This window comes from Diorhabda sublineata, chromosome X (assembly GCF_026230105.1).
Source record: "Diorhabda sublineata isolate icDioSubl1.1 chromosome X, icDioSubl1.1, whole genome shotgun sequence".
Classification (NCBI taxonomy): Eukaryota; Metazoa; Arthropoda; class Insecta; order Coleoptera; family Chrysomelidae; genus Diorhabda; species Diorhabda sublineata.
This window is the reverse complement of record NC_079485.1, coordinates 22,216,927-22,361,105: the sequence shown is the minus strand read 5'-3', so window position 1 is coordinate 22,361,105 and position 144,179 is coordinate 22,216,927. Positions and strand designations below refer to the sequence as shown.

Sequence of the window (144,179 nt, the reverse complement as noted above, 5' to 3'; positions counted from 1 at the left end):
AAGAAAATTTCACATCCCTATAATCGATCTTATCACTACTTGTTTAACTTAAATTTTCTATCTATAAGAAAATATAAATTAATTGTTTCCAGTCTTTGATGAGAGTAATTTAAGAAGAAAAGAGAAGAATAAAGAGATTTCAAATTCAAAAAGAAGACATCTGTAAAACTTTCCAGTCAACTCTGTGGGACATATTAGTTCGTTAACAGCATACGATTATTCACAGTATATTTTTTCGTTCTCTATGTTTTATGATCACAGAATTTAAATACAAGTTTTGCTCCGTATTAAAAAACAAACCAACTAGATTGTTACTGGTGATCAATCAGTCATAATCTTAAAATAAACTTTCAGTCGTCTCAACTTGATAACCCAGAAAAAAACTACGTACAAATAATTGACTTTTGCACTCATTTTTATAATATGGCTGTACCATAGCAGCTTTTTTAGATATCTAATTTGAAATGCAGAAATATATGGCAATAACATTGGCAATATGAAAAACAATACTAAGATTTAAAGAACAATTCCCTTACCTCTTGTCAAATTTGATTAAATGAAATTATTTATTTTATCGTATTGGAAGAATACACTTATAAAGGTACATATTGTACTATAGACCTGTATTTTTCTTTAGTATATCATTAATCTGTCCTTCCGTCCTTCCTTCTAACGAAATAACCTTAACAGTTGACGCCGTTGACAGAAGCAATCCTTCATTTCACTGTTATGGCTCACTGTTTTGTCTTTATATTCGTTTCTCACTACTAACACTTGTTTTCGAGCTATCCCAGTAATTAACTGACAATAAAGATTCAATATTCTTTTCCTCTTTTGTAGATTATTATTACATGTTCAAAAAAATATACTTCTACTCTGGTTGTAGCCGTGCCACTTTATTCAACATATTTCATTAGAGTGTACAGTACCTACACTTCTCATCAAGTATGACAAATAAGAGAAAACTGTATCTAAGTAATGAACCGCATTTCTTCTAAGTCAGTGTTTCTCAAAGTGTGCTCCGCGGAGCACCAGGGCTCCGATAATGATGATGAAGTTTAATTATCTGCAATGGACCATTGGTTACAAACAGGAACATGTAAAAAATAGTGTACAACGACTTTGGAGGCACCAATAGAACCAACACCTGGGCCCTTCAATGAAGGTATTGTTTATAATCAAATTTTGTAAAGTAATGTAAGCTCCCGTTTCTTCTCTCTCTCTCCAGAGTAATTTGAAGTCGATAAGCCAGGTGGGCATAAAAGTAAATATATAAAAGAACACCATTCAAATGAGCCATTCACAACGCACAAAACAAGACGATATGATAAATATTATATAGCTTATGGATTTATGGAAGTAGACGACAATTGCCCTCAATGTGTTCTATGTAATAAAATTTTACCCACTAGCTCCATGTATCCTGCCAAACTGCTTCACTATTTCCAAACTTTGCATCCAGAATACAAGGCCAAAAAGTTAACTTTTTTGAACAATTGATAAGGTAAAAAATATTCATACGCCACGCATCGCATACTGTTTTTGAAAACGCAACTGAGGCATCCTATTTTGTTTCATACAAAATTGCAATGGCTGGTGAAGCCCATACCATAGCAGAGAAGCTCATAAAGCCGTGTGCAATTGAAATGGTGAAATGTATGTAAGATCAAAAAGCTGCAAAAGAGTTGTCAAAGATTCCACTTTCAGATGATACAGTGGCTCGCCGTATAAGAGACTTGTCAGATTTTGTGAAAACGGAGTTATTTTCCCGTCTTAAAAGTCGTGATTTTGCTTTACAAATGGACGAGTCCACTAACTTAGCGGGGCTGGCAGTATTGCTTGTATTTGTACGGTATGAGTTCGAGCGTTCTATAGTGGAAGATCTTTTAATTTGTGAGGCGTTAGAAAGTAACACTACTGGGGCTGAAATTTTTAACTTGGTATTTTATTAAAAATGATATTTTATGGGACAACTGTATTAATGTTTGCCCTGATGGGGCAAAATCTATGGTTGGAAAAACTGCCGGTGCCGTTTCAAGGATTAAAAATATAGCTAAAAATTGCAGCAGTAGTCACTGTTTAATTCATCATCAGGCATTAGCCGTTAAAAATATGCCAGTTTCATGAAAAGCTGTCGTCGAAGAGTCTGTTCAAATAACAAACTTTATAAAGACTCGACCGTTAAACATGAGACTGTTTAAAAGATTGTGCGATGATATTTGAAGCCTTCATACTTCTCTACTACTTCACACAGAAGTTCGATGGCTATCTCGGGGTAAAATACTACTTCGATTGTTTGAGTTACGAGCTGAAGTTCATGCTTTTCTTTTGGAACATCCTTTTGATTTACAAAGCAGATTGATTGATAAACACTGGTTGTTTAGACTTACCTATTTAACAGAAATATTTTCTAAACTTAATGAAATTGATGAAATGATAAAATAAGATCTTTTAAAAGGAAATTACAATTTTGGCTAAGTAGCGTTAAAAGTGAGGAGTTTGACTGTTTTCCGGAATTTTGTGAAGAGACGAATACAGAAGAATTACCTCAAGCAATAGTTACTGATATTGCCAATCATCTCAGAAACATGGGAAACTCGGTAACACAGTACTTTCCTAATGAATTGGGTACCAATCTGGAAAAGTATTTATGGGTTAAAAATCCTTTTCTTATAAATGAAAAGCCTCCAACTTTATGCTTTCAAGAATACGAAAAACTTATAGAATTGACTTCCGATTCTTCACTCAAACTAAAGTTGGAGAATCAGTAGCAGAGTTTGGGTGCAGTCTTAAAGAGGAGTATCCAGATTTGACAAAAAAAAGCCTGTCCTTTTACCATTTGTAAGAACATACCTTTGCGAAAGCCAAATATTAACATATATATATATATATATATATATATATATATATATATATTTATATATATATATATTTTATTATATATTATTATTATTATTATTATAATATTATATAATTATTATATTATTCATCACATTAGTCTTGTTACTACATACACACTAAAAATAAAAATATGCATTTTTTACTTGGTTTTATTATTTTAATTTTACTCCTACTTATTTTTACATTTCTTCAACTAAATACCATACGGGGCTCCGTCATATTTGATCAGACTATATAGAGGCTCCGCCATAAAAAAAGTTTGAGAAACGCTGTTCTAAGTGATCGAATTTTAGTAATAAAATTCAGTTATCTTAATTAATTCAATTCAAAATTTAAATATTCCATTTGCTTATTAGTTATTATTATTGATAAAAATGTGATTCTAGAAAAATTTGGTGTTTATTGTGGAAGATAATTTTTTTGGATATACCTACACGAAAATGGCCATTTCGGATCTGTCAATGTTTAATAAAGCGAGTACGTAGCAAATCCGGCAACGTCTCTATATCAGTTTCTATTAAGAACGTCTAAGGACAAGACCTCGGCTTATACGAATCTGCAATTTGCATGTTAACTAGATATCATCTTGAAATATCGACATCAAGAGAACATGTGCAGGAACCTACTATATTAAGAACATCATTGTAAGTTAGTAAAATTTTCTACTCGATTATAAATTAGCACCTGAAATATTTTTTTAAAACCGAGAAGATATAAATATATACTATATATAAATCTAATATATATGAAGATGATTATTCTCAGGTAATGGCAAGAAAATACCAAAGGGTATTTACTCTATTCATTATATTTTACCAGCTTTAGAATAACTATGTATTCAACCTCGAGGAGTAGAATTATAGTCATGAATATAAAATAAAAATATTTTTATACAGAAAAATTGAAAATCATTCACGTTAATCGATTGAAATTCATGTAATTAAATTTTGTATACAAAATTTTCTATTTTTATTTTATATATATGGTCATCATTGAGATGAATGAATAAGCTTCAAATTTTGGCGAACGTACCATCCGTTCACCAAAATTTGAACAGCCTACTCAAATCGCATAAGTGGAACTTTTCTCCTTACCGACATCCAGAGCACTTTATTACAAATATGCTGAAACTAGTTTACTCCATGATTTCCTCACCCTCCAATATTTTCAGTTCAACAAACGTAACAATGATTCCCTTGTCTCAATGCGATAAAATTTGTTCTTTCCATTTATTTTCGATTAATGATAATATGTATTAGAATTATATTTGCCTCTCTCATACCTCATTTCACATATCTAATAGTTAGTCCAAATTTTGTTAATTCTCATACTGAATTTTCAGGAACTTTTAATAATTATTCCGTTATTTTAATTATAAAATTACTCTCTTTATTACTATTAACTATAAATTCTCATTCGTGTTATCTTACTAACAGATGAAATTACTAATGATAATGATAATGTCACAATTTTATCTCAACAGACAACAACATTACACCACTGTTTTCGTGCAAAATTATTTGAACAGTTTTTTTGTCATTGGATAGAGAAAGAAATTGAGTATCCATGAATGAAATCCTGTGAGTCCATTTAAGATACTATTAAAAGTATTACAACTTTGGCAGCACGTTCGGTTATACCGGATATTTATATTTTGTGTCATTATATCTTCTGAAAATCACCACTATTTTATTATTTATTATTTCCTCTTTGACTAGAAACTATGTCTTGATTGCATTGAATAATTCTCCAGCTGCTCTATTTCTTTCGTTTATCTCTTGTTCCAGTTTTCTATCTTGTGTTAGTGTCATGCCAAGGTATTTGAAGCTTAAGATCTGCTCTATATTCGAAACTTTTAATTTTATCTATGTGTCTTTTTGTTCTTCCTATTCCTCTATCTAACACTATAGTAAATAATAATATGTATACTTTATATTAGGAGGGTTAGTTTATTCACCCTCGTGAAATTTCTATTAATATACTTATTATATTATATTTTGCAGTGGGCCCATTTAAATTCAATTGCATTAAATTCGCAATGGTAGGGTAGTAGTCTTAAGACTTCATGACCACTTTATTCATTCATAAATGACATATATTTTTTTTTCAGTTAATTTTGCAATTTGTAATAGTTCAGGTATTGAGAGGATTTCATTGAACTCAACATTGTTGGCTTCTAGCCAAGTGATAATTTTGACGAAGTAGAAGGTTGCTTTTATGCAAGTATACTATGATAAGGTGTATTGTCCATTACTATTGACGACAGTTCTTTTAAATAAGGAATTAACTGTGTCTCAATCTACTTTGTAGGTAAATATTTCACAATTCATTTTACCGTGGTAATCTGACAACGATGATTTAGAGGAAAACATTAAACTGGTATTTTCAACAAATTTCATTTAATAACCAGCGTGAAGAATAATAAAAAGTTTAGCGTTGATACTTCCAGGTTTACGTACGCTTTTAATATTATTGTCCTGCCAAGAAGTTAATTTGTTTCCTTTGGCAAATATCCATGTTTCATCTACAAATATAACTTGTCTTGAAAATACATTATCACGTTTTTCTCTATATTTTCGAAGGACACATGCTCTTCGGGTAACAATATTTGTTCGTTCTATTCTATTGTCTATAATCTTCTGTTTTCTTCTTTTTTATATTTGAATCTCAAATGATTTAATGATAGAGAGCTACTTCCAATAGAAAGAATCTCTCCATTTTTCACTTCGTCATTTATGGTTTTGACAGTAACATGTTACACTAAAAAATAAAAAGTTTAAAACTACCTAATTTGTATAGCTAAATATTTTCTATTTTCAACACCTAGCCCTCTAAAGTAACTGAAGTTACCAATTTTTTCTATAAGTGTAGATATCAATTTTTACCCCATGGAAGCAAAATCATGAAATGACAAGACTCGGTAACTCTACTATCAAACTAACATTAAATTAACAGAATTTGAAATACCGCACTAGCAATTGGTGAAAAATCACAAATTCTACGTGCACTATGATGTGTAATCCTAATTTTCCTTAATTTTATTTATATAACTATAAGCTGATATTGTTTCACTTTTTGATTTACTTATTTTGTTCATACATATTATAATATTAGGTTTTCCGTACTGTGGTGTTGTTCGTTGTACTTTCAATTTTAATCGAGGTTTCCCACTGACTGGTGTTAGGAAAGCTGGATTATTTTCCTTCCTTTTTTAACGGAACATAGTGTTATTACATATATTTTCCGGGCAGTTGTTACTTTCTGAAATATAATATAAATGAAATATCCTTAAATAGATGTTAACTTTAGTATAATACCTCCTGAACAGGATAACAATTTTGAAAATTCTATGAAGATTCACAAATTGTGCAAAAATATAAACACTATTCACTACTAATAAGTAGTAACATAAGCATTGTAATCTTAGATACTATAAAATGTCAAAAATTTACAAGTTGACGATGTATTATTTTCTAACTCATATAAAATTAAATAAATGGTCAAATTTGTTCTTAAAAGAAATGATTTTAACAATGAATACATTTTTAATCCAACATTTCCTAGAAACAACACTTTATGGAGCGATGAAAAATTTTTTTTGGTCATCCTCAGTAACAAAGATAAATGTACATTTGGGTTGGTATTTTTGGGAAAATTATTATTCATTGAGAAATCACAAAATATACTTCATGAAATAGATGACCCCTTTATAACGATTAGTTTAAAAAATCAAATTGATGCGGCTGGTAATAGGATTCTCCAACATCAGCTTAATCACTTGCAAATGGAATTCCACCAAAGTTACTTTCTTACAGTTAAACAGTGACTAGTAGACAGCTTGGTCAAAGAGGAGTAACGAAATAGCCATCACGATCGCCTCTACATGTCTTCCTATAAAATCTAGAACTTATTGTTCATTAAATATAGCCCTGATACTTGGAAGAGAAGAAGAGACACTGATAGGAAATGAAAAACAACTTTTCAAAAATTTGTTAAAATTGTTACATTATTTTATACGTTAAATATCTAAATATTTGTTACATGATATAGAATATTCTCCCAGGCTTACCTAATTGCTTACTATATTCATACGGTTGGTGACATTCATGAATACACTTTTTACACCAACTCTACACCAATCCTTACTATTACAAGTTGTCGTCTTCAGAGATTGAAGGTAACCTGATTTATCTGGTTTCGATAACCAAGTTATCGTCTTCAGAGATTGAAGGTAAACTGATTTATCTGGTTTCGATAACCAAGTTATCGTCTTCAGAGATTGAAGGTAACCTGCTTTACCTGGTTTCGATAACCAAGTTATCGTCTTCAGAGACTGAAGGTAAACCTAGTAAACCAGTAACCAGTTTAACTTCAGTCTCTGAAGACGATAACTTGTTTATCGAAACGCGCGTCAGACAGTGTGATTGTGAGTGTTGGTGTAATGGTGATGTAAATAGTGTATTCAGCAGATTTATGAGGTAGTTATTCACGTTACGTCTATCATATCGTTTCTTTTTACGATGACCACTGTCAATTTAAAGAAACTATTATATATGTCTAGTTGATCTTATGAAGAAGAAAATCCTATGTTGTTATATTTGATTCCTATTGATAAAAGAAAGGATGTAGAAAATATATGCTCGATAAATCTTTGCTTGAGTCACGTGATGGAAGATCTCCACCATTTCTACTATAATTCAGTATACTACTCCTCAACATTTTAATAATGAAAAACCTGGGGTACAATAATGATTGTCTAGACAAGTATAGATTATTCACTCTGACAATTTGACTTAAGGCTTGGTTAAGATTGGCTAGTGTCCGACATTGACACTAGGTCTGAGTTTGTTTGATCATAGATCAAAATTTTCAAATGCAGGATATGACTGATATACAAACAAATGTTATCTTAGTAGAATAGCAAAAGGTAAGAAGCAAACAAAAATGTAATAGAATAAATAACGGTAGATACAAACTTGGAACGATATTCATCAAAATATTACTAAATAATAGTTTCGAACCTTTGAATCTCATATATCCTGTTAAACTGAATCAATTCACAATTGCTTTTTATTTTCAGGTAAGAAATAATATGCAGTACTTCTCTCCTGGTTAATTGTAAGTAGATACTGTATTTTAAGAAAATCATGGAACAGTATGCCACATAATTTAATGAATATCTCAAGGATCTCGATTGATGTGGATATTCATCCAATAATTTAATGTTTGTTAATTTTTAGATCAGAGTAATTTGGCAATTTGATAATTTTTCGATATTTCACTGGCATTCGCACCATTCACAACTAAGTAATTTGTCAATAGTAATAGAAAAAATAAGAGTCACAACACATATTTATTTAATTTCTATAACAATAATTTGTTTTCTAATTTATTGGTAATATATCTGAAGAATTTTATATATTCTGCTTAGGACGTTTTTAACGAAATTTACTTAAATTTTCACATATGATATACAGATAACGTTAAGAGTTGACACACAAGGTATTTCAAAATTAAATTCTACAGTACGTAGAAAAATTTGAAATTAACAAATGGCCTGAGAACATCTGCAAACGATTTTTTTAATCCTTCGTCTTATTTTGTTATTTATTAATTTTTGCTTTCTCATTGCTTTTTTTTTCGAAATATCTTTTACCACGCTGCTTTTATGATTTTGTTGTTAAATAACAGACACAGTAATATAGAGGAAGATTTAGTTGCACAAACCGAAGCAACAGTCATATTTTTAACAGTTTACTTCTGATTCTGTATACCGTATTTTTTTAATCTATCGTTTTCCATGGCAAGTTTTTATGATCGGACCCTTTTCGGTGTAACATTTATAGAATAAGTGAATATTGAAAATAATTTTTTTTCTATGCAAAGTTTAAAAGAAATCGACAGACAATTTCAGATAGGTTCTTGGATCAAAACGAGACAAAAAATTCCTGAACCAATCTGGGTTTCAGTTTCCTATTTGAAAGGATTTCTATTTGATTTATCATTTGTTCACATTAAAGAAAAAACACAAATGACATCAATAAGCTCACAAAAGTTAAATATCGAAAATATGCAAACCACGTTAAATATTGAAATAGAAAAATTCATTCAATGCAATTGCAAACTCTACATCCAAGAAAAAGGCACAAACTGGAGAATCAGTTATGATCAATACTTGTTGGAACATTGGGTATCACAATCGCAGTTCATTGTTTTTCTTATTGCCCAAATTGGATATACTCACGATTCAAACTATTTCTGACTTGTTACAACAAATCTTCAATATAGAACTATCTGATTCATTTGAAGTAGGTTAAACATTACCAATAAAACTTAATCATTATTCTTAGGATTAAATTCACAAAATATGACGATACATTTATAAATATGCAGAAAACGGCACTAACGAGCAAAATGCATAGATATTAGTTATTTAAAAAAACTGACAAACTATTGATAGTAACATGTTGAACGTAGTTGGATAGGAAACAGTAGTTCGATCCAGACAAAAATTATTTTTCTGTTGGTTAACATATGAAATTCCATATTCTGCTTTCGTGAATGAGCAGGGTAAAACTGGAATATTTCAAGTGTATTTCAAGTATAAATGGAACATACTATGTACCGAAAATAGAGAATTCTCAAGATATCAAATATACATGATGCATTTCATGAGGGCAAGGTTATTCCAAAAACATTGTCAAATTAGCATAATAACTCTTTTTAAATGAAAATAAAGTTTCGGTCACTCTCCTTGATCACTTGAGTTTGGATCATCCTGTATAACTTGGAACCCGTAAAAAATCAAATATCAAATTTTAAAATAATAAAATCACGCATATGACACGAGTAGTTCAAAATATATTTTACCCTGATTTTATCCAAAAACTACAAAAAAAAATTAGATTATCATCACTTCGGGAAAGCTGTTTCTCCAAATCAAGGAATAAAAGACCGATACTTGAGATTCACGGTTCATTATTGGTATGTTTGAAGGGATTGCGAATTAAGGGCCATAGCCCCAAAGAGAGTAGTGAATTGCAAATAATTCAATAACGGATGAAGGGTGGAGAGAAATTCTGCAAAGCTAGTGTCTTAATACACATCATAATACTTCCTTGCAATTTCCTATAAGACCCTGAGTTTTGTGATTACATGAAAGGGTGACGGAAAAGGGTAAGTCCTGCGAGACTATATACCGGGGAAGCAATTTCAATTTAATACAAAAAAAATAATACAATTCTATTTCTAACGTAACTATATTCTTAATAAATCTATATATTGGAATAATATGTGGGTATTTTTCTAGTTTGATAGATTAACAAAAAAAACTGACGAGACCCTGAGGAAGATCTGAGATGATCTCTCCATTACTTTTATATTATTATTATATTTAATATAATATTAACGAATATATATTTTTTGCAATCTGTAAAATCTTTCATGTTATTAAGGACGATATTGAGGACCTATGAAACAAAATAAACTTTTATAGAGCATTGTTCAATTTTATTGCTAAAATTTTCAAAAAATGTCTCATAATTATCTCATCAGTAACTCTCACCTGGGATGTTTCTAACGTCGTGCCTGTTGAGGAACAAGGAACTAGGTATACTTACTGTCTTTTCGGAGATCATCGAAAGTTTGTTAATAAAACCTTTCCAATTATAAATACAAGTATATTGATAATGAATCCATTGATAATAATTTTTATGATGTTAAAACTGAATGAGTTTTCTTTCCTATAAGTTCAATTTTGAAAGCTCTATACATTTTTTTATCCGCTATATATCTGTTAGTGCCTATGCAATAACAGATATAAAGCCTAAGTTTATTATACATTTTTATATAAGTTTATTATACATTTGTAAGAGCAGATAAAATCACAGATTTGTTGAATATATACCTTGTATCTATCTTGGTGTGACTGTATCTTATTTCGCTTTAAAAGCATGCATAACGTTGAACAAGTTTAATTACAAAATATCAATGAATATTAATTCGGAATTATACCGAATTGGTCACCAGATAAGCAATAGATTCTTTGAAGTAAAATTAAGGGTTGCTGAAAAATACGGAATGAATTGAATTTTTTTTTCAATACAAACTAACAAAATGTTATTAACTAATTCGCTACGTTTTATAATACTACAATGTCAAAGAACTCACCGATTATCGATCAATAAATACAAACTATTATTTGTAGGCCATTATACCACTGGATAATCCTCTTCTTACTCATTTAATTTAAAATCCGAATCTTAAATTGAAACGCAATTTTTTTGTCCTATATCAGAAGTAAATTATAAGAAAGGTTGCCAACAATTAGTTATTTGATATTAAGACAATGTGCTAACATTGGTGTTAGTTAATAAATTCAGTTATTCATTAAATTCTTTCAAAGTTATAGTTCCAGCCTCATGGAGATTAGTAACTTCATGTATATTAGAGATATAATTTTTGTCAAACAGGGTCACTTACTGATCATAAAAATAACTATGAAAATAGACTTAAGACTGAAGCCGCAGATGTAGCAATATTAGGTCATATTAATATAGATACAAGTCAAGAAAAGTTTCGCTTTTTCGGGCATTGCAGTTGGTAGGGATTTTAAAACATCATGTAAATGGTACTGTAAACCAATTTTCTAAGGGATAAAAAGGAGAGGCTTTGTTGAATGAACCCAAACTCCACGCCACTGGATTTCTTTTTGTGGGGTTGAACAAAATTTATGAAATAAATTAGAGACTCGTATTCACCAGTACCTGAGCAGCTCGATATGATATTACGAGGGTTGTTGGGAAAAGTATCCGACCTTAACTTGAAGATGCCGGTATTTAGCAATGTAAATTGGAATATATAAATAAATATATATATATATATATATATATATATATATATATATATATATATGTATATATATATTGAGACTTTTTCTCTGAAATTTTATCCATATTGGTCCCATAGCTTCTGTTTAACAATCATATAAGCGAGTCGTATGAATTTGACGGACTACGAGCGTTTGGCACGCCAAAAAACTGAGAAAACTAGTAGAAGAAAAAGGAAGTGCTTTTTAATCGGGACAATATACGATATGGTTAGAGAAATTTACATACATACTCAAAAAGAAACTATGTTGAATAATGAAAATAATTATGGAAAAACATGTCATGCTTTTTTCTGAGCTAGGAAATTTTTTCTCGTATGTTTTGATTGAATCTGTATTATCTCCATAGTATAATTATGAAAATAGTATATTCTTTATTCTAATAACAAATATCATACATCAAATTAGAAAGATAAAATTTGGGTGACGTCTACCAAAGAATTAGCGACGTCAATTAGATTAAAATTAATATTAATTACCTATAAACAAAAAACCAGATGTTTAGATTTTGATTTGATGCCGGTGTATACAGTAGCTGTGCTCAAGATATAGTACATTCCATCCCGTCTACAAAGGCTCCATCACATCGGTTGAATTTCTAATGACTTTAGGTTGATGGTAGACCTTAGATGGCAACACTCTTAGCGCAGTAGACTATCATAATTCTACTAGATACTATTATTATACTTGATCATTATTCGTATTATTCGTTCAGAAGTAGCAAAGATTAGTTACACGTGTTTATTGTACCAAAAGCTTTTTCAGTGTACAAATATTGTTTGAAGTAGTTAACTTTCTAGAATGAGTGCACTTGCTCATATATTAGTTGTCAATTAATTATCTGAGAAGGTAATGGTGACATTAATAAATGTTATTTTCGATTATTGTAAAAGATCTGCTTAAAAAATACTGTGAACTAATAAGCAAATAAAAACTGATCTTGATCTCTACTTGATAATTTTAGTGAATCCATAACAATATACTTTTGTTTAAAACCATTAATTAAACACAAGGAATATTTCATTCTTGGAAACCGGATGCTACCACTATGTCTGTTGACATCTAAATTATTTATTATACCAACATACCCCCAAGCACCTGTTTCATTCGTATTGCCGGTGAATATTACTGAAATATGATAATAGTCCAGGTAGAATTCGTACTATATCGCGTGGTTCAGAATTTTTTCCATACCCAAGCAGAAATATTAGTTAACGTATATTTATACATTATTCTTTTCTATCTCTATTCTATGCTTACGTAACAGACTTTGCATAATAATAGTGTAAAACTGCAATTTTTTCTTATTCTTTCTATTTTCCCAGACAAATTTAATTGGTATTGCCTTCTAATTGTATTCTCTTTTCTCTGTCAGCTTCTTATTGTCTCTATTTTTCTGCTTAGTATTTCTACTCATCCTTGTTAAACACCAATATTAATCTAGTGCTATATATTTAATTGTCTATTTAACCTTTCTCAGTCCTATGGGCTTGAGCTTCTTAGAGTTTATTCCAATTTCATAGTTTATTTGGCGTCTTCCATGCTTTTACTACATTCACAATTCTTAAAAAAAATTATTCCATTGTCTTTGCTCCTCTTTAACATGAATTTATTATCTATTCGAAACTTTTTATAAAATTTCGTAATTTTAATCATAGCTGCTTTGAATCGCTAAATATATACTAATTTATACTTCAGTTTCGAGGTACTATTATTCATTAGAATAGATCTTGTTCTAGTATTACTGTTTATTTAATCGCTTATGCAGTTCTTCGCACTTTACGTAGTTCCAATTTGTTCTTATTTTTGGGAAATTGTTTAAATTTAAATTCGAAGTGAGAACGACTGGAAGTGAGAATCCCCGAAGCCAAACTTGACTCGCTCTATGAGAGTGAGATAACTTCACTTACGCTGGATGATAGATAGAAAAAGTAACTTGACATTCTCAAATACGTTGTCAGAGCAGAGTGTGAATAACAGATAGAAAAGAGAGTATCAATGTAATGCCTTGGCTTTTATAGCTCTCAACAAGAAGACCTATACTATCAGATACATTAGGAATCAACACTTTAGATATTAATTTCGAGATTACTTCTATTGTACACAATAAAAGGTGGCATCAGTTAGTAATAATAGGATTAGTCAGTACATACTGAAATACACTCAAATAAAAAAAACATGACGGTACTTGGTAGGCATAGGACAACTTTGACCTAATGGCTAATATTTTGGGTAAATGTAAGTTTGTATTATGTTTAAATAACAATAATTGACAACTTTCTGGGTATTCTAGGAAGAATTAGTTTTACTAGTATTGAAATTCTTTAACTCCTTATGATCCGATTCCATATCTACCTGATGCTAATGCTAATTTACGCAGTTTTTTCTTTATGCCCGTAGTTTTAGCAGAGCTTCGCAGTACAATGACATCAAGAATAAATACTCATTTGGAACTGATCGACGTTCATTAAACATGTTTTTGAGTCTGTCCGATTGCACATTAAATCACCTTACCACTTTAATTAACGTTTCATTCCAAAATGGCACTTTTCCCAATTGCCTTAATACGGCTTTAATTATACCTCTGCACAAAGGAGGAGATAAAAAAATAAGTGTCGAATTATCGTTCGATTGCACTCCTTCCCACGTTCTCTAAGATCATAGAAAGATTGATCAAAAAGAGGCTTTTATCATTTCTGTTAGAATATAAAATACTCACAACCCATCAATTTAATAATATTTAATTCTGGATATGCTGCATACTGCTTTAATTTTTGATATGGAGTTATTCACTTATTATTACATTTTACTATTACCTATAATTTAGTTAATCATTGTGCTTTCATTCTGTATATTCTAATTTAATTTTATTTGTTTTATCTTTATTTAGCTATTTTTATCTTTGTTTTTCAATTTTTACAAGCTTTTTTCTATAAATTGTAACAATTTTTTGACAATAAAGCATTTCTCTCTTTTCCTCTTTCTCTCTTTCTCTGATAATAAAAATTGGATTTTTTGACTGGACTATCATTATTATGCATCCCAGAGAACCTCAGGAAACTTTCGAAAGAGACAGAGTGAGCGTAAGATTGTAATCTATGTTTATGCGATGACAATAATGCACATCAACTAACTCACTGTCATGTCATCTCTGGAAAGAAATTTGTTTCATAACAGGTTGAAAGTTGAAACAAAAAATTAGACAAATAAAGGAAACGATAACTCACCAACGCTTTGTGTTTAAGAATATTTTGATAAAAATTCATTTTATAAACTAGTTTTTGGAATGGGAGTGTTAAACACCACAGTGTACTATTTCGAATATATTTCCTAGCTTTCAATTTCAATTTCCAAAGTGGACTAACTTCAATATATTTTCCTACCTTCCGAATACTTATGTATTCATTGTCTAGGACTGAAATTATGGTCAAATACAATAAAAGAAATATATATAAAAGTATAACAATAATAAAATTTTACTTACAATGATGAATTCAGATTTCCGGTGATTTTTGATATTATTGAAGCTTGTGAAAGTTTTTAAACTCATAGAATTCAAAATTCAATATTCAAATTGAATACTTATTTTACCCTTCAAATTATTCTTCATTAAAAAGTATGTAGATGATATAATTTTATCCCTTCCATATAATGAAATTGATAATAATTCATTATTTTACTTCAATAGTTTTGATCCCTATATACAAATTACTATATAAAAGGAGAATACTGAAAAATCGTCGCCTTTTCTTGATACTAAATTTATAAGAAATGAAAATAATAAAATTTTGATTTACTGGTATAGGAAACCAATAAGTTAGAAGATATATCAATTATCAGTCATATAACTCACGTAACACTAAAATTAACTTAATCAAATAGATGAAAAATAGAGTCCTAAAAATTTCTGATCCAATTTTTCATGAAAAAAACATTGAAATACTCTACACAATATGAATTATGAATCTGCCAAAGTTTTGACAACCGAAAAAAACTACAAAAACCGTTTATTTTTAGAAACAACATATTTTGCCCAAAATGATCAATGTATTAATAAGAAAACTGATTTAAATAACCTTAGTGTAATATGCATCTTTTAGATTTCGAAAAAACAAATTCTATGAAAATTCAACGCCATTAACAACCAACTAACCCTACCTAACCTATAAATTTCAACTTCAGTTATAAATTTTATTGTCATTTATATTTTAGCCAATAAATATTCAACTACATTCAAACGACTAAACCCAGAGGTGGGAAGCCTCTGGGTGGGAACCATTAGAGGCCACATTTAAATTAGGCAGCAATAAGAGAGGCCGCATAAGCTGATTGACCTAAGAAAGTGACTTTTGTGAAATTATTATAGTTTTTCTATAGATTTAACAATGTTTTGCATTATATAGAAAAAATAAAATATAATCCTACAACATTTTAAATACAATATACATATAAAATAATATAAAAATATTATAAAAAAAATACAATAAAAAGTTAGTGACTTATTTGGCTTTGTTTTTTGTTTGACAGTAATTGTATATTTGGATCAAGTTTCGTAACACACAGCTTTAATTGATCCTCTAAATGTGCATCAGTAATTTGCTTTCTTAAATTTGTTTTTATTTTTGACATGAGAGAAAATGTTGTCTCGCAACAGTAGGTACTTCCGAAGCAGGAAAGTAAAAGGCGAACATGTTCTCGAAGGCATGGGTATTCAACAGCATTTTTCCAGATATCTATGGGATCCTTTTTAGCGTTAAAAAGGGATTTGATGATACTATCTTTCCCGAAACCAATTAACTTCATTTGTAGTTCTGCAGGAGCCTCGGATATATCTATTGAGTGTGGTTCAAATGCCAGTTTCATAGCAGGAGTGTGCTCGTCAAAATCAGAAAATATATTAGTATACTCTTCTATTAAACAATCCAAGACACCTACATATTCATAGAATATTTTATTTTCACAGTTCTGCTCATTTAACATTTTAGCTAGTTCCGGGAAGTGTTGTGCAGATATTTACGATCGACAAAGCTATGTTTTGAAAAATGATAATTTTTTTCTAAACGCTTGGATCTTTTGCCACATTTCATAAATATACCTCGTTTCACCTTGCAGGCAAATATTTAAATTGTTTTGTTTTGTCATCATATCAGACAAAAATACAAGGTTTATGAGAAATACTTCATCTGATAGATCACAATGTTTTCCTTGTTCTTAATAAAAGTTTAAAATTTGTCGCCACAAACACAAAACTTTTATCAAAACCTGACCTGTTGATAGCCAGCGAACCTTGCAGTGGTATGGTAGGTCAAGACTATACGTTTCCTCATTTAAAGAGAGCATCTGCCGAAATTCACGATGACGCATTGCATTTACGCAAATATAGTCGACAATGGCAATGGTTCTATCCAGAGTGTCTTGCAAAATGATAGATTTTGCGCAAAGATTTTGCTGATGCAAAATGCAGTGAAATTTTTTCAAGTTTAAGTTTTTCTTTTTCAACAAAGCAACGAATCCTTCATTTTTCATCCTTCATCCTTCTTCGAAGTTTTCGAAAATATCGGCTCCGCGAGTTCTTCCAGTTAGTATATCCAACGCAAGTAGTTCTTCATAACATTGAAAATCTTTAGTTATAGTTCGAATAAAATATAAAACTTGTGCCGAATCTGTTTTAACAGTGCTTTCATCTAAAGCAATTGAAAAATAAACATCTTCATTTTGTATAATTGTATGAAGTTGCTCTGTTACATTTTGCGCTAATTCGTGCTGTCGATCTGTTACAGTTCTTCTTGAAAGAGGTGATTGTATTTGTCGACAGTTCTTGGATCTAACATAGTCACTATAATTATTTCAATGTCACTAAATGGTGTGCCCCTTTTTCCAAGTATATGTGCTATTTTATACGTAACAGCATCTGCAGCGGAATTTTGATTTACAAAGGCACTAAAAGATGCCTGCTGATGATGCTTCTCATTTTTCAACTTTTGAAGTGCAACTTTTCGTGATTCACCTTCTAAAGCGAAATATTTATGTTCTTTATGAGTCAAGTAGTGTTTATTTGCATTCGCTTTTTTTAAAGTATTTAAAACTGTATTGCACAACAAACACATCATTTTATCTTTCTCAGCAGTAAAGAACAAATCTAGCTCCCATTCTACATTAAATGTTTTGTTTTCATCACCTAATTTTCTTTTCTTACTGTTTGACATGATGGATAAAAAAACTAATATCGAATAATATCTTTAACAAATTCTATACATTTTAGGAATACAATAAAACCGTGTAACTGTTATAAGCAAGCACTGTTAACTACAGTTTGCTGAAGATCGCAACAGGGAAGCGTTGAGAGATACGAATCAGAGAAGCCAAAGCAAGGTGTGACACTCAAATGGGAGATCTGATACCGAGTTTTGTTTACTTCTTAGACAAGGTAGTTGGCGCTGCTAGCGCTAATTTAAATTTTTTTGCAAAGACAATCAGCTGACTAATGAATTGCTCTGGGTAATCGATGATGCAACCAATCAATATCGATGTAAACATATCGTCTGCTAGCATGTGGCTGCTCTGTATGACAAATTTTATAAATAGTATTTCGTAATTTTAAATTTATTTTCAAATAAATATTACATAGAACATTATTGGTTTCTTTATATATATGTAAATTACATAAACATTGTGGAATTTTCAGTGAAGTGAAAAATTATTTATTTGGATATAAAACCAACATTTCGGCAATACTCTGAGAAAAGCATAATTGATTTCTGGAATTCTGAAATCTCCGAATAAATAATTTTTCACTCACCTGAAAATTCTACAATTTCTTAATTCCCAATATTGCTTCTAAATAAAAAAAGAAAACAGAAAAAAATAAGAAAAAGATAAAACACACACACAGAAAAGCCGGATTTTTTTTTCGTTTAGTTCATTCTTATTGCAGCTTGGGGGCGCTGAAAACTGTTTAAAAAATTAACATTGAGTGTCCAAGTCTTAAACGGATGGTCTCTGGGCCAGAGCCTCGCTCATGCGTGCTAGGATCCGTTTCAGACTAGTATTTTGACACCATGTTACAATATGACTGTCTGGCGGGATTTTTCGCGCAGCTGGCGTTGATGTACAATAGTTGTAACGAACTCTACCATTTTGTACTAGGTGGCAAAGGGTTGCACAAAAACCCGCGTGGGCCGCAGGTTCCCCGCCTATGACTTAACCTATCAAAATTTAATGTTATCCATAAATTAACCAATCAATATAAAGCATCATTCACTAAAACTTATCCTTATTTAACCTATAAAAATTCAACGTCATTCAAAATCAAACCAATCAAAAATTAATAAAAATTTAATAATAATAAATAATAGTTTCCAGAATAAATATTTCAATTAATCAATATTTCTATTTGAATTTCAATTTGAATATTGAATTTTGAATTCCATGAGTTTAAAAATTTTTACAAGCTGTAATAATATCAAAATCACCGGAAATCTTAATTAATTATTGTAAGTAAAATTTTATTATTGTTATACATTTATACATATTTCTTATATTGTATTTGACCATAATTTCAGTCCCAGACCATGAATACATAAGTATTCGGAAGGTAGGAAAATATATTAAAGTTAGTCCACTCTGGTGTTTCCTTACCACGTTCCCAATAAAAAACTACTCACTTATACACATACATATATATATATATATATATATATATATATATATATTATTAAATTTTTATATATATATATATATATAATGATGTTGGACATTTATTACTTAGAATGACATTGCAAATGGCTTTGAGTTTCTGTTATAGGATTTAGTTTCCAGAAGTAGGCGATTTTGAAGTTAGGATTTGATAAATTGATAATTAGAGAGAGTCCAAGACAAATAAAAATATATAGGTATATAAATATTAAAAAAAATATTATATATATATATATATATATATATATATATATATATATATATATATTGTATCTAGGACCATAAGTGTGAAAAAATTAAAACTGTAACTTACGTGAAAATTTTTTAATTCGCAGTGCCATAACTTTTAACATACCATCTGGTCTAATTAACAGAAATTTTGGTTTGTGAATATTTTTGATTACATGAATAAAGAACTCGAAATAAAAATAAAATCAAAATAGAATGCCTATAAAAAATGCCCAAAGCCCAAGAATGTCCAAAAAATAATGCCTATCTACCATAACATTATATTTGCATATGGAACTGAAGGCACACAAAACCTGCTTATGATGCATATGAGTACAAAAATTCTTCGGTTTTTCTGCTTTGTAATTTTGTGGAGAATGTTTTCGTAATTTTTCAGGTTCTGAACATCAATACCACATTTTATCTAGGTTTATTTTTCAGATCATATAACTAACTATCTATTATCCAATCAACTACTCTAATAAGAAAATGACTAAATGACATCAGATGCAAAAAAATCTAAAATTCACAATGTACCCCCCAAAATATACGGTTTGCCAAAACTGCACAAACCTGACATACCCTTCGACCGATTGTTTCTAGTATTCAATATTTTATAACAAACAAATACTATATCAAAAAATTGAAAATATAAAAATTCCTAACGAATATGTATTTATTTGGTTAGATGTAGTTTCTTTATACATATACAAATATTCCTATTACAATTGTGAAACATGTATTCATAAAAATATGAGATAAAATTAAGGAATATACAGAAATACCTAAGAAATTATTTATAAAAGCGATGAAACTTACATTTACAAAATTTTGATTCCAAAAATATTCACAAATCAAAATTTCTGTTGATTAGACCAGATGGTATGACTAAAAGCTGTGTCACCACGAAATTAAAAAGTTCTCACGTAAGTTACAGTTTTAATTTTTTCACACTTATTATCCTAGATACAATATTACTTTGGTTCATACATGAACACAAAAAAAATTAATATGGAAATTTAATGTACTCAAAGCGTTACCGAGCATCTGGCAGGGTGCCATAAATTCTTTCTGCCTTTATGGTTTAAATAATTATTATTGCCAAATTTCTACAGTTTCCAACGTTTATTATTTTAAGAATGCGCAAACTTGTTTATTCAATGGTCACTTTGGTGCGACCAAAAATTGGTCATTGGTTTTCATTATACAACAAAAATTGAAAAATGAAAATATTTAAATTCTTTATCCTTGATAATCATCTCGAATTTTTGGTATTTAACGCATGTTTTATTTTATGTAAGAACTTTATTATGGAGTAAATTTGTCTGTAAATTGATTTATCAATGAAAGAGGGGTTCCCAATCACACGAAAGAGAGGAATATAAAATTGTGAAAAAAGATAAATAAGCATTTGATTGAGGTAAATATAAAATAGTAGTGGTTAGATTTGGCGTAGGGGAGATAATCTGCACGTATGTGAGTTGTGCATCAAGTCGTTTGTGGGTTATGGGTGGAATGGGGTATAAGTTTGAGTTTGTTCGAACGGGGGAAGTATCTAATGAACTCTATGATTACTACGTATTTACTTTCTAACGTACGCTTACTTAGGGCCGGTCCAATAGGCGTCCATGTGGATTTTTTATTTGGGAGAATTCGAATTTCGATTAATCAAAAATTTAACTGATGAGCATTTGTTGTTTTGTCATAATGTTGAACTTATTCATGGATCTTGAACTGATAATATTAATAGTAAAAGTTTAATTTTCAGGTATTTTCAGATGTTTGTATCGTAAATATAAGTGTAGAACAAATTGTACACAATTCCGGAGTAGTAGATTCGTGATTTGCAAGGAAGCTTAGGTAAACTAAGCTACGTACTTGATATTGCTGAAATAACGTCAAACATCAATATTTTTTTAGTTCAATTCTTCCTCTAAAGAAAAATAGAAAAATGTAGAAATTTGTATTTGAAAAATTGGGAAGGTTACTATGCACCTTTCAAATTGGTAAAAAGTGGATAGTTATAAGAAATATTCCATATTTATTCTTCATTCAATTCTAAAAGCAACGAAGAACACCAAAACTTCTCTTTACGTAGAAGGACACCTTTAAACATTGTTTCAGGACTAACTATTTCAACAAGACATTTTGAATATAAAGAATGCGTTTGTCGGCGATATTAACCACTTATGTTTTCAGCCTGTTCTATGTAACATCATTAATTAGAATCCAAAGTGAATTGTGCAGTGGCGAATCACACATCCAGGACATTGAGAGTTTTTCATACAGCACACTGGGTACTTAATAACTTCTATCCCCACTGACTTAACCCTTGTATCGATAGTACATCTCACAAACAATGTGGTTATCCTCGTATATATTCATCTAGAATTTATAGCCTTTGTAAGATCACGTTTTAGAAATAGGTTATTGTATGTATTCACAATATATAATTACAGATTACATTTGAAGAAGAACCATTTGTCAGTTTATTTGGGATATTTAAGAATGAAAGAAACCAAGCTCTTGATGATGTTGAGAAAGATAAACAAACCTATACATAGTACATGTTGCGAACAATGCAGGAAGAATATTCCTAAGGAAAAAATTACATCAAAACGGAAGTCTTCACAAAAGTATTCCGAGCATCAATGATATTTGATCCAGAAAAAAAACTTCGGTACTAAAATACTAAAATTTATGAGAAAAAACTGACAGCAAGAAGAGAAAGAAGTAAGACAATTAGAAGTGACTTAAAAATAAAAATGAAGACTACTACAAACAATTAAAAGAATCAACTGAAAGATTGACATTAAAACTGTATAAAAAAAAGACTGAACAAAAAGGTGAGTGATAAGTTCGTTAAAGACAAAACAAAATGGTGAGGTAGCCGAAGGAAAAGAATATTCTTAACTCGACTGTAGAGCGGCTGAGGATTTGGTTGGTGAGTTTTTCTTAACAAACGAAAACAGAAGTGCGGCCGATAGTTGATGAGTTGTTACTTACACAATGAGAAACAATTTTATATTCAATCAATGGAACTAAATAATCTAGTTATTTTGTATTTATCACATACCTACTCAAAAAATTTTTTAAGAACTTCCTTTCGAATATCTTCTCCGCCTATGAGATAGAGGATACGACCAATCTGCACATATTTGGAAATCGAATATCAGAATATAGGGTGAGAACGAAAATATTATTACAGTTCGTTTTGTATGGTTTTCTAGATCTCTGTTTGGAAGAAAAATAGCTGCTAATAATGTTTATCCTACCAGGAAGAATCAATAGGGGTTTAGGGTTATTTGCGTGTTCGATTGCACATCACTTTGGTTTATTAAGAGTTCTGTTCGTGATTCACCAAGTGATGATTTTTGATTTAAAGTCATCAGCTAAAGGAGCGCTTATTTCTATATTGCTGATCATTGTGTAGCTAGAGTCCGTTCATTATTTTCAAATTAAATATGTAAATATAACTGATTCATATATGAATAAGAAGTAAACTTTGAGATATGAAACAGATAAAATTACAGATTACCTATATTATTTCTTACTATCAGTAAGTTAATTCGTTTATTGTAGTCCCGGTTTTAACGTGGAAAGGTAATTTGTATTCAAGCGCACATACACAGTTTTATTATTCCTGTTAATATTATTACAAGAAGTACGTGAGGTAAGGTGTATTTATACTTACTCTACAAATTCATACATGAAACAATTGTTAATGGTATCATCTTGAATGCCGAATATCATTTGCGTATTTATATATGTTGCAAAAAATTTTTCATAACTGCAACTGCAGAAAATGCGTATTTCATCAATGGAAATGAAAATTAACTGTATTTACTATGAACTACACTAGTGAAAATTATATTAGTACATGCATAACTTTATTCACGTGTTGAATTGCTTTGAAAATTTGAGTTTTCTCGACATTTCGGCTTCCACTTTCAATTCGGTATCAAGAGAGGTGGTTGCGTAGGGTAGTTATTGGTTAAGTGATCTAAGTAATTCTCAATTCCAAGGTATAACCTGCAATAAATCACCCCCGTCGGCAGATTCTGAAGCCTACTTCTTGGAATTCATCTTCTTATTCGTACGATATGCTATAGGTTGCTAATATTTTTTCTTCTATTCCTAATCGTATTTCCCCATTACTCTTAACTTTATTCTTAGATGTTTGAAGTGTTGTTCCTGAATTGCTTGCCATACCTCATAAGTTTTGTTTATTTCTATCCCATATCCACTTCCTCTTTTGTCAGATTTTTCAACATACTTTCCATTATGTCTTTCTTTTCTTTAATTAGAACTAGGTACATCGTCCGCACATGCTATTTTTTGGCCTCTAGTGTTTCTTGAATGTCCACCATTTATATTTTTCAATACATGCTTTAGCTTTAGATTGAATGATGTTGCAATCACCTTGTCTCATTTTTTTATCGATTGTGAATTATTCAGTTTCTCCTTTGCTGGTCAGTATACTTCTTTTGACTAATTCATAGTCTTTGAAGCTAGACTTCTCAGTTTCAGTCTTCTTCCTGGGTTTTTAGTGCTTTCACTATATTTTTTCTATTGATTGGATTAAACGCGTATTGGAAATCTAAACACAGTATATTAATATCAATCTGCTTATCATGTGATTTTTCTACTCTCTGGTTAATGGTAGGTAATACAAAATGTGGATTTAGGTACCTTGTTCATTGTAACGATTTGTCCTATTTTCTCCCTCTCTCCCTATATTTCCTATCAATTTATATAGTATTATTTGCAGCTCATTTCCATATTTGTATCATCTCTTTAAGGTGTTTTTCCATACTTCTCCGTATTTGGTTAGTGTCTCTGTTTGTTCCTGCTTATTTTATTCCCATTCATCTACACATTTTATATTTTTCGTTGACAGTTAAAAATGTTCCTCTCTTCAAACCGGTTCTTCTTCTCTGCCATTTCTCAGAAGACGTCACTTGAATCTTGCTTATACAATGTAAACATATATTGAATATGTTATTGAATTATCCACTACTTCATCTGTAGATTAAGTTGAAACCATTTGTAACCTGGCTAGCTGTATTAAAGAATTCTTTCATTTTATTGAATTTTTAAATGAATTTGAGTTGCAAATTGCAAAATGCCTACTTTCAAATTTCCCGTAATACATTTATAGTCAGAAGATAGTAGGCTAGTGGTTTTGTCTGTAGGTAATTTATCAAAAATCCCCAAGTCCACGGTTTCAAGTTAAAATTCATAATGACTTTTTAATTAAACCTGCTGATAAGAACAAGTGAAAAATGTACACAATGTAAAGTGATACAAATAAACGAGGAGTAAAGTAAAGAGAAAAAGAGAGGGGAAGAGACGGATAACGTCACGACGCAAAGGGTCGTATGATAAACACCCACAGAGAAGTAATTTTCTGATACTTGAGACCATCATTTATAAACCTCAAAGGAAATTGTTTTGTGTCATGAGCTCAAATATTTTGTAGGATCGTTTCTAAATTGCATAATCAGCATTCCAATCAACAAACAGGAATATTGCGTATAACATTAGGGCATTTCAAATTTTGAATAAAATATACTCAAAATGCATAAGACTTTACGAATAATAATTGGATTACTCGCTAACAATATACGAATTATTTAATTGCAGATTAGAAAGCCGTATATAAAATAGTTATGTTATTTTTTATTTCGATCACTAGTTTTCAAAGAAAGATGTATATAATCTATCTATTATGGGATCAATGTTGGTATAAGGCTACGAATGAGCAAAAATTTTACGAAATCTATTATCTTTATCTAGGGGAACTACCTCAATTGAGGGAATAGTGAGGAAATAGATAATAAACTAACTTCATTTAGTTAAAAAAGAGAATATGGAATATTAGTTATATGAAATTAACTAATTTCACAGTTGTTGTAATCTGTTTTGATCAGAATCGATATACATATCAAAAAAGTTACAAATACTGATAAATTTCGGGTCTCTCTCAGCTATCGGAAATATTTGGTAATATTAAAAAAATATCTGATATATTTTCAGGGTTCTCTTTCCCTGGAACTCCATGCTTCAATTCGTCTTTGGAGGTTTGCATACAATTTTTACACATTTTCAAAGGTAGATCCCATATTACAAACCGGGTTCATTTTTTGTGTATAGAGTTTACACAATGCTGTTCTTTATTAGATTTAAAGTTAAAGTTACTTAGAGTTCGCCTAACAAGTAATCATACCCTCCTATCAGCCTCATTTTGTTGTTCCTGATCAGTGAAAACAATTTTCAGCTGTTTTCATAATGCCTGGTTCTTTAACAATAACCAGTTGTTTCGAACGGCATTTCTAAGCGATCTAATATGTGAAACCCCACTCTACCATTCACTCTGGGCATCCAACAAATTAGAAAAAACCGTTAAAATGCCTGTATAGAATATATCACATTGCATCATAAGCAGTTAATCCCGTTGGCACAAATATTCCTTCCATCATAACCCCCTGACATCCGTACCAGGGCAACGTTACGTGCTGGTGTACCAATTTGATTTATCGTTGGCTGCCCATACTATTTTAAAAGTTACGAGAAAGATTATAACTCATTTTTCTATTAACTATCATAGGCTATGACAGCTCATTAGATACCTGCAATCCAGTCACTATTCATGATGACTACAGTAATCAATCAGAATGTCTGTCATCATCATCATAGAATGATTAGTTTCAACTCCTCAAAACTTCCAATAGAAAAACTAAGAAGAGTGTCTTAGTTGCTAATCAACTGAGGCACTGGTTGAACAAATAGAGCGACTGATTCTGGACAGTATTATAATAATACGAAATGTGGTCTTTATAATGGCTATAGTTTTACAGTGTAAAGTTGAATTTTGTTTTAACGCCATAAATCGCCATGTCTTCTTTTACTGTAGGTATGTTCGATATACGTTAATTCAAGTATTACAAAGAAGCTATTTGGATTCCATTTCTATATTGACCCCGTGAAAGTTAATTCAGTCACCCCGAATGAGAAATTTTTCACAGCGATTACGTTGACTTGAATTTGTCTGACAACTTATGGACTCTTCTTTCTGAAGTTAATATTTTCCTTCGGAGATCTAAGACACAAACCAGGACATCCCAATAGTCCATAGGGAGAACACGATCTCTGTCTATTCGATTTTTTTGTGGACTTATTCTGGTAAAATTTGGATGATTATTGATTGATAGATGAAGCGGCAGTTGGTTAAAAATTTCATTGATTGTGGAGGTATCTTTAAATCATATAGTTTTACTACAGAAGTGTGTTCTCTTAGGTTTATGTGTGATATAACATTTTAGTAATGTTCACTTAAATATATGTCTATATACTATGCAACACAATTGGAATAACTTGAGTAAAAATTGCAATCTTAATAACGAAATTCTATTAGAATTAATAGTACCTACTTATGTACTATGGGCTCAATACTCGTAGATTATATAATCGATTATATTTTGAACTTTGTTATATCCATTCTACCATTTAAACTATTCTTCATAAATAAAATGTGAATTATTCCATCCCTTCCATATTATGATATTCATTCAATGAATTTGTCTAAGTTTTTACAATTAAGAGCAACTTCAAAAACACCTATTTTTAGAAACAACATTTATTGCTAACAATGATTACTGCATTAAAAAAAATCATTTTAATAACCTTCGTGTAATCTATGCATGTTCTTTAGATTTTGAGGAAACACATTCTATAAAAGAAAATCAACGCCATCAATAACCAACTAATCATACCTAACCTATAAGATTCGACTTCACTCATAACGGCCTAACCTATTCTAATCTATAAAAATTTAATTGCATTCATAATTTAATCGACAAATAATCAAATACCCGCTTGCAACGTGAATTTCACAATTACGTTTTATTTAGGTTTATATTCATACAACTATTTATCACCGAATCAACAACTTTAATTGGAAAATTAGGAAATGAATTGTTAGATATAAAAATTAAAATAGGTAAACTAATTCCTAAAAAGTTTTATCGTTAGGTTAGAAATTTTGTACAAAATATTTCTGATGATGAAGAATTACCTACAACAAATATCTTATGTAATATTGATTTCAGCAAGAAATCACCTAAATAACGAAACTCAAAATAAAATAAAATCTGATGCTTATAATATTATCACTAATTTTAAGATAGATAATTCCGTTACTGCTGTACCAAAAAATCAAATTGACAACATAAAAAAAAAATCAATTTTTATCATAAAAAAATTCAAATTACAATCAAAATCGACTACCGTGATATTAAATTGTATAAAATTAACATTAAAACAGAATGGTATATAAAGACAACATGGTCCTCAAGATATTTGAACTTCATTTCATATCATCCTGTCACAGAAAAAATCATTGATTATAACTTTAGCTGATGAAGTTATCTAACTATCAAATCCTGAATATAGATGCTTAACAAATCCAAAAAGCGAAAGCTGCATTGAAAGAAAATAATTATTTGGAAAAAATGATAAATAACATGTTCATCAAACATATGAATAGATACTACAATCAAATAAGAAACAAAAAAGAAACTGAACATATGCACAAGGACCCAACAACTATCGATTTCATTCAATAAATATGATATTAGTATAAGTCATAAAGGATATAACACATTATCCAAATATTTCACCAAACTAAAATCTAAAACACCCAAAAGCAAAAGAAGTAATAATATATATCAAGTACCTTGTAATGATTTTAACGCTATCTGTTTGAGGCATACATCTCAATTATTAGAAAATAGATTAAAAAGCAAATTTCTTCTCATTTTTTTTTTATATTCATGATGTAGGTGACCTATTGACTAATATAATTACGCAAATTATCAGTGTCAAGTCGATGTATGTATAAAGATCGAACTATTAAATTTTACACGTTATTTTAAACTGATTTTTATATAAATAAGACATTAGAGATGACAATCCAGTGTTATCCGGACTATTTGGTTGGCGATTATTGGAGATTATAGCTTCCAAATTTTGTTTCCATTTTCAGAATTTGGGCCTTATTGTCCTTGTATGAATAATTACTTATAGTCAGGAGGAAAAACATGATTGAAATACTGGTTTCATTTACATATAGGTACTCGCTAAACCTTTTAAGTATGATGAACTGTGTCGTCAATTGTTATCCTCTAAGTATATGTGGGAATAACTTAGAAGTCCTGATGACCTGTTGTAAGCTTTTATATTTACAGAATTTACAGAATCAACTCCTTCGTCAACACAACTGGCGATAGTCAACTGGAGAATACCATAATATATTCTGGAGGTTAATTCATTTAAAAAATTTGTGGCGAACTGTCAATTGCGAGAAATCTGATCGGTGAGCCACCGATGTGATAAGTGATATGATAAGTAACTATAACCAAAATCTCAGATTTGTCAAAAACGCTTAGATGCCAGGAATTTTTGTAAAATTTTGTTATCTCTGATTTTGTGGAGAGGCCCAGTTAACACAAATTTGATTATCCTCCACAGAAATGGATAATATTTATTAAGCAATTTTAGAATTGTAACTAAAATATAAAACGTTTGTTCAAAAAACTTGAATAGAAATATTGAGCCTCCACACAATATACATTGAATCTGTGAAAATTTAGACACTAAGAAGTTAGAAACAAGTGACACAGTTTTATTTGGAGGACCTCAAAAAGAATATTGTTACAGTCGATTGACTATTGAAATTACTTGTTGTTTTTATATTGAAATCTTAAAAACAGATAAAACAACTTTAATTGAAACATAAGTTTAGCTACTATTATAAACAAAGCATTCATAAAATGATGAAATATCTAATATGATAAAATAGTTTTAATACCTAGAAATGGTGACCATAGCCTTATATTTCAGCACCGAGGTAACATGCCAAGAAAAAATGTAAATTTGTTTAGGAATATTGTTTTTAATAATCATTTATAAAGGATTGCACTTGGTATACATGTTTTTCTAATAAAGGATATAGTACTAAATGAGAAGTATTGCCAAGTTGATATTCCACAATTGTTTTCCTGGTTATCTTTGACAAAGATAACTCAAAATTTCATTAATCATCCTTACATAAAATACCTCCCGACAAAGGTAAAGAGAAAGAGCGAGCGACTGTTGAGAAGTGTTTTATTTTTTAAGATGAAACGGCTTGATTTCTACCATGATGGACGAGTCTCAAGTATGACAAGATTATTTTACGGAAACGGCAACGGCGACCTAACAACAAAATGGCATGAATAATGCTTCGGTACCAGACACTTAATCTTACTAAGACGGATGGTTTGTTATATGTCATTCGTTTATTTTCTACGTTATTAATATACTTGGTATAGTCGCTGTTTTCATTAAAATATCTGGAAATTCATAATTTGCTTTTGTTTCTTCGCACAGTTGAGGAAAAATTATTTTGCTTCACGCTATCCAGGCCGTATGATCTTGAATAATATGATATATTAAAAAATTTTTCAAAATAATAATTGAAAATTCAATTTGCACGCGATTTAAATTGTTTTTGGTAACAGAACATGTAAGAAGCATAGGTTGAATTATGTAAAATAGGTACACTATGCACCTTTGAAGTTCACCAAATTAAGATATTTGATCATTTTCTTGAAGAAATTGAAAATTAAGTTACATTTAAGACAATATCATTAAATAGGGCAAGTATTTTCAGTTACAATCCAAAAACAAGGGGTGTATATTTGGAGACAAAATAGTCAAATTGCTTGGAATAGCAAGAGGCAGTAACTCAAATGTCTACCCTTTCTCACTTTCATTCAAATGCATATCAGTGTAAGGGTAATAGCCTGAAGTAGTGAGCAAAGAGATGGCTTATTTACATAGTACAAAGATTTTATATTGTGACAGGTATGGATTCACTAACAAAATTTATGATAATAGATAAAACATACGAAATAAATGTATATTGTTTGTTACTATAATTAGGAACATTCAAAATATCTTGAATAAATGAATTGTTCAATGTTGTTCAATGAGTCACTGTATAAATGATAATATCATTTATTATTGACTAAAGTTTATTATTATCAAAACTAATAAATTTTTCGAGAAGCTCTTTTGACGTTTCTAAACAAAAAAAAACGCAAATTACTATTTCAATCGGAGTAGGTTTTTATTGTAACAAATTAATAATCAAATATAAAAAAATTATTAAGTTTCTGAACGAATTTTAAAAATAGAGTACTGAGGAATAAAGGAATAAGGTCTTATCACATACCATAGAGAAGAAGAAACTATGTTACTAAAAAGACATTCAAATCAGTGTCTTGTTATTGAAAGCCGGCTCTGGCTGAATAATTCTCTTTAGTAATAGAATGCCAACTAATTTCAACAAATTGAAGCCAACACAAAATTTGCTTAAGAGTATTAAATTTGATGAAATTTGAATAAATTACGTGATTGTGTACGCTATAGGATACTGATATATTTAACGAATCAATTATTCTTAGCCACAACATGTTTAATTCGGAGTATTATGAGTTTAGTTGGAATTTAAATTTTTTGAATGGGCAATAATAAGCGGGGAATCAGTAAATAGTACTAATGTAGTAGTAGTTCTAATACAAATACCATTAAAAAGAGAATGGGGTCGAAACACATGACAATTAATCGCATGAAATAAAATGGTCGAAGATATTTCAGATAAAATAGTTTGACGATCGAACAAATGAAACGACGTGAAGAATTTTTTTAAGAAGTTTTTAAAACTTTATTTCCTATTTTTTGAGTACAAACTACTTGTGATATTTCGCTCTCTTTCAGATATTATTGACTTTTTAGTTGCTCTATGTGGGATATGTTTACTTAATGGATCCGAATAATTTCTGATATTGTTGCCTGAATTTTCAATATTATTATTGCACGCTTTGCACCTTGCTCATTCCTCAGAGCTCTAAAAGCCGTTTTTATTCCAAATTTAATTATTATTGTAAAAACAACGTTGTTCCTTCTGCATTCAGTAGTTTCAATGCATCTTTAGAACATATGATTTGAAAATATTTTCACTCAATATTACTCTGAAACCGAAAGTTTAGTTCTTTTTTTTCTATGTTAATTTAGTATTTGCTTTTTTATACCAGCATTATCCTAAAGTATGGATTTGAGCTTTTGAGCAGTTATGCTTAATTTATCCTTAACAGTCTTTTCTTAATCTTAATCTAGTAGCTGCATAATTTCAATAGGTTCCTATACTTACATTTTTAATATAAACTGGTAACTTCACAATATTAGGAGATACCTTACTTCGAAAAAGTTATCATTAGTTTATCTGACATCGCCTTAAAAGCTATAATTGTATGAATACATTTCAAAATTTGATGTGTCAATGAATTCTTTCATATTTTTTATAGATATTCAGGCATATCCCTAGATTTTTTGCTATGTTTTCTATAATACAATCTTATTGTTCATTGCGATAACTATGTTTCTATTATACTGTTAGATTTTAGGAACAAAACGTTTTGTTCCTTAAATCTGTTTATTGATTCTAATTTGATTGGGTCATTTAGTTTCATGTTGTAGACTTTCATTGTCACGCATTCATTGTATCCACGTTCTGTCGAGTCAAAATGATATTATATCTAATTCCAATGTTTAATTTAATTAATATTACAATCAGATCAATGTGAACAATGAGTAATTTAATGCAAATTAACTTACTACTGTGAAACTTTGAATAAGAATTCAAAGTTAAACCAACTCAAAAGGTTTAGTTCTCTTGACTCTTATGGTCATGTTCAGATTGTCGAGGAGCTGGATTGCCTCGACACTGAAATAGTGTAAGAGCCGAAGCTTTTCTCAATAGTCTATTCAACGGTCTTTTATATGGGCTTAGTAATTTTTTGAAAATTGGCAGGATGAAATTTCATACAAACGGCTAGAACATTTTTATAAATTTCTTATCCTATCCAGCCTAGATTAGCATCCAATGTTATAACCAGATATTGTGCCGGAATATGGCACTTGTATATTGTTGATATTAACATTGGCTCCTTTTTTTTGTAAAATTGACACAAACTGATTTAGTATCATCCAAGTTTATTCGCTATAACTCAGTCTATTCATTACTTTCATTAACTGAAGTTTGCAGATTTATTGCCGATTCCTCGATATCTTCGCATTTATCTCTTTTGACGGAATACGCGTTTTCAAAATTGATTCTAAGACTTCAATAGTTCAGAAAATTATTTCATTATATCTCAGAAGTTTGCTGAATTCATATTTCGAAATTACTGGTAGTAGTGAAATGATTCATTAATGTTTGAGAATGGCAGAAATAATGGTTCACTAGGATTTCTGGAAGTTTCATTATAAATAGCAGGTTGTCACAAAACTTTACAGGTGTTTTACACATGATAAACCAATGTCTACTTAGGAATGGTAATATTTCAGTTAAGTCTTCCAGTTATTACGCTAATTACATATTGCTGCTTCTATTTCGTTATTAGCGACTTCAGTATAATTCTATTACCAATAATGATAAATTTTCCATTTCGGTGGAATGATTGAAAATTCAACAAGAGTATTTATTCAATTTTTACGTGAAAACCGGACCTGTTCTAGAATTTCCACAAATTTTTGCCTTTATATAAGTCGGTCAGGTAAGTAAAAGTAAACTGCCACGTCTAATTTAGTTGCGTCGTGCTCGATTTGCTTGACCCTCACTCCTTGATCTCCCTTCTTTTCTGATACTGCTTTCTGCAAGCGTAACACATCCCTCGGGATAATATTCAATATTACTGACTGCTGGACAGGAAACCTAATCAGGCTCCATTCAGCTTATATTATCTATATACAGTATCTGTCACGAGTTTTTCAAACATATAATTCATACCGTAAGAAAATGATCAGTCTAATAATCACATAGACGTTAATTTACAAATTACAATAGATAATTATTATTATTTTATAAAACTATAGAAATTTGAACAGTGAATTTATTTCAGTGGCTATTATTTTTAAAATTTGTCAGCTGTATGAATTTACGAAATTGTATCAAAAGCTGCCAAAAAAACAATTTGCAGTAATAATTTAATGTGTGCTTCTGAATGTTCCTGAGGATCGTTTAAATTGTGTGGTAGCTCAAGATTACTAAATAAAAAATCATTTATTTTTTGAACCTACTTGAAAACTACTAGTTTTCTATTGTGGTATATACATTTTCAGAATCTCAGAAATTTCTTATGTTGGTATATTGTATCAAAAATATCATCATCAAAAATATCGATACGTCTATGTGTTCATACTCTTGCGAAATTTCAAAATGGCATTAAAAAATTCTAGCAAAGCTCCGAAAGTGGTTAAAATAGGACAAAATTAAAAAGACAAAAAATATATTTCTGTGATGTGGTGATGCCACAAATTCAAGAAATAAAATTTTATTTTCACATATATAAAAATATAAAGTATTAATTTTAGAGAAGGTCCCCAAGCGCTATTGTGGAAAGTTGATGGACTACTATTTCGGAGGGACAAATTAAAGAGTTATAAATACTCTCTTCTACATATATTGCTTCCTAATTATTTAATTTTATAACTAGACTTGTGACAACGTCATCGGTTTCCGTATAGTCACTTTAACACTCCACCTAAAGTTTGTGTCGAAAACTGTTAAAAATATCGAATACAGAAACTAGACAATCGATTATTTTTCGAAAAAATTCAAATGCAGCTACTAATGCACCCGAAAATGTTTTTTATTCTCCTTGTTTTGTGGAAAGAAATGGATACAAAGCATTATAGATATTAACAAAACTGTTTAGGTACAATATACAGAAATATTTGTTATAATAAGTTTTACTCTGTTCTAAATACATACACATTTTTATTGTTAATTTTAAGTTTATAGTATAAATATGATATTTTTGTACGTTATATATTTTTATTTCTCACAACCTGGCGGCAAAGAAATCAGAGTTATTTGAAAAAATGGGCAACCATTAGCCGAAATATTTTAGGCAAATAATAATATTATCGTTTTTCAAAACAATCGTTTCATATCCATACTATACTATACTTTATTGTAAAGCTTGTAAATTCACATATATTTTATTCGAGCATATGGTGAAAAGATATTACAGAATAATAATGAGTATATGATTATAATAGTGGGAATTATATATTTGGACACCGCAAAACTGAAATTCATTATTTGTTATTTCGGAACATTCCTATTTATATTGAAATAAATGCTGAAAGCATATTTACAAAATATAACATTCATTTATTATATATTATATTTTAATCTTTTTGTGTCGCTTAAACTTTTCTGGATATAATTCCTCCATCCCTAAGAGTGAAAAATAAAGCATTTATTTTTCTGTTCTTGATCTCTTTCTCCAAGTTCCATATCTCAGTTTTTCTTATTTTCTATTGTCTTCTTTCGTTCAAATATTTTTTTGAATTTTTAGTTAGCCTAAGTATTGAAACCATTATACAAATAATTATTATTATTGAAAATAAACCAATTGTTGTATGGCTTAGTGGAATATTAATTCGTATTATATTTTTAGCAATTTTAAAAATTTCATAGTTTTTCAAAATCAATTTCATTCAAATTTGGAAAATTATACTTTTTGACTATTTAAGTATTTGAAATTTAATTTTGGTAAAATTATTGATTTTACTTTTCTAATTTATATATTAGTTAAATATACTGTTTACACCAGATAAACAGTTTATCTTCAGTCTCTGAAGACGATAATTTGGTTATCGAAACGCGCGTCAGATAGTGTAATTGTGAGTGTTGGTGTGGTGGTAGTGTAAACAGTATATTCAGTATGAATATCGCCAACGGCTCCAGAAATTCCAACTTAGTTGTATATTAGTTGATATATTCCATTTTCCGTCTGATTATTGATGGATTTCTTATTTTTAAATATTAATCTGAATCAAATTTAGATAACTTTAGTTACTGAATTAGGAATCACTAAAATTTTGTTATTAGTCACTAGTTCAGTAATATTATCTTGAAGATATACTTCACTGTCATAATAGTTTGTAGGAGAATAGCTGTTTAAAATTTCTATAGTACACTTGTCTTTTGATTCAACTTCTTTACAGTAATATTTTTCTTCTAGAATTGGGCGTTATTCTTTTATTATTATAATTTATTCCGGAGTTTAGGTCAAAAATTTGTTTTGGTTTTGAACGACAGGGTATAAAATTCAGCGGTTTGGGCTTTCAATCTAGGTATGTTGTAGCGAACATTATTTTGGATTTAGAAAAGGTTACTTAGGAGCCCAGGAAGAGATAATTTGTTAAAATATTATTGAATTTTGAAATTTGTTCTTCTTTGTAAATTGTATGCAAATATTTTATCATTTCTAAAATTTCTTGACTTGAAATTACTGAGCTATGAATAGAATTTAATTTTGAAAGTTTTCAATGTTATCAATTAATGTAATTAAATTTTGACAATCCATATTTGATTTATAATAAAATATAAATAAATAAGGTCATTGATTTATTATAATGATCAATTAATTTTTCATCCAAGGATATTTGCATATTTACTTCTGAGTACGAGACAATTGATATATAATATCTCTTATTTTGGTTTTTAGTGTTTTAGATTTTAATTTAGTGTAATATTTAGATAATGTATATATGTATAGTCTAAGACTTATATTAATATCATGTTTATTGAAAAAATTCGATAGTTGTTGGGAAAGTCTTTGTACATATGGTATAAATGATAGAAAAACCTAAATAATTTAAGTAAAATTTATAGTTCTATTTTGTAAATTCTTATAAAACTATAACTAATTAAATTTATTACTGATACAAATTTGAGATGTAAGGACTAAGGAAAAATATTTTGATGTTCATGATATAGGTAATCTATTGATTGAATAAATACACAAATTGTCAGTGTCAATATCATATTTTGAGAAAGACTTAAATAAGTCGAAACGCGAATTTTTATAAAAAAATTATTAAAAAAACTAACGATGACGGTCTCATATAAATTGGTTGACTTTTTATTATTATTTATTTTATTATTTCTGGGATATTGGTTATTATATTGATTACCTTGACTATTCACTAGTGGATTTAAATTTGGCTTAAAATTATTGTGATTTCGATAAGGTTCTGGCTCATAGAATTGGCTAAATTACTTTTCGAAATTTTAATACTGGTCCACGTGGGCCATTGCATCTTCTAGAGAATAAGGTTTCTTTCATCATTTATAAAGGTGTTCAGTCCAGTTTTATCACAATGCTTTATCTGATATCTGTTATCAATTTTATTTAAGCTAAAATTATTACTTATTCTTTGTATCGAAAAGCTATAAGATTTTCATCCATGAACGGTCTAGTTCTAGTTAGTTTTTGTAAAATCGCGTCTATCAGCGAAACATATCTTAAGTGCTTCTTTAATGTTGAGCTATGTATTCAGTTCCATCCTATGTGCCACCATGCCCTCTGCTGTGTAAATTAATTTCTCTTGAATACACTTCAAAACATAAGTATTTATTTCTTGATCATTGTATATCACACATTTTCACATTTAATAATGAATTTATTCGAACCATCTCTCATCATAAGGTTTAATATTTTTTTATTGCAACGATGCGTCAAAATTCATGACTGCACGAGTCCTACTGGTGACTGCGCCAATTATATATTTCGACACTGATAAACTTTTATTAAAAAAATACAATTGAAAAATTCAAACTACTTCAGGAATTGACTTAATTCATTATTTATTATTGCACGACATTTCTCTTTATGAGAATAAATAAGATGATTACAAAACAGATTGTTTTTTTTTCACTTTACGTTTTAATAAATTTGCTAATAGTTTTGTGTCGCTAAATATAATTTTTGGTAATCAAAAATTATTTTTAAAAATTTATTTGATACCAAAATTACAATTATTGAATGGTTACAATTAATCTCTCAAGCGAATTAACTATAAACATTGCCAAGTTTACAATAATTCATATTTATAATAAAATAAATGCTGATGAAGTGTTTACGATATTTAATACAATTGCGTTATATAAAAATGTCCTTCTAGAATTTTCTTCATGTAACTCCTCCATCCCTAAGAATGAAAAATGACGGAGGTATTTTTCATGTCTTGCTGTCTTTCTTCTTCTAATTCGATGTTTTCTTTCTTCCTTTCTTCAAACTACTGTTTTCTTACAAATTTACTTTTATATTTACGAATTAACCATAATGTTATTAAAATTACACAAATTATTATTATTATAGTAAATAGTCCAATCGATACATGGCTTTGCGGATTATAAATTTCATGAATTGGTTTTATATTTCTAGCAATTTTATTGATTTCGTATAATTTGTCAAAATCTATATTGGTTAAATTTGGAGATTTATAAATTTGATTATTTAAAAATTTGCAGTTTAATTTCGGTAATATTATCGATTTTCCTTTTTTAATTTGTATATTAGTTGAGAAAATTTCACTTTCTATTTGAATACTGCAGTTCTTTGGAATTTTTACAATTGATGGATAACTTATTTTAAAATAACGGTCCGAAACACATTTAGAAATCACTTCAGTTTCTGAATTTGGAATTACTAAAAGTTCGTTATTTGTCACTTGTTCTAATATAGTTTCTTGAAGATTGATTTCACTAATAACACAGTTTTCAGCAGAGCGTCCGTTTAACAGTTCAATAGTACAATTGTCTTTTAACTTAAATGTTTCTTTACAATAATATTTTTCTTCTAATGCTGGACATTCTTCTTTAATAAAATTGACTTTTTCTTGATTTCTGGCCAAGTAAGATTGGGGAGGGATAAATATCGTATGATATTTATGAAAAGGTTACTTGTGAACCAAGAAAGAGATAATACATTAAAATATTATTAAATTTTGGCATTTGTTTTTCATTATAAATAGTAAATAGTAAAATTTCTTGACTTGATATAACAGAACTGTGAATCGTATTTAATTTAGAAAATGTTATTGCATTTTCAATATTGTCAATCAATGTAATCAAACTTTGACAGTCCAGACTAATCTGTGAAATTGTACTGTGAAATGTTATAAAATTATTCAAAGTTATTATTTTATTTTCTATCGAAATGTGAAATTTCTCTAAATTATCAGAAAGTTTTTGTTGATTACTAATTATATTTTCGATAATTATTTTTTCATTTTCTTTCAAATAGTTAAAATTATGAATTTCATATTGGTTCGTTTCAAATGGCTGGACTTTAAGAGGTTCGTTTAAAGTTATAGAGATTGTTTTAAATGTTTCATTTATTATTTCGACTATAGCATATCCATTTTGTTCTGTTGTTAATGTTTCTGGTATATAGGCTTTTCCTAAGTGTGTTTTATTTACTAATATTTTAATATATTTACTGGTAGTGATTTTAATAATTTTTCGGTAGGTCCAATGTCAAATGAGAATTTTATATCAGTTGGTTTCCTAAATTTTATTAGAATTGAAACTTTTTTATTATTTAATTGTTTATTGGTAAAATCAATATTTAACGGCATTTTGATCATATCTTCTATGCCTAGTATTCCGTCAAAAAAGTCATGAAAGTCATATAAAATAAAATCTATTGTGCCATTATAGTTAAATTCTTTAAACGCGGGGATTTCTGCTTGATGTCTAATTATTTTACTGATTAGCGATGTTCGAATCTCTACATTTGAATTGTATATACATTGAGGATAATATTTTTCAACAATTGAAGGTTTTAATATTGATTTATTACTTCCCGTATCTATTAATAATTTTAATTTTGGATTTTTAATTTCAATGTATGGTAATGGATTATTTGCCGCGATGTTTATTTCAATTATTTTTGATTTTTCTTCCGAAGCTTTTTCCGAAAATTTACTGTTTGATCATTATTTTCGTCTGACTCAAATAAATGTTGGAAATCCATTATTTCTTCTTCTTCTTCTTCGTTATCGTTATTATTACAATTATTATTATATAACTCTTCTGATGTAAAATTTGGTCGTTCATTTCTCGATTGGAAATATCTAGTATTATTTGTATTATTATTATTATAATTGTTATTAATGCTTACACGTCTACTTAGTTTATCGGAAAAATTTCTCGATGTCGTAGACATCGGTTATAGTCTTGGTAAACGGTTTACAGGTATTTGGTTTGGCGGGAAAACATTTTTTCTGGTGCCAAATACTTGTGCATTTGTCGGATAGTTTTGCCTTCTTTGTGGCATGACATTTATAGGTTGACTAGGAAAGTTGTAATTATTATTATTACTATTATATCTTTCATTATTATAATTATTGTTGTTATTATATCTTTGATTATTGTTAAATTGGTTTCTGTTATAATTATTATTATATTGCTGATATTTTTGATAGTAGGGGTTGTTATTATTATATTGGTTATTTCTATTGTTTTTCATTGAATTAGTTTTAAAATTAATATTATTATTATTATTATTATTGTTGTTGTTGTATCTATCTATCTCAATTTAGGGTTTTTGGATTTGAAGTTGCCATTTTTCCAGAATTATCTTTTAAGTTTAATTTACCAAATGTATTTAATAACGTATCAAAATCGTTCATATGATAAAAAAATTAATAAATTATCTCTCCCTATACTCGGAATCGATAAGGATAGATAATAAAAAGAATAAAAATAGGAACTTGGCACTTACAATTATTTGAAGTCCTGTCCCTCGTAGAGCTCGTGGATTTAGTGCTGAGGTACTGAAGTACTTAGTCCGAACTTTTATCGCACTTTGCGTAAAACTAGCGACCGCACTATCCTACTGTGACTGCGCCAATTATATTTTTCGGTAATCAAATATTATTTTTAAAAATTTATTTGATACCAAAATTACAATTAATGAATGGTTACAATTAATCTCTCAAGCGAATTAACTATAAACATTCCCAAGTTGTTTACAATAATTCATATTTATAATAAAATAAATGCTGATGAAGTGTTTAAGATATTTACTACAATTTTCTTCATGTAACTCGCTTAGGTTTTTCTGGTTGTAACTTGCGTTGTAAAATGACGTCATGTATTGAATAGAACAGTAAATAAATTTTTCATTACTTATCCACTACGTATTTGATTCGAATGAAATGAAAACAGGTAAATTTCTAAACATTCCATTTATACGGTTATAAAGCCAGATACTCCTTATTGTATATATCTTGAAGTTGCATCTGGTCTTGTATTTAGGATTGAGCAGAAACACAAAACATATAATTAATCATATATAATTATTGGAAAAATTATTACGATGTCCTAATTTTTATTATTTATATCACCCTTGTTTAATATTTTTGTATTATTCTGAGGAAATTTCATATTTAAGAATAAAAATTCACAAACAAAATTAGCAAATAGTTGTATAACCTTAAGAACAACAAATGTAACCAAGACTTTACCATAGATATGGTATATGTGGAACCGTTGGTGATATTCGTATTGAACACAATATCTATGCTAGCAGTACACTTAGGCTCACAATTACTCTGATGCACGTTTTTATAACCTATGAACTGATTGTCTTCATAGATTAAAACGAGTAGGCAACAGGGTAAATATAAGCGTTGGTGTATTGATAATAAGCGATTTATAAATATTACTAGCCGAACCAGCCACGCACCGTTGTGACTCAGTATTAATGATGATAATGAAATACGCGTTTTCCAAATCCAAACTACAAATAGACAAACAATTAGCATTTTTACTATACTTATGGTTAAGGTTAGATTTTTTCCGAGGCATTATACTGAAATTAAAAACAATCAAATTTATCAAATTATTGAATCAAAATAAAAAATAAATAAAAGGCAATCAAGAACTACTTACATGTTTTCAAGTTGGTATGAAAATAATTAATAGACAAAAATATCTATCAATAAAATTTTATGTTATTATGTATAATATTGGAAATATTTGTACTGAACACTGCACAACATAAAAGCATAAAAATATAAGTAAATTCTATATTTAAACGCGTCATCTACAGTCTTAAAATAGAAATACGGTGCTATTTACCGGATGTCTGTGCAACTTAGATGCCAAACCGCCACCTATTAGGATTTTATAGAACTAACCGATAGATGCATACTAGTCGTATAATAAACATTTAATTTGCAATAATAAATATTGAGATCAATAATTGATAAAAAAACTACCTTATCTCCGAAGTTGGACCAAATTACAGATGCTTACAAAATTTGATAAAAATCAAACAAGAGTTAATTTTCTATGTATGCTAGAACTTGTAATTGTTACGCCGAAATTCAAAATAACAAACTACTTATTTTTGAGTAGAGGCTACTGTTATATATAAAGTTAAATTCAAATTTATAACACAAACCAGAATCTTGAAAACGTGCAAATTATATGATAAAATACAATTTTAAGGCGCTGAATCTGAGTTTTCAGGATGAATCACTTATATACAATGAATAACTAAATTATGATAAATAAGTAGTGATGTTTGATAAAATCCAATATTTACATATTAATTACAAATTTACAAACTAATTTTATGTTGTCATCAATTTTTGAGCGCCCAGCATTTAAAATACGTTTAAATACACCTAATTACTCAAATTGTTCTGTCGATTATATTCTCAATCAATTGAGTTTCCCCGAGTATTTTGCATTAAACAAATTAAGATACCTCATGCTTTGGTCTAGATTGAAATGTGTTTAGTTTTACTGCACCAAAATTCACAATTAAGGCAAGCCATTTAAATCAAGAATTATTTCGCACAAAAATAAGATGAACTCTTGCTTTTAGATTGTTTAGATATATTATGTTTAGTGCAATATTCTTGCATGACATAATTATTGTAGATAGGCAAGCCTAGTTTTGTATCTTCAGAATTGATTCCTCGTAGTAGATTAATTAACCTGTAGTCCACATAGCTGATCTCATTATATTCGACATCCCCTCCATAGTTTATGAGTTATGTTCTACCAAAACCTATCCACCGGCTAAAAGTGGTTTGCAAGAGACTAAATTACCATTTGATGAATTCACAATATTAGAAAGTCTTCATTAAATTCAATACCCCTCGAGTTATGATATTATAGATTTACATGTTATGAGTGTGATAATTTGATAACAAATAACGGTGGCTTACAAGTAAGGTAAAGTAAGGTAATGGTTACCTTTCACTCTAAAAAGCTTGATTTGATATTTTATTGCCCTTGATTTCGTTATCCTCCGTTATTTGTTTTACCTAGTCCGCAATAGTAATAAACATAAACCCTGAAAATACTTTCTTCATCCTTCCTGGTACACATATCTTTTCCAGAAGGCACGAGAAAACGGCCTTCGCAAATCATGATGCTTGTGATAAAACGTGTAATTCAGAAGTGTGTACCTAATTAAAAAAACCCTTCATGGAAGGACAACTCAACAGAAATATTATGCCTCAAACGGTTCATCTGATAAAACGTTTTTTGACAGACTTAATGCATGTGGAAATAACCTGAATCATAGGAGTACCGTTCAAAGGGATCAACCTAAATGAATCAAATTCACATTTTTTCTGATAAATATTATTGTTTTAAGAGTTTTTTAATCAACGAAGAAAAGAAACGTATAAGGAATAAATAATAAAAATTATAATTTTCTTTAGAAAGAAAAACAGGATTATCATATAAATTATCGAGAATTGTTTTAACAGTTTTTTTTAATTACATTTTTCATGTAATTGAAAATAATGATTTTCTAGGAACATTAATACAATTTGAAAAATTACAAACATGTTTTAGATTCAATAAAGCAATTTGTTAAAACATTTTGTCCTGATGATTCTCAAGAACATTGTCCAGATCCTGTTTCATGTCAGTTTCAAAATCAAAATCAAATGGTATGTTCTAATTCGTTTATTATTTTTCATCTCAAAGTAAATAAAAGTTTTCATTAATCTTCTGGGATGTGCATCTTTCTTATAGATATCTCCTATTGAAAATTTATACCATAAAGTTGAAAATTGAAATTTGATCAAATAAATGATGTCTAAGACAAAAAAAGACTTATATATTCGGATAAAGGGTTTATCAAGTGAAAATTATTTTTTTGAAATATCAAATGTATCTATCTTAAAATTTTAAAAACGGAATATGTACTCGTGTAGCAAACTGTTTGCCACTTAAAAAAATTACAATAATGAGACATATATTGTGTCAAAAAAAAAACGTTCTGTAGTCTTTATATAACATATCAAAAATACTCAGAAACACTATTTTTTACTGTATCTATAACGTGAAATACTTATGATGCGATAGAACCATTATGAGGGCAGATTCATATTTTACACAGAAAATCACTTCAAAAGCCAAGTTTTATTACAAATCAGTTATAACTACAGTAGGCACTACTATATATATAAATACAATACTTGAAAATTTATTTTCCTTATTGTTCGACGTTAATAAGCGATGAGATTTTATCTACGTACAAGAATAGGTATTGAAATAAAATGTAACTAAATTATACGTATAGGGAAAAATATTACTCAGAGGGTTTTTTTTCTATTTCCATGCTCCTATGAACAGTTTATAATAGTTCTACTCGTCCATCCCGTCATTTACACTCAGCGCGAACCTGCAACTAACTCGAACTACGGTACTGATATTAAAAGGAATTCATCAATTCTTCAGGTAAAATATGATATTCTAAATTAGGGGTTGTGGCAAATATAACAACCGTAACAACTCTTTTAGGACTATATCCTACAATTTTTAGTTAAGATAAGGCAAGGGTAAACATTTAAAGATAAGGTTTTACAAAGTACTCAATTTACGGAACTGCTTTACATATTATCTCACTATCTTTTTTGTAATTTAGTCATAGCTATAAAACGCTTCTGTTGGTTCTGTGGGTTTTTAATAGTATTGTCGACGTTTTTTATTGCAGTAGAGTATGTAATAGAAAAGAGACCTGAAATCAAAACAAATCAGCGCAATAAACTAAGGTTTTATTTTTATATTCATAATGTAGGTGTTCTATTGACTAATCTTTATCTATCTTTCCAGAAATTTCATAACAAAAAAGACTTAGACCTAATATATATTCATATTCATATATATATATATATATATATATATATATATATATATATATATATATATATATATATATATATATTTCTTTAATTTCTAATATATATAACCAGAACTCTTCGACGTTGATTCGTTGTGTGGATTAGGCAGATTGAGACCAGGGAATCGGATAACTTATTATCAATGAAAGAATAACCCCCTATCCCTACCCTTCTGTTGATAGTCGAGAATTTCTAAAATTCCAGCGCAGTTTAGCCCGTGAACCTAGTTATTTTGTTCATATTTAGCAAATTTGTTGTGCATTAGTCAACGAAGGTTTCTGAGCTGTGCATTTATATTTCGGACAAAAAAATTAGTACGCAAATTTTCAATGAAAATTCCTTTGCTCATGCTGTATTCGTTTTAATTCAAATCACCATGAACTGTCACGGCAATATATGAAATTCATTAGAATGAAAGTGGCGCCATTTTATAATAAATTTTTCTAATTTTAAAATTATTTTCAGTTATTTTCATTCCAATCCAATTATTCCCAAATGATTTCGACAATTACCCGTAATTTCCCATTAATTATTGCCTGAAATCTTTGTTTCAATACAGATAATTTGTCTTTCAAATGATAGTTCTCCTTTTCTTCACTTTCATTCCAAATTGTTAAATTTTTAACATCGGTACTGCTTTTCGAATGTATTCGTTTCTTTAAATGGTGCTTCATAACCATCGACATTAACACCTACGTTCTAAAAAACAAAAATATCGCGATCATAGATCACAGATAAATATATTTATATATACAAAAAAAACATAGAAATAATCAAAAATTGATAACCTTGAAAAAGTCACTGGCCATGAAATTGACAGAAAAAGAAGAAGTAAACTAGCAAATCTGTACGTCTGTTATAAAATCGTAAACTATTCATTTGATCATGTGAAGATGTTTAGCAAAGTTTTGTGGTGGATTTATGTTTCGAAGAACAATGATGAGTGCGCCAATTTTCGATAGATGGCGCTACTGTCATCTACCGGTTTAATTTTGATTGAATACATTATTGTGAGATTCGGATTACTCATTGACATCTAATAAATTCAAACGAATTTTTCACGTCAATCCCAAACAATTATGCCTTCAAAGATATCTGTTCTTTATTTGAACGTCTAGTGTTATGTATAAACTTTTTTGGATGAAAAAAAGTTATGAATAATCTAATAATATTAAATTGAAGGACACATATAGCAGGCGACACCACGATGGGAAACGCACGTATACATATATAAAAGTTTAAAACTAGTTCTCTGAGTGTATTTTTACCGTTACTGCGAAAATGTTCTTTGAAATATTGCAAACTACATTCATATTTACATATAAATCTGATGATAATAGCAAATTATATTGGTTATGTTAGGCATGAATATGGTAATAACAGAAATCACATGCCATAAATAGCTTGATTACCGTTGACATAGTGGTAGAGCAGTTTAAATCCTACTAAGAAAGAAGAAAAGTGAAGATTCCGTCTGGTATTTTTAACGTTTGAATGAATACATAATGCTATTCACATTTGTTTCTGTCGCCCCTCTTATTTTTAGGAATGCAGGGCTGGTAAAAGACATAACGAAAATCACGTAATATGCTTATTTTTTTAACGATTGTTCTCGCTTCTATATTTTTTAATAATGAAGATCTATCTAACGAAAAGACTGAAAAATTATCGATTTATATTCAACATATTATATTTACAGAATTGGAAATTATCAAAAGAATATGATTATTTAAATCGTCTTCCACAATCTTTAAAAGTAATTTGGCATCAAGGCCTGTAAAGAAGTTTCTACCACTAATTAGCGGTATGAATATATTTTATCGGAAGGTGACGTGCTAGTCTTGCCGCTATAGATAATGTATGAACGACTTACTCCAAAATAATAGCAGCTTTGATACTGCAATTACTGCAGTAAGTGAAAATTACTGCCAGAAAGAAGAGTTGCTAACTGAACTAAAACTCGGAGATTCAAATTGAATGAAAGAAATCTGTACACATATATTTCATTTAAAACGACTTTTTGTTACTATATCTGAAATGCATCAACAGATTTATCAGGAACATTAGAACAAACGAGGAAATCCAATTTTCAACCTCCTTTTATGAACATGAATACAGAATTATTATAAAACGTTTAAGAAACAATATTAGTAGAACCTGATTTCTAAATAGAACAATAACATGCGTCACGTATAAAGCGACTAGGACGAATCGAAAAAATATGTGATCTGTTTGTCTCTAAGGTCGTCCCTGTTTCAATATTGGGGTTGCTACATAGCGCTTATTCGTATTATCTCACCAAATTGCATTTTAAAAGATGGTCCGACATATGTTTTTGATAAAAGAATGTTTGTTTCTAGCGTATCTTATAATGATGAAGACTTTCCACCAATTCTACCATTTTTCATCTGCCTGCCTTTGATATATCGTTATGCGTCGTAATAAACTTTCATTTCAATACAAATGGAAAATGCGCTTCTGGCTAAAACGGTAGATAAAAAGATATCATACCAATTCCGTATTAGTATTTTATAAGGATAGTGGAAAAATCCCAAAGTTGTGGTTTGATATAAGTTACAGAAAATAGTTTTTAACAGTTTTCTTCTCATTTCTTATAAATTCAATTAAAATCTCTAAATTGCCAAGATCAATATTGGTAAACCAAAACAGACTGGATTATTAGGTATATAGATTTATTTAGAGGTGATATAAGAAGCTTTCAATCTTTATCCCAATTATCAGTTTTGAATAATTTACAATTAGCATTGCAAAATGTATATTATTAAATTATCACTGAATATTTTCATCTACATACTTCTTAAATATATTGATTAATAGGATCTTGGAAAGTTATAGACATCGAAAATACATGCTAAGATTAATCTGGTCAAACGGATAGAGATTGATAAACGAAATGCCATTAGATTTGATTATTTTGAGGGGAGAAGAACAAGTTAAAGCAAAGAATTTTTTAATTCAACAAGTAAACAATTTATATTTCATATTTATAGCTCTAGAACATGCAATATACCAGGGGTGGCCAAGCTCCTTGATAGTCCGAGCCATTTTTCAAAATTTGAAATGTTTCGCGAGCCGCAATTAAAAATGCATGCAAAAAGGGTATTGTTTTTTCTTTTTCTTTTTTAACAGAGATTATGTTTATTGAAAACATATAAATAAAAATATAAAATGTTTGTATTGAATTTAATATTTATTTTACTTTACTATAATTTTTTAAAATTTGGTGAATAATTTGTGAAAGCCCTTCTCAATAATTCTTTCAGATGTTGGTTATTTAATACTGATCGGTGTTTGGATTCCACGAATTTTAAAGTAGAATAAAATGATTCACATATACTCGTTGAGTGTTTCTTGTTTAATATTGGAACAGTTTTTTTTAATTCGAGGAAAGTGGCAAAATGTTTTATTTTTGATGTCCTTTTGAAAATGTCATAATTCAGTTTGAAAACAGAATATACACTGTGAGAGGTCAGATATTATTTTATCTTTCCCCTGTAATTGTAAATTGAGTGATTGCAAATGTTCCATGACATCAGTGAGAAACATTAAATCTTGTAACCACTCGTCATCGTCTAATTCTGAATAAGTTATTTCCTTTTCTTTTGGAAATGCAGTTGTCGGATCAAACAAATTTACAAATCGATTTAATACGTTGTAGCTATATAACCATCTAACAATGCAAAAGAAATAAATGTTATTTGGAAGTTCTTCGTCTTTTAAATCTTCAAGGAAATTTTTGAATTGTCGATGATTTTTTGCATTAGTGCGAATGTAATTTACAATGTGTAACACTGTTTTCATAATATCAGGATATTTAAAATATTTTGCAACGAGATGTTCTCGGTGAAATATGCACTGAATCGGTATGAATTGTGGAATTTGAGAATCATCTCTTAAAAGCCCAATAAGACCAACATTTTTACCCAGCATTACCGGAGCTCCATCAGTTGCAATGCTTACAAGTTTATCAAGAATCACATCCAAATTTTTCATTATCTAATCTAATGCATTTTTGATATCGACACCGCGCGTTGACTCTTGAAGTGCTACTAAATCTAACAATTCTTCTTTGACAACGGAATCAGGTGAAACAAAACGTATGAAAACTGCCAATTGTGGAAGATCTGTGATATCTGTCGATTCATCAAGGGCTAAGCTGAATGCAATACAGTTATTCAAATCATTTTTTAAATTATATTCAAGAGATGTATTAATTCCAGTTATGCGTCGTTCGGTTGTGTACGGTACGGAAGTGGTGGTAAGTAGCGAATGGACAGGAGAAGAGATTGTCGTCTTAAGGATAGTGGTGGCTCATTAGCTTCAACATTGACACTAGTGGCGGGGCTTGAGCGAAAGGCACCAAGGCAAATGCGAAGAGCGGTGTTGTGTAAAGAGTTCAATAAGTCAGCTTTAGACTTGGAAGCGGATATATAGATAAAACAACCATAGTCAAGTTTTGAGCGTATGAGAACTCTGTAAACTCTTAGCAGTATAGTTTCATTGGAGCCCCATTGAAGGTGGCTGAGGGTTTTAATTATGTTCAGCCTCTTTAGGCAAATGCCTTTTACATCATGAATATGGTGATTCCAGTTGAGTCGAGAATCAAAAGTCATACCAAGGATTTTGCACTGATTCACAATAGGTAGAGGGGAGTTATCAAAAAAAATTTGAGGTGAGTGAATATATGTTTCGGAAAAATGATAATCCTAGGTAGGGGGATCTCTCTTATAGTAGATTTATTGCGTTTTGGAGCAGTTGGCATGTAGAGGAAACGTAATTACCATGTCAATAAATGATTAGGTCATCAGCGTATTGGATATATTTTACGGGAGATGGGAAGTTGTCACATAGCTCATTTATTATGAAGATTCCTCTTTGTTGTCAGTAATTTAAAACATTTTGAAACACATACGAAACGATATTATTTTTAATGTAATAACACAAAATGAAAAGGGAACCCGGGTATATTTATCGAGAGCCACAAATAATCCTTCAAACAGCCGCATGTAGCTCGCGAGCCACAGGTTGACCACCCCTGCAATATACAGTGTGTTAAAAATTAATAATAGAGTTTGAACGTTTCAAAATATTTATTACATTGAATATACATATTTAAATGATGTATCAGTCGACCAAGCAGCTCAAATAGCTTTGTTGGTTGATACGAGAGAAGAACATGTGCATTCAATGCTGTTACCGCCAATACAGCGCAATAGCATTTTCGGTAACATCTGTTTGACGGAGCCGTTCACAACTACATCTCCATCGTTGTTACAGACTCTAAAGTCTACAGTCCATAGTTGCTGATGATGTGTAGCCTAATTGACAAATAGAACAGATTCTGACGATTATGGAGGTGGTATGGATCAACATACTTTTTTGCCTAAAGTGAGTTTAGACGAGAATACATTTATTGATTGAAACCAATCGTAGTTTTTGTAGGGTTTTGCTAGAAAATAAATATGAGCTGCTAACCAAGTAAACATGGCAACTAGACAACTATCATACAATATCAAGCTTCGAATTATTAATACTATTTCTAGCTTAGATGTGTGTAACGTGACATTTGAAAATACACTATTTAACAAAGGAGAGCTTATCTATCTACAATTTTTAAATGCGATTCACCCTCTTTTCAAAGAACTTCGGTAAGAAGATGATCATCTGAGCATTGTTTGCGAAAACCTCAACCACTTCTTTGGAAGACAATCTATACCAAGCACTTCATTCAATGGAAACAAAGAGGAAAAAATCGGATATTTCATTGATTTCATATTATTAGTGTCCAATAAATGATTGATTCCTTTCATTGTGTGGGAACTCAAGATATTACAATGGTATGGTTCAAAATTCGTCGCATTGGAATAGATTCTTCTTATTTCCGGAAAACCGAATTATGCGTTTTTAAATCCTTCGAAGCGGAGAAACTATGGTTTAATGTGCACTGGAATATATTTCCAAAAATCTTATGTATTTATACTATTTTATGATGATCATTTCCAATTAGTTCCAAACATATTTTAGACAAACGTTAGAATTACACTGATTATATTCCTAGTTTTTAATACATAAATAGTACCCTATATGGAAAATTCCAATGCAACACAAAAATATCTTTTATATGTTATATATCTATATGAAATATCTATTGAACAATTCTAGTCAATAATCATTTTGTTTTCGTCCGTGATACAATCATCTATTCTTCGCTCAATAATGGAAGACCATGGAAATTCACTTAATTTCTAAATTGTTTCGTTGAAATTATGGCCTGCCGTTGGATTTAAATCTGTTCCATATTCGAAATTAAGCGAAACCCCAAACATTCCCTTCGCGATCCTTCAACACGATAAAAGGCAAAATGGCATTCACGACGATGGAGTTGCTACAACAGATAACATTATCTCAACTCTACTAATTGAAAGGTAATTGAGGAACTCCGGCAATTAGGAGAAAACAAGCAACGAACCTTAGGCGGAATAATGCATATCTCCGCACAGTTCCAGAACTCGTGTGTGGTGAAAATGTTGCTTGAGGCGTTAATAAAAAGGAAGTTATGGGATGAAATTAGCGCCCAAATTACCCGTTTTTGCGGTTAATTAAGGGTTTGTCGATTTATGACACCCCTGTCTGTATTTCCACCTACTGTCGACTACATAAATGTGGCCATTAATGCTCGAATAAAGTCAGCATTGGTATCTTATAGTAATTTGTTGCTCTGATAACATTCCAGTCATTTGAAAATCCAATATATTCGTAAGAAGATAAACCTATTATCATAAGATCAATTCCTTATTGATAAAAACATTCAATCAATGAATGAAAACCAAACTATTTACAACAGATGTAACAATGACAAACGCTCACAAGATTATAATTAATCAAAAAATTTACATAAGAAACCATTCTGACAGAGAACGGTTATATAATATTTAACTAAAAAATGACGGCTGCTAAACAGTTCCATAACCAAGTTACTCGACCATGCCTCACTTCGAATACACACCAATCGACATCTTAAAAAACCAGGAGTACAAAATATAATTTCTTGAAAATACTGAAAGTAGAGATATATTAACAGCAAACACACATACTAAACAGACATTTATACTCCAGCGATCGCAGACAAACATATATTCGAAGAAAACACTCAAATACATTATAGCCCGCTCTTTTTTCAGAGTACCAGAACATCTTTGATGTAATATCAAAGATAAGCTAAATAAAATTGACGCAGTAAAAATATAAAGACCGCTTAGAGTCAACATGCTGTTTCTAATAAGATATTAACACTAGTGTTGCCAATGTAAGAGAAAATCCACTTATATCATAGTTGATGAGCTATTTAAAGTAAGTCCTTTTTCTGGGCGAATATTCTCTTTGACATCTTGTCTAATGTTAATTTCATTTGAAACTGTGATATCTACATGTATGCCAGGGGCTTGTGCCAGAATTTTTTTTGAAATTCTTCTCTTATTGTCTAATGGACTCTCAACATAGCCTTCGGCCACACTGTTGGATTTCTATCCTAGCATTTGCAGTCTCTCTTACTTCAAATGGAATGTCTGATTCACTATCTGAAAACATCAATCAATAGTAACAATACTTCAAGATCTGCTTTCATAGTAACAATACTTCTAACACCATTTGATTTCACATTAATATTTTCATTGTAATTGAGGATTCTATTAAATATTATGAAAGCGTGGAATTAGATAAAACGTAGTACGTGACACGTTATGAAAAGAGCAATATTGTTCAACTCGCGTAATTTGCACAACTTGCCCGCTCTTATTGTGAAAAATATTAGGCTTGTTAAACAATATCACTCTTTTCGTATTTCAATATTATAGTTTATTTCAGAATATTTAAGCCACTTTCATAGTTTGGCATTAATTTCACTGTAAAATTCTTTCAAGTGCAGGTAGTACCACCCGAGTTGCGGTCAATTTATGGGTTTAGCCTATTGTTATCCATTCACAAACACTGAAAATAGTGTGCCAAAGACGTGACGGTAGGATACTCGTAAAAAGGAAAGAATTTTAATTTAACAGAATAAAAATTAGGCATTATGTACATAGTATTAGGTACAAATATTGGGAGGATTTGTATCCTTTCACTTGCGCCCATATAAGTCCTATAGGGCGGTGTGCGCAGCACAGTTACACTATGTTTTTCTGCTATTTCTTGGACGGCGTATTCCATAAAACGATATTTGTGTAAATTAACTATAGCTAATAGTTCTTTTTTTAAGAATTTATCTTCAAATTCAATACTTTTGATGATTACCTATTCAATAATTTCTTGTTTTCTCCAAGATGAAGTTGGAGTCTTCTCTATGCGTTGAGAATGATAACTTGCATTATCCATAACTACTACCAGATCAGCCGGAAGATATTTTATCATTTCACCAGAAGAGTCTTCAAAAACATTCGAATCCATGTCCTCGTGGTAATCTCCCGTATGGCACAACTGAAAGGTTAGCAAACCTTCTTTTTAAAATTTCTCTTCGCTTTAAATATGGACGATTACTAGTCTTTTACCTTTACCTTAAGGCACCTTAATACCCGTTGACAGGCCTTCCATAAAATATTGGCAAGAACTGGTTATCTTTTTTGTCTTGCCGCATTTTTGGTACTGTACCTATAACCTTCATTAATCCACGTCTCATCATGATAAAAGATTTTCTTTTGCTCTGTTTTGTACTGCTTTATAATTCTTAAGTATTTTCGTCGCTAGCAAACAATTTCATCGCTCTCAAGTAAAAGTGCTTTACGGTTATGCTTTTCCCAGGCAAAATCCATATTTCTCAAAGTGGTCCATAAAAGTTTTTTAATTATCAACGAAATACTGTCATTCTGGCCAAGCTCCAATAAAATCTTATCTAGGGTGAGTATTTCTTTTTTAAAATAAAAAGAGTGAACTTTTTTCGAATTACACTTTTGGTGTCTTCATCAAGGACTTTTACTAGTCTGCCTGGACTTTTCTTGGGAGGTTCTACTTGGCCTGCTATCTTTCTCCACCGCAATAATTTAAAAACGGTGGATTTTCCAACTCCAGTCATTCGGGAACATCGCTCGACAGTTTCTTGTACAGTTAATTTTGGATAATCGTATTTTATGCAATCATGTACATTTAAAATAATAAGTTCTTCATTCACTGATAGTGGAGAATTATTGGAACATTTTTGCGTTGGTGTAAATGTCGCCATTATATTACTAATCTTATAATACTGTTTAACAGCAAATACTGATACGTTAAACTAAACAAATATACTTATAAAGGTCTAAAAATTTTGGGTAAGGCACCATGGCGCATGGTAAAGCCGAATCTGAAATAGGGTTTAGGGAATTAGACAGATGCACTAATAGAAGGTTAAACCGTACCTGTAAAACGTATATATTTATATATGTATATATATATATATATATATATATATATATATATATATATATATATATATATATATAAATCGTACCGACCTCTTAGATGGCGTTAAAAATCCCATGTAGTAGAGGTTTTTTAAACGAAAAAAACATTTAATTCATTCCCATCAATCATTCGTAGATATATATGGTTCGACTAATCGACCATAGAAGCGTCATTTACACAAAATGGATGGGAGTAGTCGTGCTGTCATACGGAATATATTTGATTTGGTTTCGAAGATGCAATGGATGCAATGATGTGTGAAATAACCAGTACATACCTCAATCACGAACAAGATGGAAATTCTGTGACGTTGGGGGAACGATTGACCGGAATTTTCGGAGGGATATCTATCCCTCAAAACACTAGCACCTGTTTTAATTCGCATGAAGAAAAAAATTGGACAGTTAAAAATTACCTAGTAATATTATCCGATGAATATTAGAGAAGGATTAACCACTTTCGAACAGTTGAGAGGAAAGTGACTAGAAAATAAACTTGAAGAGAGAGGGGACAGAGAGAATGAATGTTGGAGAAAAAATATCTTCTATATACAAACATTTACGAATATTGTAGTAGAAAATCGATAAATGACATCTATCTACAACTGTTACTTTACAATGTATACAATAATTTTAATTAAAATTATTATGTAAATTTCTATGTCGATTTCGAGACACAGACTTGTGTTCCTAGATTTAATTCCACAGCAATAAACAAAATATATCCTGAAATTATTTTCACTGCAACGACAATTTTTGTATATTAACACGCTGATATTAACTTCACCTGTATGTTGGTGTGTTTGTTTCTAACTCTCCTTTGTGGCTTATTATTGTTAATATATCCCACCAATTTAATTGCGTTCATTAGACCAGAGGGTTAAGGTGTCAATCTCTTAATTGGCCGATCGTGGATTCAAATCTCATTCATTCTTTTTTTAGTAATTATATCTGCAAATTTTCTCTTTACCTTGAAACAAATTTTACAACTGTCTGCCCTCTTTTGGGGATTTACTATACTATATGCATTAGTATTACTGCAGAATTTAACACCTTAAATTTTAGTATGTTGTTCGAGAAGAATTTTACATCCGTTTACCCTCTGTTGGAGATTTATAATACTAATGACTAATGACTAGAACTTGAAAAAATATTTTATTTTGGACAATGAATCGAACTAAAAAGTGGAAAATAAGTAGTGTAAAAAAACCAAAAAAACACTCTTTTATAGCATAGGAAACAAAAAATTTCTTCTCAATAATACTAGCATTTTCTATTAAATATTGTTTTAAGCTTATTTAAAAAATAATTTTCAAGTTTTATGTGTGATGTACTTTGAAAGCTTTCATTTTAGGTTTTTAACTTTATTTATTTGAAAAATAACAATTAATTGAAATACTGAACTTCTGTATACCTTCATTCATAATTCATGATGTAATAGTTCAAACAAACAAAAATTACAGAATAAACAGTTTTTATTGAAAAGTATACGTGTGAACATTTTTTAAAGCCCTGTATAGAATAAATATATTCTGTAGTTGGAATAAAAGACACTACATATCTAATAATAATTGTGTCTATATCTACTTCTCCGGCAATCGTAGAGATATGAAAGATGGCTCACGGATTTGCTTCCCAGAAAGGGTTGAATTACATTCAAATGTTAAAATTTCATATCTATGTTCTGAATCAGTATGAGGGGTGTGTTAAATGCATACTTGTTAAATATTTCTGAACTTGTACAGCGTGACGTTTCTGATACGTGTAAAAAAGACTACCCGATCAAAATTGTTTGTAAACGTTGATATGCCACTTTATCTAGATAAAGCTCTAGTGCTTATATGCATTCGATCGTCAATGTTTTTTTTAAAGTTTCTTTCACGAAAATATAACACCAATAACATATTAACTTATTCGATAAATGAGAATTTTCCTCTCATTTGAAAAAGTTATAACAATTTTATTATTAGAAGCACTAATTGCAAATTATCAAATTTAATGTATAAATTCATAGCAAACTTTTGACTTTTTTTAACTTTTCAAATAACGTTGTGGAAAATATGTGGCTATTCGAATTTTTCTTGAATATGACAAAGTTGTATGAACATTACAGCATCAAATTATCCATGGTATGAAAATAAAATCAACTGATAGATAAAAAACTTCCGTGAAATTCTATAGTTAGGTTGCAATTAATACCATCCTTGCCTGGTATGAACTTAAGAGTGCCCTATTCGACATTGTGTAGGTGGTATGTTTAAGTCCAGTTGTTCGATATAGTTTCCAGAAGACCTTCTCCACTCATAACTCTGTTTTAGTTTGTTGAACTCCATCTTGTCCAGAAGTACTCATATAGTTTTTGTATTATTTGATTCTGTTGGTTTTATTCAACATAATTAATAGAATAGTTGAATGACATATCTTTTATGACTTACTTTATGAATCTCTATTATCTCTTGGATAGATTCAGTCTGAAGGCGGAGGAAGTAAGTAAGTAAGTATTATTTGTGATATGAACTGAATTTAAATTAAGTAGCTATCAACCTTATATTTGCCCAAATATCTTGATACATACAATAAATGTACGAAATAATTTGAGTAATGTTGATTAATGCGAAAATTATCAAATTTTGTTCAAGAACAGATTTCACTCAATTATGAAAATAAAGAATATTAAGCAAGCCCGACACAATGTGAAAAATATTGATTAATAAAAAGAACAACTGCCATTACCCTCTTTTTTCCATTTGTCGACGACTACGTATCTAGAAGTGAATGGAAGAAAGCGTGATTGTTACTGGGTTAGGACGATATGGACTGGGATGGGGTTTCGGGTTCTTGTTAGGCGAGTAATTAGAATATCTTAATTTGTATCTCGGTAGCAACGGGATTGACCCTCTACTTAATATGTTATTGTACAACTTCGTTTTACATAAATAGAATTAAATGGGCATTTATCATTGTTTAGTATCATTGTTTTGTATATTATTAGTGTTAAATTTAATGAACATAATCATGTAAAACATGGAACTAGTTATTGAGAGAAATTAGTGAAATAAACAATGAAATACTGACGCTCTATTCCAAAAATTGTGTAGAGTAAAAAACGTTCCCAAATAATGAGGATTTTCGTAATATTCTTATGTAGATATCAACAGTATGCGTACAGAATGATTCAATAGGATTCGTTAGTGCCCATTTAAGATTGCTACTTCCTTGTTCATCAATAGTAAATTGGGAAGTCTCGACCACTAAAGCGATATTCAATGTAGACGATTTTATTGATTTTATTTAGACAGAGATTTTTCAAGTTAAAAATTTTTATCCTCGACACTAGTAACGTGTGAATTATTGATTGTCATGTATACAGTATATATAATTTATCGCAGGTTAACTGAAACTTATTGATGATATTCACCGCGCGCTAGATAGTAATAACTACTATTATCTACTAGTCATCTCAGATTATAGTAAAGCTTTTAATCGAATGAAGCATGCAAATACTCCACTTCTAGGACTTTAACACAAGTACCGTTAAATTACCTAATAAATAGTAAGCAAATGGTATGTTACAATGGGACGTCTTCTGAAATGGCAACGATATAAATGGAATTCCACAAGGCTCCATTCACGGTCCCTTAATAAAAATGATTTATATAGTTGGTCTCAAGAAGCACCGTGATAATGTCGATTTTACTTCCATGCTGATGTGGATTTAGTATGTATTTAAATAAGATTAAACTAGATATTTTTACAGCTGCAAGAAAAAGAAAGCGATACATGATTACATATTTGATTGAAAATTACTAATAAAAGCAGCTCTATTATTATTAACCAAACATTGTCAAAAAACTTTCTTCATTCATTGTTTGTACTTACTACTTAACAAATGCAACCGTAATCTTATAACCTTTGTAGAATTGTCACTCTCTTTCAATCACTTGTCATCAGCTGATCATTGACCATAAACTTTTGTATCGCCAATATAATAAGCTATTAATGATTAATGAATTTTATAAATTGCTTTTTAACGAATGATGCAATTTATAATTGGGACACGCCCAAGAGACTAATATCTCTCGTAAAACAAAAACTCACTACGAGGGAGCTTAGATGTGTAAGGAAAATAAGAAGAGGATAAAGTTAAGAATGCAATATATAGACAAAACATTGGACCAATAAAAGAAAAAATGGAAGTAGGTACAGCTTAGACAGTTCACCTACATACAACTACTGGTCAGAAAAATAATAATAATGGTAGAATTTCATTCTTAATCAAGTTATAATATTCAACACTTGCCACAGGAATATTAAAACAAATTATTTTATAGCCTAACAAAGATTTTCAATCCTCAATTTTCATATCCATTAATACCAAATAGAACTAACTATCAATTCAAATGATTCATAATTACATTGAAATATATAGAAAAGAATCATAAATTGTGTTCAAATTTTTTTAACATTGAGAAAATTCTCACTTTATTATCGTCTTCTATTTGGGCAAGCTTCAAGAGGTCACCAATTTCTAAAAATTGTAAGTATATTTTTTTATTATCCAAGAGTTGTTAATTCGGTATTATTTTTTGGTCCTATCATTTACTAAATATTGACATGTTCGTCCTTTGCGGAGTTTCTTTGTTAAGTTTTACAATTTTTACTTATATTATTCCATTTGTGTTCTAGGGTTATTAGACATATATTTGGAAAGTATGTCGTTAATAATTGCGGGGTATAAATGTTTCTTTTAAAAATTATCAAATATATATATGGTAAAGGTGTATGAACAAGTAAAATAGAAATGTCAGAAAATGATGATTCAAAGCTTAAGTCAGTGTCAGGGTCAGATGTGTTATACAAAATTATTTTCAAAAGATATGGAGGATGAGTTTTCATAAAAAATTGTGTCAAGTATTTTATGAAATATTGGAGTAGAACTTTTGAGTACTCTATTTTTCATCTGTTTGAATAAATTAATTTTAATGTTACGTGGGTGATATGTATGATAATTGATATATCTTCCAGAACTATTGGTTTCCTATACCAGTCAATTAAAATTTCATTATCTTCGTTTCTTATGAATTTAGTATCAAGAGAAGGTAACGATTTTCTATAGTAAATTGTATATGGGGATCAAAACTATTGATGTAAAATAGTAGATTATCAATTTCATTATTTGGAAGGAATAATCATCTACATACTTTTTAATGAAGAATAATTTGAAGGGTAAAACAGATACTGCAAAGTTTAAAATATAATCCATCACATAATATATTGGGATATTAAAGACACTATTAGTTATATATAATAGATCTCTTGCTTTGGCTATAATGACATTTCTTGTTCATTTTGTATGAAAGAGGATATGTAATCAATCTTGGCTAACATAGTTTCAATTGAAATATCTTTAGTCATTAAAGGTTGAATACTGAATTTAGGCCCTAACCATAGAAACTGTAAAATATCCTAGATATCTCTGTATTTGAAATATTTTTAATCCAATTATCTTGGGTTTTAATAACTGAATTGATTTTTTTGTTAATAAGAATATTAAGTTTATTGTCTTGTTTGTTTTTAATTTTATAGAATAATTTATTATAAATAATTTGTTGACTGCTAGAAAAATATTTAAAAGTGAATTCATTTGTTGTATCAAGTATTTGGTTATTAAATGGTGGCAGATGATTTTCAAGTTTGAATATTGTTTTTGATTACAAACAATTTCATTATTTGAAAGCTTATGTACTAACCTATTTTAGATGTAATAACTACTGTTGCTCTCTTGTTCTTGAAGTATGGATATTGTTTCTATATGCTTGAAATTATTCTGTAGAAAGTTGGGCAGAATATTCTTTTTTCAACATAGTAGTAGGAAGTTTCTTCTGTTATATTGTTTCACCATTTTCATTTTGATTTTAAGCCATGATTTTAAAGTTTCAACAACTGATTGACCATAAGTTCTTGAGATGGTTTGGAAGTATCCCGTATTTTTATGTGAATTATAACGAAGTCTTTGCCAGCTGGAGTATGAGCGATATCTTATTGGGAACGTAGCGATGAAACAACAAAGTAGACTAACTTATATAATATATATTCCGAACTTTCGAACATTTTGTATTCATCGCTTGAGACGAAAATTATGGGCAATTACAGTATAAGAAATATGTATAAATGTATAACAATAATAAAATTTACTTACAGTAATTAATTAAGATTTGCGTTGGTTATAAATTGTATTAATTTTTAAGAAAACTTGAAATTCATGGAATTCAAAAGTCAATATTCAAAATGACGTATGATAGAAATATTTATTTATTGGAATACTGATTCTAGTTACTATAGGAATCTTAATTTTTAATTAATAAAAATAAATAAAAATTAATTTTTATTTGGTTAGATTATGAATGACGTTGAATTTTTATAGGTTAGATAAGTATAAGTTGTAGTGAATGATGTTCAACTAACCTCACCTAACCTATAACGTTCCACTTCGCTTATAACGACCTAACCTATAAAATTTATTGTCATTTATATTCGAACCAATAAATATTCAGCTATATTCATAACAACCTAGCCTATTAAAATTCAATGTTTTTCATAAGCCAACCAATCAATATTGAACATCATTCACTTCAACATATCCAACCTATGCGTCATTTGAAATCTACAATTACAATTACAATATAATAACAATTAATAAAGATTCCTATAGTAACCAGAATCAATATTTCCATCATACGTCATTTTTAATATTGACTTTTGAATCCCATGGATTTAGTCTACTTTAGTATTAGTGTTAGTTACATTGCTACATTCCCAATAAGAAAACGCCTATATATATATATATATATATATATATATATATATATATATATATATATATATATGAATCTTTTCGTAGTGGTAAAATCAATCACCAAAGTTTACTACCTCTAATATAAATTCCGACGTTTCAAATATTCAGTCTGGGACTGCAATTTTGGTCAAGTATAATATAAAAATAAGAATAAAATTATAACAATATAAAAATTACTTACATAAATTAGCTTAGGATTGTGGCGTGTTGCTGTTTTAGGTATCAGTCTATTGCTCTTCTCTATCACATTATATGACATTACTTTTCGACATAGTGAATAAATTTTCTCTTTTTTCAATTAAATTATTTACGGTGAATTTCATAAATTAGGATTATGAATTTTACAGCACCATTTTTATTTCAAATAATCAACGGTTACTATACTAAGTAAATAAAATCAAATAGATACACTTTTTCCGAATTAAATATTGCAAATAGCCCTTTTGAAGTCAACGGTCGAGAAAAAATTAAATAAACCTGGATGGATGTCCAGTAGGAACTTTTTCTTTAGTCAATTTATCATTGACGGCAATCTAGCGTTTGTGATGCAGATTGCAACTCCCCAAAGGAATTCGATTAGGGTACAGGACGAAGAAGAAACATTCAATGTAATGTACAGGGTCGGATCATAACTATATATTCAGGACATTGATTTCTTATTTTAATGCAACAAAACAAATATAAAGTACTTATTAGGAAAGTGTTACAAAAATATAGTTCGTTCCAAGCTACTTTATTTTACTGATTCCCTGCAAACTCATAATAATATGTGAAATTACAAATAATGAAGTAAACAGTGAAAAGATCATACGTCAAAAAGAATTGATTTCGTCTTATTTACAATTAGATAAGTATATTACATATAAGCTTTGCTATTTCAACAAATTATTATAAAATGAATATTTATTCTTATTACTTGATAATCACTGTCTCATGGTTGATAACCAAGCGGTTAAGAGCAGTATTTACATTTAGGTAAACACTGAGAATGTCTAAAATACGAACTCAGCTGTAGCTGTCGTCAAAATAAATGCCACATACCAAATATTCTCTCTTTTCTGTCAATGATTTCATTCAACTGTCATCTGTTGATTTGAAAGCAACTTCTTCTGAAATCAATTTTCAAAAAGTTTAGTCATAGCATTCCGATGATTATTGATATCTGAATCTAATATTGTTTTCTGGTAATAGCAACGCCTTTTAAATAGAACATTAATTTTGTGATGCGACGTCCTCTATTTGATAGTGTTTTGTATGACATTCTTTCAGCGAATATACGCCCCAATATTCGATTATCATGAGTATCATAATAAATCGATTTTCACTTTCGCACTTTTTTTTATCCAATATCCTTATAGTCTAGCCCGTGACATTCTTAAAAACCCCTTTAGTGCATAGCATTATCGGTTGTACAGCCGCATAGGAAATTAGTTTTGTGGTTAATTTATTTTTCTAATACAATTAATGTAACATATTTTCCAAATTCGTCTATATATTTACTTGGCCCATTTTTTCTATTACGAATAGGATTCAGTACGATAAATGTTACTATAGACCAGCGTTTCCTAAACTTTTTGATGAGTAGAGCCCTTTTAAATGTCCACTTTTTCTGCGGAGCCGTTGGTGCGATTCCATAGTTTTAATGAATAATTTGATATAAAAGTATATATAATTACTTAGAATTTTTATTTGTTACACAATTTAATTTCAAAATCAATTCAAATTTTCTCAAAATTTAAATAAGGTATCAAGCAGGAAAATGTTAATAAGATGAATGATATTGCTTTTTATTTTCGCAGATCTTTTTAATATTAGGTTTTATGGATGAGAGCTGTATTCTCATGTCAGGTCGGCATCTAATCTGTTGCGGTATTTATTTTTAGTAGATACATAAGCAGAGTACCCCGCTTCACACATTTATGTAGTCTCAAATGGTAAAGGGGTTGACACGGCCTTTCCTGACAAATTGGGATATTTACACTTCAAACTACACCAGAACTCGTCTAAAGGTTTTAATTTAAAATTTTCTACCAACGATGAATCTGTTGTCATTTCTATAAAATTCTAAATTCCTCCCTTTACAAGGTAGACGGTTTTATGTGGTACACTAAAAGGATTTTTAACCCATAATGAATTTTTTATATTTGATATCTTGTTCCTTAGGAAAATAGTTATTAAAGGCTTCGCTCAAACCTTCTATGTGTTGAATAATTTCCTTTATATTTCCTTCTTCTATTTACACACCAGCTTCTTCTATAGAGCTTTTCACAGATGAAAAACAATCCAAGTCGCTGGAGATCACACAAGTCTTCCATGATTCAATTTTTTTCTTAAGAGGAAGAACCTTTTCTTGAGCAGAAAATACATTTACCAGTTTGCCCTGTGGAGTTAAATTAAGTTAATTTATTTTATTAAAATTGTCGCTCAAACAGGCAATTTTGAACAACCAATTTCTATCGAATAAAAAGAGATGTATGTACACTTCTCATGTCTTCACATAATATTTTGAATAAATGAGTATTTCGCGGCCGAGACTTTATGAAATTTTCAATTTTAACAGCATCATCAAGAGCAATTTTATAAGAGGAGGGCAACTTTTTTGCAGCAAGTGCCTGTCTATGAATCACACAGTGGCTATTAGAACAGCTTCTGGCGACATTTTTAATAAGTTATACAGCTTCATTAATATTGCCACTCATAGCCTTCGCTCCATCCAGTTGTCCCATGGTATTTCATTCTCTTCTAGAAAGTAATTGAGAAGATTTAATATTTCCACTCCATTAGTACGTGTTGGTAAAGATTTGCAAAAAAAGAAGATCCTCTAATATTCCGCTTTCATATTCATATCTAACAATGACAATTAACATTGCGAGCCCAGTTATATCAGTAGATTCATCCATTTGTAATGAAAATTCGCATGGTTTCAAGCGAAAAGTTAGTTCGTTCTTTATATCCGCTGCTAAATCTTTGATTCGCTGAGTTACAGTGTCATTCGAAAGTGAAATCTTAGCAATTTCTTTGCCGCCCAGCATACACTTTACCATATTTATAGCGGAAGGTTTAATAAAATTTTCTGCTATTGAGAGGGCTTCACCCTGTTTTGCTATTTGATAGCTGACTAAGTAGGACGCTTCAGTTGCATTTTGATTAAAAGTTTTTGTATTTTGAAAACTTTTCTGTTTAGAGAGTTCTTCACTTTTTTGCATGAAGAACTCCGTATTTTTTTCCTTGAACTCGCTATGGATTGACTCCAAATGCCGGCGCATTTTAGTTGGAACCATAGAGCTATTTAGACGATCTCGATTGATTATTTGTAGAAGAAATATCCGACGTTTCTTCATTTGTAGCCATTCTATTTATAGCATTCTCATTACTATAACCATCGCTATCTTTAGAGGAAAGGGTAGTTGTTCAGTCCGAAGCAGAAGATGAAGAGCCAACGTTTAGAATAGTACGCTTTAGAGTACCTTTTTTGATCCACTTGCAACAAAATTTCGAAAAATTTTTTGTTGCAAATAAATTACGACTATAGCATAAGCTTTAGATTCTAAAACTCATTTTAGATGGTTACTAATTTTTACATTTTTATATTATGGTCAATATCGGAAAAAGAAACACTTCACTAATACATCTTATAGGCTCTGAAATATTAAAGGTTCGAACTTCGAACAATACTGTTAATCGTGGGGGCAAAGTAAATTACTTTAAGTTTTATATCTATTATGCGGAACTGCCAACCATACTGTGATTGTGAAAACGTTTCTTCCACCCTATTGTTGACGATAGAGTTTTCATTTCGATTTAGCAGCGCTGATTTTATTCACTAATTTTCACAAATTAATTAATTGTTAGAAGTAAATAATGCAACATTGAACTATAAGTACTATAAGTAAATACATACATACCTGCTTGAATACTTCAATGTACCTTTGAATAAAATCTATAGATTTCACGTTATGTCACGTTAGGTTACAATTATAAAATTATAACCTACCACTAATGATCAATGCAGTGTACCCGATAACGATAGGTAGAGATAAACAACCCGCACTATTAAACTCAAGAAGGAGCCACGTTTCAAACAGTAATTGAACAGTAGAAATTCTTATGAATATAATGGGACGATTGCTTTCGATTAATTTCTCAATTTTATAGAGCGCCAATTTCTTTATTTTATTTAAAATATTGTGAGAAAATCAAGTAAGTTTCGCGGAGCCCTTGAATGGTCTTCACGGAGCCCTGGGATCCGCGGAGCACAGTTTAAGAAACGCTGCTATAGACAGTTCTCAAATTTCGTCACTTCAACGTTTCTTAAACGATTCAATAAACAATTATGTATTCTGAAACTTTGTATTTCAAATACTTAAATGTAATATACTACTAGTTACACTTATCAAAATACAAAATGTATGTTGAAAAAGACTAAAAGTAGTCGGAACGTCAAAATTTGTCTCTATTTTATTTTTATTAAGTTGGCTAAGTCTCCGTTTTGAACACAGCGAATGGGTGTTTTGTCAGGTAGCTTCTGGAAAATTTTAGTGAGCTTCTCTACTGCTTCAGTTATCTTAACATCTGTTTTCAGAGGAATATTGATGTTGAGGCTTTTGATTACTTCTGTTCTAAAATTGTCCCAGTTTGTGAATTTGTTGAGTAAACCTGTTGCGAGCTTCTTAGCTATTATTTCTGTGCTGATACTAACTGATACAGGAAAGTGGTCAAAACAAAGATCAAAGAAAGAAATAGGAAATACCTTTCAAGACACAAAAACCAAGTAGATCCGGTATCTTGTGTCTATTACTTGGCAAGTATGTTGGTTCTCCTGATGATATTTGTTTCATGCTGTTAGTTTTCATTGTATCAAAAAGTTGTCCACCTCAGGGGATTGTTTATCTTAATCCCTAATAAATGTGCTTAGTGTTGGGGGTCAGTTTTGTAGAATTTAATAAACTGATCTTGTTTTATGGCGTGTCTGGGTGGACAACAAATTGCTGCTATTGCAAGGGTTCCATTGCAATCTTCCATAGTTATACTAGTATCCTACATGTATTCGTTACTATAGTTACTGAGTATCTGATGTTCTATTATTTTATTTATTAAGGCTGTGTCTCAATGTGCTGTGTTATCTGGACGGTGTGTGGTAGATCTATGCATTCTAAATAAACTTTTCTCTGTGAAATGAGAATCCGATATCAGCAGGATATATATGTTTTCATCAGTAATAAAGGCTCTAAGTTCGTCAGCATGTTAAGGCAAATCATATGATAACAACAATAAGTAACATTTTCTTTTTTACTGTTTTAGAACAATAGATAATGTCCTATTGAAGTCACCAATCAACAATAATATAATAGTCACCTAACGATTTCAACAATTGTAAGTCTTGTGATATATACAGGATGTTTCTAAGTTCAGGAGGTGATTGATCGTATGAAATAAAGATGGAGCTTTCTCATCCTTTTCTCAACCCATCCCTTTTCGAGATATGACCCTTAAAAGGTGGTGACTAAAATTGAGTTTTTATTTTTTTTTCTGTAATTTCAGTGAAGCTAAAAACTTAAAATTCTATAACTTTCATGCACTTGCAAAGGACTAACGACGGGTATTTTTTCAATATTCCTGTTACATTATACGGAGGTTAAATTAGCAAGCCTTATTTTATTTCATACAAAAACTTTTTTTCAAGTTGAGTTTTATGAAATAAAATTATAACTTAAAATTCTTGTTCTATTTAAAAGTATATTTTCTTAAAACCAATAGATGCAGAGCTAAAAATAGACAGCAAAATTTATAATTTTTTCAATAAATTGAATGGAAAACAGTGAATATGTAAAATGTAATTCAATTCACAATACATAACAACCTCTCGCCGAAATACAGGAACGTAGCCTACGTATCATGGATTCCCGTACACGTTCAAATATTTGAGGTGTAACTCTCATGATGTCACACGCTATTTGAATACGATTCTTAAAATCGGTGATATTAACCATGGGTGTCGTGTAGACTAATGATTCAAAGGTAACCTCATAAACAAAAATCACAAGGATTTAACTCTGGAGATCGAAGAGGCCAATGTTGGAACTCTCAGCGATCAATCCAACGACTGGCCTATTTTACACCTAAATGTTGCCTAGTTGAAATGTACTGGAGCATAATAGTGCCTGAATCACATGTTTTGTCTGATATTGAGTGCGATGTCTTTAAGTATTTCAGGGAGATCATTTTCGAGAAAACTGATGTAAGAAATTCTGTTTAATGGCTGAGGCAGAAAACATGACCTGATTAAGTTATCCCCTACAATCCCAATCCACATGTTCACTGAAAAATATTTAGAAAATGGTGCTCCGTAATCTCATGGGTATTTTCCTATGCCCATACATGATTAGTGTGAAAATTTATGATAGATACTCCTGAAAAAAGAGGTGATTCCATTATTTATAATGAAATCCTATTACATTTTACACCTTCACTGTTTTTCACTCAATTTATTAAAAAAGTTATAAATTATCTGTAGCTATTGATTTTAGGGAAAAAAATTAAAGAGTTAAAAATGTTTTTAAATAAATCAAGGATCTTAAGTTAAAATTTTGTTTCATAAAACTTCATTTTAAAAATAGTTTTTACATGAAATAAAGTACCCGTTGCTAATTTCCTCCCGTATAATGTGACAGAAATATTCAAAAATTACCCATGGTTAGTTCTTTACGAGTGTACGAAAACTACAGAAAAACTACAGAATTTCTAACTTTACTGAAGTTTTAGAAAAAGAGATAAAAACTCAATTATAGTCTTAATTTCAATCGAGCAATCATTGTCGCATGAATTATGTCGTTTGAATTTAGAAACATCCTTTATGTAAGAAACTTGAATGAATAAAAACTTGTGAGCTTACTCATGGGTACTGACGGGGACGGAGATAAAGTTGTTAATTATCTTAGTGATTAACACCCATTCTATACCAGTGAAATCCAAGGCTAGATAATAGAAATTAAAAAAAAATTATGTGAAAATATTGACGTACATAAGTACCTAATAATATTAATCGGTATAAATTTTAGTAGTGGCTTTTACACAGTTGTATAGATTTATGGTAGATCGATATTTTGGTGGGTTGTTAACAGTCATAACTCTCAACTTTTTCAAGCAGTATCTGTTCTATTGATCGAACGAATCAAATTGCTACACGAAAGTTGGAGAAATATTGAATTAAAGTTAAAAACCAATTTTGGTCGTACTATGTATTCAAAGTCTACTTGCTTATTTGACTATTTGTATTTCCAAGTTGATAAGCTATTATCTTTAAGTTAAGTAGTTTTATTTTTGTATTTCCCATAATACCTATGTAGGATTATCAAATTTGACGGCCTATGGAGTACTATCTCAGCCCAAACATGGTATATTTTATTTCGAATCATTTTTTTCTTATTGTCACAGTAGACGGTGATGATGCCAGTATATCGAAAACCACTAGTCTTTCTGAGTCATCAGTTTTTGCAATTTCAGGCAAGTCAATTGCATGGTAAATGATATTGAGCCAACGCCTCATTAGTCACAAGAAGCCGAACCGGCTGTTTGCTACACAGGCACTTTCCCAGTAGTTCCTGTAATGGGCCGTACCAACAATGTTTTTTTGGTTAATTTTTATGTTAGTTTTTTATACGTTTCACAGGTGGTATTTGAGGTTGAATTTCAGTGAAGATAGTTTTTATTGACTATGACATTAAATATAAAATTTCTGAAAAAATAAGATGATGCTGTAACTGATCGTACGGTCTGTAATTTGGATAAAATATTCTGTAGTGGAAATATCGCTTTGGGAAACGGAAAAAGCCGATGAAATTTTTCAACTAATCGTGATAAATTGACATGTAAGTAGTCAAAATATCGTTGATGCACTAGGCATCAACCATCAACAATTTGGAATTATTTGAAAGTGTTGATTGCACAAAATAAGCCTTATCAAATGAGAACGACTATCTAGGCGTCGTGAAGTGACACAAATGATTGCAAAACCAGCATTAACAGCGGCTTGTAAGGTGATAACGGTATGTTGAGACTCAAAACAAAAATGATATCTATGAATATCGGAAACGTGATCAAACCAATAAATTCAAATGAGTCGCTTCAAGTTATTCAATAGCACGGGCTTTGTGTTTCTTGATTGTTGAAATTTCGGGCAGTTAGGTATTTTACAGTGAATTGTGTAAATGAGTAATAAAATCACTGTGGCTAAGTCTAGCGAATTCAACTTAAAGTAATCTTTTGCTGATTAATTGCGACCAGGGCTTCACTTCCGGTTTCACATCGAGTAGTTTCGATTTCGTTGACTGATTATATGGATTGAGTTACGAGAATCTATTATTATGAGGGATTTTTGAATATTTTTTGTTTTTATGTGAATGAGTACTTGCAGAATATCGCATGGTCCTCCAGACGCTATTTGTTTCGAGTAGCTTAAATTGGGGTGTGCTATTTTGTACCTTCACTGCTGCACCTACGCCGTCAGTAGTTTCGTATGCATCTGTATAATTGTGGAACCTTATCAAGTCTAGAGGCAAATTTATCCTAATCAGGGTACCGGGAATTTCTAATTTGTTTAATTTGCATAGTGTAGTGTCGGTGGGAGGGATATTGATTGACCATGGAGAGGGAGTTTTAATTTTGTAAGGCAGAATGTTTGGACGTTCAATTTGAAGTTCTGAAAAAATTTGATTGACTCTCACACAAAATGGTGGATCTCTTCTAGTATTTGTCAAATGGCGAGTGTTGTAGCGTTTGTCTATTACGTTGGAGTAGACTGGATTTTGCATATTTTGTACTGATAAATATTGCATATGGAACGTCGGTATTTTTTGCTTTTCCCAGTGCTGTTTTTTGAATTATTTCTAGTTCGTTTAAGTTAGTTTTTTTTGGCAATTGCATATACTAGTAATCTTGAGCGAATATATACTTTATATAAGTGCATTAAACAAGTATAGTCAGATTTGCAGAATTTGCTTCTAATTGCTTTCATACCTCTTTGGTATGATTTCTCAAAATGCAGTATGTGCTGCTTCCAGTTTTTGTCAAAAGTCAAGAAATCTGATGTTATCGACATAGTTTAAGCGATTGTAATTAAGTTTTAGTTCTGGGGCTGTCTGATTGTGTTTTCTATAAAATAAAATGCACGCATGACACATCCTTGTGGAATTCCGTTAGTTTGTTGTTTATTGGTTCAAGTGGTTTTATTGGCACGGATACGAAAATACCGATAATTTAATATATTTTGTATGAATTTTAGTATGTTCCCTATGATGTTCCAAGAATGAAAATTTTTGTTAATGGTATGGTACCAAGTTGTGTCCAAGGCTTTTGTGATATCGATAAAGACTGCAATTGTTTAATGCTGAACTGTTTCACGGAAACGGCTTTGCTCTTTCATTATGAAGATTGTGTCTTCTTATGTCCATAAAAGTTTTTTGTTTATGATCTTTTCTATCACTTCGCTACTCGTAAATACGTAAGTAAAAGATATTGGTCGGCACTAAGTTATTTTAGTTCTTGTGTAGTTTGGTTTTCGTATGAGTAAGGATTAGGCTGTATAATTGTGGAAAGTATGATTTGGCAACATATGGAAGTTTTTGAAAAAAGATTAATGGAATGTTATCAGGTCCTGGAGTAGAATTTTGGTTGTGCCTATGCAGAAATTCAGGTCGTTAATGGGATATTTAGTATGTTCTTATCATGGTCATCATAATATGATATACTAGTAAACTTTCTATTCTAAGTATTCTTTTATTCTTTTAGTAGTCTTTTATTAGCAGTTTCAAACTCAATAAATTCTTGAGTATAGTTGTTAGTTGCTATAATTTTGCTCCAAATATGTGGCAAATAATTCGAACATATCTCGTTATATGAAATTTTGGTATTTCCTGAAATTTTTCATAAATTTTGCTACACAGTATTAAAGATGTGAAGATGTGAACCCTTTTCACGAGATTTTTTGTGATGTAGCTTGCTAGGGCTCTTTTGCTCTTATAATCTGCTAGATTTCCATCTGATTTATTTCGTTTCAGTTTATTAAAGAGGTTTTGTATTATTCAAGGGCTTTATCATACCATACTCATTGTTACACTACGGCAATGGTATGTGGTTTTTGAGTGTTTCCGATATTTCTATATATGTTTCTGCAGCATCAGTACTAATTGTTGTGAATGAAATAGACAACGTTTTCTTCGTTGAATTGGTGAACTTTGGCCAAACGAAATATTTGATTTGGTGTGGTGTTTTATGCGTAGATTTTCATTTTGATAGGACAATAATCGCTTTCGTAGAAATAATAGATAGTACGAGGCATATTTTTTAGGTAAGTACCGTTTTGGAATTAAAAAAAGAAGTGCAAAGATATCGCAATAATTTTATTTTTAAATGAAAGCCTGTACCTTAATCTAATTGTCTACATAATTTCCGTGAATATTGAGGCACTTGTCATAACGTGGCACCAGTTTTTGAATACCCTCCTCATAAAATTCTGCCGCCTGACTTGTTAACCACTGTATCACAACTGTTTTGACTTCGTTATCGTCTTGAAGACACTGACCGCCCAGGTGTTTCTTCAAGTGCAGGAACAAATGGTAGTCGCTGGGCGCCAGATCAGGGCTGTAGGGAGGATGATCTAGAGTTTCCCATTGAAAAGATTTGATGAGATCTTTGGTCATGCACATTTGTGCGGCCATCTTTAAATGGTCTCACCCATTTCCTGACCATTCCATCACTCATAATGTTTTATCCGTAAACAGATCTCACGATGAATATCGATCGGTTTTACGCCTTTAGCACTAAGAAATCGTATAACACCCCGTACTTCACAATCGGCGGGACCCACGATTGTCGGAGTCATCTTAAACACTCAGTAAACAACGTACACAATGAAGAATCAGACTGTAATGGCGTCAGTGCGTAAACAAGAGATGTAGGTGCGGAACGCCGACCTTGGGGTTGTGGCGGCGGAATCGCAAAACGGTACTTACTTAAAAAATATGCCTCGTATCTTGAAAGATAGATGGTGAGATAGTTGGATGACATATTCATAAATCAATTGCTGAGTAAGTGTTCGAGGGAATCTTAACTCTTTTAGGTTTACCATCGTTTATAATATTCAGATTATATGCATCTAGGATATTTTCCTTTATTCTACTTTCAATTTCATCAATTTTGGAAAACCATAGCTTTCTGCCGAGACCATTCTGGTAAAAATTATATACTACTGTTTTCACTAAGGATTAGATTAAAAATTGTTACAATTTCCCTAAAGAATTATGCTACATTATCAACTCTAGGAACAATAATTAACAATAAATAATGCCTGGAAGAGAAAAAACCAAACAGAGACGTCGCTTCTTCAATTTGAATTTGCTCAAACCTATAGAAAACGTAGGTATCTCATATTATTTATCCCACCTTCTTGTGAAAACTTCGATCTATCATGTTCTATTTCACTGATCCAACCTTTTGGAAAAATACTTTTAGTTGCGTTATCTTATCCCGATTGGAAACATTGACGGTACACTTTTTTCAAACTCAAAACTATTGAAAAATACTATGATTTTTTATGCTTTCTGAAATTTATCATTTTATAATAATATTTTCTCAATAATTCTATGAATTGGCTCCGAAAATCATTTCCAGACTTCAAAAATTATAGGTTTCTTGTATTCATAACCCTTAGTACTAAGATTTTTCTGCGAGCTGTTTTCCTGGGGTGCTGATAACAATATTGTTTTTATATATTATGAATGATAGCAAGTATGTCTTATTGATGTGTCATTGACGAATAATCCTTCGAATGCTATGGATACTAGTCTTAGGCTCGAGGATATGGTGAAGAAGTAGTACAACAATAAAGTTTAATAACTACTTAAACTTATATATCTATATATATATATATATATATATATATATATATATATATATATATATATATATATATATATATGCCAACAAAACAATATAAAATATATAAAAAACATAAAATTAAACTAAGTTGCTAAATCTCTAGAAGCAGCGTAGCTCCGTTTTATCCAAAACTTGTACTAGGTACATATATCGGTTAGTTATAATTGCATATGAGGACATTAAGAATGTTATATAAGAAAGAATAACTTGGAATTTCCAAAAGAAGACAACTTGGAATTCACAGGGTCGAATTATTATTGTTGGAGGAGAAGGGTAAAAATGTCTGTATTATGTATTTTTAAATGCGAGGACACATGGCGTGGTCCCTACGATACGAACAAAAGCTGATTTGAAACTAACCTAACTAGATATCACTAAGTTGTGAAAGGTTGCACCTACCTGTTCTAAGTACTAAATTGTGATTGTCTTGTGCATAAAACGGACGTCAGAAGTCAAAACTCACGGAGAAGTGTTTTGATCCCGCGTTCTTTAAAAATGTAAGACATCATACGCCTGAAGTTATATTTCCACAAATATGTTCACGTCTTTAATGATTTGAACGTCCAAAAATTTCGATTAGGTATTAAGAATAATAATATCGTGATCTAGATGTTAATTTGATTTTTCTTCGTGTATATTCCGGGTATAATCAATTCTAGGCGAGGATAATGATTTAAAACATTGATTGTTTATGGAATAAGACGAGTCAAAACAGAAGCAACAATTCAGGCAGTGGTAATATTGAATAAATATTCAATATGCATTGCCTAGCTCATTTCCTTGATCGAAAACACTCCCGTCATCAATCCTGTGATACTCGACTTCCTAAAGCCGACGTCCTGTATACGATAAGTTCATAGATTGTTCCAGGACAGCCAAGTTTACATTAATGTTAACGTCCTCGGTGTATTGGCTACTTGTTGATGCCGTCCGAGAACAATATCTTGGGGCGGGTTGTCGAGCGAATGGCATGCCGCGACTAAGGTGCGCTGACGTGAGTTGCGTAAACCCCGGCCAACCACGTTGTAGACAGGACGCCCGCATACGCCTACTCAAACCTCTTTTCTCGTTATTCACCACTCATTAGTCACTAGTGCCTGACGAGACTAACAGTGAATTTGACCTACACGCGAACGAGTGTCGCGCGGACACGTACGTAACGTACACGTTTTTGTGTGTCTGTGATTGTTTTATATATTGTGACTGCGGAAGACATGTTGCCGTATCAAGCCGTCGCTATGGACTATGCAGTATCTTCTAGCTTCCAGAGACATCAGCCTTCTTTAGGATTAGGAGTCAACCTGAATCCAGCCTTCACACACTCCTGGTTCGTACCAGCGGATCTGTGTGTTTCCTACAAACAGACTCCTCTCCTCGAACCAGGGCATGTCAACTTATTATCTCTGCTTTATATATTTTTATCGCTTTTTTTTTGCTTTTTGATTCTCCTGCGCGTTTTTTTTGTTGTTTCTTTATGACCTTTATTTCTATGTTTCCACTCGACACCAATTGAAACAGAGTATCTCATATCTTTTCCATGTCAATTTGCAAAATAATTAATACTTACGCTGCAAAAGTATTCACTGTAAGTAGATCAAACAAAGTGAACATCATTGTAACATAAAGTCTGTATCTTCAGAGTTTTCGTACATCTAAAAATTATTTTGAAACGGAAATTGGCATTTGTTATCCAGTGGTAAAGTAAAAGAAGTGGGATACTCTCAACTCGTTTATATTATTTCTATAAGGAAAATATTAATTTAATTGAACCTCTGGAGATGAGATGATCATGATTTTAATTTTTCTCAAAACTCACTGCAGAAAATATTACTCATATAACAAACAACATTGCTCAATATAATAATAATACGTCAATAAATGGATCAGAAAGTCCATTGGTTTCGAAATTGAAAATCTCAAAAATACTGTTGCATTAATTTCACTACCTAGATATTTTTTTATATCATAGGCATTGCAGATCGGCTTATTGGTACGGTGAGATTTTATGAATGTTTCTATTAAACATTATATATTTTAAATTGAATGTCATATAAAAATTAAGGTAAAGTTACTAGATATATTTATTTTTAAACTACAAAAGTAACAAACTATGTCATAATTATTTTCAAGTGCCCAGAACAGAAACTTCTTTATTATCATTAACTTTTGAAAAGGTAATTTTATTTTATTTCCCTAAGTTATATTTTGAAATTGAAAAATTGGAAAATAGAATTTAAACTAGGAATACAATAAATACATTATAAAGGACATATCTCTCATTAAAATGTACCTACTACATATTGAAATGATGATAAAATTATTTGAATATTTCGGTAAGGGAATGAAATATAAGACAAAAAATTAACTTTGATCAACTTTAGTAGTCCATTATTTGGAAATTTAGTGACACTTTCAATTTTAATTAGTATTTGTTTTATATTTCCATTTAGGTATTGGGTAATCTAATATTCTTCAAAATTTAAAATACTACTGAAGATTAACAGAAAGCTTAGGTATGAATTTGTATTGTTCCTATTCGTTATCTTTTCTATATTTTTAAATATGAAGGCACATTGTCCAGTCAGAAGGTGATTATTGAAGGCCTCAACCTGATTGGTGGTAACAAAAACAATCCGTGCCTACTAATTCACAATTCAAAGGCGAATAGCTCATAAATTCGATTTTTTGTGTGTCCACGATATTTTCTGGCACAAGGACCAGTATAAAACGAACTTCTTAGGTACATTCCATCCGGTCACGCTAGAAATCAGTGTATCAACAATATACAGTCACCTTGGATGATGTTACATCACCAAAATTGAATTTAGCTCTTGAATTAGACATAGTAAATAATAAGGTATATAATCTATATTTCTAGCACGTCAAAGCGGTCTGATACTGTCAAGATTATCAGAAAGTATAAGGACGAAATATCATAACTTTTACATTTTTTACAACATTATCTTTAAGTTTGTGCGTTTCTAGTATTTTTTTATAAAAAAATTCCATTTAGAGTTGATGATAGTGATGTTAAACCGGCAAATATTTATATACTTTCAAATTCTAGGTGTTAAAATCGCATTCCTACTTAATACTTACTTTAATAAATGAGTAAATTCTTCAGACATAATAGACCTACACGAGTAGATAAATTCACCCTTTTTAATAGGCAATTTCAGAAAGAAGCTTTAAATGTTTATACATCGTGAGTCATTTACAACACTTCCAGTTCAATTGCCTTCCCAATTTCTGTCCGACTTCATTTCTGTCAAACTAATTGGAATAATGATACTTTTCTCTCGCTTTTAATTCCTGTAGGGCCGGATCGCCTCGGTTTTCATCCCTAAACGTCTGTCCTTGGCATAGAAATTTCGTTTGGGGGACACACTTTCCATGCATCGTGAGCGCAAGGTCGCATTTAATATTCCATTACTGATACGGGGTTGTCTATGTCTTTGGCTTGTTTTTATCGATTTGCTTCTATGATCTATAAATAATTGAGGTTTATCAAAATATATCAGGAAAGAAAATAGTAAAAACAACAGTAATTAAGGACATGGAAGTAATGCAAAAAATATTAATTTTAATTATAATTTGAAAAAATCATTCTTTATCTTCTTATGCTTTTTTGTACCGTAGCTCTGTTTTGTTTGATTGGCTCGTTGTGTTGTTGTGTGGTATTTGTCTTGCGTATTCAGACATTGTTATATGTCGTCCTAATTTCATCATTTAAATCAGTGAAAACTAAGTGTTAACTACATTCACTTCTGGAACTTTCCTAGTTTTAAAAAATTCATTTCTAAGAATGTCAGATGTCACCCTCCACACATTTTACACACATTTACATACCCAAAAGGTATGGAATGTGTAATTTTTTTAAATTAGTACGATTTGCAATGTTACAGTTGTCGCAAATTTCTCATGGATGCGAACTTCTCATGACATGTCAAGAAAATAGTAATAATTGGGAACCGTACCATGTACTCTTCCTTCATTCATTCAATGCATAAACCATTCTATCTTAAAACTATTGCAAAAAACTGGAAACGACTGAAATATAGAAAAAAAATTGTGATATAATTCGATAATAACCATGTAGGTATTGTCCAAAAATTAGGCGAACGAATAGATATTTCGATTATGTTTCGTTCTCAGGAACAATGTAATAATGTAATTTTCATGCATAATATCCTTGGATGGGTGTGTGAATAGGACTCAAGTCTTGCTCTTGATTGTGTTTTTTACAAGACTAAATCGTTTTTACTCATTACTATCCTCGCCCAAATTCATATGGACCAATTATCATTGATTGCATTATGGCAATCTAACACCAAAATGCACTTTTTTCAATATCTAATTCAAGAATAATATATATATTCGACGAAATTATGAGAATTGCAGTAAAATACATAAAATTTTGATATTATTACGTCGGAAAAAAACCTTTAAAATATATACATAAATATGAAGTTTATAGATTTTGTTGTTTTTGTCTTTTAAATGTAATGATTTTAAAATTTTATGAAAAATGTATTACAGCGCATTTCTCGTCTATTTAATTGTAAACAAGTAGTTATTCGAAAGCTTGGAATATATCAAAAAGAGTATACTTTGGTGCTTGATGCCAAAGGCTCATAATAATAACGTTTCATATATATACATACATATAAATTTCTCTAATTTCTTATTTCTTAGACCTTCTGATATATTAATGGATCTAAATGTTCTTGATTTTAGGTCTCTTCTGTTTTAAAATTAGTTTTTTTCTAATAATTTTTGAAAGATTAGAATCAACGTTTCGACTTATTTATATCAATATCATATAATACATAGGAATGAGAAAACCGTCAATTATAAAAAAAATATAAACAATTTAAGTAAAATATATTGTTCTAGCTTATAAATTTCAATACAACTACAAAAATTCAATTGAGATAACGTTTACTTATTTTTGAGAAATAAAAACTGAAAAAAAATTATGGTTAAAACAGATTTTTATTTCGCAACGAATTACTCCTTTTTCCAAGGCCTCAATCCGCCTACTCACCGAAGAAACGGAAAGCTGAAACAAAAAAAAATACAACGGAGGAAATGAAAACCTGAAACAAAAAAATATAACCGAGAAAATGAATAGCTAAAGCAAAAAATGATAAAAATAAAAATAATATGCTTACCATCGAGAACACCGCTGACACTAACACAATCACTGCTATTGAAATATGATAGACTTAAATAAGTCGAATCGTCAGTTTATATCTGTCTCCCGAAAATTGTTAAAAAACTTAATTTTCAAACAGAATAGACCTAAAATCAAGAACATTTAGATGATATATGAAGCACACTCAGTAATTAAAAAATATGATATCTATTTACACCTATTATTTCGAATTTCATGAATCGAAATTTTGGCTTCCCGTTCCTCAAAAGAGATAAAACTACTCTTATTCAAAATAACCATCGATTGGGGAAAAAGCAGGAAAGTAGTTGTTTTGTCCTTTGAAGAACGGCAATCCGACATTTCGAATCATGAAATTCGAAATATACTAACAGTGAATAGGTATTTTGTTTTATTTATACATAGGGCAAACATCTCAGTATTTCCGAAATAGACTAAGAGGTCATCAATACGATAAAAAAATAGAACTGTATTCACGAACCATGAAAAATGATAAAAATTTAAATCCAATTATAAAGATTAAAAAATTGTTGAAACGGATTCTAATACACGAAAAAGAGAATTTTTAGAAATGGTTCACCTTCATAAGAACGAAAAGCTATAAATGATAAAAAAGACCCAAATAATTTAACCAAAATTTTTAGTTCTATTTTGTAAATTCTAATAAAACTACAAATAATTTAATTGATTACTGTTATATATTTGAAATGTAAGGACTAAGGAAAAATTAATTTTTCAAAATTCTGGTTTAATTTTATTCTTATTTTGATATTCATGATGAAGGTATCATATTTTGATAAAGATAAAGTCGAAACGTCAAAATTTATCTTTCTCTTAAAAAATTATCAAAAAAATGTAATTTTGAAATACAAGAGATCTATAATCAAGAATATTTTGAAACATATCACAAGAGGTCTAATAGATAAAAAATTGAAGAAATTTATATGTATATATATTTTATATACTTATTTTCGTGCACAGAATCTCCATACTTTTCATAATTAATTGTTTTGTTTTCCATATGAAATTGACATTTAACTCGTCTCTACTGGAGAATATCCTACTGTAATATATCTAATATTGATCAATGAATATCACACAAAATGTGACATTTCTATAGTTTCTATAATTTATGTATCATCTATTTGAATATTTATAGCTGAAATATATAAATTTAGCCAGCTATAAGATATGTAAATAAAACTTTTTATATTTCCAAGTAACATCACCATTGGTACGGATTTCAATTTTAGTGTCATAACTGTGAATTAAAAAAAATGATTGCATTTGACTACTGATATCTATAATAAAAAAAAGGGTAGCTATACTAGGAGAAAGTTTGTTAAAAAAAATTACGTTAAAAATTAAGTTCTGTTTAAATGCAACTTGTCAAAGTAATAGTATACGTAAGAATGGAAATTGTATTGTGTTTTATAAATTTTTTCTTTCTTGCTTTCTAGTTATACTTATTTTCATTGTTACTTTCTCTAGAGGATATTCCTATTCCCCGCTTCTTCCAAAAATTATATTCAATCAATTCAATTCAATTTTTTTAACGTTTTCGTTCGAATGACTAAACCTATCTATATCAACATTCATTCAATATCAACTTCATAATATTAAAGACTTTTCCTCCATTAATTTGTTCTTCGAAATAGGTTAAAAGTATCTTTTTATATCATCCTAATAATGAAATAAGAATACAAGCATACGATTTCTATTTCACCTTACACCAATCGATGGTTTTTCATAAAACTGTATCTCCAAAGCAAAACTCCTAAATATACGAAAATCAATTTTTTACACAAATCAAAACAAGATATTGTAAGTGGAATAAAACTAAAAATCAGAAATAAACTGAAGTCGAGACATTTAAAAGTCTGCTTTTAAGCAATCATCACGTCAGATTAGTGTAAATTGGATAATGTTTGTATAATAATAAGATGGCCAAAGAATAAAACTACACGCCAAACTTCTCTCTTAACAATACGTTCAACACAAAATATTCTAATTCCTTGATGGTCTCATGTAATAACGTTTTTCACATTTTCTAAACCTTTTTTAGTCATTTTTAAAATTTGATTACATTTTAGTAATGCTGATTTTACGTTTACTTACAATAAATCTAAGGGGTTAAATATGCAATAGAGGTAGCCTTATGAGGGTGATCTTACCACAGTCAAGAATCAATCAATATATTGTTAAGCTCGAAATATTTGATATACGATGCGTTATCCATTAGAATAACTGTGATAAAATATCAACTTTCGTTGTTCTGTTGATATTTTCGTGTGTATTGGTATCACATCAGTTTTAAAAGAAAAATTTTGTAAGATTGGAAATCATCAATTTCTATGTTCATAGTTAGGTTAGGTTAGGTACACCAATGTACACAGCCTATTACATATGTAAATAATATATAATTAACAAATTTCACGGTAAGTTATTGGCAACTTGTTTATAATATCCGCAAACAAAGCTGTTTCAAGCGAAGCGATACTGTAGATACGGTCTTACAGCACATGCCCACATATTTATAAGTATCAACCTTATGAGAAGTAACTTTCTGTTACTTGTTATTTGATAATTCTTATTTTTTTTTGTAATTTTACTTGTAAATAACTCGAAGATCCCAACTTCTCACTTTGGATAAGCGCCAACCAAAAAGAGATACAATATTACTTTACAATTGTGACGTTGGTGTTGCAACACCAGTGTCATATGAATCAGAAGAGTTGGGTTTATATTTTTAATTTTAATGAGTAGTTGCATCTTCCTTCCAATCAGACTCACTTTCGACTTTTATGACATGATCACATAAATTTTTATATCATTCGTCGCAATAATTAACACCTTTATTGGAATAGAATTCGAAATTTCGCCCCTAACAAACTGTACATCTCAAAATAATTCTATTTATTTAGTATTTAGAAAATAGATTCATAAAAAAATAAAACTGCAAAAACAACTTAAAAAAAGAAAATAAAATGATTCTGGTTAAAACAGATTTCTATTTTGATATTCATTTTGTAGGTGATTTAGGTGTAGATGATTTGATAAAGACCGCAACAGGTCGAAACGTCAAATTTTTACCTATCTTCAAAAAGAGACCTAAAATCACGACGATTTAGAAACATAAACATATCAAAAAGTGTAAGAAATTAATTATTTTATATATTATTTATTTGCGTTGATAATGGAAATATTTTTAATTAAGTACTTATCTAATACTGTTTTAAATTGGCATTTTGAAGATGTTTTTTATAATAGCTCTGCTTTTTCTTGATCTTTAACAATGCATAAGCCACGGCTAAAACATTGGTGATTTTTTCGAAGCTAGAAACATCCACATGAATGGTATAAAGCTGATTAAATTATTTGGAACAACTCTTGAATGTACCATCAACGAAAAACAATTTACCAGATTTTAATAATTTTCTACTGTAGGTGCCACCAAAAATCAAACAACGTTTTCCATTGCAAAATCAGAAAGGAGGAAACTTGATCCATCAGAAAATTTCAACCTTATGTCTGTAAATGTAATTTTTGAATTAGAACCCGGATTCTGTGGCGTTCCCAAAGCTTTTCTTCGTTCATCACGGAGAAAACTTTTCATATTATTACATTTAGGAATTTCTGCAAGCATTTCGTAGCCACGGTCAAGCAATTTTTCGAATTCTTCTCTAAATATTGTTCTAACCGGTATTGATAACTCCTCTATAATTCTTTTTTCACAAATATACTTTGTTTTACAAACTTCAACTTCAGCTACATCTGGAATACACCGATGAAGCGTTGCTTGTAGTACATCGTATTTGACTGCAGTTGTTTTCACTGAACCTTTACACTTACTTCTTCTTTCCTGAACACAACTCCAGTAAATAAACTCTTCAGTTTTACGTCCAATTGGGTAACGGTGTCCCTCTAATATTTAGTTAAGCAAAGGTTTTCCTTTAAAACTTAATATCACTTCCATTGTGAGAAATTTTTTAAAATGAAAAATCATCAAATAATAATATCGAAGACGCAAGGATATTAATAGATATAATACATATGCTAAACCTTGAATAAATTATTAAACATAAAACATACCTTCATATTTCTCATAAAACCAGATGATTTTAATACCAATTTCTAGGAATTATTCGTGCAGCTAAAAATCCCCACAGCTACCTATAGAGTTTACCTAGTTAAGAGTATGATATAAAATCCACACCATAATTTGTTTGACTATGACTATAATAGCTTTGATGAGAAAGTATTAACTCTTTGTTACTCTGTAATTAACTCCTTTATAATTTTTCTTCTTCTATTTACGGTAATAAACATTTCAAGCTAAATATAGGGATGAAGATGCTCGATGCATGCATTCACTTCTGTGGACCATTAGAATGTAATAATGCTTGGTGGGTCAATATCTGAAAGAAACGTCTACGTCCAAAGATTTATTCCGTAGAGATCTCGATAAAACTACATATGTATTCAAATAAATTTAATCATTATGGAATCACTAGAAACAATAAATTCTATACTCACAAACGTTCCATCAGTATCATTAGTCCATATTTAGTTTTTTTTTTTTAAAGAAAGATAAATTTTGAAGTTTCACCTTTTCTTTAAGTCTTTATCAAAATATGATATTGACACTGACATTTTGCTTATTTATATTGATCTATAGATCACCTTCATCATGAATATCAGAATAAGGATAAAATCAACTTGGAACTTCGTTTCCATAAGAAAAATTAATTTTTCCTTGGTTTCCACATCTCAAATATATTAAATTTATTAGAATTTACAAAATATAGCTATAAATTTTACTTAAATTATTTAGATCTTTTTTATCATTTATAGATTTTTCGTTCTTATGAATGTGAACCATTTCTAAAAATTCTTTTCTTCGTGTATTAGATTCCGTTTCAATAACTTTTGAATCTTTTTAATTGAATTTATGTTTTTTGATATATCATAGTTCGTTAATGCAGTTCTATTTTTTTTATCGTATTGATGTCCCCTTAGTCTATTTTCTAAATACTGAGATGTCTGCCCTATGTAGACAGCCTCACAATTAGTACAAGGCACTTGATATATAATATTACTTCTTTTGTTTTTTGGTGTTTTAGATTTTAATTTAGTGAAATATTTGGATAATGTATTAGTAAACTTATACTAAAATCATATTTATCGAAATAATTCGATAATTGTTGGGAGTTCTTGTATATATCGTAAAGAAAAATGTTTTATGTTTTGATGTTTCGTTTCTGTTTTGTATTTAAATTGATTGGAGCATATGTTTATCTTTTTCTTGAATATGGTATTTATCATTTTTTCCGGATAATTATTTTCTTTCAATGCATTTTCTGCTTTTTGAATAGCTAAGCATCTAAATTCAGGATCTGATAGTTGGATAGATCTATCAGCCAAACTTATTATCACTAATCTTTTTTGTGACATAGAATGACACGAATAATTGAAAATTAATTATCTTGAGGACCAAGTTGGTTTCGTATACCATTCTGTTTGTATGTTATTAATAATTTTATATAATAAAACCTCAAAAAAATTGATTTTATCATTTTCTTCGATTTCGATTGTGAAGTTTTTCATGATAAGAATTGAATCTTTTACTTATGGTTTCAATTTGATTCTTTGGTACAGCAGTAATGTGATCATCTACATATCGGAAAAAGAATGGAATATTTATATCAAGTTTGCTTAGGACAATTTCCTGAAGATCTTCCATTACCAATTGTGCTATAACAGTTGAAATGGAAGCCCCCATACCACAACCATCAATTTGTTTGTATATTTCATTTTCATATTTGAAATATGTTGTTGTAAAAGTGAGTTCTAAAGCTTTTATAAATTCATTTTGAGGTATTTCTGTATATTTTTTAATTTTGTCCCATTTTTTCATTAATATATTTTTTACAATGGTAATAGGAATATTTATATATATAAAGAAAATTTTGATACTTTTAATTTTTTCTTTGAAATCCTATGTGTTTTTGATATAGTATTTGTTTTGATATAAAATTTTTTTCAAAATATTTTTCTAATAATTAGATAATGGCATGAGAGGAGTTTGAATACTTGAAACAATCGGTCGAAGTCGAAGGGAAATGTCAGGTTTGTGGAGTTTTGGTAAACCATATATTTTAGGGGCTAAGGCATTGTGAATTTTTTTGCGTCTGATGGCGAAATAAAAAGTTGTTTTTCCCAAGATCGAATTAAATCATTATTTTGTTTTTGATAAGAATTCATAGGGTCTTGTTTAATTTTTTTCTTATCTTATCGCTTTATAATTTCATCATTTTATTATTATAAGCTTCTGATTTCATGACAATAGTTTTATTAGATTTACCTGCTCTAAAAATTTTGAGATTTATATTTTTATTTATGAATTCTTTGGTTTTAGTTATATTTTGAGGTTTGATATTGTTTTGTTGTCTTTTGTATTTTATAAAGATAAAGACTTAAAGAAAAGTCGAAACGTCAAAATTTATATTTCTTTTAAAAATTTTCAAAAAACTAATTTTGAAACAGAAGAGACCTAGTTTTCAAAATTTGTTAACTAATTCAATTGATAATTAATTATCTAGCAAACATTTTACTTTACTGGCACACCGATATATGTCCGTAATATTGTTATTTCCACTGACAAAAATCTATAGGAATTGATGAAACTCTGTTTCGCGTAAACCCACCACAATGTCGGGAATTTTACGAGTAACATATAAACCTTGAAAAATCCGACATTGTCTGGAATGTATTCCATCAAGAAGTAGAAAAAAATAAATTCAACAACCAAAAAGGATTCCGTTGTTGATGATGATGTCAATGTCGGTAAAAGAGGACCATTCACCAGAGTGCTGACTGGCAGCCACGAGTAACTGGCTTTATGGTTCTCGTTACGTGGGACCGTGTCGTGCTAATGATTGTAAGTCCTCAGGGACTGTGGAAGGCCATTCGGACCGATATAGAGGAAGGAAAACCGTTAGGAAATTGAACGTATATACGTCAAGAGCAAAATAACTTTTATTATCGAATCTGATCATCGAAGAAATAGGTAGTAATCTTACCTGATTTTTGAAAGATCTAGTCGTAAGTATACAGTTATATTTATTGGAAAATTTTAATGCTTATTGACAACAAACTCAATCTCATGGGGTATTAATCAATATTAATGAATTTTAGCTACAAAAATATTTGAAAAATGAATTTGCAGTGGTTGCAACTTCAAACTATTCTAACTCTATAGGCTCACAGACAATTTTTGTTCTAGCCTTTATTAAAAAAAAATATAAATATCAGGTTATTTACACACATAATTCATCTAATTTTCATTTCATTGCTCGAAATAAATGAGTTTTAATTATTCTGATTTCCTAATAATTTGATTACTGAAAATGATTATTCTGGAATATAACAATTGTTGGTCACAAAATATTAGTCTAAGATTTCATAAAATATCCTGAATATATATGTAAGTCTATCCATTTCACAGTAAATTCACACCAATTGTATGCCCTTACAACTAGAATTCCAGAAGAAAGAAGTTGATATGAAGGGTCGAAGTTGGCCCTCCCTAGGGAACATGTCTTTTTAAAAAAGGTGTCGTCAGGTACAAAGCAACCTCAGCGGTGGCGATAAGGGGAAATAGTTATTGCTTATATTATATCTCAAAACTTGGTACGTCTTTCTATCGAAATAACAAAAATATAAAATGGAAACGAATTTATCTGGCACGCGAATTTTGATAGTTGATTTATTTGGTTATTTCATGTTTACCATTTGAATTGCACAAATTTAATCGGTTAAAAATCAATATCAAAATCATCAACATTAATCGACTATTAACTAATACGCTAGTTTGTCCAAATATAACAGCTATATTGAGTTGTTAGCTCCAAAATACTGATTCAAATGAATATTGTCCAGTACGAGCTTCAATAAATCAAAAATTCCTCGGCGGAGAAATTGGAACTATACAATAACCAGTTCTAAAACCTATAGATTCTTGAAAAAGAGATATTCTTTAAACCTATTCGTAGATCAAAAGATGTACTAGTTCATATTCACGTTGCTATGCTATTATAGACGAAAACATGGTAATCCATTGAAGTATTTTTTGGCAATTTTTTGTTACTTTCTTAAAATCAATAATTAAATTGGAACATATTCGTATGATTCAATTTTGTGTAGCTGTTTGATTCATAATCGGAGAGGTTTGATTTCTTTTTTTAGAATAATGTAACAAAAGGCATGTATTCGCCATTATTTTTATCAAATCAAGAAAGGGATATTGTTGGACATGTCTACTGGCGGAGTCTTGTAACTAAGTACTTTTGGAGAAATTGTTGAATAAAGGTTTTGCTTGTATTAAAAGTAGCTATTTAAAAAATTATAACTGCTTCAACTTTTGCAAAAAGCTAATTGCAATCAATTGCGATCATTTAGTGAAGTCCAAAAATTTGTAAAGCGGATTCATCATGAATTATTTGAAAATAGAGCAATTTATTACCAAAGATGGAAATGGGTGCTCTATATTAATCGAAAAAAACGATCGAAATGTTTGGACAAAACCGGAGTATTATAACCCACGCTAAAACCCGACTTGCATAAAAAAGGTCATTCTCCACCGAAAAAAAACTGCACCAATTAGGATGGGAAGCTCTCCTACAACCAGGGTATATTCACTTGAAATCATTATAATTTGTTTCATTTATGCATGATTTTCTTCTTTGAAAACATTCCAATAATTAGGGCACAAACATTTGATAGAAGAGGGTTAAAGATGCTACCCGAGCAATAGGCACAAGCTGTTGGAAACAATTTTGATTAAATTCTTTTGTTTTATTGTAAAACATTGTAAAAACGACATTAATTATCACTATAACCGATAGTATCAATTATACTGAATATATTATGTGAGATTTTTCAAATATTTTCTAGGAATTTGTAATTTTATCTTGCCAATTTGTTCTATTTATCCCTGTATTATACAAAAATATTTCTCTCCTTTTCTAATTTAAGTATCGTTTCGACTCCTTCAATTTTTCGCCTCTATTAATGTCTACGGAAAGTAAGTATTTTTTTTTTTTAATAAAATATGCACGTTTCTTCCAATTTTCTTTTAAAATATATTCTTGTACAAATTCAATACATCAAACCATTCCGTCTTAATTATTCGAAAGTCGTAAGTGATTTTGCAAGAATTAGTATGGAAGTAATAATTTTTTTTATGTCATGTTCATTGTATCGGATGGGTCGAAACTTCTTATAATTAAACTTTATTTGAATAGCGTAATACATTTTTCCTATCACCAAATTCTGGAATTTGGAGGGGATGTTAAAAAAGCCTAGTTTTTTTATTATCAGAACTACAAAAATTATCATTCTCATGTAAAGACAATCCAAGTATACCAAATTACAAACAAAATGCAGAAAATCTGCAAAACCAAGAGAGAGAGCGTATTAAACAAATTTCAAATTTCTGACACAAATTTTTGTTTCTTTACAAGATTAATGATAAAACAGCGACGCCATTGGTGAGAGCAATAGGTCGTGTTGTAAAGGCGTCGGCGACGCCTAGACTATAGAAGGCTCGTTCTGATGGATAACCTAATAATCGTTATACGGAGGGGCAGCTACTCCCTCAGGAGCGAAATGATGGTTGGTTCAAGTAGCATGGACCAACTTCAAGCAATTTTCCGAAAGTTCACGTTAATTTTGTTTTCGTTGCTGGATGCTCCTCCGACGTGTTGAGTGGATAGTAAATAAAAATAATATTGATTTCTTATTTGTTACTAAATGTCATTAGACATGTGTATTCTGCTAAAAACTATTTATTTATACTATGTTTGTTAATAATAGGAGCGATACTAAGCCGAAGTTAATTTCTTATGTGAAAATAAAAAAAATTATTTTTCTATAGCAATTTCCAGATTGTCAGTGTCAATATCATATTTTGATAAAGACTTAAAGAAAAGTCGAAACGTCAAAATTTATCTTTCGTTTAAAAACTATCAAACAAATGTTTGTGTGTGTATGTGTATATTCATTCGCAATTAGTAATTGCGATGAAATAGAAATTTTAAAAAGCTTTGATTCATGTGGATTTGCGGAAATGAACAAGCGATTGAAATAGTCACAAGGGACTCCAAACTGGCGAATAGAGTCATATCAACGAATTCAGCACAATTTCACATGTTTTCATTTTATTTTAGCACCGTTCCCCCACGAGGAGCTATTCTCAATATAATCGCATCACGGTCACCCCACATAAAACCTAAAAAACTATAAGGATTGATTGTAAAGAAAGCCGCCACTAACAGAATCGGATTAGGATATATTTTAAAACCATAATTAGCTTATAGTTTCGATATTATTTCAATATGTAGAATCATTTCTGAAGGAGGATATAGGTATGATATGATAGTTCTAGCACAGCGATTGAGATCAGTATCTGACTGATCTCCTAATAAAGATCACTGAATCTCAAAGATGTTGCTTAAATATCGTGTGTAAAAGGAAAAATATGTGTAAGAATATCAAGACAAAGATTTTAAAAAAGGTGGAAAAACTGGGCTAGTAGTATGAATGTAAATAGTGCCAACCCTATCACAAGTTTTCTTACATAAATCCTTATTTAGTACTATGTAGCATAGCTATTAACAATCATCCACCTTTAGCTGTTAACAACTATAGTTTAGTAAAAATCACAATAGTTCTATCAATTTCTGTTATAGAAAATGAAAAATTAATAAAATAACTGGAAAATGTTTTTCCATGATACTGATAGATTTTTCTTTCTCCTGTGTCTTGGCATTTGCCTATGTGACTACGTGGCTAAAGAATATTCTTTCACATTTCTAAAGAACGTCCTAGAATATTATGAAACCTTGCATTGAATATAACATGGCATACGGCAGGTGAGAAGAGGGGGCTAACAAAAGTTACCAAGTGAATTTTAGATAAATATCAAAATAAGCATTAGAAACTTATAAACTTTGTTTTTTGTTATAATAAATAAATTGAACACCAGTATGTCACAATACTCTTTCATCAATTATCATCAATTATTGATTTATAAATACAATATATATTCTATGAAACACACGTTTTCTGTATGCGTTTCCTGTTGACCGATTAAACACCTTTCTTTTTGTTGGTCTTTCCATCTTCCATTTGGATTTATCAAACCTCCAAACAGTGGCTTTGTCCATTGTGAGTCCCCAGAGACCCGATTCGACAATTTAACCAAAGAATTGTTTCTGTCGGCAATCGCGTTTGCTCAATTTACAGTCCAAACTTGAAGATCTTTTGAAATAAAATAAAAACGGATTAAATAGAGGGTGGTTTCGATTTAGCGGTCTACAAGCTTGTAGTATTGATGGTTACATAAAAATCTATATGAAGCTCATTAATTTAACTGGACCGATAATAAATGTCAGTGATATTTAATATTGAAATGGTATAATTGTCCTTTAAATACTTTGAAACTATTTGTTTATATTAGGACTGACATTGATTTTCGAAACACAATAAATTTAATATTGAGGGACCAACAAATGTTTCGGTATCCTGCAATTTTAAAATCCAGTTATACAAAACAGCAAAGGGAGTTAAAATCGTAAATTATGCTGTAATGGAATAAATTACGGGATAGTTTATAATGCAAATATTAACAACAAACGAAAATTAGCTCAAAGTAAATAAATCTATTTTCACTGCAGTCACATTTATAGTAACGTAATATTAATTGATTAAAAAGGTTGAAACCTACTAATAAAAAAATTAAAGCAACAGCAAAAAAACCCTACAGAATTATCAATTCGTTGTTGTTTTTGGTCGATTGCTCGAGCACCCACTTTGGACAGAGCTTTCGCTTACCATGTTATATTAATTCACGATATGTCCAGCACGTTCCTTTTATATATTTAAGACCTCCGCTATCTTAATTAGCTTAAATTTACAGCTATACCAAATTATTTAGTGCACCTCTATGTTTTCGTCGGCGATAGCCTTTTTGGGGTGTCCACTACGTGAATCCGTCTCAGTGCTCATTTCGACTTGTTTAAACTTAGCAAACGCCTTCCCAATAGTTGATTTTCCTGGGGAAAAGTATATTATTGTTTATTAAGCCACGCTTTGGCTTCAAAAATATTTTTTGTTATAAAACAAGATAGGAAATTCCGAGTTATCAATTTTTTCAAACAACAAAAATTGCTTCACTCAAAATGTTACTACAAATCATATTACGACAGTTAAATTTATACACGTATCTTTTGAAACTTAGGGGGAACTGAAAATCAAATGGATTTTATATTAGTAGAGTCCGCCCACCTAATAAAATAGTTCGCTTCAACGAAACCAGATTCATGCTTTACCAAAAGAGATTCAGTTACACCTTTTTTTGCCAATAAAACCATGTCGATAGAATCTTTCACATCAAAATTTATCTCTGGATCTTCATTCTTCTCGACTCCTCCTCTACTTCCCTTTGGTGTTTTTAAAACACGGCGCAACCCAAGTTTTCCATAAATTTTGCGTTCTTCATATAGTATAGACAAAATAAGATTTTCCGTAGCAGCAAAGTACCTACGTAATTCTTCGAATAATCTGTTCTGAAAATTTTTTGAGATCATAAGAGAGATAGCATGAATGTATATTTGGATTTGCCATGATGGTTTTAACAACACAGGCGTCTAATGATCTTCAATTATCACATATCGTCTATGGACATAGTTGACTTCTAATAAGCAAGTTTTTCAGCACTTCATAAAAATAAATCTATTGAAACACTTCCACTTGATAGAGCGATACTTATATTAATTAAATCTTTCAGATTGTTATGAGAATCTCATTTCTCTTATCCATACCTCCACTTTCCGTGCCCACTTCTTGGTCCTTGATGCCGATACTAAGTGAAATAATCTTTCTATTCTTCTTAAACTTTTTTGCCATATCTGGACCTCGTGATACATCAAGACGTATTGAACTAGTTTTCTAATTTTTAGTTTATCTAATGTACACCAGAAGGCAACTTTCATGCGTCATTCCAAACGTTGTTTTTTCGTTTAATCTCAATGGATAACGCATTATTAATAACTATCATCAATTTTGTAATCTTTGTAAAAGATAATATCAGGAAAATTGAAAAAAAAATATGAATTGATCCCATCTATTTCTAAGCTATTCAGCTACAACCAATAAGCATTAATTTTTACCTATGAAAAAAATCATTCATCTATGCTCAACTTCTTGGATCTCATTACTTAAAAATGTGAATGTTGAAATAATTAACGCTATTTTCTCAGAAAAAAGCGTTAATACAGTTGGTAAAGGTGAGCTATGTAGTCTTTTATCCACGATAACGGCAAACGCAGTTGAAATCAGTGTTCCCCAGGGCATGTTGTGAGTGAAAAGAAGCTGAAATTTAGATTCAACGTATGGGACAATGGTCCCAAAGGATGAATAAAGTAAAAAGTAACGAACTAAGGTCGGATTAGGACAGACCATAATGGGAATACATACACTTTGACTATACTATATAAGAAAAGTAATCAGTTATAAAAGATGCATTTTATAGGAACGTGTCTTCACGTATAGTCTATTTCAAATTAATTGCCATTTTATTTCCCATAACCATTTAAAGAGCTCTTTACAATAATTATGAAGCATGTTACTATAAAGGAATATGGTCATTTGTATAATAAAATACTAAAAGAGCAGTATCAAATTCATTAAAAATATTAGTGGAGATTTGAAACTAAGTTTTTGTAGAATATAAAATGAATCATGAAATTTTTTCAGGATTTTGGGAATCCTACTTTCGAACAAAATACACTTGAAATAATATCTACTCAACTTGTTTATTATATAATAAAAAATTGAATAATAGGAAAAAAGTTTGTTAAGGAACTATAGAAAAATTCCATAGTTATATTCTAAATAATGGAAACAAAATATACTTATTGAACATTTTTTATCTTGGTTGGAGTCCACCAACCAATGTGTAAAAAATACTCAAGGAAGGAAATGAAAGTCAAACGAATAGAGGTTTCTCTACAAACATGATACCATACTCATATAATATTTAAATATTCTAGTATGAATAGCTGTGAGCCTACTAGTACTAATTCCCAGATTATTTCATAATTCATGCTATTAATTCATGCTATCCTTGTATTATCGGCTGCCTATAAGTTTAGTAGTTTCAGGTACCACTAAGCGGTTGTGATATTCTTTGTTAGAATGTCGTTCAGCTACATGAGGGTTACTTATCGTAGATTGAATGCATATTAGCATATTTTTCATATAAACAATTAGTCATTTTGATAGAAAATTTGAATTATGTAACCTTTTCTTCAAAATAACATTAGGTAGGTACTATTTAGTTTGATAATAAAATAGTGATAATGAATTTAAAAATACACATAAATTTAATTTGATGTTGATCAAAAACTGTGCATAAAAAAATTCAAACATGATCATATTTCTTTAAAGAATACCGTATTATTTTTAATTGAGTGTGGAATTAATAAAAACCATTATACCCACAAAGTGAAAACAATTATATCTGTTGATCATTGCATGTTATTGTTAAGTGCTTGTGATGAAAATAAAAAACGTCAACTTAAAGTAAAAAAATTATCACAGGGTTGATACTCGTATATGCTTAAGACTAACTTGATGATGTCATTTCAAAGAGTACTAGGAAAGCTTAGGAAGAAATTTTGTATTGAGGTAAAATTACATCTAGTATAAGTTGCGTTTTCAGGTAGAGTTTCCGAACACATAGTATAATAAAATGATTTTGTTTGAAGGAATTCGTCACTAGAATTATTGCAACACTTAGAAAATAGGAAAAGTTATTATCATGCTAAATGTTGCATTAACTTATTTATCAGATTTCCATGTATCGCAAACTTAATATGTATAAACGGTTTGTTGAAAAAAAGTATGGAATACTAAATTTATTACACACATTATTTTTCAATCAATAGAAGAGCTGAATGAAAAATTTTAAATTGCATGAGATTCGATGCTAAAATTTCAATAATAATCTATATATTAGTTTGATAAAATTCTATATTCCACGGGAATAGTTTGAAATTTTCTTATCCTTCTTCTCTCTCATTCCAGTGCTTCGTTTCACGTTTCAATCCATTTATGTTTATGTACTTGATGATTATTTACATATACAACAGAATCCTGACAATGAATTTATTTTTCATTTTATTTTGAATACAAACGAAAAAGGCTGAATCAGGTCGAGTTTTACAGTTTTAAGACATTCAGGATAAACGTAGACCTCAATAGGATAATGTGCGTCATCCAATCTGTGTCATCCAATCATGTTGCTCTATTACTATCTATCTATTTATAACAATTTCATATCAGTCTAACCGACGCGACGTTTTACTTCTATTATTTGACTTCATTATAATCACTATTCGTGTTTATTTGGGTTGTTCTCAACATTTAATAACACAACATAACATCTTGTTACTACATTGCGTTTTGATCATCCAGGATTTCTGATACCGTAGAATAATTTGCTACCCAAGATACTACTCATTAATGAATGTTAATTTGTAGGCATGTTATTGGTTAATACCTAATTGTAATTATAATCACCGAACGGATAAATTATGGAATAAAATAATTATCTAATAAACAGAAGAATTGTTGCCAAAATGACAAAAAAGGTGAATTTTTGTGTCACCGATGAAATTTGGTGATGTTTTTCTTTTCTAAATAGAACTGGATGTCATGTAACACCTCAATAAATTTTTAAAATTTAATGTATTGGCCGTAAAAATATTTTTCGAGATCGGTGAAACATTAATGCCGATTGATGGATAGAAATCGGCAGTAGAATCGTTTTTTAGTGCCTAACTGACTGAACTGTCATCCACTTGATGTTCGACAGCAGTCGAATACACGTCAATCAGCCCATATTTTGATATTACGAAAAATTCAAACTGATCTATTACCATTAATATAAATAAATGAAAAAAATTAGATCTGCATGTCGAATTTTAAAAAATAATCATATTTTTTAGCCGTGTAACTAAACGCCGCACTTATAACCTATTCTGCTCGCCTAAATTTCAAATATTTTCGCAAGTATTTTTGATTATGGGCGATTTCGAGAAAAAATATAATACATAACGCGGCACTAAAGTCTCTTTTTGTCACTCGTCTAGTTAGTTCTCCAGCCTCGTGACAAATAGGATAACTTTAGTGTCTTGATACATATATAACTATATTACTTTCAAATTCAACAAAATCACCTTCATTATTCTAATAAATGAAGCGGTTGAAGCTAAACAAATTTATGAATAAAGTTTATTCCAAACTAAATGTTTTTTCACACCAAGAAAATCTATGGACACGTTAATTAAGTACAAGTGCTGAGTAATAAGACTCAATTCATGTCTAAATATACTCCTCAATTCCTATGAAGTTTGTGTTATATTTAATTGCACCTTTGATTCTTTATAACCCTATGTATATAGGTAATTCTAGAGATGATAGATCTGCCGACGTTGCTAGTCATTCTATATAACCTCGCATTAATTTAAAAATTGTCTAGGACTAACTGCTGCTAGGCTCCGTTCTTTTGAAAACAGTTATTTTCATGAGGTAAATTTGAATTATCGGTATTTAGTATCAAAAAACCGGACTAACGTTTCCTATTAGATTTTCTTTGAAGAAAAAAAAGCCAATAATTATATCATTTATCCCTACGCATACATTCATCGGAGTTACATAGATATTTTGTACATCCTTAAAGGAAACTGTTAATCATATAGAGTTAATAAAAAAGATGGAGAGAGCGAGGTATCGGAGCTTGTTCAAGAGGGCCCGAACTGCTGATAGATAGAGAAAGAACTTCGATATATCTCCGTTCTCTCTATCTTTAAGATTAACTCTATGGTTAGTCCTCGTTGAATTATTGATGTAGTTGAATTTTGTAGGAATGGAATTTAAAAAACGCATTATCATTTATTAAGTTGACTCCAGCATCACCACTATGGGGATTATCCTGAACATTCCATGAAAAATAACATTGTCATCAGTTTCAGGATACCCATCATTAAAAAAACGTTTAACATGTCCAGTTTTTCTTTCCATTTTACTCACAGTTGATTAGGTCTCTCTGGATAATTCACACTGAACAAATTACATACCTCTTGCTCCGTTCTGATTTTATACCTTCATCTACTCAGGATAGAAATTTCAGTGCTTTGTCTTCTCCGTATATTAGTTAACCCAGAAATTATATCACACAATGATAATATTATTAATTCCAGCTTTCAGTATTGACATTTATCATATATTATATCGATTAATGCAAATGACAACATCAAAGAAATTAAATTTCTCTTTAGCAGAAAAGCATAGAAACTTATTTTTATTGAGATTGTTTTATAATATCGATGATCTATATACCCTGTATAAATAAACTATCCACAAAAATTATGGCATCACTCATTATTTTTTAAATATTTTAAATGTGTTTCCTGTTTTTCGAATTTTATTATTATTACGAATTAAAACACCAATAGATACGCCTTTTGCAACATTTATTTTATTTATTCTACAGAGGACAAAAAGTTTGATTTACCAAAACATAGAAAATATCAAAAAAATTGTACAAAACATCTATACATAAAAATGAACGGAGCATCCAACAAATCTGTTTGCAACCTTCGAGCAGTGGTATGCCTAATTTTTAACGCCGTTAACCTCAAATAACGATCATCTACTACCGAAGTTACCCTTCCGCGGCCATTATTAACAAAATAAATTTAAATTTTCACTATACAATAACACAATTTGCTTAGAAAGTTCTCAATCTCAATGCATTCTCCAAGACAGAAATGATTTACTCGAGCATTTTTGCTTCCAAAAAAATTTGTAAAGAAATTGTGATATTTTTTTGCCGATGATAAGAAACCAGAAATATCTATTGATACATATACAGATTGTCCCAAAAAACTACAATTAAGTAATAAAAATATCCTAAAATAGTGATGAGATCATTTTTGTGGGGTGATTATTTATGAGTGTAAATGCAAACACAACAAACACTACACATTTATGAATCATGTTAAATTTCAGTTTTATATAATCATTAAATTTTTTTATAGTATCTTGGAGTTACGGAAAGAAAAAAGTCGGGACGCAGCACGATCACGTCGAGGGAAGGAAAATTACGAATTCTACGAATTGGCAAAAATGCTTCCTCTCCCCGCCGCGATCACCACTCAATTAGATAAGGCTAGCATTATAAGACTGACCATTTCATATCTCAAATTAAGGGATTTCTCAGGACACGGCGAACCGCCATGGAATAGGGATGGACCGCCTCCGAACAAATCACTAAAAAGTAGGTACCGATCATTTTTAAGTTAAATACGTTGCATGAAATTCTTTGGAAAATTGTAATTTGCCAGTTTAGTGAACGTCTCGACTTCCTATTAGTCTATTAAAATGAGAATTCAAATTACCATCCAAAAGGCGAATCTATTTATTTTAATATAAGTGAATTTCAACATACTTTTAAAGGATTTATAGTCGAAAATTTTGAATCTACAAAATAATTAAAATTTATGTAATATACTAATATCGCCAAAGTTTGGAAAAGGCTCTGTTTTTCTTTGGAGCAGGATATCCTTGTCGAATAGAATTAGTACCGATAGATAGCGGATCGTTATCTGCTAATAGATAGGTACTGACAGATATTTAGAGACATTTAGGATCAACATGTTGTTTCCGATAATGCACGACCCCACATATAACATGTTTGGAATTATCTGTATAGAAAAGTTGAATATCTAATTCTGCTACAAGCGATCCTGCAGAACACAATTACTGCGTAAGATAATTCAGATCAAGATTACTTCAGAACATTGATAGCAAGTATGCCACAACGCTGTAGCTATGTTATAAGCAAGAAAAAAACTAATTTCATTCAATTATATTTATTTTCTAAGTATACATGTTTTCACTTTGATTCTGATAGTGAATTTATTTATGAAATAAATCAAATAAAGATACTCTTTTTCATATGCTCTGTATTTTCTGTCGTCAATATTATCTAATCTATCTAGACTAATAAACTAACTAACTAACAAACCCATTTTTATGAAATGCTGCTTCATCGGCAAATAATACAAAATTGAATAAATCTCTGTTTTTCTGAATTTGTTCTTGAGCCCACTCACAAAAGGTTAACTGCTTTTCATAATCATCATCCAATAGTTCCTGCATTTGTTGTATACGGTAAGGATGCATTTTATTCTTAGATAGAATTTTTTGGACGATCGTACGACTTATCTCGGCTTGTTTTGATATTTCCTGTGTCCGTAACTTTTAACATTACGGTCATCTCGTTGTTCTGTGACATTGCATTCTTCAACCTTTCGCTTTTTTTGTAAGCTACACTACCAGTTCTGGTAAATCGGCTGTCTTCTATCTGGAAATTTCTGTTGATAAATCTTTTGTGCGAATAAACAGTCTTATCACTGGCACCCAGTATAAAAATCATATCAGTCAATTCTTGTATCAGAACATTCATGATCTTCTTCCTCTTCTTCTTCTTCCTTCTTGTTCTTTGTAATACTGTGAAAATGTCAAATTCACAGTTTACTTGATAAAACTATGGATATTTTATTTCATTTGTTGGTAAGGTGATATTTGCTTAATTTAGTTTTGTAGATACCTTATTTATTTTATTACAGTTTTTAAAGGTATAAAATTACTGGTTTGGTTTTGTTACAACTAGAAGTATTTTAAACGTCACATTCAGTTTTTACTTGTTAAAAAGGTGAATATTTTTAAATCATAAACTAAAAATGCAATTTTCTTAAAAACAGTAAATTTTAGAGTGTACATTATTAGACATAATTTGGAGGGATAAAATAGTTTAAAATATGATAAAATAATATTCTGGGTGTTCCATTTAAAAAATGAAGTTTTTGATAATTGAAATCTCCTGAATTAATGCTTATCTAAAAAACACCCCGAACCCCGCACGAAATTTCTACTCTGTTCAGACATTTCTTCCTCCTTTACCTTCGTACTTACCAAACAAGTTTAGTTACTTTTACTATCATAACGTTTACTAGGCAGTATTTATATAGTGAACCAATTTTCGTCAAATCTTTATATTTTTCGCTCCAGCTTGGCAACGTCACAATTTATAAGAAAAGAAACACACACGAGAAAGATATTTGCAAACAACAAATCCCTATACTTTATTGTAGTTTTCATGTAATTCATCCAGAAAATTAACTAGTGCTTTTTTCTGGTTATTAATCAATTCCATTCAGAATATCTAGCCAATCATTTGTAACTATCCAGGAAGAATCAGCCTTAATTAATTTCTGTGTGAACTTTTTGTATATTTTTAATCATTTCAAGTAATATTTCTATTCTAAAATGCTAAATCTTGTGAAAAAATTGATAATGAACATATTTATAATTTTGTTGAAGAAAATACAAAATTATGATTTCCGACATTTTTTGCTCCCATTTTTTCCTGTCACCTGTTCCTTCTTCAGAAAAACCCGAAACATATTTGTGTTTGTGTATTGTTTTTAGTACTTGTCCTGTTTTTGAGTCTTCATATAACTTTATTTTTTAATCGAGTCTTTCTGGTGAGATCATTATCTATTCATATGTACACAATTCCTTTGTTTCATTTGTACCCTTCAGTGTAAATAACTAGGTTTGAATATCATGCATAAAAATTGATCTACATATTTTTTGATATGGGTTCATTTCGATTTCTTTTGGAGCTCTTTCTTTTCCCAGGTGATACGATTCAATCGCTGTGATGATTGTTCCGTCCGTTTTTCCCAAATACTTAAATCCAAATATATTTTGTTCATTTCAATTTTAAGATATTATTCTTTGCGTTCCACTATGAGTAGTTTGTTTTTGTTTTGTTTTCTTCAAGTTTATATTCGGGTTCATAGGTTCCATCTACTTTCATATTTTCATTATTTTATTCGAAATCGATTATTACTTCTTTTAAAATAAAGCTGATTTCAGTTATACTCTCCCCCGTTAATTATAATAAAATACCTTTACCACACACTTATTCACCAAAATATGAGAAACACAATTTTTCATGCTAACTTAATCCAAATAAACATAACTTGCTTTGTTTTCTTTGTAATACACTAGTAAAGATCTATTCATTACACCACTAGAGTAATTCGAAAAAGTGAAACATACATTTTTGAAAAACTATTCATTCAACGAGAAAATTGACAGACTCTTATATAAATCAAGCAATAATCAATGTAGGTTAAAGTGAATAATTATGAAGAGTCTTATGTACTTAAAACTACCAGTTATTAAACCACTTTCCGCATAAATTTCACATTAACCTTAGTAGGTACGTAGGTAGCTATTACTATACAAGGTGTCCCAACGAAAACGAATCGGAAGGAAAGTATTTTGACAATAAAAGCTGAAAAATGCCATATATATTCATGAGAAAAACAATTTTTCATGCAGAAAGTTCAGCCCAAACTTTATTCTCCTAAACTGGGGAAAATAACCAAATTTTTGATATTTATTGAAAAGGTTAGAATGCTTTTTATTTATGAAATTTTGAAAATTTGGGTACTTGGTGTCATAAAAATGATTGAATTGAGAATTGTCATAAAAGATACTATTACGTTATCAACGTTTTTTGACAGCTACTCTAGTTCTCACTGGCAAGTTTATCTTATCTAAAAACTATATATATGCAGATGGGATCATTCAAAGAGGTCATTTTTCCTAATCACTTAGCGGCAGGATGGATAATAAAAAATATTGAAAAAGAATTTATGGAAAACGTTTAAAGGGCACGGAACAGACTCTTTACTATAATCAAATAGGATATATATCGCCCCGAATTGATCCCGTATCAAATCCAAAGTAGGTAATCTGGCTCATTTGACATGCCATAGATTTGGTAGCAGTCAACTCATGGCTAGAATACAGAAAACCTGCTAGAAATGTATGTTCTTATAAATCATGTTCTATATCGTAATACAATTTCTCCAAAATTTGCCTTAAGCCCTTATAATATGTGGTTAATTGGCTGCGTAGATACAAGAGAGATTGAAGACATCTTGGTTTCAGTCAACCCTTCTTTCGATGGTCTACTTTTTTCTTCCGCAAACAGTCCCTTTTGATATATGAAAATTTTGGCATTTTCCGTATTTTGTGAGAAACGCCTATATAACACATTGAATGTAATAATTCAAGAGAAAAATATTTTTATCAAAGTCTGTTTAATTTTTGTTATTGTTGTTCTCTTTACTCAGTCTTATATATATATATATATATATATATATATATATATATATATATATATATATATTTCTTAGACTTCTTAATATGTTTATGTTTCTAAATATTTATATTGATCATCCTGAATATCAACATAAGTATAAAATCAAATTAGAACTTTCTAATAAGAAAAATTAATTTTTCCTTAGTCCTTACATCTCAAATATATATCAGTTATCAATTAAATTACTTATAGTTTTATTAAAATTTAGAAAATAGAGTTATAAATTTTACTTGGGTTATTTAGGTCTTTTTTTATCATTTTTAGCTTCTTCATTCTTATGAATGTGAATCATTTCTATTTATTTTGTGTATTAGATTCCGTTTCAAAAATTTTTGAGTCTATTAATTGAATTTATGTTCTTTTGATATTTCATGGTTCGTTAAAGCAGTTCTATTTTTTATCGTATTGCTGACCTCTTAGTCTATTTTCTAAATATTGACATGTCTGCCCTATGTAGACAGCCTCACAATTAGCCTCTTTTGTTTTAGTGTTTTAGATTTAATTTAAGGAAATATTTAGATAATGTACTATGTCCTTTATGACTTATCATATTTATTGAAATAATTCGATAATTATTGGAAAAGTCCTTGTACATATGGTAAAGAAAAATATTATGTTTTGACGTTTAGTTTCTATTTTGTTTCTAAATTGATTGTAGTATCTGTTTTTTGAATAGCTAAGCATTCAAATTCAGGATCTGATAGTTGGATAGATCTATCAGCCAAACTTATTATCACTGATCTTTTTTAGGACATAGGATAACATGAATTGAGGCTCAAATATCCTGAGGACTAAGTTGGTTCCGTATACCATTCCGTTTTTATGTTATTAATAATTTTCGTCGATATCTTCCATTACTAATTGTGCTATAACACTTGAAATAGAAGCTTCCATAGCACAACCATCAATTTGTTCATATATTTCATTTTCATATTTGAAGTACGTTGTTGTAAGTGCGAGTTCTATAGCTTTTATAAATTCGTTTTGAGGTATTTCTGTAAATTCTTAAATTCTGTCCCATTTTTTCATTAATATATTTTTCACAATGGTAATAGGAATATGAGTATAGGTATAAAGAATCCACATCTAACGAAATAAATACATATTTGTTAAGAATTTTTATATTTTTGATTATTTTTTAAATCCCATGTGTTTTTGATATAGTATTTGTTTTGGTATAGAATTTTTTTCAAATAATTAGATAATGGGGTAAGAGGAGCTGTGCAGCTTTGGTAAACCATATGTTTTAGTGCGTAAGGCATTGTGAGTTTTCAACTTGTTTACATCTGATGACGAAATAAAAAGTTCTTTTTCCCAAGATCGAATTAGATCATTATTTTGCTTTTAATAAGAATTTTTCTTATTAGAACAAAGTTATATTATGATTTTAGTTTTATGTTAATATTCAGGATGAAGATGTTCTATTGATCAATATAGATACGCAAATTGTCAGTGTCAATATCATGTTTTGATAAAGAAAAGTCGAAACGTCAATTTTTATCTTTCTTTTCAAAAATTATAATATAATAATTTTGAAACAGAAGAAACCTAAAATCAAGAATAATTAGAAGAGTACTTGTGTCGAACAGCGTTGAACTTTATCGCTAGGAAAAATTTCTCACTAGAAGACAAATGTATGTGTGAAATAGAATTTAGGGGCCCGCCTTCTCCATCACCAAGCGCTGAGCGGCCTGATATCGGATAAAACCGCAACAAATTCGTAATTTTCTAGAGGATTTTGGAAATAGACAAAATAAGTTTTTATTCATAGAAAAAGTATAGCTAATTTAGGACATGATACCAGACCAAATTTTTCACTTTCGTTCCCTTCGAAATGTGAATTGTTTTTGATCTGATCTCATCTGTACTTAAAAATTTCTAGACGATGTTATTTGTTCTAACCGAATTGACGCTATCCGATAATATAAGCATTAACTACTTTACACAACAAATCGACTAATTTCAATTTTATTATTAGCGCGAATTTCACATATTTCTTCACTGTGATTGATTGCACTAACTCAGAAGAAGGACTTTTTTCGCTACAAATAAGTCTGAAAAATGCATATTTTTGAGTTTATTTCCCCAAAAATCATGGAATTTCGAAAAATAAATAAAATATATATGTATTATGATAATTATTTTGAAATATGGTGATATCGCTTGATATCTATTTATAGCGGCTCACCTGGCACTAAACAGAAAATAAAACATAAAAAGTCTTTTCTTGTATCGACCGGACTCAAAAGGAAGTATTTTGTACCTTTTCCTCAGCGCCATGCCGATTTTTCAGTTCAACTAAGGCTTATCCATTCTTCGTCTATTTTACTTTACGTTATTCAACTTTATTCAGTGAATTTATATTTGATATTATTTATACGGTTATTGTTTTTCACACAGGATAAACGGTATGAATGTCATTATAAACATTCAGATAGAAAACCAAACGAGAACTGTCGCCATTACAAAATTTCAGGTCCATTTAGACTTCCCATAATTAAAAATTGAACTCTGTTATTGAATAAATGCGCCAAAATATTGATTTTGAATTTTTTTATGTTTAAAAACAAGTTGGTTGCAGTCATCGAAGAAATAATACTTGTATAATCGAAATCCAGTTCTAAGGTTCTAACTCACCAAAACGAAATATTTAAAACCAAAAAAGAGCGAATTACAAATTCTCATACGATATTTAATCAATCGATGATTCAATCAAACAGAAAGTTCGCAGATAATCCAAAAGTAGAAGAAAAAAATAGTAAAATTTAACGATCCCATATTAATCAGATATTGTCCTAACTCATTGAAAATTGTTGCCAAGACACATCGTTTGGAAAAAGCAAAAAAAAAAGTTTGATTAAAAACTACAGGATATCATTTTTTTGCTAAATATTTAGGGAAACAATGTTTTAACACTGTTTACTTTCCACAATAAGAATAAAAGCATTAACGTGGATGATTTGTGTTAAAAAAAAATGAAAACTGTAAAAAACCGCTTATGTTATATTACTTAAGTATAGGATAACATTATTTATTCATCTTAATTAGTACAACTAAATGTTTATGTATATTCGAAATATCTCATAGATTTTATAGCAGTACAGTATATTTTGATTTTTTTCTTTATTGCATATTACAGTAACCCTGCAATAATGAATAGAGACAAGTAAACTTCAATACAATATGACATGTATGTTGATTGAAAGTGTGTCATCCCACTAACTGTGTCTCGTTGTTCCAGCCCCTCAACATGTAAATCTAATAATGAACCCCTCTGGTAAATTTGTAAATCTAATTCTGGGCTGTTCCCGGCTGAGAGTGATAAAATTAGCTCTTGCTTATTGTAAACCAAACTTGGAAAATTTGCCGACGTAATTCGGTAGTTGCGGCTGGGGTGGTTGCTGTTTCTTGCTGAAGACGTAACGTAAAGGTCGGGTTTAAGGGTATTTTAAATTTCAAAGCATTCAATAATGGAATAGATTTATACTAATATCCATGTGATAAAAAAATTCAGGACGTTCATATGCTTTAAGATTAAGATGACAAACAAACATTCAGAAGTTATAAAAGTAGAATTGTCAATTCTACTACAGTAATATAATTTGAATACTCATATTAATATTTTAATTCGAGTCATTTTTAATGCCATATGCAATTGGAACACCTGATTTGATCAGGATCCGACATTACAGAACCCTCTAGAGGTGAGGATAGAAAAGACAATGCTACTTTGTTTTCCTATATCATTTCATGAAAGAAATTTTAGCTTAGTACTCTCACGACTTCCATACTTGTACCGAATTCCGTATCCTTTACCGATTGGAAAATGGTGCATGTAAGAGAGGGTTTGAAAAAAAAAAGAAAATTTGACAGAGGTTCAAAAGAATTCATTTGTTGTTGTCTTAGCTTGAGATAAACACTTTTCGTCAATACTTCATCGGTTTCGGCGTTATTCTGAGGCTAATTGAATTGCACATCAAACTCATGAAACCAGATTCAAAATTGTACAATTGCTTTGTAAGACATAGACGTTTTAGGGGCTATCTATCATAACGGACAACGATTATTTTCAATTATTGTTTTTCTTCTATCAAAACGATATAAATAAATCCTATTATCACCCTTAAACTGGTTTTTCAAATTATCAATGTCCGGTGGTTATTAGACTACGTTAATCGGACTATAACCAAAGATTTTATTGAGCTAACATGAATCAATTGATCAATAATTAACGTCTTTATCAATTGTTTTTTTTTTCAATCACTTTAATACCGCCTTTCCTGTGAAAATTATTTGTCCAATACGTCACTGGCTTTAGTTGGTTGTTACCGAAATAATTATGAGAATTAAAATGAACGCGAACAATCTTATACTTCAGATTAACTAATGAATTGACATTGATCCAGAGGGTTAGCTGTGGGGTTTTTGTTTCAGCTCTCAAATCAAATTTGCTTAGCGTTTTTGTTAACGTCATCAAATAAATTATGACATTCAATACCATATTTTTTAAAGAGGGATCAAGATTTATTTGCTTTTTAAATATTTTGATCGTAAATGCTATAGAATTAAATTCGAATGGAATATTAGATGATAGTTTTAATTATTGGTAGGTATAGAATAATAAGATAATAATGAATTCCTGATTATTGTAACTGCTAACAATAATTTACCTTGAAAAGAAAGAATGTTTAGGCCAACAGTATCCCTGAAAAAAACGCTACAAAACTGCCATAAATCCTTTCCCTTTCTATGGGTTAATTTTACTGTAGATATGGAAAAATGAATAGGCGGTAAATAAAGAGCTTTCATATATATTTTAATGTCCACTCAACTGTCATTTCGCAAGCTAAGGGATATAATGAACGAAAAAAAGGCACTAAAAAAGGAGAACAAAATAGACATTTCTATTTTTAACACAATTGAAAAGAATTCGTCAGAGCTAAATGGTCTTGGCTTGTAATAACGGCATTATTACTAAAATTATGCTCGAGATTAAGAAGATGAGGAGATGACTCATAACTAAAAGAATTAGAGAACAATGCGATCATAGAGCTTCACAAGGAAAATAAAAACTGAAATGAGATAAAATTACAGAAACTCAAATTAGGAAAATATTTAGTTATATCCCAGTAGTATAAATAATTAACACATATTTCGTATGCAACAGTATGATTCGGATAAATATTTTTCATATCATTCCTCTTTTAGGTGATTTAAAGGATTGACGCAACTTTCTCAATCAAATATTTCTATGTAGTGGAATCAACCAAGGCCGTGCAGGATAGTACAAAGTCTGTAGGGGAAAAAGGCATTGATTTCTCTTGATATTTTTTAGGAGAAACCCTAATTCTTCTATTAACTAAACATAAGAATAATTCATTCAAGAATAATATGAAACCAGTATTAAAAATTATTAACTACAGGTACCTGTGCCCCGGAATTGCAACAGACCAGCTTTTCTGTAGGGATGCTGAAAACTCAACACTTCCATTGTACTCGAATATGTCCAGCATGGATAAACCTAATAAGAATAAGATTAATGAAGTCGATTAATAAGCTCAGTAATTTATCATTAGAATCTGTTTTGAATTCAATGTTCATTTGGTTTCTTCTGTATTTTGACAGTTATCTAAGTTTATAGCCACCATCTTCCACTTTCAAATTATTAATGGAATCAGCACTTACTATTAATCATTTTTACTACAGCATAGTATTCACATACCTACATTCTCAATAAGTAAATGATACTTGTTCACGTATGTGCTCTATTACACACATATTACAAATACTACGGAAAAGGTAAACTATGGAGAATATACTTATTGAAATTTTCGAAGACATTTAATTATTGTACCTAAAGGTTCACTGATTTCTTATGCTTTGAATGATTATAAATCTAATGAAATATTGTGTTTCCCTGCTAACATCATAATCAGATATTGATTATACAATTTTAAAAATAAAAAGATACCTACATCTAAACACATTCCATAAATTCCTGTTTTTTTCTCTTACCACCAAACTCGATTCATCGTCGTTTACCAGAATATTTTTCAACAGTAGTTCAGGTGTAAAACCACAAGATGTAGTCCCTCTGCAGTTGATGGTAATAAAGCGAATTGGGGGTTCTAATCAAATTAGCTCACAAATAATACTGACCAGTGAACAGAGTGGCGTCCAGAATAGTTGCACCAGATACGTATATTAACTGAGAAAAATATATTAGTATTAGTTTGTTGTGAATTTCATTCTAAAATAAATGTGGAAATACATTCATTTTTAATTAAAGAAATATTACGTTTTTATTCTTAGCTTTTCTCTTAAGTGAATTCTGCTAACTTTACATTTTCCTCATATGATAATATCTGTTATTTTTCATGATTGACGATAAAGATAACAATTATCTCATAAAAATCGGATGCATATAAATTGTAATCTGAGTTTTGGAAAAAGAGATACTAATATTTGATGAAGTTTGAGTGTCTTGTCCATGATATTCGTCTAAAATAGTGTGCTACTTGGTTTTTCTACTATATCCTGTTACTTAGGTATATTCAAACTGAACGTTAATGCTCAATATTTGAGTACGGAAGTATAGCGTCGCCACTCAGAAGTATGATTTCAACAAACTAATTTCAAGAGTTATCTTCTTCCTGTACTTTTTTAACCTGAATTTTTTATTTCAAAGTGAAAAATAGGAATTTTTTAAGAAGAAAACGCTTCATCCAAGCTTAACAAATACCTAGATCTATCAATATTTGTATTGAGATTTGAGTTCCAACGAATAACAAATAACTGTTTAAAATATTTAGCAAAAAATCTAAAAAAATTATTTGATTATGTCAAAGAGTTTAACAGGGAAAGATTAAATTCGAAATTTTTATTTGGATAGATTAGATTAACAGAATTCTAGTTTAGAAAGTGAAAGTAATTTTAATCAAAATATTTATTTGAATGGTTATCCTAATAAATGTGTGAAAGAAAATATCCGGATCCGTATCTGCGTTAAACCCAAATGACAAGTCCGATAGACAGACTGGGCAATTGAAATATGATTTCTGGACATCGGCCCCTGAAATACTACTGATGAAAAATGCTATTTGCCATATCTGCAGGCACATAACGTACCCCAGAATCAATAAATTAATATATTACTCTTGGGACCAACAAGTGCGTTCAAAGTGATCGAAAGAATTAAGTGTTTTCGGGAAAATCCTGGAAATTTTTCCTCGACTTTCCAACAAATCTATCTTTCTGATACAACCTAACAAATACATCCAGACTCAATATATTATAAATATTTGTATATTGACATTACTATTTTTCTGAAAAAGATTCAAAAATTTTTGGAAATTTTCACATATTTTGGAAATATGATAAAGAAGCTTATAATTTTGATCACACTAGCTAACATAAATTATAAATAAACTTGACAACTCATAACTATTCTTAACTCAAATACGAGGGATAATCAGAAAAAATAATTGCAATAAAACCACATATTCTGGGGGTTTGAATTTTTTGTCATAATTTATTTGTATCAAACCGCTAGAAAGTAGTAAAAGTTTCGAAACAATTGAAATGTCATTTAGGAAAATGTTCGCGTGTTGAAATAAGAGTTGTGACGCAATTTTTACGGATAAAGAATATCTTCGCATCTGACATTCAGCGTCAACTAGTGGAAATTTGTAGTGAAGAAGCAATGATCAGTCAACGAGTGATGAAACTGTATCTATCGCCCTTTTCAATCAGCAAACCAAGTTATTTAACGACAGAAATCAACATAGCACGACGTGAAAAAATGATTCAAAACAAATTTCAGGTAATTGTGCTTGCAATCTCGTCTGAGTTGAAACTTTGCTATGGTAGAATACAGCACATTGTTTCTGTTTCTATACGCGCGTTATCTGATGCGAAAATTATGGCAACCACGTTATGGGATACAATCATGTGAAGTTATCGTCACCGATTACCTGTAACTGCAAAAGCAAGGTATTTATTGTTGTGACGATTTAAGTAAGAAATTGTAAGTCGCCTCTACAGCAGTCCAGATTTAGCACCCAGTGATTATTTATAGTTTTTGAGTGTGAAGGAACACTTATCTAAAAAACGAGTCTCTTTGGACTACGATATGAAAATATCCGCCGAAACCTGCTTGAATGGATAGGAGCCTGATTTGTACTAAGATGGTTCGACTTAAAGAAAAGTCGAAACGTCAAAATTTATCTTTCTTTTAAAAATTATCAAAAAAAACTAATTTAAAATCAAGAACATCATATTATTATTTTTTCTGAATACTTAATCAACACAAATGACATCAGTGGTCCTCCCAGTTTCTCTATAAATCGTCTTAAATTTCTAAAAAAGTGCGAAGCCATCTTGGCTTATACTTACACTGGTGAAAATTTAGTTTCTAAACACGAAGAAACCTACCACTTACGCCAATGGCAGTTGTCCGTCGGTAGTAGTAGTAATTTCCTAAAGTTCAACTTGGATTCAAGTCTCACAGATCCATAACAAAAACAATATCACCATTCATGTTTTTAGTTATTGCGAGTTTTGTCCATTTGTGTTGAGCACAAAAAGGTTCGGAGAAGTTAAAATTATTATTATTTAGAGATTTTGTCAGCGGTAGATGGTCCATCGAAATGTTTCTTCATTCTATTACGGCATTCTATTCCATAACAAAAATTTAGAAATTCATAACTTATAGGCTTCTAAAATTTGTTATTGCAACTCTGATGTTGATAAAAGCTTCAATGACTTTCTTATATTTCAGCTGGAAGAAACAGAACTCAAGGTGGCTTGGCAATGGAAATATTTGAACAACATCAAGGAACGCATATACTGCAGGTATTTAAAACCATTATATTCGATTATAGATAATAAATATCACATTATTTAATAGATATGATCATTTCCTTCTGACTATTGACTATTTTTTTTCAGTCTTTAGATGGATTCGCTTTGGCTGTAGCATCCGACGGCCGATTTTTATATATTTCAGAAACAGTATCAATATATTTAGGCCTCTCACAAGTAAGTAATATTTCAGCTTTTGTAGATAATTTTTATCCCAAATACTAATTGAATCTCAAAGCATATCCATTGGAGTGAAGTTTTTTCTTAGTCCTTTGTCCCTTCCATATATTTTTGTGGTATTTGGTTTCAGTCTTGTTAATTGAAGAAATTATTTTTCACGTACAATGCGAATCTGACATCAGATCAGAATGTGATTTGATATTATACACTGAACAATTTGTGTTTTTTGCTACTTTTCATAGAAATCACAGAATTGTTAGAGGTTCCTCTTTACATTTCCGTATTGTCTCAATAGATGTGTAGATATTCTTATTGTTATTAAACTTTTGAAGCAGATATTTTTCTGCTACTTATCTTCTCATAAAAATTTATACTCAGATATTTTTGTTGAGAGTACATTGGTTCACAATTAACGATACTATAAAAAATTATTTTCGTAATTGGAAGTACCTAGTACCTACGATTGTCTACTGTTTATATATTTTTAGGTTGCATAACTGTATCGGATATGTAAAGACTTATTTCCTAACAATAGGTACTCATTTTGAATCCTTATTATTTCATTCAACTTTCATGTGGATTTGGCGACGCATACTAAGTTTGAATTACACACTCATTACTAATTGAGGAATTTAGGTAGACTTTCCATACACTGTTCGCTGTTGGGTTTCTCTAATGAATAAAAATAATAATAATAATTAGAACAATGGCGTGCTTTCTAGATGTACACGGATCTACACATAATATGGGAAATGAAAAAATCTACCTGAAATTAGAAGGCCTATTAATGCTCTAACATGACAGCTGTATAATATCTCTTAACTTTGTCAAACAGCGTTTTTATATTGCATAAAATAAACCATTGAAATAAAAATACTAGATATATTAAAAAGGCAGTATCAATTTCTTGCATAATTTGTCAAACTTGAAAATGTATAACGCGTATAACCTCCCCTTGCATAGATTATTGAAAATCTTTTTGGTACACTGAAATAAAGACTTGTGGACAGCCATTATCAATAATTCTTAATAAGTAGCTTATGTGGATTACACATGGTTATGAAATGTCTGTTATATAGCCGTTCGGCTGTCAAATGACCCCTATGAGCCTCTAAACTAATGCCATCCCATATCATAACAAACCCACCACCATGGCTGTCATTTTCTATAATATTACATATCACCATTGAATAGACAGATTCGTGACTTGGCCATAAACAGTACATTACTGCGGAAATTATATCTACGACCAAATTCTTGCTGTAGTTCAATACTTGTAGTGAAATGATTTCGTAATAAATAGATAGATAAGAATGTAAAATACTGAATCTTCGAAACTATTAGTCGTAGAGACTTGAGCTAAAAGTATATTGCACTGAAGTGACTAAATAAAGACATTGAGTTACAATATAATTTTAAAAAGCACAAATACACTGCATTTTCCATTACTACACCTTACTCTGTTAGTTCATTTGTTTAGATGTAATTATAATCAAATTCTTGGTGTGAGGAGCAGCGAAGTAAAATGAAAAACGTCCACATATTATTGTATTACTATATTCGTTTACGTTTTACACATGATAACCACTTTTTAGTTATTTTATTTATATCACTTTGTAACTGAATATTATATGACAATGACTTTCAACTTAACTCAATAGCCGATTTTTCATCTAATTATTAAAAACTAATAGTTCCTACATAACCAATTTTCAATTATGCCAAGATTCACGTCAATAATTTTATTTCTTAGTATATTATCAATAGATTGTAGTTTCTAAAACAAATTCGTTACTAATTTTTTCTGAAGATTTGTTAATGGAATTTTATAATTCAAAAACTCATTCTTGATCACCATAAATAGGGCATAATAATTAATTATAATATGGAAGTACAAGGTAGGCAGAATATGAAGGAAAAATGCCTACAAATCAAATGATGAACAAATATTAAAATATATACTTTTAGAGGCAGTGAAATTTGTGTTAGTTTCACATACAAATGCTTTAAAACTATTGCAATACCATTTTCAAATTTTAACGTGTCGTTAAGATTGCAGCATATTTTAAGGTCTTCAAAATGCATAATTGGCTCAAAGAGTGTGTAGAGCTCCATATTCGAATCGGCGATTACATGATGCGAGAATTTTTCCGCATTAAGTGCGACATTTGCGTGATACTGGGAGCATTTAAGTTCAATTGTAAAGATGTCTCAGCATACGTGGAATTCAACCTCCACGTTAGTATGAGACCAATATCTCGCATTGGAGTATATCATGTACGACGATTCTAAGTATTGTAAAGGAGTATAGGTACGCTAGGTATGTTTTAATAAAAATTTTATCATTCGATGGTGAGCATGATTAGGAAATATAGTTGCACGAAGTTCAACAACAAACCCTTTGGAATCTCTATGTGTGGTATCAACAACTGAATGATGCCGTGTTCTTTGATACGCTTGGAAATCAATTTCCTACTTTGTTAGAAGATGTCTTTTTTTAAATTGCAGCAAAATATATTGCCCAGTACATTTTTCAAAAATTTGGGAGAACATATAGACATCGGCAAGTATGAATTTAGAGAAGACTATTTCTCTGGCCTCCCTGATACTTTGACATTACGTGTTTAGATTGTTTGTGCTTTAGTTATTGTTTACTAAATTCTACTAGCAGCGGAAGGGGACATGAAACTAAGAAAAATGACACCATTTGTACTTTGGAAAGAGCCGAAATTCCAGATGTTGTAAAGTCTACGCATAAGCAACTCCAACTTGAATAAATATTAGTGTAATGTAGTAATTACACAAGTAATAAAGCAATTCTCAATTTTCTAATTATAAAGAAAATGCACTCTAGCGATAACGTAAAGTATTAAACATATTACACGTAAGTGAGGTTACAGTTATTTATTTAAAAACATTGAATTACTCCTTCCCACTTCTTTTATATAAATACGCCGAAAAGTGTTGATCAAAAATTACTCAAGTAAAGCTTAGCATTAACAAGTACATATTTTTTGATAACAGTCATTTGTTGGATTTTAGTGAAACTTCACTTCAAATGTTTAAGATAACGTTCCATGACGACCACCTTGAAAATCTGAAAATGTTTTCCACAATTTCTTCTTGTCTGAAAGCTTCCTTTTCCTCATTTAAAGTTTACACTATCACTACAATCACAATTGCACTGTTTCGATAAACAAGTTTGGCCTTCACAGTGTCACACATTGTAAAGGTGTCAAGTGTCAGAGTTTTAACAGTTGAATATACAAATTTTTTTTTATAATTTGTACTTCTCATGGTTAATCTAGTATCCATATTTTGCTTATTGTTGATAACTATATGATGTACCACTTTCGTTATTTTACTAATCTGTTTGTTGTATAAGGAATAATCCTACTGTATATTTGAAAATATTGTCGAAGAAACTCGGTTTTAGAAAGAAAAAAACTGATTTCTTGACTACATGCCGCGAGGAATATTGAATTTTATTTCTCTCGAAAAACGTGACTGCGGTCGACTCTATGTTTGATACTCATCTTGCAATTACGGGTAGAAATGCTTAACCTCTGGAGGTTGGTTTCGATCTTTGGATCTTGTGAACACATGAATAAACTGTGCTATCAAACTCCTGTTATAATTTATCAGGATAACTGCTGTCACAGATACCTTCGCCTCGAAGAATTTCCCAATAGACTTGCAGTTTCTGTGGATAGATGTTGTACGAGGCATATTTTTTAAGTAAGTACCGTTTTGGGATTCCGCCGCCGCAACCCCAAGGTCGGCGCTCCGCACATGCGCGCTAGTTACCTATATCTCTTGTCTACGCACTGACGCCATTACAGTCTGATTCTTCATTGTGTACGTTGTTTACTGAGTGTTTAAGATCCCTTCGACAATCGTGAGTCCCGTTGATTGTGAAGTACGGGCTGTTATACGATTTCTTAGTACTAAAGGCGTAAAACCGATCGATATTCATCGTGAGATCTGTGAAGTTTACGGACAAAACATTATGAGTGATGGAATGGTAAGGAAATGGGTGAGAGCATTTAAAGATGGCCGCACAAATGTGCATGATGAAGAACGGAGTGGGCATTTTTCGGCCGTTAATGAAGATTTGGTACAGAAAGTGGACGAAAAGATGAAAGAAAACAGACGCTTTACAATTTCATGATTGTGCGACTACTTTCCTCAATATTCTCGTAGTGTTTTGTATCGCATTGTAACCGAGAACTTGAAATACCGGAAATTTTGTTCACATTGGGTTTCAAAAATGTTGACGGATTTGCACAAAATCCAACGTTTAGGCAGTGCATTGACTTTCCTTGAGCGGGACCACATGGAAATGAGGATTTTTTAGACCAAATTGTTACTGGTGACGAAACATGGGTGGCCTACGTCACACCAGAATCGAAACAACAATCCATTGAATGGCGACATTCATCATCACCCAAAAAATTAAAGTTTAAGCAAACAATTTCTGCCCGGACAATCATGTGCACAGTATTTTGGGACAAAAAAGGAGTATTGCTAGTGGAGTTTCGGTCTCGTAATGAGACAATCAATGCAGCGTCTTATTGTGAGACATTGAACAATCTGCGTCGTGCAATTCAGAACAAAAGACGTGCCAAGTTGAGTAAGGGTATCGTTTTGCTGCTTGACAATGCCCGTCCACATGTGGTTAATCGGACCAAAGATCTCATCAAATCTTTTCAATGGGAAACTCTAGATCATCCTCCCTACAGCCCTGATCTGGCGCCCAGCGATTACCATTTATTCCTGCACTTGAAGTAATACCTGTGCGGTCAGCGTCTTCAAGACAGTTGTGATACAGTGGTTAACAAGTCAGGCGGCAGAATTTTATGAGGAGGGTATTCAAAAACTGGTGCTACGTTATGACAAGTGCCTCAATATTCACGGAAATTATGTAGAAAAGTAGATTAAGGTACAGGCTTTCATGTAAAAATAAAATTATTGCGATATCTTTGCACTTCTTTTTTTAATTCTAAAACGGTACTTATATGCCTCGTATGTTATATAAGCTTGCAAAAGATGCAAGGAGATCCCTATTCTAAGGCTTAAGATAACCCCACTACCGCCTCCGCATCTTTGAAATCAGTTATTAGGTATTTTACGCATATAGTTCCATTGAGTTAATCGTATGCAAGAAGTGATTAATTTGATGATATAATTCGATTAAAATGTGGCTACAAATGTAAGGTTTGAAAGCGGTTAGGGACTGTCAAATAGCTGATGATCTCTCAATTATTCTAATCATTTTATGTGGTATAATTCATGAAAGATTGTCCATGGAAAATGGGAAAATTAACGTTCACTGTATGCATGTACAGTAATCTCAAAATATATAGTTTTTGATATGTAGTTTTCAATTATGCTCTCATATTATTCATCTGTTATAAATAATTTCAGATTTTCCCCTCAGCTCTTACCTTTAATTTTACACTCATAATAATAGCTAATGTTAACATGTAATATTTTCACGTTTCCCCTATATATAAAAATTATATGAAAAACGTATTGCTATATAAATGCATAAATGTCAAACGTGACATGTATATTTATTATTTTTGACCATCACGGGATTTTCACTTTTTGAAAATAATACATTTTCCAATTAGGGACGCTCATAGAACTGTAAATTGTAAAAGAAAACAAAATTCACCCGAAAAACAGTACGTCTAAAAAACTTCTGAAAATATGAAGAGAGTCGAGGTATTTTTCGTAGGTGATAACATGTGCGTATTCTTGTAAGGTCGGCCATTTTCCCTGCAGTTGCAAATACCCTATTGATTATGGGCCCCGCCAGTCCTATTATGAATGGCGAGCACGCTGCTGCAGAGAAGAACGTGAGGAGCATTCTCCAACGAGGCAGTTGCTGCTTCGGGAGGCGGCGAACGGATAAAATGTATACCGTACACGTCGAGAAACTACCACATCTAAAATGAATTTTTTTCAGGGATTTTCACGATAGAACGGACAACATAAGCTTGTGCGTTAAATTGCTTTTTACAAGACAAGATAATTCATCTGCTCTTCTTCACATAAGACACGACAAAAAAATTTTCAATTCTAATCAATTTTCCAATAAGTAGTAATTAACTTAAACCACATAATAATTTATTATTCAAATTTGAAATTCTAGTGTATTCAATAATTATGATTTTCTGAGTTTCTAATTCGATCTTATCTTGAAATGGAAAAGTTTGTTATCAATTCTTCCAATAAGCAAAATTTATTATAAATATTAGAATAGAATTGAATATGTTAGATACTTAATAACTAAGATGCAGAAATTCTTGTCGAAAAACTATATTTTACTCTAATTTTTCGAAGCTTTATTTTGGAATATGTTTTTGAGAAATATCATTATTTTGTTGTTCTTCATTTCTTCATGATCTTTTCATTATCAAAATTTACTTCATATTTCAAAATAAATCTGAAAACTTACATTTTTGTATCCAGCAAGGTTAGCAATAATAACGATTCGCGCTTACACTCCGTGATTTGTTAATTATAATCCCATGCCGAATGATCTGCCATGATTTTTTAAAATTTGTTCAGCAATAAACTAGTTGATCGCACACCTAATTTCATTTTTTCAAAATGAAAGGTTTATCGTAAGGGGGAAAAACACAATCAACCTTTCCTTTTTTTTTTTCTAACTTCAAGAAAGTTTCTAGGAATATTTGCATAATTCAACACAATTGAAACATATTGTTTCACTACCACATCAGTTTTTCTTCAATTTTCTATCTCTAGTTATTACATTATTTAATATGGAGCATCTAATTTCAATTTGTTGTAGACTGTGATTGAATATTTATAAAATTATTTGAACATTTATAAGTGTTCTCTCATGACACGTTCAATAAATTTCCCCTTTTTAAATAATTTTCAGTGAAACCAGTATGTAAAATTGTAATTCTGCATCATCTAACGATCTACATCCTGTTTTCAAATCCAGAAAGGCTTGAATGTCTGTGTATATGTTCTATATCTATCTATCTATTACTAGAAAATAGCAAAGGACTTCTAATGTATATATTCTAATGTATAAATCCCCAATTATTATTAAGTTATCTATTTTATGAGCAGGATTTGAAAAATAATTAATTGATTAATTGATTTTATTATCAAATACGTTTTCTTTGGCGGACACTATATAAATTAAAATAAGTTCACAATTTAAAATGACAATTTACCACCAATAAAACGTAAGACCGACGTTTTGATTTGTTTTATTACCCTACTTATATTCGTAAATACATTTTTGGATTAAGAAGAATAATATAACAAACATCATTCAAACTCTGTGTGTATACTATAGTCTAGTGTCTAGTTGATTGATTCTTGTAAACTGACTGCTTTTCTTCAGGTTGAGATGACTGGAAGTAGTATATTCGATTATATCCATCATCAAGATCACTCGGAAATCGCTGAACAATTAGGATTAGGTCTTTCACAAAACCAAAGTTTGGCCTCACCGGAAAGTGGCTCAGAAGAGAGCTCCTCCACGGCAGGAACAAACAATCCCGACGGTAAGTACAACTTGGTTCATTTCATTGTATTTATTCATTTTAAATGTAAATCATCATTTATTCTCCTCATGGATGATAACGTTCAATAATACATTAAAATATTTAAAATCATATAATCATTTAAGCTATAAATTTCAAATATAAGAACAATGTAAATAATGAAGCAATTATTGGAAATTAAACAAAAACATGATACAAGTATTAGAAAAATGCCACAAAAAAATTATCTTTTTATTTGAGCACTAAATATTTTCATAAACTGTAATTACTTAGTGAAATTTCAATCAATTTGATTCAATTTTAATTATTTATCCTATAGCTATGTATCTATAAATGTATTCTGCTAGTTTGTGGATAAAGTGGGAAATTAAGGTAAAGTATCTAGAGAAATATATAAAAAATACATGGAATACTGCAGACACAAAAAATAATGCTAAATTTCAAAAATCGTTGTGAAATAAATAGCTTTAATACTTCAATTTATGTCATAATAGGTTTCACTAAAGCATTTGTCAAGTTTATTGATACTTTTAGCGAAGGAGAATAGACTCAAGTTTGACCCGCAGTTCAATGTCACTTAGTTAACCATTTCAAGACTCTCAACACGTTTTGTTGAAGAATAACTTAATACTCTGTCAAGAGCATAGGGGTTACAATTTTTAACCAAAATAGATATTTGATACTTCGTACTGAGACACAGGATTGTTACCAGAAGGGTTGCCAATAATTGCTAGGGCTCTGTGCTCTAGAAGTATGCGACAGAGATATTATTCACTAAAAACCATAGAAAATAAAGATTGCATTTTGCTCGTGAACACATTGTTTGGAATAATTGATATGGGGGGAAGAATATTGTTCACCGATGAACTCAGGCACTTTCTTTTCCTGGTGACTGACGAAGCAGAGTAAATAGAAAGCCAAGGAAATGCTATTCATAGTGCAATAATGTCGGGACTTAGCAGTATGATAGCGGCTGATTAATGTTATGCAGTGGGACTACATTAGAGGCTAGTCTGGCTCAAACTAGAATAAATAGGGGTCCGAAATGTGGAAAATAAAGAGTAACTAGATAGAGGTGGCCCGTATTAACCACTCAGAAAACGAAAGTACTCTACATACAATTTCGAAGTGCATGTATTGCAATGTGTGCCATAAACCAAAAAACACTTTAAGACGAATATTTTTGCGATTGAATCAAATTTGAAAATAAACAAGAACATTAATTCTATGAGATATTGTTGTCAAATACCTAGCAATAAATGCTATAGAAGACAAGTTTCAATATTATAGTTTATTTCAGAAAGGTATAGAGTAATAAAAACTCATTAGGTATGCAAAGGGACCATAGAGTGACTCAACGAATATTTAAGCTACTTTCATAGTTTGGCATTGATTTCATTGTAAAATTATTTTTCTTTTTATCAAATGCAGGTAGTACCATCCGAGTTGCGGTCAATTTATGGGTTTAGCCTATTGTTATCCATTCACAAACACTGAAAATAGTGTGCCAAAGGCGTGCCTTAAAAGTAAAGCCGAATGTAAAATAGGTACTAATAGAAGGTTAAACGGTACCTGTTAAACGGAAAACGTAACTGTATAATCTACTATCTAAGTAATCCCTACACAATATTTACTACTACTTTTCCTAATTCTCTTACGCAATTACTTGAAAGTTTAATATTACAAACAATACTATTTCAACACCTACACCTATGGCCGACACACCGAAATTGAGCCGAACTGGACGGAATTCTCCATTTTATTACTCTACACCTTTCTGAAATAGACTATAGTTACTTCAAAAAGTATATTTTGTCATTTTTTATGATTTATAATAATACTATTACAATATACATTTCATTTGATAAAATATACTTTTTCATATATAAATAAATATTTCATTAATTGTGACTGAAATTATAATTCTAAAATTACGTTAATTTTGGTATAATTTTGGTGTATAATGTATCTACAGGGATGTAAATTACTTAAATAAAGAAAATCAAGATCAGAACAAATATGATACAAACTAATATATTTCCTCTCAACATCCTATATGACATTGTTTAATTTTGTTTCCAATCCATCACTTTTTCGTTTTGTAGATGTTTTATGAAATGTCCTCTTTCCTTTCCATGTCTTTAGAGGTTCATAAAATCAAATTATTCATAAAAGATATACCGATCTTACGACGTCATTGTTTTCAAATGGATTTTATTGCTTACGTGGAAAATAATCAATGTCTGACGAATTTTCTAAAAAGTCACAATGATTACCGCTTATCTCGAGTGGGCGTCACCCGTATTTACTTACAAATTTTATACTTCGTGGTATGTACGTGTCACTCATTTTGAATAAAGTAGGTACGTACCTTATACGAAAGTTAAACACATAAACGGTTACTCCTACCCATACAACATATAAATAAAACTGTTTTAATTCCGACATAGGACATTAATCAATTAATACTCTTTACCTAATTAGAAAATGATTCAATAAATCCATCAATTACGTATTTACGTTGTTATAAGTATATTTGGAAAATATGGTTCGGATATTAATATTTTTGAACCAGGTGTGGAAGCTAGGAGCTATTTCGCAGACTTGCCTACCAGCGGGTGGGTACTTACCTCTTGAAAAATCCACGTTAAAAGGTAAACATTTTATTACAATTGTGGTAATCAAAAAATCCCCCCGTCCGGATGATTTCCCTTCATCAAATATTATGCAACAAAAAAAGTATTTGGTAGCTCGATTGACTACAACAAATTTATAAAAGGTATCGATCACGCCGGTCAATATTTTATCTTATTATTCAATAATACATCGTACCAAAATATCGACCATGAGGGCTTTCATGCTTTAAATAATTATGAACTATTTAATGCGTGTATATTTTTTAAAATATCAATCCAAAAATGAAATACAAAATAGTACAAAATAGAAGGGATATATAGTTACACATTGGAACATGCGGATAAGTCTGTATCAACTATATCAGGCACATTCAGAAGACACGATCCTACAGGAAGATTTTCAGTAGATGTAGAGAATCATAAATTGCTTAAAATTCTTATGAGGAAAAAAATGTTTTATTTGGCGTACATAATAAGGATTTCGCCAATTTCTTGTATAGAAATGACAGAGTGTCCCAGACATATTTTCTTTATAATTATCGGCATATAGGTCCCAGTGGAGCACAAAGAGCTCTCTGTTCCTCAGCAGCTGTAGTTTTAGTTAATATAACTATGTATATTAATATCAATAATGAAACTTGTTATTCCATAGTATTTTCCTCAAATTTATTATTTTGTTTAAGCCATATGAGAACGAAGAAGTTTTATTATTTTCAATTGTCAATAGATTCATTGCGTTACAAAGAGGTTTAATGAAGATGGAAAACGTTCAATAAAATATAATATGTTCAAGTAGCGATTTAAGGCAATCTTAAAATATTTGTTCGATATATGTAATTGACACATATTATTATATTGCATCTCTTTTCCTGTTCAAAAAACGATTTCATCATTTAGTAAGGTAGTGGAGGTAAATTTGACCCAGCGGGTAATATGGCCCAAAATCGCTAGCACAAAAAGTAAAGTATTTTGGTATAAGTTTCGCGCTAATTTCTTGAGCACGTTTTTCTGTAAGAATCAACGTGAACGCCGTACCCAATTAAGAGAGGTAAGTGTACGTAGTGAAGTAGCTATACACAGAATAGTTATTAAGCGATGAAACTCTAAGTGTTGTTTTTACCCATTATGTTGTCTGGGTGTACTTTCGGTTAATATGGCTCTACGATGTGATGAGTTATATGGCCCAGGGGCCATATAACCCGCCAGTGGAATGTATTACCTTAAAACTGTTCTATTTCTTTTGTTTGCTTTAGATTTGAGATGGGGAATATTTGCAAAAACCTGCGCAAGCATTGGTCTCAAGACCAACTTGAATAAGCAGTAGCAGCTGTCAGAAGCGGAGAATTTCAAAGAAATGTATGTTCTAGATTCGAGGTACCAAGGCGCACGTATGGCGATATTTAGTTCAAGGCTTGTCAGAAAGTTTCTTTTCTTGTCAGAAAAGAAACTGGGTCGTCCAAGCATATTAAATCAGGAACAGGAGAGAAATTTTGTGCAACGGATTAAGCGATACTCTCAAATTGGATTGCCTCTTACTCCCAAACTTGAGCGACATCAAATGTTTCGATATTGTGATATCAACCACATTCCTAATCACTTTAATAAAGAGAAACAGCTTGCTGGAAAAGACTGGCTTGCTTTGTTTTTAAAAAGAAATGGCGATTTGTCCGTTCGCAAGGCACAGCCTTCCCGTGCTCAGAAACTAAACAAGGCAGTTGTGGGCGACTACTTCACCAAGATAACCGAACTTATGACAACATTGAATATTAAGGATAAACCCCAAAATATATACAACATGGACGAGAAAGGTTCCCGCCTCAAAATATGCCATCAACAATGCGTTCTGTCGGAGAGAGGAGTATGGCGGGTTCATATGGTTGCGCCTGAACACGCCGAAAATGTAACAATCGTAGCTTGTTGTAATGCTATGGGCAACTCCATTCCACCTATGATATTGTTTCGAGGAAAACGATTAAAACCAGAATTTTGCGATAATTTGCCTCACGAAACACTGGTTAAAATGGCACCTACAGGCTCTATGACGACACAACTCTTCTAAGACATTTTGCTCAGTATAAATCGAACGGGTCTACACTGCTTGTGTTTGATGGAGATACAAGCATTTAGATTTTACCATTGCTGAAACAGCAGAATCTCTTATATAAGGCTGTATTTCGCTCTTTTGAAGCAAACTGGGATCAGGAACTTTTGAGATACTGGGATACCTTCCCACAAAGAAGCCTAGATTCAACATAATATTTTCCCGTGTTGGGCCCAAGTGTATGACGCCGGAAAATATTGTGAGCGCACCTTCTTTAGTAACACAAAGACCCTTGCACCATGAAATAAATGAAAGTCTTCCGAGTTCAGTCGATGAAAATGTCCCACTGGCGACTTTGATTAGAAGAAGCAAACCAATCCCTCAACAATATTCTCCAACTAAGATAATGAATACGTCTTTTCAAGAAATACTTCCGACTCCTACCGAAGGAAAGAATGTTGGAGAGACTAGGGTTAGGCGAAAGGCGTTAAATTATAAAGCGCAGCAAGTAACAACAAGCCTTTTCACGGAGGGATATGGCCAAGCAGCTAGGGAATATCCAACTTCGAAACTTTCAGTTCAATGTTTTACTTGGTATCACGACGAATGCGTTGGTCTTGAGCCTAACGACGATGAACAGTTCCAAAGTTGTTGAATGTTTCCTTTTTATATTTTACTTTTCGTATGAATTAGAATTAGTTTAATATTTTGTGAACTCATCTTAAATAAATTAAAACGACATCAATATTCTTTAAGTTTGAAGATTTTACTGTGGGCCATATAATCCGACCAGATGTGTAATGTGGCCCTAGGGTAATACAATGAAGAATATATATAACTCTACATTTTTACTATGCTAAATGATATATATATATATATATATATATATATATATATATATATATATATATATATATATATATGTGTGTGTGTGTGTGCCATATTTGCCTCCACTACCTTACAATATTTCAAAATTTTTCCAACATTCTATTTAAAGGTCAACCATTACATCGGATCACTCAAATAATAGTAAATATTTACGAGAGTATATTGAAAAATTCTTAGTCAAATCTTGTGAATAAGGGGGGGTTCTAGTTAATCAAACCCTAAATCACGAATTTTTTGCATGGTAACATGAGATTTGTGTGCAGGGGCGTTGTCCTGCCAAACAAAACACCTGTGTATAGATTTTCGCGTCTTTTCTATTTAATTTTTCCCCGTAGAGTGGTCAGTAATGTCGAATAGTAATCTCCAGTTATTGTTCTACCCTTATTCAAATCCCAAAAAACTGAAACAAGAACTTTCAGAAGCTTTTTGGACACGAAACTTCTTAGGTCTTGGAGAACCAGAGTGTCGCCATTCCATCGATTGTTGCTTTGTTTCTGGATCGTAGATATGTATCCAAGTCTCATCCATAGTAACAATTCGGCTTAAGAAGTCTACATTGTTTTCAAATCGAACACAGATCGAACGCCTTGCATGCTTTTTGTCAACATTCAAACATTTTGGGATCCATTTTGCAGCAATTTTTCTCATGTCCAAATTGACGTGAGCTATATGATGAACGCGTTCGTATGAAATATTCAGTGCTTCAGATATCCGTTTTAGCCCAATTCGACGGTCTGATAAAATCATGTCATGAACTGCATTGATATTTTCGGGGACTGACACAGAAACTGGCCTTCCCTGGCCTCACCAAGGATATTAAGCATACCTTCGTAAATCTGCTTATCTCTTAACCCTTTTAAATACAGGTACTTGATAATGGCTCGATTGTACAATTTTTCGATTTTCACAATTTTTATGGACATTTTTCTTTTAATTATATATTATACAGCGTAACTCTAGTTTACTTTTTTGACGTCAAACTTTACACTGCTACTTCTAATAAGTTATTGTTCGTTGCTATGGTAACGCAATATTTTGTTTATGCATGGAACTGGTCTAGGCTAACTAGATATCAATACATCCTCATATTGGTTACTTGTTTATATTTAATTTGGCAGAATTGAATTTTAAATGAGAAAAACAGTATAATGCGGTGCCATTCCGCATCATATAATGTATTAGTTTGTAAATATTCATATGACATATGAATATTTTTCGGTTACAAGTAGAATCACATATAATACCGATTTTGAAATTCACTAGTTTGATGTTATTTATTAACCTTAAAGCCGTTGCCTTAAAGATCTACATCATGAAATGTTGTCGTGAGAACTTCTCGGTGTACATGTAATTATGAATTGTAGTAAGGATGGTTTTTCATATATATTATGAATGAAACAGTCTAGAAGGTCGGTACTCATAAAACAATTCACTCTGATGACACTCGAGATAAGGTTTGTTATGTTTTCAGAGTGTATAGTCCTTAGTAAGGGATAGCAGCTACCTGACTTAAATTTGATACGTGAATAAGATCTCAATGGAACTTTTAAGTACCTAATAAGACTACAGGAAGATAGGAAAATAGTTAATTCGACTTATAGAACCAGCATAATAAATATCACTCTTGTTTATTACACATACTTAATTTATTGAATAAATATTCATCAAGACATTGAAATAATATGATGAATAGTGGATATATTTCCATTATCTGTGAAATACTGTGTAGCTTTTCCTTTTAAAAGTACAGAAGTTTGAAAACATCATTAATTGAGCAGCATAGGAATTAGTAATTTTATTTGAGTATTGAAATATTTTCAAAAATTGAAAAAAATATGCCTTAAGCAATGAAGATATTAGATGTGATCTTCAGCTACACTCCTTGCAAACGCGGAAGTGATTTATTCTGGGTTTTGAGGAACAATGAAGAATAAAAATCTTCTATCGTGGCTAACGGTTATTGGAAGATTCTGTAAATAATAAAGTTAGTTAATTTTTCTTCCCATTCAATTGTTTTTTGAAATTGAAATACGTTCTTATTTCTTTGCCAGCTGAAGTATGGGCGTTTTCTTATAGGGAACGTAGCAGAGAATCACCAAAGTAGAATAACTACAATATATATTCTGAGCTTTCGAATACTTATGAATTATTATAAAAATATGACTTCGTATTTATAGTAATCAATATCAATCATTTATGAAGATAACAGTTACTTCAAAGTGAATGACCGTATAGTAAACCAAGAACATTCATATGCTGTACATACTGGTAGTAGATACTGATATGATCGTTGAAGAGCATCAAGTTGATAATGAGTTGATAGTTTGTGTGTTCATGCGTGTACATCTGGCAATTTATCTATACAAGAGCCATTGGAGTTGTCAAGTAAATTTTCAGACTGTACTGTTACAGAGAAAACTAGTAGTTTTGACAAACGAAAATCGGGTTTTTTGACGGTAGCTAGAATTAGTAACAACAATTTAACATCTAAGGAATTGGTAATGTATCAAGTTTATCAGAATACAACAATCAAAATATCAAAACATTTTGAAGAATAACAAAGAGCAGTTAAAGACATTGAAGATGTGTGAAACTGGAAGATATAAGAATATAGAAGAAAATTAAATATTGTAAGGAAAGAATTCATTAATCACAGTTAAGAAATATTCATATACAGGTACAGCAAAATGATGACTATACAGGATAAAACTTTCACCCTTTCTATGTACAACAGAAGCCTTTGATTAACAAAAACTCTTGCTGAACAATCTTAGGATTGTTGCTCAATACTTAAAAGTTCTTAAAAATTACGAATTGTACCACGTTCGCCTGTGACAATTTTTGTGTCACTACTACATTGTCACTTAAACATATCTAAGAGTGCTTGTCCCCTGTCAAATTAACTAAATTAAAAATTAATATAAACATGGCTACCAACTATATAAAACAAAATAGTGTGAGATAGGAGATTATCAACAACTTTTTATTTCATTATTGATAAATTGATATAGTTCATTCATTTTACTACTAATGTGCTATATTTTATGTATATTTGTAATCATACCAACTAAATTTCTTTTGTCTAGTCGAAAATGTATGCGAATATCATTTTGTAAATAAACGTGTGTCATCATGAATATCAAAATAAACTGTTTCAACGTGAAAAATTAATTTTTCCTTAGTTTTTACATCTCAAAAATTTTTAGCAGCTTTTACTTAAATTATTTAGGTCTCTTTTATCATCGAATAGCTTTCTTGTTCTTACGAATGTGAACTATTCCTAAAAATACTCTTTTTCGTGTATTTGATTTGGTTTCAAGAATTTTTGGATCTTTACAATTGAATTTATGTTTTTTTGATATGTCGTGATCCGTCAATGCAGCTTTATTTTTTTATTGTATTGATGACGTTTTAGTCAGAAACCTAAAATCAAAATGATTGCATAATCAAGATGACGACATTTTAGATATCAAAAGGTCTAAGGAAATGAGAGAAATTTATATGTATATATATATATATATATATATATATATATATATATATATATATATATATATATATATATCGAAAATACAATAAATAAATGAACTAAACAAGTCGACCAAACATTATGGACAACGATGCGCAGCAAGTAATAAGCAGTAAGCAGCAAGCGACCCGGCATTCCTGGGCGTGACACGTAGCGTCAACACGGAATAACAATTGACCACGTACAGAAGGCGCTCTCTGCATGTTAAAACACAGTTTCCTGTCAGAATCATACAACTCTATAGTTCATAACCTGTAAAGACTATTCAGAACACCCAAATTGATAAAATTTATTAATCAACCTTGTCTGTCCCTGTTACCGAATTCCTTCTGAGAATATTTCACTAATTTGCACATTAAAATTTTTCACAATATTCGACATGAAATTCAAATGAAAAGGTGAATGTTCAATATAGTAGAGATTTCTAAGTAATAGTGGGGAACCACAGTAATAGCCGTCAAAGTAAAAAAAATATTTTAAGGATGAGTTTCTCAATATACTGGCGAAACATTTCTGTTGAGGTAACAAATGAATATATTGAACATTCACTGTTACAGCAAACAGAATCAATTTTCAACTGACCATATAGGTAGTTGAATAATTGAATCACAATATGTATCGTCAAAAACTGGGAATTACGAGTGAATATCAGAACAAATGGTTCCATATTGTAGCATTTAAAATCTACATATTGTCATGAGAATGGAGACTGGTAGTGGAAATTCTCAAACGGTTCAAGATGATTTGGGTGACAACGGGCTTAGAAAATTGCTCTCCAGATAATAGGAGCCATGATTTGCTTTTTAAAGGCATCATAAATCGTGTATTTATGGTGAAAAAGCAAAAATCGGACACTTTGTTGGGAAATGATATCCCTCTTTTTAACAAGATAAGATTTTTAAAACCGTAATGTAGTAAGAAGCGTCCAACCATGGTTTTCAACGATGTATGTGTCCGCCTTTTTATCAACTTTCTCATAAATGTATTTTTTCTGAAAATTATATTCTCTATAATGTACATAGTAAAAGGTCGCACTTGATATATTTTTCAAAATTTAGGAGAAATTTTTTCTGGGACACTAACAACATTATAGAAGATAATTCGAAATAACCGAGCAATTCATATTTCCCATTCTTCTTATGATTGGACACGATCATTACCATAAATAATAGTACCATTTGTGTACTAACTTGAAATTATTTGGTAATATTCACTAAACACACTGATTACTATTTCACCAACAATCGAAGGTAAAAAAAGTTTACCTTCAGTCTCTGAAGACGATAATTTGGTTTTAAGAACGGGTATCAAACAGTGTAATTCTGGATGTTTGTGTAGTGGTACTTGGCAGTGTGTTTTTGTGTATCTGTGCGTGAGTGGATGTGTGTTTGTGAGTGCGTGTGTGGGTGTGTGTGATGGGTGATGGGTGTATATACTGGTTTTATCCAGAAAATTAATTTTTTGTTAACAAATGCAACAGAAAAGATAAGATCAAGAGCAAAATTTGAAAAAACATGTATTTTTCGGTTTAATTTAGAGATAATTCAATAAACCCTATTTTCGTTTGTAAACAATGAAGTACTATTAAGTTACTAGAACACTTGAAAAAATAATCAAAACCAAAAAAATATAGTTAATTTGTAATTCATAAATTCTTGTCGGTAATGCTTATATGGAATATAGATGGATTGATAATTTATTGTTATAAAAGACGAAATAAAACAAAATATAATCACTTCTTTATTCATTATATGCAAAGAATGTTTTGGAGTCATTATCTAATAATTGCAGTGAATAAAAGTGACTGAAAAGAACAAATTATAGAAAATAAGACTAAAATTTGAGAGGTTTATTTGGAGATCATTGCGGAGGAAATTGTTTAAACTAAGAGATAAATAACAATATCCCAATGCAGTAGAAATATTCGTTAAGAAATAAAGACCACAAAAGTTAAGGAGCAGGAGAAAAAAAAGACAAAATGGTCGACGATACAGAGAAAATGACATATTCTAAAAATCAAAGATAGAAAAGATAGCTATCAAAAATATTGTAATTGCCGTTATAGTACTGGTAACACTTTATTTTTAAGTTTCATACAAAAGCACAAAAACAAATTCATTCTAACTGAAGTATTTATTATGTGGAACCAATTGCATACCAGATATCCAGCTTAAGTTCCATTTAAATGAGATAAAAATTCAGTTAATAGCGACAATGTAATGGGAAATTCGTAGCACTGACATCGTGTTATATGATTTTATGTAATTATGTTTCCAACTCAAATCAAGCATTTATCTTCCAAAGCTATAACCCTTCGTTAAACAAACCCCTTAATATTTGATTATTCTAACATTCTTCATCATCATCATCCGTAAAATTTTCTTTTTGTTACAGTGTCCACGCAAATGACGTTAGGAGCAAATCCACCCTACAAGGGTCTCGACAGAGCGTTCTGCGTTAGAATGAAATCAACATTAACTAAAAGAGGATGTCATTTTAAATCTTCCGGATATAGGGTAAGTACATATACCTGTTGTAGAAGCTCTACTATCAATAAATTCATTTCATCTACAAAATTTTGCGGACTGTTGAAATTTATTAACTTGTAACAAGTAATTCAAGTCTTACGGTAATAGTGCGGGAAATAATGGAACTTAACCAAACAATGACATTGATAAATTGTCAAGGAAATATTTCGACCAATTACATCCCTATTCAATAGTCCCGCTCAAATGTCTATGAACTATTTATTATGAATTAACAAAATCTTAATGTTTGTGGGTATGTATGATCTCTGTGTGCATAAATGTATATAGATAATTGTTTACTTTATACATTAACTACTCAAGACATTCATTTTTTTATCATTTTTTTATATATACCAATCCTCATATTTTATGAATAGTCTATAAACTGTGTCTTTTTGAGAATAAATTGGTTCCGCTGTAACTCGAAACCGCTCAGTGTCACAAGTCTTGATTCATCAGCATTTGACCGCTAAAAGGTTTCTGTCCTCATACACATATTTAGCACTATGTGAAATGTACTAAAATGGAAACACAAATGAAGGTCATTCTAAAAAAAGTCTTCTATTCATGCATTCAACTTTGGGATAATTATAAACTACAATACTTTTATCAATCCAAAAATTATGTTACTTTTTTACTTTGTTTTCTGTAAAATAACTCGCCTTAAGTTTTGATCACACCTTGTGATAAAATAGAAATTATTTTTGTTGTAGTTCTAGTGGATCTGAAAAATAGTATGTTACTTCATTATTAATATATAAATGTAAATGCGATGATACAAAATAACAAAAAATCATTTAATTGTTTTTACACACAAAATACACACTATAGTACATGTTTTATTGTAAGTAAGTACAAAGGGTTAATGTGCAAAACATATATCAATTGAAGCAATAACACAAAGTACGATTTGATAAAATTTAGGAAGAAAAATTAAAAAAAAACTATTATATACATATCTAAATACAAGGTAGGAAGAATATTTTTATAATTTATCTTTAAGGAAAAGTCCTTTAATTTAGTACATTTCCTCTTCTCTGTACAAGATGCCAAAAATATCGAGTAGTTGATAATTATATATCAAAATAAACGGGATCTTACATACAAGTATATTTTTTGCAGGTCGTATTAATATTAAGCAGGCTAAGGCCGCAGTATACATTCTCCCACACACGAAAATCTCAACCTCCACTCTTAGGAATGGTGGCACTCGCCATAGCTCTTCCACCTCCTAGTGTACACGAAATTAGATTAGAAACTGACATGTTCGTTACTAGGATAAATTTCGATTTCAAAATAGCACACTGTGAACCCAAGGTAATGGATCTCTTAGAATATACACCCGAAGAACTGACTGGCAGAAATCTGTATTCTTTGTGCCATGGAGAAGATGCCAATAAATTGAGAAAATGTCACATTGACTGTAAGTTATTTTATATTTATGAAAAATAAATGCCAATTTCACTTACAAACCACAACCAATACGTCACACAGTTTTATATTGTTTACATACTATATATTTATCTGAAATGTACCTATAAAGTTTCACTTCTGTTGATATTATATGCGGGGTGTCAATTTGAAAGCTTATCACTCTCTACATTTCTACTTATATAAAAAATTACATACGAAACTTCGTCACACTTTTTTAAGAGGAACAGTTTGTTTTTCAATTAAATTACATGTAACTCTACATCCTTAATCTTTGTTTTTAGTACCCACTTTTGAAAAATCAAGATAAGCCGCGAAGATATTTATGTACTGTAATAAAATGTAAAAATTAATAAATAGCAGCTCATTAAATTTTCGAAATATTGCCCTTCAACTTCTCTATGACATTTCTACAAACTTCTTTCTGCTTTCTACAAGTAAATGTTATGCTTTTCTTCAAATCTTCAGTCAAAGTTTTATGAATAAATCGATGTTAGACACCTTCAGAGGAATAAATCTAGAAGTGCTAAGTAGGGAAGTCGTGGTGGCTCGTCTATTGCTTCGCTTCGACAAAACACGATTCAATTTTTTTTTATATTATAATATTTTAAAAGAATACAGAATTGAATACTGCGAAACAACAAATAAACAAAAAAATTGGTTTGAATCATAAGTGTATCTGTCGATTGTGTATCTAGAGAATCTATTCTACGGTTAGACAAAGACAAAGAAGAATTATTCATCTGCTTGTATTAAATATATTAGTTATAACTACTTAATAAATATGACTTTCGTTAAAGCATGTAAGTGAAATTGGTACAATTTTCAAAACTTAACAGAATTTCTAAATGTATGTATTTTTTCACAGTAATAAATAAAGGACAGGTCCTTACGCACTACTATAGGTTTATGAATAAACATGGCGGATATACATGGCTACAAACTTGTGCCACAGTAGTGTGTAATTCAAAAAATGCCGAAGAACAAAACATTATTTGTGTTAATTATGTGATAAGGTGAGATCATTCAATTTTTTTATACTTAAAATAATAGTAGTTTAAAAAAATATATGCAGCTTTTGAGGGAGAAGAATGGCCCATATCTCTAAAATTCTCAGAAAAAATTTAATACGAAGTACATTCGATATACTGTGTCGATGTCGAAACCTTATAGAAAGTTGCAACTGCAATCAGTTGTCATAAAAACGTTGTAATTTTATTGTCAGCGAATTTATTGATAAACATGATTACCTTTCGTTTCAATATTAAATTAAGGAACAATGAATATTGTAATTGAATATTTATTGCATTCATATAAAAATTTTCATATTGCTAATGAAGATATAAACAAGTCAAGTGATAAGTAACATTGATGATAATATATTAACAATAATAAATAAAATAATTCATTTTATATTCAATTAACTTAAGCCCCACATACCCACTCTCTAATTTAAATTATTCGATGTTTGGTCTAACAAAATTTGATCATATTTGCAATAATTTCTGTAATTGTACTTAAGGCATGATACTTAGTCATCCAAAAAATGTACGAAGTTTGATGTGTCACTTAGTTTCAAGGTACTCCCTCTCAACTACTGTAGTAAAGCATATAGCACCATCTTGTTGAATCAATTATGTTAGTTCGCTAATTAAATCGTTGTATAATTAATTTTGTAAAAATTTTAGATAAAGATATTTAGACCTTCTGATATTATTGGTATCAAGCCGTTCTGTCATCATCTATTTATTCCCATTTATGATTAAACTGGGATTTTTTTAGATGATATTTGCTACTTTTTAAACTATTTGCAATTGTACCTATACTCACTTCATTTCAGATCAAAAATCAGATCTTTCTAAAATCATTTTAGCAAGTTCAATGAATAACATCACCTTAGTTTCGTGTCGTCATGAGCAACCCGTGTCTAGTGTTTTTATTAAAACCGTATTTAATTCATTTTCAATTTTTGCATCGATTGAATGCAAAACATTTCTTTTCGAATATCTGTTGTTAAAAATATTTTTTTTTCAAAAATAAGCTCAAGACAATAATGAATGAAAAATACTAGTATTATTATGGAAAAAGCGCCGGGCGCTAGATGTACGCTAGATGCACGCTTTTTTTTACAATAATACTACTAGTATTTTTCATTCCTTATTGTTTCAAGATTTTTTAAATCAAATATTTTCAACTGTTCTATTTGATTGCCTCAAAAGCGTGTTTATTAGTTTCTTTTTTTAACTATATTTATTCTTGGCTTCCGAGTTTCATATTCTACGAAAGCGCGTTTATTGGTTTTATTAAACCATATTCATTGTCTACTTTTTAGTTCGATTTATTGTCAAAAATAATTTTTTTTTTATAAAGTTCTAGTCATCAATATTATAAATCTCTAAAAGAGGATGTAAAATTCTTCTCGAACAACATAATAAAATTTAAGGTGTTGAATTCTAAACTAATATTAATACAAGTAGTATAGTAAATCTCCAGCAGAGGGCAGACAGTTGTCAATTTTGTTTCATTGTAAAGAGCAAATTTGTGATAATTTCTAAAAAAAATTGCCGAAAAAAATTTTTATATACCTATGCTAATGCAGAAAAGTTAATAATTAAAGTGGAAAACTTTTCCTTAACAGAAAAATAATAATGGATTTCTGAAAATAATTTTTTAATATAATCAACTCTTTTAATAACAATTGTCAAAGGTGAAATGAGTGAAATTCGTATTTTTTGACATAAACCGCTCAAAAAACTTTTTACTGATATTAGTATTTAAGTATTAGACCATGCAGAAATTATTGTAAAGAATGACTTTTTTATGAAAATGAGAGTGGTTTCTATATGGTTCCAAGTTAATTAGACACAGTGTATATAATCAATCAGGTATTTTATATAATTTCATATTCATTTTTACATTGCATTGATATGATGGTAAACATATTTATTTCAAAAGGACTCAAAAGGTATAGGAATATTAGGAGCTGGGGACACAAAATGAAAAGGAATATTGCGGATTTGAAAAAATAATTTACAAAATTTATTGGAGAGAAAAGGGCACAACTCTAATTGATTCTCGTTAAAAACACTCAATGTTTTTTATGTAGTATAAAAATTGAAATTTTGGTACGGCACTGTAAAGAAGATATTCAAGTATGATATCTGTAACACTTCTCTATTTGCTTAAATTGTGACACAATTAAGAAAGTTTTAAATTTGAATTAGCAGAGGAATCGTTCGACTACAAAGTTAGAAAATCGAATTCATTTGAATAGAAATAGAATCGTTCCACAAATCTTGCAAAGTTAAATAGGTCTGAACAGACAAGAATGAACATGAGAAGAGTTTGAGAAAAAATACAGAATACAGTGGATAGGATACATAAAATAATATTCTTTCACACAGAATAGTGCTAATATTTAACTTCCAAATATAAAACTTAAACAATTCGAGTCTCAGTCGTAAAAATCTTAGATTTAGATAACTGTTTACAAATAAACAATTCTTCTCGATTTTTTCCTCTACGATATAAATATTAGTTTTGTAATGTAAAAAGACAAGGTCTTTCGAAAGATATAGGCGTTTTTTATTAATTACGGAGCAACTTTAGAACCTTGTAGTATTTTAGATATTCATAAATAACATCTACTTACATATGAAGGAATGTTCCTTATCCCCAAATATGTTAGTTTCTGGGTTGTTCATCATTTTCTTCCACTTTTTACTTCGTAGAATTTTTCCTTTTTTCCATATTTTTCGTTATAATTTGTCTTAAGTTTATTCCTGTTTTCTACGAGAATCAGTTTAAATAACTCTTTTGCATGTTTTTGATATTTCATGGTTTGATAATGCAGTTTCATTTTTTTATCGTATTGATGACCTTTTAATCTATTTTTTAAATATTTAGATGCCTGCTCTATATAAAAAGCATTGCAATTACCTTTTCTAATAGAGAAACTTACTTTATGGATGCCCCTCGTATATGTATTTGTGTTTGAAGTTTTATTTAAAGAAATTGTTTTTGTACCTCGTATGCATCTGGTATGTTTTGGATAAATACAGAATCCATTAGGTATATATAAAATATCCGTACATAATGGAATTTAAGCACCTCTGTGTTTTTTGTATTTACCATAAATTTCAAATACTCCAGAACTACTTTTTCCTCATTAATATTGCAAAATATCTTTGTAAATCAAGGGCAATATATGTAAGTCAATTTAAATTATGGAAAATAAATGACAAGAATTAAAAGTTGTTCTGAAGGGACTACAAAGGGAGCAAACCAACAATAACGGAGGGTGTGTTAGCAAGAGGGTAAAGCTGTTGGGGTAGGCAGGAAGAGTCCTCAGGGACTTTTTCGTCTTGCTATGACCTTGTGCCTCCAGTATTAACTCATTTTTCTAATTTGAAAATATTATGATTTTAATCCTCTTACTTAAGAATATCAAGCAAAACATCGGGCGGTAAAATGAACACTGAGAGATGACTTTCGGCACCGAAAGGATTCAGTTTGCTTATATGAAAGTTTCACAAATAATTACAGCCCGACGTAGATGGGCTTATAAATGACAATATTTGACCGTGAGATAATCGTCGAAGTCTTAGTATATAATAATAATATCCTGAAAAACTTTTAATAGGAATAAGTACCGTTTCGAATTCACTAGTCTGCATTTTTGCAGTCGGCGTTCCGCGCATGCGAGCTGTAGACCTACATCTGTCGGTAACACAACCACAACTTTGGCATTTTTTATTGAAGCGTGCGATTGTTTACGATATCGTGAAATCTGTGCAATATACGAAGAAAATATTATTTGTGACAAAAGCTGGTTCGAAACCGGTTAATGGCGTTTAAAGATGACCGTACCAATAAACACGATTTGGACCGCAGTGTCCGTTCTTCTGTCAATAATGACGATTTGGTGTCAAAAGATAACCAAAAAATCTAAAAGAACAGAAAGGTGTGTTTACGTTTGATACCGAATATGCTGACATAGATGCACAGATCTAAGTGTTTAAGCAACGTTTTCACTCCCTTTTGCGGCGTAAGGTAGCGATGCTTTTTCAAATCACATACCGACAATCGATACCAAATTTTTTTGGTACAGTCAAGGGTAATTGTTTGGAGACAATCAATTCAACGAGGATTATGAAACTAACAATTTCTGCCGTGCTTTTTAAAATAAAATGCCAGACATGCCTAGTAAAACTAGTAAAAGCATCATTTTACTTCACAACGATACCCGTCCACATGTAGCTAATTGGATCCAAAATAGAGCTCACTCTCTGATAATGAACTTACCCAACGTGGTCTTGATGGCTAACAAATGATAAATGTAGGAGTATTTCTTTTGTTTTTCAACAAATCGTTGCATTAACTACTATAAATATGAGATATTCCCTGCCCAGATGATTAGATTTCTACATATTAAAAAGCAAGAAAAAGTTTGTTGTGAAAATAGAATTGACACTATTAAAGGAATTAGATGCAAATCTACGCTCCTAAAAAAGGAAGAGAATTAAATTTAAAAAAAAATGTATTGGGTATTGGAGCGACATTTTATTCTGCCCGTATGAATTAAATTGCTGTGATACAGTTAAACCCTGAAACTAATATTCAGCTATAGTGTTGTGCTTTGAAAACCAAGTGTCAATGCTCAGTGGTGCAAATGCATGACATCTTGTCCTAGTTTGCCAAGAATCACGAACAATTTCTCTTAGACCAGGTGTACGTTGTTCTTCAACAACATCAATCAGATGTGAAACCTAAGGTATTTTAAATTAGTTCAAGAAATATCAGTTCAAAGCAGCACATTTTACGGTATATTTATCGAAATTACAGTCTTAAGACATATTCCCTTTATTTATGTAGATATATATAAACCATAGCTCATAAACGACAAACCATCATTATCAATATGTAATAATAAAAGTTATAATACCGCCAAAAATGGATTTGTTACTAATAAATTGTATATAGATAGTCTCTTTTTTATGACTTGAATATTATTATTATTATTACTGTTTTTTATAATTCTCTAAATAAGGAACCCAAAAGTTTTAAATATGAGGTGAGCATTCATTATTTCAAATTATTCGAATGGTATGACATTCATATCCTATCTAGTTTGAATTCTGCAAAATTCTGTGATTATTTATTTATTATTTACACATAGATTCGACACATAATAGGTTTCTTCCTAATTTATTCCATTTTTTACCAATATTTTTCTCTTGCGTTTGCTTTTTTAATTTTCCCTTTCTTGCCTTTACGTAACTCCGGTCGGTGGCAAAGATCCAGTATTTTCTTTAATGAATCTGTATTGAATCATAAACGAGAAAAATTTAACATGATTTATAGTTATGTCTTATGCAATAATTTACCTCTTTAGTTGATCAACTATACTTCTAAAAATAGGTATATTGGTTTCCAAGTTAAAAATGTGCATGTATAATTTTACCTTCGAAATTTAACAACTTATTGATCTGTTTACTTAACACTCTTCACTTTTTGATAAATATTTTTGAAATTATTTTCAGATATTGTCAGAGAATTGGGATACAAATACTCTTTTAATTAATAATCATACATGTTTACAAAAAATTTAAAGAAAAATTTATGCAACTTATTCTCATTAAAAAAATTTTCTATCCACTAAAAATTTGCGTGTCGCTATACTTTTAGCAAAATTTCACCAAAACAAACTTTGTTTACAATTAAGACGTTAAGTTATTACCAGCTAAAATATTTTTGCTTATTAAGTGTATATGAAAGCATATAAAATCATTTTAATCCTATTGTCTGTTAATTTCATGAATCTTGTATACTTCGTCACACTAATGTACCGTATTGGAAAAATAATATAGGTAATAACCTGTAACGATGTACAGTGTATCCTGATAAGAATAAAAAAAGTGTTGTATCTTGGAAATTGTTTATCGTAAATATAATGGTGAAAAGAAGACAGTAAAAAAATGTCTAGATTTGCGTAGGAATTCCTTCTCCTACCAGCCTCATTTCCAAAATTTGAAAGATGGAAAATATCATTGGCAAAAAGGTAGTTAAGATAGATTGAAAATTTTACTCCCAACGCATCAGAAATAATCAAGTTCTTAGTCATAGGAAAAGTAATAAAGTAGTGCTTATCGTATAACAAAAAAGCTTCGATGGTAACAGAACAACGATAGGCTTTATCAGTTAATGTAATTAGACCCTTGCTACCACGATCCCTATATATTATCTACTTAGACTATATATGAGATATGCTTCATTTGTTGCACTTTAAGTATAATTTCGACACAATTTTATGAAAAAGACTTATATTGTGTGCATATAATTTTTAAAGAATTTTGTAATTCTTGTTTTTATATCAAAAAGCGAGCTCTACATAAGAATAAAATACATCACACGTGATATACACTTGATGAAGTAATAAATTATTTTTTGACAGGACCAAGTTTATCAAAATATGTTAAGTTGTTGCGTCCCCTTGTCTCCTATGTTGATAATATGGCAATACTACATCTTTAGAGTACTTCAGTACTCAAACTTTCTACGACGAATGGTTCCTGATTTATACCACTTTGTATCTGTACATCCGGTACATTTCCTCAAATATTATGATGGCGAATTCTCTTATAGTATATATCCAGTTTACTATGATATTAATAATATTTTAACAGTTAATTATCAATACTCGATAGGTACGTGCTTGCCGGACCGGTGCGGGCTACTAACCTTGCACACGTAAAATCAATTTGATAGAAATTCCCAAGCAGCATACTTAAATATGGTCTACGTGTCATACTTTTGAAATGGTACTATGGTATCTCAGATCGGGATGAAGGGGATGTCTACGTGAGCTTTTCGAATACTCCAGTCATGGACGACATTCTCTTCATCAGAGTCAGACGTTAGTCTTAATAGGTCATTCGATATTCCAGTACAGCTGTGTCACGTCGACATACGTGTTCGGGGTGCTACTGGTCTTATAATCTATCCCTTCGATTCAACACAGAAATAGGTATATCACGTCTTATGGGTTTATTAAAATCAAACTCGAGGTTGAAAAAATTTTTTCTATTTGCGTATACAGGGTTAATTTCAAACGAAACATTGAGAGACGTGCTTCAAAAAAAATATCAATTAAATATTGATGATCTAAATATTAAAGGACGTTTTTTGATATAGAGACACTGAAAATTTTGATATATTTTCAACAGCTTACTATTAAATTTCAAACAAATGGTATTTGTAATAAAAAATCAGAGTTTTTTTAATTCAATTGTTTTTTTCGAATAATCCATGCACTTATATTTTCCCCTAACATCTTTTGGATGAAAATCTTTGACACCCAGAAAAATAAATGAGCCTGTTTGTAAGTAATATTTATTATAAATGTTTAACGCATTATAAGAATAGTGTTTTTTAGACTAAAATATGTGTCCAACTTTGTTTTTTAATACAATTTCACGGTAAAATAGATATTAAATTTGTCTAAGTTATTTTGGTTTACAGCTGTCATTGGTCTTATTCGCAGTAGGAGTGTGGCAAAATTAAACGCTAAAGTGTACTATTATTTAATATACTTATATTCCGTGCTTCTGAATACTTATGTATTCATTATCAGGGACTGAAATTATTTTCAAAGTACAATGTAAAAATACGTACAGAAGTATAATAATATTAGAAATTACTTACATTTCTTCAATGAGGATTGTAGTTGGTGTTGAAATTTAATCTCTTTTAACAAAATTATAAAAATCATAAACTTCAAAGATCAATATTCAAATTGACTCGTGACATAAATAGTCTATTGATTCTAGTTGCTACTCAAATTGATGTGAATTTTGATTGGTTAGATTCATAATGACATTGAATATTTATATGCGAGAATGGGTTAGGTCATTATGAGTGAAGTTGAGTTTTATAGGTTAGGTAAGGTTAGTTGGTTGATAGTAGCGTTGAATTTTTAGGTTATTTAAAAAAATTCTATTAATCTGATCTATTAAACTGATCATGTTGAGCAAAATATGTTTTTTCTGATAATAGACAATTCATAATTCATAGAATAACCTTCATAGAAAATGTGTGATGCCAACGAGCACCTATCATGATATAATTTGCTCTCACTCACCAATCGGATAACTTCTCCGATTGGTGAGTGACCTTTTAAAATGACCGAAGTATTTTTTATCAAAATTTAATGACGAAATTTCATAAACTACGTTAGTCAGTTCTACTGTGATTTTTCTGCAGTTTTATATCCTTAAAGACCTGAGTTATGTCTTCTTTTCACTGTAGATAATTTTATAATAACTAGGATAAAATCCTCATATATGTCGCTAATGAAATTCAGCATATTTTGTTTATTGATAATGATATTTACAATTATAATTAGTAAAATTCCAATTGAATTGCGAAAAACTTAATTCTTTCAACTAATCTATAGGCAACCTATGAGGTTCGTTTATTTCCCATTGTACTGAAAGTAAAATTGAACAAGTTTATGTTACAGCCGACGAGAGTACGAGTCTGTGGTGATGGATTGCTGTCAGTTAGACGACCCGAACCGCGTTGTAAAGAGAGAGGAGGCGAGTAACAACGACCCGGAGAACGGATCATCAGACGCCGAACGTGGAGGTACGTTGACGTACCACCAATGCTAGTATATATATTCTAACTGATTCTGTGGTCAGATGACCTGAACGTCGGAGGCCTTACCAACCCGCCCCAGGACTCCAGCCAGGAATTAGAGGATGTTAACTGTGAAGGCAGTACCAACGAGAATGAAGTTTCTGCAACACAAGAGCCTGGAGATCTTCGGACTCATCGTATGGATCTCGTGACGCCGCTCCAATCTACACCAATTGTCAGCATCAACAAGGATAATCGGAAGTCATTTCCTGCTCAACGAACAACGAAGAGAAAAAACACGTCATCGGACGAGAACGAAGAAGATGACGCAATTGCAACTCATCGAGGCTCTGCAATAAGTCCAGCTTCTTCTTGTCATTCCAACAACGGTACCCATCACTTATCAACGGACACCACCACCGACACTAACCCCAAGAAACTTGAGGACTCAGTCAGCAGTGTGACGTCGGTAAAAGATTTGGAAAACGCCATGTCCAAACATCTTCCTGCTTGCAAATCACCGATCCATCAACCAACAGATTTCAGTACAGATGCTCTTCTGAAACAACAACAGAAGACGACTATTCAATGGATCGGAGCCCACCATCAGCAGTTACAACAACAAGGGCCCTTGCCAGCCTCGGCTCTCCTGAGACAACTCTACGCTAATAGGGAAAGTGTAATTCGGGCAAATGTGCAAGGTAGTAATAGATCTGGTAGCTCTCCTGGTTACTATCCCAATGACAATCAAGTAGGTGTAGGGGCACTACCAACACCTCCCAGTAGCGAGGGCTCAGCATCTTATAGTGAACACCAGTTTTTACTAGCGCAACACCAAAACTATCCGACTAGTTATTATATGGACTATCATTCCATGACTCCCCCATCAAGTGTATCTCCCCGTGATAAACATCAACAATTACATGGAGGTGTTGCGTTTGACTCGACTGTTCCATATCAAGATGTTTTAAGACATCAATACCCAGACAGCCCTCTACCTCTGAAACCCCAAGTGTATTCGTATGTAGATCAACCCCAATTTTATCACCATGGTTCTACGGGAACGGGGTTCCATTTATATCATTCAAGTAAAAACACGCCCACTACTCCCACAAATTGGTATCCGCCATCATAGTAAAAATAACTTAATATGTTTTGACAATTTTTTATCAATTTTTTTCGAAACGATACGATGCCAATCTTTGATTTAAATGCTTAAGTTATCTCATACTTTTCAGATGCAAGTAGTGAGAAAGTTCACGCATAGTGTGTCTGTTCAACTATTTTTAAACCAAAGAAAAGTAATAAGATAATACAAAATAACATGAACAAAACTGTAGTTGGACTAATTTAATAACAAGTTTATGCAAATATTGTAGTATACCGAGTGTTTTTAGTACCTATTATGTAAGAGTGTACATAATGCAAGATAGGTACATGTTATTTAGTATTATTCGACTTGAACAGTGTCATTGCCCGCATTTTCATATATCTGCATTTTCTAATATCTAATTCGACTATAATTGAAGCTTACATTTTTCCTCGTCATAAAACAAAAGTGTACGTTATTTTTATTTTAAAAAACTTAATTTTCATTACAGATGGAGTTTAAATGATTAAACTACGAGGTTTTCAGGTTCCAATTACCAAGTTATATTAACATTCCTAAATACATATTCTTCATATTATATCTTACTCTTGACATCCTATCCGAACCTCCTTATCTTTCCTCTCCAAGCTCTTGTTAAAAATAAGTTGAGCTAAACCAATGTATATTAAATATACACTGTACTATAAATGTCACGTATTTCATTTCTTAATTCTGAGACCGTTTCATACTTAAATGAATGAAATTGATTTTAGATTAATTTTATTCAATTATATATTTTTCATAGAAATTAGATTTCGGCTTTTATCAAAGTATCAGGTATTGACTACTCTGAATCCTTGTTTATTTATAATGCAAGCGTTGTAGTAGATCAAAATGAATAAATACTCTTTAACTACACAAGTTTTTCTATTATAAATACCTAATGATGAATTTCTAATTTTTATGTATATAAATCGTTTAAAAAAAATTTTTTTATATTTGTCACTGTTTCAAGGATCTTTCTTTTCTTACAAATCAGTGTTAGCTGCTTTGCTCTTTCATGGTTTATTAATACAGTTTTCTTCGGATTGATGACTTCTTGATCTATTTTCTAATATTGAAATTTATTCTAAACAATGTGAACAGCATATCAATTAACAAACGGAGCCTCGTATATAATTTTACTCCTTTCAATATTTGGTATTATCCTAAACTATTTGGTGAATTATTGTCATTTACTTATTAAAAATTTGATAGTGTTTTACATACTGATGTTTAAGATCTGTTTTGTCGATTAATTGCTTATAACAGTATATTATCTATTTTTTCATGATAATTATTTATGATTGGCGAAATCTTTGCTTTTCAATGTGCTTCTGAATTCAGATTCTGGAAGTTGGGTAGTCCTCCCAGTCAAACTAATAATCACTTATTTCGTAAGATAGAGTGTGACATGAAAAAATTTGTAAATATCTTGAGGACCAAGTTGGTTTGATTAAGCATTCTGTTAAATGCTTTAACGTAGTCTTTAGATTTTTACATATAAAAAAATTGAGTTTCTTTGGATGAAACTTATTCCAAATTATATTAGAATTTTGCACAGTAAATAACATTACATCTAATTACGTCGTTTCACTCACAACGGTGCTTTTTCTATAATTCTCGTTCCTGTTATATTTTCCTTGATGTACTAAATTTTTATTATTTGATGGCTGCAATTTAAGCATTACATCATGCAGAACTTTTTATAGAGAATAATTTTTTTCGCAATATTAATAAATAAATAAATAGTCTTTTAAATGGACATATGCAAGGAGCTCTTGTTGAAGGAAAATTATAATAGTAATAATAAACATTCAAGGTTTTTTTGTTACTAATTTTCAAATTGTTTCTATGGAAATCTAGTTCAGAGTTTTCAAATTACAAATCAATGGTTTTTAAGACTTTTTGTAATTATCAAGGTATAGATTAGATGTCGAAAAAAATAATATATAAATGTAAAGGTAGACATTTTCGAAATTTTATAGGTTGCTTTAGCTCTAAAACAAATCTGTTATTTTATTTTACATTTTATATTTTCAATGGTAATCATTATTTTCTACTAGGATTCCATTTAAATATTTATAAATTTTCATAATATACAGTTTTCTAGATAAGTAGAAGTTGTTTATTCATAATATTGACGAAAAGCACTGTATATTTCAATAATTTCATTAACAATATATAGGTTTTAGTTTTATTTTTGTCCATTGTTTTATTTCTGTATATTATTTCAAATTATTATAATTTAAGATCTCAGTGTAGCTAAAATAATCGTTTCTAAACGCTAATAATGAGAAGAAAAAAAAAAGAACTGGTTTCAGTAAACTATATTATATATTTATATATATATATATATATATATATATATATATATATATATATATATCGAATTTGTTTTGTAACAATTGAACAAGGGTATATAATTGATTAAATATGATTAAAAAAGCACACACCCTGGCATAAAAATTTTTTCAACATTGTTTCGTTTCGAATTTTGTTGATCGATTTGAATTCGAGTTCACTGTAGCTGCAGTATTAGGTATATAATATAATTAGGATAATTGTTGAAAAAAGAGCTGCAAAATGTTTTATTTGGCATGAATGAAAAATATTTTGGGTGATACAACGAATTTGAAAAAGATATCATTTTGTAACATCAAAAAGCACATTGGAGGAACTAACATCAGCATCATTTTCCGCCCTTGCTTCTGGGTAGCGAATTTCTCTTGAATTTGTTACACCGTTTGGAAAAAAACAAAAATAACTTCGGCAATAAAGTTTTTTTCTCATTGTTGTGATTACGTCAACTGTAAGTTCAAAATATGAAAATAAAACTAAAAGCTGTTTTTTTTATTAAATCGTGGTTCTAATATGGAAACAACAAAAAGTATCGTGAAAAAACTTCAAGCAAGTAGATATTTTCATTGTGTTGATTGAAAAAATTTGTTCAACACAAACTTGCGTTTATTCAATTACATGTATGATACTACTGTTCCTACAACCAGCTTTGCTTCGTTTCAATATGTTTTGTGAAAAACATTCTACAAAACAAAGTGGAAAACAAGCAACTGCAGAAATTTATGCAGCTGTATCGAAGAATTCGAATACCTTGGACTGACGTGTTAAGAAGG

At 30.4% G+C, this 144,179-nt stretch overlaps 1 protein-coding gene across 1 annotated transcript; it reads left to right on the top strand.

Annotated features, from left to right (window-relative positions):
* The first annotated feature begins 74,289 nt into the window (after positions 1-74,289).
* On the top strand, positions 74,290-142,149 carry LOC130450893 (protein trachealess). Its single transcript, XM_056789596.1, has 10 exons — positions 74,290-74,459; positions 96,419-96,657; positions 109,406-109,479; positions 109,576-109,665; positions 117,062-117,224; positions 128,713-128,834; positions 129,969-130,269; positions 131,146-131,293; positions 139,798-139,922; positions 139,979-142,149. Exons 1-10 carry the CDS (start codon positions 74,290-74,292, stop codon positions 141,049-141,051), a joined length of 2,505 nt encoding a protein of 834 aa, XP_056645574.1. The 3' UTR covers positions 141,052-142,149.
* Positions 142,150-144,179: the final 2,030 nt, after the last annotated feature.

Bases quoted from the DNA above. Each gene is read 5' to 3' on its own strand.
- LOC130450893 (XM_056789596.1), top strand. From the start codon at position 74,290: ATGTTGCCGTATCAAGCCGTCGCTATGGACTATGCAGTATCTTCTAGC. The intron at 96,658-109,405 runs GTAGGTACCGAT...CTTATATTTCAG, and splicing joins TCCGAACAAATCACTAAAAA to CTGGAAGAAACAGAACTCAA. The intron at 128,835-129,968 runs GTAAGTACATAT...TATTTTTTGCAG, and splicing joins TTAAATCTTCCGGATATAGG to GTCGTATTAATATTAAGCAG.